This window comes from Xyrauchen texanus, chromosome 42 (assembly GCF_025860055.1).
Source record: "Xyrauchen texanus isolate HMW12.3.18 chromosome 42, RBS_HiC_50CHRs, whole genome shotgun sequence".
Classification (NCBI taxonomy): domain Eukaryota; kingdom Metazoa; phylum Chordata; class Actinopteri; order Cypriniformes; family Catostomidae; genus Xyrauchen; species Xyrauchen texanus.
In genome coordinates, this window is record NC_068317.1 from 20151271 (window position 1) to 20286652 (window position 135382).

Consider the following 135382-nt stretch of genomic DNA (forward strand, 5'->3'; position numbering starts at 1 on the left):
AGTATAAATGGTGACTCTTTATTACAAGAAGGTTTTTAGTGTATGAGGCGCAACTTGCAAGTGCAAATATGAATGTGGATGTGCTGAAAATATCTCATCACATAGAGCAGTTAGCATTTGGATATGAATCATGTGTCTAGTGATCTATGTACAGGGTTGGTAGGGTTAGTTTTGAAATGTATTCCACTACAGATTACAGAATACATGCTGTAAAATGTAATTTTTTAACGTATTCCGTTAGATTACTCAGGGTCAGTAACGTATTCTAAATAATTTGGATTACTTCATCAGCACTGGGAGATTCTTTCGCTCGTTTTGACTATAAAAACTCTGCCAGTACAGCAAGACAAAATACACATGTTAAAAATACATTCTCTGAAAAAACATAAATATCTTCAAATGTATCTTGTTTTAAGGATTTTTAGATATTTTTTCAGAAAAACAATACAAAATGTTTTATCAAGAGTAAGATTTTTGCCCTAATATTAAAGGTCTTACTAGAAAAAAAGAAATTATGATCTAATGTGAATTTTCTTGATAAAAAAATATGATCGTGCTGGTAACATGTGCATGTAAAATGGCTAGAAATAGCACTTCAGCTTAGCGTAAAGCTGAAATTTTACACAAGGTTTATTTCTATTTCTTCTGCTCGTATGAATGTAACACATCATAAGAAAGTGTTTTATCGCTGTTCAAATGCACTTTGGATCGTATCATTTATATGTATAAATGCTTTCCATCTGAAAGGACTAAATACTAAATGAAACAAGTGCAAAGTTATTTCTTCAGTCATCAAAATACATTTTGAATGTAACTGTATTCTTATTACCAATTAATACAGTTACTTATATTTTGTATTTTAAACACGTAAACCCATTACATGTATTCTGTTACTCCCCAACCCTGTCTATAACCTGTTTTCTTGTAGCAATATCACACACAAGGGAAATAAAAGTATTTTCACTGACTGAGATGTTCACATTTAATAAAGGCCTTGCTCATGTTTATTATTTTATTTTAAAGGCCTTTAAAATCCTCTGTTAATTAATGCCTCAGTCTGCCAAAAACAGCCATGCAACCTCTGATGAATGAAGCCTCTCTTAGAACTTCAGAACCTTATTGGAGGATCTGGAAATGCGGCCTCTATGGAATATTTGAACAGCATAACAAAAACAAAGCTCCTTTCTAGTGTTAGTAATGCAAAACTAATGGTTGTGACTTTTAACCTTGTAAATGTATGTTATTTTTTATATTAAAGGAATCATTCTATGAAAGGTTAATTTTCTATAATAGAAAAGTGTTTTTAAAGTACATTTCTGTATGATTTATGTTATGGCCTCCTTTCATTAAAGTGATAGTTCAACAAAAATTAAAATTATTCATTTACTCACAATCATGCCATCCCAGATGTGTATGATTTTCTTTCTTCTGCAGAACAAAAATGAAGATTTTTAGAAGAATAATTCAGCTCTGTAGGTCCATACAATCCAATTGAAAGGGTGCCAAAATTGTTATGCTCCAAAAAGCATTTAAAGGCAGCATAAAAGTAATCCATATGACTCCAGTGGATTAATTAGTGTCTTCTGAAGCAAAATGCTAGGCCTAGGTGTGTGTAAGAAATAGATCAATATTTAAAACTTTTTAACAAATATGTCGCTTCCGGCCAGCTTGTCCGCGTATATCATCGCAAGAGGAAAGACTAACTTTTCACAAATTCCCTATCAATGATCTTGAGCGACTGAAGCTGTGGCTGCTTGCTGACTCAATACACACGTTGAGTTACTTAAAGTATTGAGGGTGTGCATTGAACATTTTTCTCCTGCTGATTTCAGTCCAGCTGAGGCATCTGACTATATCGACATGCCAGACATGCCAGGCCGGAAGTGAACATTTGTGGGAAAAAAAAACTTTTAAAATATTGATCTATTTCTTACACACACCTAGTATTTTGCTTCAGAAGACATTAATTAATCCACTGGATTACTATTTTGCTGCCTTTATTTGCTTTTTGCACCCATTCGTTTGCAATTTTTTGACCTACAGAATTGAACGATCCTTCAAAACAAATTTGTTTGTGTTCTGATGAAGAAAGAAAGTCTTACACATCTGGGATGGCATGAGAGTGAGTAAATGATGAGAGAGTTTTTGGGTGAACTATATCTTTTTTCTGTTTAACAATTTTTTAATGATTCACATATTAAACACAGAAAAGAAAAACATATATACACAGAATCACCAATTAACCCCCACTATTATGGCATTAATACAATTAGGACCCAACACTATATGCCCACCTTTGTCAATCGGCATATGTACCTTACTGAAATGTAATCTAGGACGTTTACCAATCCAAATAAAGAACTTCGCTATGCTATCAAATTGCTTGAAATAAGAGAGGGGGACATCTATAGGGAGAGACTGTAGCAGGTAGTTGAATTTTGGAATACAATAAAATTGTAAAACGGCAAAGTTCAGTATTCATAAATGTAAGTATGGTGGATATAAACCATTAGTTTTCATTTTTAATTCAGAGGTTCAGGAATAACTAAGAACAATTTCCAATTTGAGTAACAAGAAAGCTGTAAAGTGTATTGAAATATGTAAACAATTTGATATTTTTATTTAAACTGTTTATTTATTTATTTATTTTCCTTTTTGTTGTTGTTTGTTTTAATATACCTCTTGGCTCTAGATGTAAAAGTTTTGTAAGCATGTGTAAATTGACGGGCCCTTAAACAAGCCCTCATAATAAATCTCCAACTGATTGACAAATTCACTTGTGAAATGTATTGCTGTGAACTGAATGCCAATGATTGACTTATGATCAATATATATATGGGACTGATCTTGTGTGAATGGGGAAACCAATACACATTTTATCACAGCAAAGTTTTGGTGTAACAATTTATAAAAAAATGTTTTATATAATTTCTATGAACATGTGAAAATACATATACTGTTTTAAATAGAACACGCAATATCACATTGTTCTATTTAGTGCTCTTTATTAAGGTTGTGGACACAAATTGCACTATATGCATGGATTATTATATGAATTATATTACTTCATGAAAGCACAGGCCCAGTATGACAATGCAACAAAATGACAATGTAAGTCCAGGCTGTGCAAAACTGAGTATGCAGTGAGAAAAGGTCAGGTTTTGCTGAAGCGCAGAGAAAGATGTAATGGTGTGCATGTGTCTCCAGCTTACTGCCACATGCCAGTTTCATTCCCATGCTGTCACACAGATGGAGATTAGCTATACCTGTTGACAGAGATTAACTATATTTCAACAGTATCAACCAAACACAGACACAAAAATGCACATATACGGTGTCCAACATTAGTCACTACACTTATCAAATAATTAATCTAAGAAATAAATTCACACAAACAAAGCTAAAGACATTCTCAAAAAATATATGTGGTACTTTCCATAAATATGGTACAGTTTGGTGCCTCACTACTTTAAAAACAAAGCACATACACACATTAGAGGTACAAATCTCGTGTGTGTGTGTGTGTGTGTGTGTGTGCGTGCGTGTGTGCGTGCGTGTGTGTGTGTGTCACAAAAAATGGTACATTCCTTAAAACCCAGATCAAACCTCTTAAATTTTTTAATGGCAAATAGAAGTTTATCAATAACTACAAATACAATTTTGGATCTTAAACTAGCCAGCTCCTACTGAGTGCAACCCTGTCACACATAATTTAAAGTATTTATTATCTTATATTTTTGTCTTTGTTATATGTTTATTCGTGTTTATTGCTTGAAAATAACAAAATCACTCAAAACAGGGTTTTAAATTGTAGATATATCCCAAGCTTTGGTAACAGGGTTACAAAAATGCAAATCTTACATAAAATGAATGTAAATATAATTTAATATAATATTAAATCATATAATATAATTAGATAAACATATATTTATGTATTATAGAATAAGGATAATATTTAGCATGACCTCTTGAACTTTATCATCATCATTTTCTGTTGACAAAAATGTTTTTACTCTCAGGCCAACCCAGATTAAAATGACTTTCTTTCTTCTGCTGAACAAAAAATAAATAAATAAAAAAAACATTTTAGTAGAATATCTCAGCTCTGTAGGACCATACAATGCAAGTGAATGGTGACCAGATATCTAAAGGTCCAAATATCACATATAGTCAGCATAAAAATCATTCATATGACTCCAGTGGTTTAATCAATGTCTTCTGAAGTGATCCAAATGGTTTTGGGTGAGACACCCAACTGACCAAAATGTGATTCCTTTTTCATTATAAAACTTGACAGCAGTCTCATTGGCAATCATGATTTCAAGATCAATTATGCTTCCTATAGAGCCATTTAGTGCTCTGTGCATGCCTCAAGCACAAGGAAGTATAATCAAGCTTGAAATCATGATTGTGATTAAAAATTGCAATGGCTAGATTAAATTTTTTTGTTTGTTCTCACCCAAAACTGATTGGATCACTTCAGAAAACATTCTGATATAACTACTGGAGTCGTATGGATTACTTTAATCATGACTTTGTGATATTTGGACCTTCAGTGTTCTGGCCACCATTCATATGCACTGTGAGGACCATCAGAAATGAGATATTCTTCTAAAAATCTTCATTTGTGTTCTGCTGAAGAAAAAACATCCTACACATTTAGGATGGCATGAGGGTGAGTAAATGATGAGAGAATTTTCATTTATGGCTGAATTATACCTTTATGCAATTTTATGAACCCTATTTGTGAAAAGTGCAAGTGTAATTTCCAGCCTCTTACCTGATTCACTGTGTCTGTGATGTGGATTCTCTCACCTGCTGTCATTCACCCCTACGAATGGCAGTACATCAGTGCAGATCACATGCGGGAGAGAATCATTGAAGCAGGAAAGTGGATGTTTAGTCTGTCATCCGTTTTCTCAGAATCCCAACAACAAAAACAGAGGCAAATGTCTGGCATTTAGAGCTCATCCCCATATGTGTATGAGTGAACAGATTCCAACCCTCAATTGGGACCAAAAAGATTGCATGGCTGTCAGATATGAGAATTTAAATTAACTGTATGTGGGATGGGAATATTGCAACTTGACCGCATATACAAGGCAGAAACAGCAGAAGTAAAATAATGCTTTAGTGAAGGATGTCAACATCATGGTCTGATTTTTGTATGAGAATTGTTTTCCTTGAATTGACAAGGACAAGACACATGTCCAGTTTACAAAGAACAACTTACAACTCAAGAAAATCAATTGTCACCCTATTGTTGAAAAAGATCAACAATTAACCATTCCTAGAGAGTAAGCTCCATTGCCACTCAGATATAATGTAAAATAGAAACAATCTGCAAACTGAAAGTTTATGATTAGATATATGAGGATCTAAATTACCTCAATAAGTTGACTGACAAGAAAACATTACATTTATTTATGGAGTTTACCACACCTCACAAATGTCATTGTTAACAATGCTAAATTAATCTATTGGAGCTGAATAAATGAGAAGCAGGCAGATGCAGTATGTTTCAGAAGCAGTAAGATTTTCATGTTTAAGGTCTGATCTGCCACTGATACTATCACAAGTTTGAGATCAATTTAAATGTTAAACTGTCATTATTATGAAAGGACTAAAGACTGATTATAGAATGATTCAGCACCGAACAGCACAGGGAAGAGAGGAGAGCTACATATGAACACTTGTTAGTCCTTATCATACAAATTATGACAAAAACGTATTACCTAGCACAATCCATCAGAACTATTTATATCAAAATAGTTAGCATCCATATTTTGACATATAAGAGGCCGCCAATGTCGATTTCGCATACATCCTTGGTAGTTGCGCCCATTTCTAGTAAATCAATGTGCATATAGTTGTCTCTGCATATTGAGCTAGGATAGGATAACATATTTAAACATCCATAAAATGACACACTAAGGGTTAGGATTGGATTTAGGGTTGGATTTGGGTTAGGATCAACATCCATATTCATTGATTTCCGATGTTATTTATGATCAACAAAGGTACATTTGGAGTACAAATGTGATTTTTCATTCAATGAAGGAAATCAGAGTTCATCTGGATAACAAATTAAGCCTCACTAATGTCTGGCAATTGGAATTTCCTTAATTTTTTCATTGCTGCCGAATCTGCTATTGAGTAAAACGCTTTGGTAAAATAGCCTTATTGTTTAGCTGATTTGATTTTAATGGGCTTAGTAGAAACAGACAGATGTGTGAAGCAACAGTCAATTGGGTTTAGATAACAAAATCAACAATGGTAGGAAAATACCTTATATTCTGGAAATCCCTTGATAACATTAACTTTCACTGCCAGAATGCTGCTGTTCATAAAACCAGCACCTCTACTAAACACAAATAAACAGATTCTGTTCTGACAGGACAGTTCTTAGACTGGTCACATTGATATACAAAAATAAGGAATGCACTCAAACCATTAACTAAACAAAGTTACATGACTTACTATTGATGTTTTAAGATGTAGAGATGAACATACAAACCCATTAGCATTAGCCTAACTTGTCTAACTGAAGGTAAATAATGTTACATGACTCCGTATTGAGGTCTTAAATAACATTTTGTGACCAGCTCAGACTACACAGCAAGACAATACAAACACTCATCTAATCACCCTTGTCTACATATTTGTAAGGAATTTAACCCGATAAAGACATACACATCAAGGTATAAAGGGGAAAAATGTTGCTCTCCTTTTGTAAAAATGTATGTTCTTCATCAAGCAGTGATTTGTCTATGACAGTCTGCTTCACATTTATAATTCACCCTCAGAGTATATGACTCTCTTAGTCGCCTTGTGCTCTCTCTGTACCCTTTTAGAGCTCATCTCTGCTTTCCTTCTACCATCTGCACTCAACTCTGATGCATTTAGCACCACAAATGTGAGAACACAGTAATCAACGTTCCCATGTGAGGGGAAAAAGGGCTGAAGTGTTTTAATGCGTTAAACTCACAGTACCTCCACAATCTTAGGAATTTTCTGAAGACTCACAAGCTCAGAGAATTTCTTTTGATTTAATGTAAACTGAAAGTTTCACACCTCAGTTACATTCAGTGTCCATGTACATTGCTGGGTAGATTACTTCTGAATTGTAATCTGGGACTGATTATAAATTACATGACTACATTTGTAGTAAGAAACTTAATCTCTTGGATTAGTTAGAAGTTTTTGGATTACTTCTGGTCTAATTCTTGTTCATTTGATGTCACAAGAATTTGAGTAGGATAAGCTTGTAACATTTTGATATAAAGTTGCTTAAATGCATTAAAGAAAAGCTGGTAACACTTTACAATAAGGTTCCATTTGTTAACATTAGTTAACAACATTAGTTAACATGAACTAACAATAAACAATACTTTTACAGCATTGACTAATCTTAGCTAATGTTAATTTCAATATATACTAATACATTTTAAAATCAAAAGTTGTATTTGTTAACATTGGTTAATGCAATATGAACTAACATGAACTATTGTATTATTTTGAACTAACATTAACAAAGATTTATAAGGAGTTTTATATATATATAGAGAGAGAGAGAGAGAGAGAGATCTATATATATATATATATTGTTAATTGTTTCTTCGTGATAGCTAACATATTTATTAATGTTAATGAATGGAACCTTATGTAAAGTGTTACTAACGAAAAGTTTACTTAATGGATCATTATATGTGAATTGTTGTAATATGAGTGTATGCTTACTAGCTATTTGTTTCTGAGTTAAAAAAAGATACTTAAAATGTTCTTACTCCAGCAATTGTGGCATTACAAACTACAAACGGCATCCTTGTTTGTTAACAGATCAGGGCTGCATTTCCCAAAAGCATTGGCAGCTTAAATTGATCGTAGAGACCGTTGACGTCAGTGGTTTCTTCAATCTAATTAGGCTTATGATGCTTTTGGGAAACGCAGCCTAGACCAGTCATATTTGTGAGTCAATGTTACAAATAAAAAGTGTGAAATGTCTGACAAAGCACATTCATGTCCATTTTTTTAAGAGGAGCAGAAAAACTATTTGCAAAACTAAAACTAACTTTACCATACTAATGCAATCGGTTCAGCATTTGTGGATTATGGCTAGTGGCTAGTATCAGGTCTGTTTTTTCGAAAACAAGTTTGAAAACACTTGAAGACTTACAGAATGCAAATCAACTGGAAGCTGATTGCAAATAATAAAAACATTATATTTAAAAAGAATTAGAGGGATCAATACATTTGGAACAATTCTTTTCATGATTAATATGTAGTCATACAATACATACAAATTAATTGTAATCTGATTACAAGTATTTTAAAATATAATTACAAGTACATTCTTTTTTGTTTTATCTGATTACATAATCCAGATTATCCTACTTGCAATCCATTTCTACCCAGCACTGAGCACTGTCTGTGTATATGGAGCAGAGACCAACCTCAGAGGATCTTTTTAAGAATTAGTCCTGTGCAGTAAGGTGCAAGAGCATCTATCTATCTAAATTTTTTTACATTTAAACATAATTCTGAAATCATTTTAGGAATGATACATTCTTGCTATTTTCTGCATTTAAGGCAAGATCCATACAAATGTCAACTTCCATAATATTATTTGGCATTTTCTGGAAGCTCTTACTATTAAACACAGTGAATCAATTAAGAACGGCTTGATTTTTCATATTTGGTCTCTAGGCAACATCAGTCGGCTCACTGGTGGGCTTTTGCAAGTATCTACTCAATCCTCTTCCACAATTGTCCTCTAAAAACGGAAGGACTGAATCCACAGGTGGGCTGCACGATAAAGAGAATGAATTATTGATGTCCTTAGCTACTGTTATTTCAAGGCACAACTACAAATCAGAGGCTGCATTTTGTAGGTCTTTCTACATTTCTGCTGGTGTGGGATTCACACTAAACTGTAACCTAATCTGACTGACATTATCCCAGTAGTGAGTTGTATGACATTTTTTTACAGCAAATTTCAACTTTGAATAATTGTTTTGTGATAAAAAATCATTTTTTTGTTTTTAAGATAAAAGAGACCTTTTCTGTGTAGATGGGCTTGAAAACCACATGAGAAATACACTCATTGACCACTTTAATAGGTACACCTGTAAAACCTACTTATTCATGCGATTATCTAATCAGCCAATCATGTGGCAGCAATGCACAAAATCATGCAGATACGGGTCACGAGCTTCAGTTAATGTTCACTTCAACCATTATAATGTGGAAAAATATGATTTGAGTGATTTCTACCGCGGCATGATTGTTTGTGCCAGATGGGCTGGTTTGAGTATTTCTGTAATTGCTGATCTCTTGGGATTTTCACACACAACAGTCTCTATAGAGTGTAAAGAGAATGGTGCGAAAAACAAAAACATCCAGTGAGCAGCATTTCTGTTGGTGAAAATGGCTTGTTAATGGTCCAAGCTTACAGGAAGGAGACAGTAACCCAAATAAACACACGTTACACATGTATGCAGAAAAGCATTTCTGAACAAAAAACGCTTTGAACATTCATGTGTATAGGCTACAGCAGCTAAAGACACTTCCGGGTACCACTACCGTCAGCCAAGAACAGAAAGCTGAAGCTGCAGTGGGTACAGGCTCACTAAAACTGGATGGTAGATAATTGGAAAAATATCGCCTGGACTATTGAATCTTGATTTCTGCTGCGACATGCAGATGGCAGGCCTGCTGCATCCTCAGCTTTCTGTTCTTGGCTTACAGAAGTTGGAACCTGATGTGGTCTTCTGCTTTTGTATGTTTAGAAATGCTTTTCTGCATAGAACTGTTGTAACGTGTTGTTATTTGGGTTACTGTCATCTTCCTGTCAGTTTGGAGCAGCCTGGCCATTCTCATCTGACCTCTGTCATTAACAAGCCATTTCTGTCCACAGAACTGCTGCTCGGTGGATGTTTTTTGCACCATTCTCTTTACACTCTAGAGACTGTTGTGGGTGGAAATCCCAGGAGATCAGCAGTTACAGAAATACCTAAAACAGCCCATCTGACGCCATCACTCTTGCCACAGTTGAAATCTCTTTTTTCCCCCCACTCTGATGGCTGATGTGAACATTAACTGAAGCTCCTGACCCAAATCTGCATGATTTTATCCATTGCACTGCTGCCACATGATTGGCTGATTAGATAATCCGATGAATAAACAGGTGTACAGATGTACCTAATAATGTGGTCAGATATCTTAATTTTAGCCATATGGCCAGTTAAAACACTTGATAATGTATTATCCTTATAAACAAAGTCTTTGTTATCAGTACCACTCTTCTGTAAAATAATTTTAGCAGTACATAATTATTCAATGACAAACATATTATCAATCTTGCCAAAGCACCAACTATACCGTAAAGTGCTAAAATAAAATTTATGTAAAACCAATTTCAAGGTATTCAGTCTCACAAATGTTTCATGTTGTTTCCATTATATGCCTGAGGTTAAAAACGTGTTGTATAATTAAATGATTAAGAGATCTATGTGAAAAGAACTTTGATAAAGTCACAAAATACTGTATATGCAGCAGTGGATAACAGACCAAACATATTTTAAAACTGTTAGACAGACAAAAATGTGGCAGGAGGTGTTAAGCACCTGACAATATAAATGTAAAAAATTTTGCAAATGTACAAAAAAAAGAGCTTAAATGTCAAATTATATCATTTGAAAAATAGAAAGGCTGTTAAATCTGCTTTTTTCCCAAAGGAACATGTGAATGGGATAGAAATGAATGGCAAGCTATCAACATGGCTTTCTTGTCTATTCATACAAACATCCCTTAAACAATTCAGCATGAGAGGTTGCAGTTCAAATAAATATGTCATACACAAAAGGAGCAAGATTTAAATGACATACATGTGATTACACTGATCTAAATGTGACAGACTGTAAAAATTTGGTCATTTCTATTAAACTGAAGGAGAGACTTTACTTTTGCATGTGTACAGCCATGACTAAGAGTATTGGCAGTGACATAAATTTTGTTTCGCAAAGATTTCTGCTTCAGTTGTTGTGATGTTGATTCACATTGTTTCTAGATTATTGTGCAGAGTGATCAGATGCATTTTAATAATTGCAAAAAGCTTCATTGGTCAAAAAAAATGAACTTTATCACAAAAACCCAAATGTCACTGTTTTTTTGCCCTGGCACAAAATGACCAGCTAACATAATTTCACTAATCATATCAGCAGCACCTGGGAAAGTGTGAACGAGTACTAGTTAGGTCAGTTCACTCTATCATTCTGATTGGATTATAAGAGCAGACTGTTTGCTATAAAATGAGGGAAGAAGTGCTTCAATCATTGTGTTCTTGTTAGCAATGGTTACCTCTATAGAAAGACGTGCAGTCATCATCGATTTGCATCAAAATGCGCTCACATGCAAGGCAATCGCTGCAAAGAATATTGCACCTGAAAGAACCGTTTACCGGATCATCAAGAACTTCAAGGAAAGAGGTTCAACTGCTGTGAAAAAGGCTTCAGGACGTCCCAGAGTGTTCAGCAGGTGCCAGGACCGTCTCCTCCTGAGGAGTCAGCTACAGAATCGTGTCACCACCAGTGCAGAGGTTGCTCAATATTGGCAGCATGTTGGTGTGAGTGCATCTGCACGCACAGTGAGGTGAAGACTTTTGGACAATGGCCTGGTGTCAAGAAGGGCAGCAAAGAAGCCACTTCTCTCCAAGAAAAACATCAAGGACAGACTGAAATTTTGCAGGAATACAAGGTTTGGACAGCAGAAGACTGGCGCAAAGTTATTTTCTCTGATGAAGCCCCCTTCCGACTGTTTGGGACATCTGGAAAATCGATAGTCCGGTGAAGAAAAGGTGAAAACTACCATGAGTCCTGTGTTGTGCCAACAGTGAAGCATCCTGAGACTATCCGTGTGTGGTGTTGCCTTTCATCCAAGGGAGTGGGCTCTCTCACAATTCTAGCCAAAAACACTGCCATGAATAAAGAATTGTATCAAAACATCCTGCAAGAGCAACTTCTCCCAATGATCAAGGAGCAATTTGGTAATGATCTGTGCATTTTCCAGCATGATGGAGCACCATGTCACAAGGCAAGAGTGATAATGAAGTGGCTTGGAGATCATTATATTGAAATTTTGGATCCATGGCCAGGCAACTCCCCGGATCTTAATCCCATAGAGAACCTGTGGTCAATCCTCAAAAGGCGAGTGGACAAGCTGAAGCCCACAAATTGTGGTCAACTCCGAGCATTAATAAGGCAAGAATGGATCGCCATCAGTCAGGATTTGGCCCAGAAGCTGATATCCAGCATGCCAGAGCGAATTGAAGAACAAGGGTCAACACTGTAAATATTGACTATTTGCATATATTGAGTGTTTTTGCCAATAAAAACCTTTAAAACCTATGAAATGCTTATCATTGTTTTCCAGTATACCATAGAAACATGTGAATAAATAATCTACAAATACTGAAGCAGCAAACTTTGCAAAACAAAAAATGTATGTCACTGCCAATACTTTTGTCCACGGCTCTACATTTAGAAAAAAAACACCACATTATTTTCTTTTTTGCCCACTTTGAGGGGCCTAGCAATTTGTTCAAAATGAAAAATAGTTGCATTCCAATGGGGAAAAAAACAGGAGACAGAAATATATGTGTACATTAACAAGACCAGTTTTGAAAAGCTTTTTAAATAACACTTTCAAATCAATCTTTTACGGATGTCATTACAAATGAAAATATAATCTTTCAATTTTTACAAATTGCTTGAATCTATTTACACAACTAGCTTTTATGAGCTTTGCCAGAAAACTACATTTGTATGCCCTTGTTTTTATTTTTTAAACTCACCAACAATTTAATTTAAAAAAATGTATACAGTTTAAATATTTTAAAGAAAGGCCAATTATGTTCATCAGCTTGGCTAAATGATTGACTGGGTTCTGTGGTAGATCAGCACAGCAGGCACTTGACAGAGGTTATGAATGCTATACACTTGTCCTGTAACAAAGACAGATACACATTACATTAAGGAATTTGAGAAGTCACACAAGTAAATAAAAAAAAAGTTCTCACTCACCAGAGGGTATCATAAACACCTGTCCAGAATTGAAGACTGACTTGATGCCATCAATATCAACGCGCACACAACTTGAAATAATGCTGAATACCTTAATAACACACACAGTAAGTTTGAATTGGTGTTATTTATAGTGCCCTTACAGTACACTCAAGTCACACTTAAAATGTCTGAAAGTCACTGCATTAGACATCAAACCAAGTGACCTCTACAAAGAAATTATGTTGGATGTTTCCTCAGAACTATTTTATTATTATTATTGCCATTTAATTTTGACCAACTGCTCCCAAGGTACATTTTAATGGATGTATGAATTCCCCCACAAATTCACAGACGTATCCTTGCATAGTAACCACAGGTGTAGTTCATCGCATTAACAACCGACATACTCCACAAACATTTATAACCAGAATGTGTCTAAATCCTTGATCTAAATTTTGAAAATAAATGTATCACGGTTTCATTTAAAGCTTAACAAACTTAATACATTTTCAAGTGTGGCTCAAGTGTCCAAATACTTTTTGGGGCCACTGTGTGTCTAAATATGTACAGTCTGGGCTAAAGGCATGAAAAACCTTTTTCCATACTTAAATCTTATCCAAAAAGTCAAACTTGGAATGATGAGAAGGCAAAGGATATTAATCCAATTGACCACCTGGTGAACTTCGTTTTACAATTGTAATCTTAAAACATCAACAGTTTACAACTGCAATTATGTAATAAGCTCAGAGATAACAAGAGAAACACTTGCTACTCACAGAAACAGTGTCATGGTCCACATGTGGGGGTTTCTTCATGAATGACCCCAGCAGAATCTTTCCATGAGAGAATGAGCTACTCTGAAGATCAACTGCATGGCCAATTGCTCTGCCTCCATATGTGTGCCAGTGGAAGTCATCAGGACTCACAACTAGCCCGTCTAAAAAGATGATAACACTCTGCACATAAGTTATAAGAATTAAATCACAAAATGTTGATGCTTAAAGATGTAGGCTACCAAAACAAAGGTTGCAGGTTTAGTGACAAGTAGGGGTATTCCAGGAACTGGAGAGTTAATGTACCCTTAAACAAGGTATTCAACACAAGGTTGTCTCAAGGGGGGTGTTCCTGTAATTATTGTACTGTAAATTCAAGTGGCAGAATTTTTTATTTTTTTTGCTTTTTAAGGAAACTTTCCAAGTGCTTCTACACCATTGTTAAGGTTTTCTGAATGCTTCAGGGCATTGCTAGTGTGTTGTTAGGCAGTTGCTAACTGGTCCAAATCAAAAGATACCACTCTTTGGTCCCTCCTAAAAGAAGTCTATGGACTTAGCATGTAGACTTGATATATCTGCAGTTCATGTATTTGTACATGTCTTACCTTTAGAAGCTGGGGGCCACAGGTGAGAAAACCATGCATGCAGGTTGTTCCAGTCGTCCTCCTCCAAGATGATGGGTTGCAGTGGAGGACCACAGAGATCACACTGGGCCAACACCCGAGGGCCGTGTCGCACATGAACAATCACTCTGGACGATGGCAATTCTAAAAATAATGGGAAATTAGTTAGTTAACCACAGATGATTTGAGAATTAAAAACAACAAAGTGTGTTGTTACATTACATCACACATCAAACACTCACCAATATCATCCTCCTCCTCATCATGCTGCTGAAGATCAATCATTGATGATGGCCCACTTCTGAAACCAGTGTCACTAAAGTCATAAAAATATTGATGTATAAACAATAATTGTATTTTTTATTTCATATTTATAGTAATTTATATAATGTTTCTATGCACATCATTTCATGCATTATTTCTGCAATAGTACTTTTTGAGTAAATACATTTGTTCTGCCTCAGTGTAGCATTAAAAAGTGTGCGCGGAAGATGCACTTTTAGTGTTATATACAGCTCTGAAAAAAATAAAGAGACCACTGCAAAATTATCAGTTTCTCTGGATTTACCATTTATAGGTACATAAGTGTTTGATTAAAATTAACATTTCTGTTTTATTCTATAAACTACTGACAATATTTTTATTTGACATTTTGAAGAAATGTTGTCAGTAGTTTAGAGCATTTATTTGCAAAATAAGACAACTGGTCAAAATAAAAAATAAATAAACGAATAAAATAAAATAAAAAATAAAAATATGCAGTGTTTTCAGACCTCAAACAATGCAAATATAAGTTCATATTCATTTATAAAGAACACAATACAAATGTTTTAACTTAGGAAGAGTTCAGAAATCAATATTTGGTGGAATAACCCTGATTTTTAATCACAGCTTTCATGTGTCTTGGCATGCTCTCTACTAGTCTTTCACATTCCTGTTGGGTGACTTTATGCCACTCCTGGTGCAACAATTCAAGCAGCTCGGCTTTGTTTGATGGCGGCGATGATCTGGGGGTGCATCCGTAAGGCGGAATCGGAAATGTACTCAAACATATACAATAAATAGTAAATCCATAGAAACTGATAATTTTGCAGTGGTCTCTTTTGTTTTTTCCAGATCTGTATATATGTAACTTTTAAGGAATAGTTCACCCAATAATGAAAATTCTCCCATTATTTACTTACTTTCTTCTGCTGAACACAAACGAAGATTTATGAAAAATATTTCAGCTCGGTAGGTCCATACAATGCAAGTGCATGGTAACCAAAACAAAAAGCACACAAAGGGAGCATTAAATATGCCTCTAGTGGTAAAATCCCTGTCCTCTGAAGCAATATGATAGGTGTGGGTGAGAAAGAGTTCAATATTTAAGTCTGTTATTACTGTAAGTTCTTCTCCCTACCCAATAAGTGGCAATATACACAAAGAATGTGAATCGCCAATAAACAAAGGAAGAAAAACTCTCGGGAGAGAAGATTGCTTAAGAGGGCTGTTGGGGATGCACTGATACCACTTTTTCTCTTTCGATCCGATATCAGTGTTGTTTTTTGTATAATCAGATTAGAATATCTTTACCTCATTGTGTGAACTAATTGGGGGTACTCTAATATATTTAAAGAAACACAAACATAGCTACACGTTATTTCAATATAAATGTACAGAATAGCCTATTAAGAAAAACGTTCTTGTTAACTAGTGTACTGGATAATGTAGCAGCAAAATTGACAGTAATTCCAGTTTAAGTCTTCAGTAAAAAAGAAGCCAGTTTTCTTTGCAATTCCCCATTTGTATCTGGATATAAAGGATTCAGATCTATTTTTTTTCAATTAAGTTAAGTTAGATATCAGTCACTTTTCATTCTCAGTTATTTTTTGGAACACGTTCCACATAAATATTATAATAATTAGTATTATTTGTAAATAAATAATAATGATAATGCAATTTTTTTTTTAATTTTTAAAATACAACAGTAATATATTTCAGTCGTGCACTTTCAACTTAAAAAACCCATGCGCTTTTATATTGAAGATCCTAACACTCCAGGACGCCTTGTGTCTGTTTGTGGGCTACTTCACAGTAGTTTAATTAGCTTCTTATTCAAATTCTGGTAAAATTCTCTTCCGGTGCCGTTCTAAATGCATATTATAAGTGAACCGAACTATTGAGGACCGAATATTGAGCCTGCCTGTTATGTTTCTTTATCAACAGACCAGCGCACAACCTTTTTGTATTCATAAAGCTATGTCCCCAAGTGGGTTTTAATAAAATGCAAGAGTCATATGGACTACTTTAAAGGAATATTCTGGGTTCAGTAAAAGTTAAGCTCAATCGACAGCATTTGTGGCATAATATTGATTACCACAAAAATGTATTTGGACTCGTTACTCCTTAAAAATAATTAAAAAAAGGTTACAGCGAGGCACTTACAATGGAAGTGAATGGGGGAATTTTTTTGGTGTTAAAATACTCATTGTTTCAAAAGTATAACCCCAAGACAAAGTATATGCGTGTACAAATAATTTTAGTGATAAAATCGCTTACAAACCTTTTCTTTGAACCCGGAACATTCCTTTAATAGTGCTTTTATGGTTATTTTATGGACTTGACAGTAACAAACATGACTAACACACAGTATCAAATTCGTTAGCTAGAGAAACATCAGTTTCAAAGACAATACCAATACAGGTATTGTATCAATGCATCCCTATTTGAAAGTGGAGATTTATAGTAAAAAAGGACTTAAATATCTATCTGTTTTTCACCAAAAACCAATAAAATTGTTTCTAAAGACATGGATTAAATCACTGGAGTCTTATGTAATACTTTTATTATTACTGCTGCCTTTATGTGCTTTTAGGAGCTTCAAAGTCTTGCATTGTGTGGACCCACAGAGCTAAGGTAGTCTTTTAAAAATCTCTGATTGTTTTCTGTAGAAGAAAGTCATACACATCTGGGATGGCATGAGAGTAAGGATTAGAGAATTAAAATTTTTGGGTGAACTATTCCTTTATGGATAAAGTACTATGTTTTTCTGTGTGCCGCTACGTTTCACAAAGTGTTTATTCAAATTTTGTCATCAGCACAGTCTGTGCGATCTGTCTGAGTGGATCCTGTCTTTTTTGTACCCTTGTGTACACGTCTGTAGGTGTCATTTGCGCATGTGCCGAATGCGTCCGTGTAGGGCTGCGGCCACTTAAAAGGCTACAATGTTTGACTGTATGCAAGACGTAACAGTACATGGAAAAACTAAGCATACCCTTAGGTGTAGTTTCTTTGCTGCCTACACAGTGCATAGACAGCATTAGTAATGCAGTTTAACAGTAATTGATACTCAAATGGGAAATGTATTAAACAACTTACACATCAGATAACGTGTTGGGTCCACTGGAAACTCTGATAATCTTTTTGTTTTTAGTCCCTGAGGGCTCCACAGTAAAACCACTTGTGAACCCAAAGGAGGCGTGGCTGTTTCCCTGCTGTTGATCATCACCGTAGGCCACATTCTCACTCGAGTGTTCTGACTGATCATCAAGAGAGTGAAGGAGGTTTCTGCGTCCATGTTTTCTGCGTTTTTCGCTAGTTTTTACAATGTTTCCAGCTTTCTCGGAGGCAAAAATGTCATTCATAGAAGCTAAAGATCTTTTGATTGACTTTGGTGTGTTGATTATGTTTCTTTTTATGTTCTTGACATGACTCTTTCTTTTCTGTGATTTTACCGAATTCGCCCCCTTATTAAATACAACACTAATAGCAGAATTTGGTGGTTTGGACTGTTGTGGATGGGCATTGTGAGGTGATGCAGGCCCATCAGTTGCTTCCTGAGATGGTGGTGCTTCCCACCTGTTGGAAGGGGGTTTCCTTTGTATTTTCTGTGGAATGTCATCTGGAACACAAATCTCTGGTCTTCTAACAGATGAAGGATTTTTCTGTGATGATCCAGAGTATCGTGTGTAGACCTTACCAAACAAACGCTTTTCACCTGTTTTTTTGTAACAATAAGTAACTATTAGTATAAAAACTTGTATCAGAAGCATTTAACAAAGTTTGAAAAAGAGTTTACCTGGTGTGATGTTATGCTGTCTGGAAGGACTACACAGTGCTGGACTAATTTGCTCAGCACTCTCATTCAGACAAGCTTCTTGTCTGTCTTCATTGACTTCCTCTCCAGACACAGGAGTTGGTGACAGCACTTGCTGCTGAGTGGTTGCAGATTTCCGTTTCTTTCGAGGAGCTGTTTGCTTTTTTGCTCCAGTATCATCTCCATCGCCATGAGCCAGCAACGTTTTAAAATTTTCCACTGCACTGTGAGTGGATGAAGTTTTTGTCTTCTTCTGATTCCCTTGGGCAGGTCTAAGAGTGTGTATTTCATTAGAGTCAACTGCAACTGCTTGCTTCGTTATAGTTTTCTTACTGGTGTTTGGCCCTTGTGCTGTACCTAAAACTCCCTCTGCTGGACACTCTGTGGTGCTGTCATCTTGGCTAGCAAGCCACCATGCTCCTGGAGGCTTCCTCTTCCTCTTGGCCGTCACAGGACTGTCTGAAGAAGTGTCAAGTGCAGTTGTTAGTGGATCCTTTGGTTTTGATTCAACCGTTTTTGTTTCTTTTCCCTTCTGTTTTTTTGCAGGATTCTTCAAAGCATCTTGCTTGGCTGATTGTTTATTTACAGCTACATTGTAAAAATTAAACAAGAAAAGTTTGAAAATTATTGGAGACACCATACAACATTAATTGAAAATGTCTAGACTAGTGTAATAAACACCTTCAATAAGAATGTAAAAGCCTACACATTCTTGAGATGGAACAATTTCCCATAAATAAAACATTTAAAGAGCATGTGCAATTCCAAAATAATGTGTATTTGACCAATGTGTATACAAGTTGTCACTTAAAGTGTAACCTCAGTGTGTTATATCTGACAGCACAACAAAACACCACAATAAAAGTCTACTTCTCAATTAACTTCTCAAATATTAAAGGAATAGTTCACCAAAAAAAATGCAAATTCTCTCATCATTTACTCACCCTCATGCATTCCCAGATGTGTATGACTTTCTTTCTTCAGCAGAACACAAACAAAGACTTTTAGAAGAATATCTTAGTGCTGTTGGTCCTCGCAATGCAATGGTGGTCAAAACTAGTCTGAAGCTCCAAAAAGTACATAAAGGAGGGGGCCTGGTAGCTCAGCGAGTAAAGACGCTAATTACCACACCTGGAGTCACGATTTCACTCAGCACGATTCACGAGGGCGTGCTGAGTGACTCCAGCCAGGTCTCCTAAGCAATCAAGTTGGCCCTGTTACTAGGGAGGGTACAGTCACATGGGGTAACCTCTTCATGGTCCCTATAATGTGTCGTTCTCGCTCTCGGTGGAACGTGTGGTGAGTTATGTGTGGATGCCACGGAGACGCACTACGTCTGATAAAACCACTGAGATTCGTCCTCCGTCACCCGAATTGAGGTGAGTCACTACGCCACCACGAGGACTTATGAGTGCATTGGGAATTGGGCATTCCAAATTGGGGAGAAATAAATAATGATTAAAAAAGTACATAAAGGCAGCATAAAGGTAATCCATAAGATTCCTGTGGTTTAATCAATGGGTCTGTCAAAAAACATAGTGAGCGGCCTCGCAGTCTCTTGACTATATAGGCAGCCGTCTTTATAGGCTGCAGCTCTGCTCATGCGCAATGCATTGAATCTGATTTCAATACAGAAGATGCAAGAGAAATAACGTGATCCTCTACGGAGCATAAATATGCACAGCACACACACATTTTGGGTAAATAAAGTCAGTTTTGTGTCATATTAAACTTTTATTTATCAATACTTTTCAGAATGGATTATAAGTATATTTACAATAAAAAAAAAATAAACATTTTTCCCGCGATCTTTGAATTATTTTTCCACCGAGCTCATCACAGTGCACTTTAAATCTTGACATCAACAGTGTCCTTGGCAATCACAATTGCAACCTCGATTACACCTCCTAGAACCACCTAGCACTCTGTGCATGCATCAGGCATAAGAACAGGGAAGCAAGCTTGAGATCATGACTGTGCCTTGAGACTGTAGTGGCAAGATGTACAATTGGCCTATTCTCAACCCAAACTGATTGCTATAGAAGACATGGATTAAATCACAGGAGTTGTATAGATTACTTTTATGCTGCCTTTTTGGAGCTAGTTAGTCACTATTCATGTGCATTTTAAGGACCTACGGAGCTAAGATATTCTTCTAGATATCTTCGTTTGTGTTATGAAAAAGAAAGTCATACAGATCAGGGATGGTATTAGGGTGAATAAAGGATGAGAGAATTTTAATTTTGGGGTGAACTATCCCTCTAAGCAAATATCAGAGGAACTTTAATTTGTTCTTTGTAACTCTTCTTGCTCACTGAGGGCAGGTGGAGTTTCAACAAGATCTTGTTGCTCACAAGCAGGTTCTTTCTGTTCCAGTTCTTCTTGTTGTTTAGATGTTCGCTTCTTTGTCTTAGTGATTGTTTTCCCAGTGTTGCTGTTCTTTCCATTTTTGTTGACTTTCACTGAGCTTGTGGTCTGAGCACCTGTTACAGAATTGACTTTTTTGGATTCCTTTTCTGCTTTCGACCTTGGTCTGTCAGGCTGAGATCTAGAGGATTGTTTTTTATTTCTGGACATTGAAACTGGAATTTCATGGCTGCCACCATCATTAGTTCCATCTTTGTCAGAAAGCTCATCGGGATCAGATATCTTCTTTGTACTTAATTTTCCTGTAACATCACAAAAATTATGTAATAGAATATTACAAATACTGTATATTGCCTTACCAGTCAAAAGTTTGGACACTCGACTTAATGTTTACTATGCGTGATCTAAAGACTTATGTTTAAATGCTTGAACTTATAAGATTGTTTTAAGAAACTATAAGAAGGTAAATTAGTTTCAAACCAGATAGTTTTTTTTTTATTATTATTCAACAAACTTTTCAATCAATCAATCAATCAATTTCTTTTTCAGTCACTACATAATTCCCATACTTCCATTTGTGTTATTTTAATACTTTTGACGACTTTACTATTAGTCTAAAATGCGGAAAATAATAATAAATAATAAGTAGGTGTATTAATTAACTGGTCGTATTAATGTAAATGTATTTCCATAACTTTCCATTCAGGAAGAAAAATATTATTAACTTAATCAGTACATTTTAATACACATTAAATCAAAGATTTCGCAGATTGGTTTGTACCTGATGAATCCACAACTTTGTTCCCCTGTACAGTTTGAGAAGGACTCTGATCACAAAACCTGTCCTCTATTCCTTGGATTACAGGGTCTGGTCTGTCCTCTAAACCATCATGTGTCACCTGTGCTTTGCTGCTCTTTTTTGAAGCTTTTCTACGTTTTCCTTTTGGTTTTTGATTATCAGAATCGCTTTGTGCTTTGCTTCTTTTAGAATCTGCTCCTTTCTGATTATTAGTATCTGTTTCACTCTGTGAGAGCTGATCTATAGAGTGTGGTTCTTCAGAAACACTCTCCTTGGCAGAGTCTGCTGGGACAGTTCTTTTTTTCCTGCAGACCTCTAGCTTGCGAGGGATGATAAAAAGAACAGGAGCCTCATCGTCCAGGATCATGAAGTCCTCCTCAAAATCTACAGGTGGAGGAGCTGGAGCTTCTGCTGGTTTCCTGGAACTTAACATTAGGAAAGTATTATACTTCAGCATACACTGTGAGACTACAGACACTCAAGACAGACATTCCATACATACATAAACACACATGTGAAGAGATGTGTAAGGAAATATAAGAAAATGAAAAACAATTGAGCATTAGCTGTTATGTCAAACAATCAGAAAGGTGCCCTGATGTTTACACTTTTCGGGTAATTCAACCTAAAAATAGCATATTTGTATTTGTTTTAGCACTTCAAACTGTGATAGGAGAAGGTATTTTACCACTGACACAATAGCACACATCACCTCAAACATCAGTCTCATTTAAACTCACCATGAAGATTTAGGCATCAAGGCCTTTTTAATCTTGTGCTGGAAAGACAATCCTTTCTGATGATCCTCCGGCATTTGGTCCTTGCATTGCTCAGTCTCCCCAATTTTTTGTTCATTCTTCTGAACCAAAACAGGAGACAGACGACTTGGATCGTTAGCCCTTAAAAAAAAGTTTTAAAAAGCATGTTAAAACTCTTGCTAACTTATTTATTTAAATGTATATATAGGGTACATATAAATGCAGCTGCGATTCACTAAGTCACAGTATTGCAGAATAGGTGAACCTACTCTTTATAATGCAATCCATAATGGAAAGAACAATTAAATGAATATTCTCAGTTGATAGCACTGGACACAGCAACATTGGAAAAAATGTAGTTTCCTCACATTAGTAAGTCTTCCTTTATGTGTGGAGGTAAACACTGGGTGGCTTGAAATGCTGTCTTGCTTGATTTTGAGGTCTTCACGCTGAAAGAGCAAAGATGAAGTGATGATAGTTATAAATATATATTATTATAAATATATAAATGGATCCATATTAAACACTTTTTACTGTTGTTATACCATAATAACTGACCATGATGAGGAACCAGCATTTGGTTTAGTGCCTTTTCTAAACTCGACCGTTTCTGGAGGTGACACCACAGACCCACTGTCCCTATAGAGCAGAGAAAATTATGATACAATTATTCAATGAAAACAAAAGAGTTCTCAGATTTTCTGTACTATTCTTACCCACTGAAGGATTTCTTCACTGCTTCTGACTGCTGAGGGCAGGGCGGCTTGCTGAGGACTCCTCCAATAGACTTATCTTCAACTCCAAAGAGCAGAGGGTCAGCCACAAGCCTAACTCCTTCACCTCCCTCTGTTTCCATGGCAATAGGGCTGAATGTCTTAATGGGAGCAATCTCTTTAAATGGACTCTCTTTTTAAGAAATTATGGAAATATGCCAATAATTCCAAGCACCCGGCAGGGGATGAGACAGTGAAAGACATTTTTACTATTAAACAATCCAACCCATTTCTAATATCACAGACAATTTTATTGATACGATTAAAAGATTTCTAAAAAAAAAAAAAAAAAAAAAACGTAAAGACTGTGGGCTTGTTACCTTTATCAGTAATTTCACCCTCTTGAGTACCATTTTCTTGGATCAAAGCACCCTTGTGTCCCTGAGAATAACAGCCATGTGATTAACTTATTGTAATTAATAAGATCACATTGTAATGCTGACTTGCTGTGAACAGAATTGTTCCCTATGCACCTGTTTAGACGGAGTTTTAATCTTATCTGGGTAAGATGGACCCCAACTTTTCTTGTGCTCAATTGCATCAGCGCTCTTGGGCAATGGAGAAAGCAGAGGCAAACCCAGGTCAGAGTCAGCATCTGCCAACGAAAACAGAAAATATGGATTTACACAACAAATAACATATGCAATTATAAATGTAATGTCGGGGAAAGAGGTAGCAGGGAGAAGAATATAAGAATAGAACTACCAATGTCATCAAATAGAGTGTCAATGCCACGCAGGGTAAAGACATCTTTTCCCTTAAATTCAGACTTCCATCTGAAAAGCAGCAGCAACAACATATTCCCATCTGTATAGTGCCTCTTGCTTGAGCTAGTTAAAATATTAACTTAAGCCAAAATACTCAAGTCAGATTACACAATTGTAAGCATGATCTACTACAGGTCAACTGACATGCACAGGTTACAGTTGTTTTGAAAATGCTAAATCACTTACTTTTCCTCTTCTAGGAGATAGTGCAGTTTCTTTTTGGCCTTACCCTGAAATAATTAATATATTGTAAATTTAACCATAAAAGGGAATTTCATATTTGACTTCCATTCCAGGGGAAAAGCCAATAACATATATGCATGCATATCCAAATATTACACATTATTGTACAATTACACATATCAATAAATATATTTACAACTTATATACCAAAACAAATTGTGCAAATTTCCCTTGTTGATTTAATACCAAATGAATTAACACATTTTGTGTTGCTTTATCGCTGTGTTAACTGTCACAACAGGCTGCTTTCACTTTAAAATAGACCTACCTAGACTGCATTTTTGACCATTATCTTTCGATTATGCCCAAAAATGCTGCCTAGGTAGGCAGCTCACTAGGTTTTGAAGAACAGTCACTGACAGTCTGTCTGCGGCTCAAAAATGTGTCTACTACACACAGCAGACGTTCAATGTAACCCAGTAGCTGCTGTACTGACCAGCGACATCGTACTGCAGTCCACGCCGGGATTCGAGAGACAGTGTGTCCGCCAGTGAAGCTCACAAACCCGCAGACAGCTGCCGGATGCTCCACTGCAGTCTCAACATGTCCGTTATTGTTAGTAGACCGCCATTTGTCGGTTACATTACTTACATATTTTTGATGTTTTGACTCTGTTGTGCTCCTTTTGCATTTATAAATGTCGTAGGTTTAATGCAATACCGAAAATAAGTCTTAAAATGTTAATATCAGAAAGGGAATATTAATATCTAATGTCAGTGGGCCAAAGCAACAACAAAAACACAAATTCTCCCGCCCAGTTTTTTCCGCTGCATGAGCACACAGAGTGAAATATTACCATCTAGTGTCACGGAGTGTAACCGCATTCTGACAGAGAGAGACATTCTTTTGTGGCTTTCAAGTGATTAATGAAACTAATATGTTTTTGTTACATGAGAATAAATAAAGTAGATTTATCCATCCTTTTGCTTACAAGGGTGTTTTTTGTTGTTGTTCCCCCCACCCCTTTTCTCCCCAATTTGGAATGCCCAATTCCCAATGTGCATTGGTAGCCTCCGGATCGCACGCTACGATTTTGGCCACGATTCAGCCGTCTGAGAACAATTTCGGGAATCCCAAAGGATTTCTGTCATCGCAGGGCAAAATCGGCAATCTTACATCGTTCAGTCATGTTCACAGACGGCCGATTAATAGTATTTGCGAAGATCTTCAGCCTCCGACAATGTTTGGGAAGTGTCTAAAATTTAGCATCACAGTCGTATAGTGTGACTGCTATTACGACTGCCAGATGAGATATTCCGCTCCTCTCTCACACCTGCTCTGCGTTTGCACCACAATAGCAACACTTGTGCCTAGTTATCACTCTACTCAAGCATTTTCAATGTTTTTTCTTCTTTTCAAAACTTTTCAAGTTATCGATAAATCGATATAAATTAAATTATAAATAAATAAGCAGAAAATACTTGGAGAAAACTTCAGCAATATGAAAGCATTATTCCCTGAATAAATACAGAGTTTAGGCTACAAAACGAAAATAAATAAATTTTCTTTACACGTTTTTTTTTCTTTACATTTATCATATATTTTCTTTACAACATTATTTTAATTACTATTTTACTTTTAATACAATTTCTTTAAACGTCTGTAAACTTCTTTAGTTAAGACTCACATCATTCCAATTTTATTTCAAAATATATAAATAAATAAAATAAAATAGAAAGATTGAGCCATTTATTGTACTTACCAATAAGTATTTATGGGACGTTTAATCCAAATCAGCAAATACAGTTGATACAATTATAGAAATCTACGTCATGTTTGTGCATCATCCATAGGGAATTTGCAAGTGTGATGTTTTCAGCCTTTATGAATTTTGCGTGGCCGATAGGTTACTAATCTAAAAGAGGAGAAAGACGTACTATAACCTACCTTTTTTTCTTTTCTTTTTTTTTTCCTCCAATGTGAACAGAGAAGTTCGTAATTTTTATTTCCACATGAATATTTGCTTATGTTAGCTCATTATTACTGTAGGCTACCTCCTGCACTCACGTTCAAGTCTCAACATCTGTAAATTTCTATATTTCTGATCAAGCTGTGTTATTAGGCCTATATGCTTATTTGACAAAATCCATCTTTCTTGTAATTGTGAGCCTATGCTCGTGATGGAGTGGTATTGGAGCAAATGCTGATGTCCTGACTTTCAGAGAGAGAGAAAAAATGCTCCTCTGTGGTGGGACTATTGGGACCACAGTCGGCTACGATGTGTATTGTGCAGTCTGAAATATTGTCGCAGAGTGTGCAATGGCGATATCAATGTGTTCATATCATACAGTCTGACAAGCACCAATCTTAAAGGAATGTAAAAATCCTACAGTGTATAGTGGGCTTAAGTCCTCATGGTGGCGTAGTGAATCTTATCACGTTGCTTGTTGAGTGCGTTACCTCGGAGACCTAGCACGTGTGGAGGCTTCATGCTGTTCTCCACAGCAACCGCACACAACTCATCACGTGCCCCGCCCAGAGCTAACCACATTATAGCGATCACATGGAGGTAAACCCAACATGACTCTACCCACCCTAGCAACTGGGCAAATTGGTTGCTTAGGAAGCCTAACTGGAGTCACTCAGTACGCCCTGGAACTTACAAGGGTTCTAATGAAAAAAATAAAGTTGATGAATTTGATCTGTTAATACAACAAAACAAAAACAAGATTTCTATGAAAATTATTTTTATTGCAGAAACTGAACTGATAAAAATGGATTCCTTCCATCGGTTCATATACAAATACATGAGTTATTATTACACAGTAGCAATACACAAATAGTGATAAACAGTTAATTAAATACATATAAAGAAGGATTGTGATCATGTTAACTCTATGAATTTTGAATCACCGACTGAGCACTCTGCGTATGTGTTTTCATACTATTAGTCCTTACAAACTCATCCTTCTGACTTCCCCTCTCAAACTATGATCTTCCCTTTATATAAACATATCTACTGATTGCTATGCCTTGTGACCCATGTGAGCTTTATGATTTTATTGCTGAAGGTAAAAAAATATACGTGCTCAGATCATGCCCACTGACTGTATAGATACTATGATACCCCTGCCCTGATAAGAGCAATTCAATTTGTTTGACTCATGTTTAGAGTGTTTTGCTGTTTATTTTTAATAAGTGATGTTTTCAAAAGCACCATATTTACATTTAAACAATTAAATAGATAGCATTAATAAAAAACACTTAATTAGCATGATTAGATATAAAGTTACATGAACATCCAATTTAATTTAAGATTTTCTTTTGCTTTTCAGCAATTTCTGTCGGTGACACAACCTCCTCTGCATTCATACCTCTGTAGAGAGGGTGTTTAATATGCCTCCAGATAATTAGCACCACTCTGATCGCAAACAGCGCACAAGCCAACCCCAGTAAGACAGCTGTGGGATGCAACACAAAATACAATTACTCTCAAGAAATACTGGCACTCACAGAATTACATATTAAGCAACATAACCATTATGATTTTCAGCGATTGTTCTGGCTCACCTATGAAAATGCCATTACGGCTTGGATTTGCAGCTTTAAAATTCTTTGTCATGTTTCCGATCAGAGCCACAATGACCACAGGGTAGACTGTCAGGATGTATCGCAGGTGCTTTTCAAACACAATGTTCTCAACAATGAACCTATACAAAATAATATATTGCTTTACCCACAAAATTGACTAATCATTTAAAATATTTCAGTAACATTTTACAATAAGGTTCCATTTGTTAACATTAGTTAACAACATTAGATAACATGAACTAACAAGAAACAATACTTTTACAGCATTTGTTCATCTAAGTTGTTCATTTCAACATATACTAAAACATATTTCAATCAAAACTTATTTGTTAATGTTAGTTAATGCACTATGAACTATCAATGAACAATTGTATTTGTATTAACAAAGATTAATACAGTAAATTATGTCAAAATATATTGTTCATGTTTGTTTATGATACGCAATGCGTTAACTAATGTTACAAGTGTTACTAATGTAAAGTGTTACCAGTAATTCTTTTTTTTTTTAATAGCACTTTTCCCAAAACATGTCCATCCAAAGCAGTTTTACAAACACAAATGCCTCACAAATCCTCACAATAGAGTCCCAGGGACTTACCAAGCAACAACTTCACCCAAAAGGATTGAGAGAGACACTGTTCCTGCATCTGATCTGGTCATTCCTGCATCATAATTTAGCACAATCGTGAAGTTGATCAGTGTGGCAATAGTTGTCCATGTGGTGTATGTGGCAATCGCGTTCTGAACCTAAAAAATGGGGGAAAAGCTTTAAATTAATGTAAAAAAAAACACTTCAGACATTCAAAAAAGAAAAAAAAGAAAGAAAAAAACCTGATTAACATTTCTAAAATTCAAGGATGAGGTATTGTATGGTAATATTTAAATGGTATCTCACCAGCATTCGCAAGCACCAGAGGTCTACTTTGTGATATTTATTTAACCAGGCTCCATATTCTTTGAGGCCATGGCAAGAGAAGAATATCATCAAGTAGTTTGTGAAGGCAATTAAGGCAAGGAAAATCAATGAAGCAATCATCACCCTTTAAATAAGTAATAAAGGTGTTATAAGTATTTTCCAATAAATCCAATTTTGGGTGCATAGTACTGGCATTTTATAATTAAAATCAATATAATAACAGACACTTTTTGCAAAATCTAGAAACTGCATTTTGCGATTTCAATAGTTATTATATGAATAAAGATCAATCAGCATTCTCTTCAAAATTACTATAGGCCTATACATACTTTCTGTCCCATAGAAGGAGCCAGCCTATATTCAGTAACATATTTAAAATCCAGCTGATGAAGAATCCATATGGCAACACAGCAGGACTGCAGTACATTGGACCATAAGCAGTCCTGTGTAAACAACAAACACAAATGTTCATTTACAGCAGTATGTTTTGATCACAGATAAATCACATTTCATCCCACGTGACTTAAATAAGGTTAATAATTTGAATATAAGTGAAATGCATACCTCCTGCAGGTGGTGGAGAGGATATATGCATGCATGAGAGTTAGCCATGTGTAGATCACCCCCCAGATTGAGAAAGTCCATCCCGAGGGTGTGATATCTGTATCATACTTATTTGATATGGCACTGGTGGTGTTCAGAAAAGGACCTGAGTGGAGGAACAAACAAGACCGTAGCTATATATATATATATCAGCCCATAATATAATAATATTATAGAATATTATAGCTATACAGGTTACAAAAGAAGCAAAAGAAAACAAAACATTGAAAAAGTCCAATGGATCAAAAGTAAATCGGACAAATAAGAGAGATATATTTTAGTTATTTAGACATATTTTCATCATTAAAATATTATTTTAATGATTAAAATGGTTATGCTTTTATATTTGACTGTCATTCATACATTTTTGAAGCCTGAAAATGAAATCATATACCCTTCTTATATTAAATGACCCAAGCTAAATTTGTATAATTTAATTGGATTTCATGACATATAAATTGATAGAATGTGAAATTTGTTCATTTTTAAAAAGCTTAAATGTGATTAAAATCATAACGCAAAATAAAATAAAAAATTACAATATACTATATTGCGTGGATATATATGAAGAGGCCCCCTCTCTTAGTTTGCTTAATATATTTTTTAGTTACATTATGCTTACATGTCGTCAAAAGTCTGGCGAGTAAAAACAAAAATGTACTAGCCAATGACGATTCTTTATCCAACATGATCATAGAGGGTTGTGTGTGTGTGTATATATATATATATATATATATATATATATATATATAATGAAGACTCAGTGTTTCCTGGAAACATTCAAAAGATTATATGCTGTACTTACCAACACCTGGTCCAGCAAGTATATTGAATATGATGCAGATGATGAACATGACAAGAGACAGGACTATGAATGTTAAACGGGCAATATTGTGGTCTCCCATTGTGAAAAGCTGAAATAAAAAGAATCAGAAAATATTTATTAGCTCGGTTTTGAAGCACACTCACACATGCATTATTACTAACAAGTAACAGAAAGAAGTAATTAAACAGATAGCTTGTTGACAGGGCAAACACAAAAGCTTATGAACCTATATCTCTTAATGCTTACCTATAGTATGTATGAAAACAATTGTTGTTGAAAAAAGTTGGAGAGAGAAAGAAGTAAATTCTCTAGAGCTTCTTGCCGATCTCTGAAGACAAAGGAACACAAATACAACACTTATAAGCTCTGTTTTACAAGTGTGCAAGTTGTGTAACAGTTCTATAGCTTTTATGACTACACGTGCCGAGTATGTCATTCAGATAGAGAGGCGTATACAATGACTGTCAAGGATACCATTGCATACATTTCTGATGGTTATGAAAAAATCTTATGCAACTTATTCACCTTTGCTTTGCACACTTTAAAGGAAAAAAAATATTTGGAGGAGATAGGTAAGTTTACTCTCTTCTTCTTTTTTTATTATTATTACATTTGTATTAGATTTACATTGAACCTTCTTTTCTAAAGTTCTGTACATGTTGCTATGTTGAGAACCTCATGTATGAGTTAGTCATCAGCCACAACATTAAAACCATGTTGTGGCTGATCTGTGTATATTTATAAAACAGATTTAAAAAATCATAAATTCTAGTTTCTGTAATTATCTTAAATTCAAGAAAGTGTTTTACTACCATTTATAAGACCATGCAACATTGCATCTTCACAAATCTGCTATGACAGAGGTGATTAGCTTAACCTGTCAGGAGACACCTAATGCAGAGTTTAGTTTCAGCTGTGATGCACACACATTATCAAATGAACTAGACAACCCTGATCAACTGGTTTATGTGTGTTGGATTCAAGTAAACTCAACAGTAAGGTCCTCGTGACAACCCCTGTGCTTATGCAATGTGCATTATGACACAATCAAATATATCTCATGTACCATTCACATCCAATTACATATAAACTTTCCAAGTTTTGGTGGCCGGTAAGAATACAAGCAGGTTAATAATAATAGATTAGGTAAGATTAATAGAAGCATAATTACAGAACCTTTACATTTTCACTGATCCAATGAGCAGTAGCTTAACAATTGTAGTGAAACATGCAATGAAAATCAATGTTGATTATGGGTTTAGGGGAGTTTTAAAAAAGTTGTAACTACAAAATCAAATACATAAAAACAATACTAACAGAAAATGAACAGAAAAATTCATGATGATAAAATATGTGATGGTAAAAAAGCAATAACCGAAATAATTATTTATTGTTACATTAGAAAATATTGTAATATAAGTGAAAATAAACGTGCAGAATACGTCACATAATGATAACAGTTAGATAAATGTATGAATTGTATGTTCATTCAGAAGTACTTGTGTCTTCTCAAATGCACCTGGACTCACCTGGATTTGCAGTGTAAATACCTGCGTCGATTTATCGAATTTAGAACTATGACAAAATATTTAAATCTGTATATAAACAATAAGACCTGCTACGTATTTTCACTTTCAAAACAGTTAAAATTCGAAATAATGCTTAATTATCGTTTCATAACAGTTACCTATTGTAAACAATACACACCCTGATCAGTTACATGTGCAGGCAATTCTAGGATCAAACCACTTTATAGGTGTGAAGAAGGGATCACAATATGAACAAAGATAAATTACCGTGACCAATATAAAAAATGCCGAGTAAAAAGTGCACATTATTTATATGTAACCCTAAATACAATAAATGTAACGTCGAATTAAAAAAGCCGACCTTGTAATTCGCTACTGATATACTTCAACTACTGATCTATATGAAAAATGCATGATGATAAAATATCTGATAGTAAAAAGTAATAACCGAAATAATTATTTATTGTTACATTAGAAAATATAGTCACATACTGATAACGGTTTTAAAAAGTTAGATAAAGGTATGAATTGTAGTATATCAGTAGCGAATTACACGATGGCCTTTTTTAATTCGACGTTAAATGTATTGTTTTATTTTCACTCTAAAATTGTGCAAAACAAAAATAATACAGTTATCTTGCTTAAAATGTTGAACAGAATGTTTCGTTATATATAAATATAGATCAGTGACTTCAACCCCCTTTAGTCTACCCCATACATGGTATGTCCCAATGACGTGCGATAATAACCAGGAAACAAACTTTTTTTTGTCAATGTAAAGAAGTTCCCTTGTACAAGCAACATTTTTGTTGATTTAGCTAGTTTTCTGTATTTAAAATGCCTTTAATTTGTGGCGGAACTTCCGAGGCAAAAGATGCAAATGAAGAGGTGCAACAAATATGCAACGAGGTTTGTCATTTTTAATGTGTGGATAGATTGTGAAATGGGGCGTGGGGCCGCACGACCTACATCTGATAATCCCACACTCTGTGTGATGATCATGTTGTCTGTATTAACTACTTGATATATTTTTATGTTCGTCGTATTTTAATCACATTTAGCGAGGCACGTCGACCGACTCTGGTGCCCCCTGAAATAACATACGCATCAAAGATCATTTGATGACTCGGTTCCCTTTTTCCCCTTTGAAAACAGTTGCAGTCTCATGCTGAGAATAAAGCTGGGCGGAGTTTTGACGTCTTCGTCGCCAAATCGTATAAAACACAACTTGTTGCCGGAATGAATTACTTTATCAAGGTAGGAGGAAGTAATTAATTAACATGATATGATTTAATGTATCAGCAACGCTGTTGTACTTAAGATAATAGGTGTCTATGAAATAAAGACACCGATAACAACAACTAGAATTAATTTGTAATACTTTTCTCTTTTGCACGTTTTAGGTTCATGTGGGTGGCGATGACTTCATTCATCTGCGTGCCTTTAAAAGCCTGCCCCATGCTGGAGAAAAACTAGAGCTGCACAGCCTGCAGACATCCAAAGCTCACCATGATGAGATTGAATATTTCTGAGTCAAATCTCCAGGAAAAGCCAAAATCGTTGCGAATATTATACCATCAACCATAATGCCCATGAAACCAACTGTAATCATTACTAAGAGATGATGTTTATACGGTTATCAATCCTGAGAAATATATTGACTTATGTATCATCTATCTATGACATGTGATGGCCTTAACAATAATGAACACATGCATTAGTTTACTAGTGGGATCAGTATTAAAACATTACTGCAATGAAACTGGTTGTGAATTAAGCATTTCTTGGAGTATGTGTGTCAATTGTGTATTTGGCACCGCCATGTGATAACAGTTCCTTTTTTCATACAATATCAACTCACACCACGTTAATCTAATAGATAACCATGGTGACAGATTATACAAATGTATACATAAATAACTGCCTGTACACATAATTTACCTAAAATGCGTGGATAAAACTGTTCAAGTGAACATTTTCTATTTTGGTATCATGCTTGTGTTTAGTCTTGCTATCAAATTCATAAAAGTGCAGTACTGTCATTTGGGGTTTCTGAACAGATGTGCATTACACTTTGGCACAGGTGGGTGTTGGTGAATTATAACAATAACAATCTCATTATTACCCATCTCATTAGACTTATCAATGCACACATTCCACTCCTCTTCCAAGTAAAAAGTCACTAAATAAACTTGCAAAACAAACAATAGACAATTTTTCAGCTAATGGAAAACATTTAGATGTTTATAAAATCTGTTTTGTACAATATTTTTATGAAAAGGTATACAGGACTTGGATAACAGTAGTGGTCCTTCACTGTAGCAACACAAAGCCACAGAGGAGACTGGAGGAGGGGATGTTTAGTGGGGCGAGCGACAGTGACGCTTGGAGAGGTCAATGTCCCAGCTCAGCTGCAGTTGTTGTCCTCAGAACAACTGTGAACTTTTGACTCTTGACAGAACAGAACTACCATTCACTTGATTTTGGGAGGAGTGTAGTGAATTCGGCACCTTTCATTGAATACCTGCAGTGAAAAAAATCTATAAAAATCACAATGAACATTGGGTAAAGATAATAAAAAAAAATATACATTTTCTTTTTTTTACACAATTCAATGACATCAATGGGAGAACACTGTTACAAGCTCACCTTCAGACTACGGTCATTGACCACTTCTTCAACATTTAGCTCTGACTGCATGAGTTTTAACTGGAAGCAAAGTGAGAGAAAAATCAGGAAATCAAGCAAGACTTCATTCACTTTTAAAAAGATGTTGCAAAATAGAACAACATGGACCTAAAGCACAATATAATATTGAATAAATTCTAAAACATATTGTTAGATTTTTTTCTTATTGTCTGTTATGTCATTGTTTTAATATAAGAGACAATATTCAGCCAATGTGGCTGAAATAATGCCATCATAATGACATTTCATTTGTCAAGCTACACAATACTAGAGGAAGTGCGCCACCTACAAGCAGACAGTGGCATTACCTTAGTTTGCTCTTTCCTGAGTTGCTTGATAATTGACAAGTTGTCACTATCCTTAGCCCTCTCTTCACGTAACTGTCCGACGACAGTTGAGGTCTCTGTAATACATGTCTTTATTGCTTTATCTCTAGACAGATGAGCCTCCATGAGCTGAAAGATATATTAAAAGCACAGATCCAGGGACAGTAATGAGCACATTAAACCATTCAAGCAAAAATCAGTCATAGATAAAGTAGTACAGAAATAGGGATCATTAATAAGAATTTTACATTCAAGAGCACTTTGAATACATACAGACTCGTAAAGCTCTTTGCACGTCTGTGTGGCATCCACTTTTCCAGAGAAGGATACAGTGGGCACAGTGGTATTAAGGGCATGGACAATTCTGTCGTCAATGGTGCGCATCACTTTTAATACTTCCTGGAGGACATGAAGAAAATACATTATCTTGCAGCAATCTATGTGGAATAAAATAAAATGTTTCATAATCCTCACCCCCATTCATATATTCAGTGTTGTGAAAAAGTATATATATATCCTGATTTCTTCTGTTTTTGTGTATATCTCAACAAAATCTAACATAAAACAAAGAAAATAAAGTTATCCAATACCAACTGGGCCTGTGTGGAAAAAGTATTTGCCCCTTATCCCCAAATCTATGAAACTTCTTTCATAATGAGGTGCATCTTGTCTAGACACAACCAGGCCTGATTGGTAGCACACTGTGCCAAGGTCAAAAGAAATTCCAGAAATTATGATGAAAAAGGTGATTCAAATACATCAGTCTAGGGAGGGTTACAAAGCTATTTCAAAGGCTCTGGGAATCCAAAAGAACAACAGTGAAAGCCATTATCTCTTAATCGAGAAAACATGGCACAGTAGTGAACTTTCCCAGAAGTGGCCAACCTTCCAAAATTCTTCCAAGAGCACAGCAATGACTCATCCAGGAAAGCCAAGGACAACATCCAACTGCAGGCCTTCCTCGCATCAAAGGTTCATGTCTCTATCAGAAAGACACTGGCCAAAAATGCCATCCATGGAAGAGTGGCAAGCCGAAAACCACGGCAAACCAAGAAGAACATTAAGTCTCATCTGAATTTTGCCACAACACACCTTGATGATCCTCAAACATTTTAGGAAAATGTTCTGTGGACTGAGTTGAAAGTGGACCTGTTTAGAACACAGGGGTCCCGTTACATCTGGCGTAAATCAAACACAGAATTCCACATAAAGAACATCATACTTACTGTCAAGCATGGTGGTGGTATTGTGATTGTGTGGGGGATGCTTTGCTTCTTCAGGGTCAGGGCAATTTGTAATAAATGAGGGAAATATGAATTCTGCCAGAAAATCCTAAAGGAGAACATCCGGTCATCAGTCCGGTGAGTTGAAGCTGAAGCACAACTGGATTATGCAGCAAAACAATGATCCAAAGCATAGGAGTAAGTCCACCTCTGAATGATGCAAAAGAAGCAAAATTATAGTTTTGGAGTGGCCTAGTCAATGTACTGACTTGATCCTGATTGAGATCCTGTGGCAGGACCTTAAATGGGCAGTTGATGCTCGAAAAGTGTGTCTGAACTAAAGCAGTTCTGCAAAGAAGAGTGGGCCAAAATCCCACCACAGCGTTGTGAAAGACTGATTTCCAGTTATCGGAAGCGTTTGGTTGCAGTTGTTGCTGCTAAAGGTGGCACAACCAGCTATTAAGTGTAAGGGGGCAGTTAGTTTTCAACATGGGTGATATAGGTGTTTGATAACTTTTTTGCTTCAATAAAATTATTTTTTTTGAAAACTGTATTTTGCGTTTACTCAGGTTGCCTTTGTTTTAAGTTATATCTTGTTTGAAGATCTAAACATGAAAAACACATCTAGCATGAAAAACACACAAAAACAGAAGAAACCAAGAAGTGGGACAAATACTATTTCACAACACTGTATTTTATGATCCATTACATACTGCTTGCTTCCTGTTTTTGTGATAATTAAAATAAATATTCTCCAAAACAGATACATTGCACAGAAAATTTACATAACAGCCACTGACAATTAACAGGGTCAAGTTGATGTACTCCAAACGTGCAGTTGTTAAATGTAATCATCATTCAGTTAAATTTAGTAACTTTTAAGGATATGGAGACTTGCCATCTTAAAGACAACAATAAATGATCTGGTAACACTTCACAATAGACCTTTTTCAACTCCGGTTTTTGGAACGCGGAAGTAAACTTCGACAGTGATGAATGAGAGACCACAGCAAATATTACTTTAACTTACCTATTTGCTCCAAGAGCAAAAGAAAAAAATCCACCGATTAATTTTGATAACTTTCCAGAAGAGGAAATGGAAATGAGTCAGTGGATTAAGACAGTAAAATGGGAGAAGATGCCAAATGTACTTTCAGCAGCTGTGGTAACTTGCTTTTTAAAACTAATTCCTGGGTAATATAACACAAAGCATAATGTTATAAACTTACACTCAATATTTAAAACATTCATAATATAAAAAATTGTGAGATTTACACTGATAATAAAGTGGAAACATGTCATCACAGTCTGTGGAAAAAGGTCTACAAGGTTTCATTTGTTAACATTAACTATCAATGAACTATTTCAGCATTTTCTAATCTTCGTAAATGTCAATTTCAACATATAAAAATGCATTTTTAAAATCAAAAGTTTTATATGTGAATATTAGTTAATGCACTAAAAACTAACATTAACTAACAATGATAATTTTTTTTATTATTAACTAACATTTACAAAGATTACAAAATGATTTAAAAATATATATTATCCAGTGTTAGATCATGATACTTAATTCATTAACTAATGGTAACGAATTGAACCTTATTGTAAAGTGTTACCAGTGATCCTCGTTCACAAAACTGTAGGTATAGCACCACCTTGCAGTACATGTGCAACAGTTAGCATAACCATGACATAGCACTATTTAGATGAACTATTATTTTTTAAAAAAAAAAAAAGAAGAAAAAGAAACAGGTAAAACCAGCTGGGGTACCTAAATATACATTTCCATTACAAATACAGTCAATTCAAATACAATTCAATATAAATTACGTATGTTGAAAAAGTTAGTGTCCATTCATGACGTGTATTTATAACCACTCGGTTACTGGGTTAATGAAATACAATTTACAGAAATGTTTTCAGACACAGCGCATAGCCACCTATCACCCATGTTTGCTCTGCACATTGATCTTTACGACTTTATGCACAGACCAACGCGGGTCACTCAATCACAGCATGGACACCATAATAACGTGCCCTAAAATATCAGTTTGCGCTTTAGAAAGCTGCATATATTTCCTGCTGACAGTTTTACCTGGAACATTGCAAAGTCCTCACAGTTTAATGCTCTATCGGGCGCCGCCATTGTGAACTTAAAGGGTCCTGCGCTGCCCTCGTACTGCCTGAATTATATTTACTGCAGAGAACTCGCCGTCTTTTTGACACGTACAAAGTAATAATTTCTGAGTGTTCCCGCATGCTGATGCTAGCTTGACCCAACATAATAGGGGAAATGCTCTTTAATCTTTCATCAAGTGAGAAAATAATTTTGGAAATTCAATTATTATTTTATTTAAGATTGTAAAAGTCACTGATGAAATATAATTTTATATATTATACAGTAAAAAAATATTATAGTATAAATCTTATCAAACTAAAGAACAGTTTTCAACTGACCACACTTATGTCAGGTTATGTTTTATGTTATGAATTTAATTTAACAGGCGTTTACGTGACCTGTTTTGACCGCTCATGGTCCTTCAGAGTTTTACCAGCTTGGATCGGTCAGTGCTACCCCTCCGTCTTTCAGACACCGCTGAGAGGAACAAAACCTGTCATTGTGGCACGTTTTCATGGCTTAAAGAACCGTTGTTTTCTCTTTCACCATACTATTTCTGAAGAAGTTATGATCTTCAATATGATCGGCGGTCCTCGCGCTGCCTTTGGCACGTTAATAGGTCAGTATTTTCAGCAATATCCATGTTTTGGATCAGCCAACCAGTGTACGATCAAGTTTTGGAATTAGTTCAATTCACTAAGTTGGGCTCTTTGTCACAGGACAAAGTATTGACTGCTTGATTATATATATATTTATAAAAAAAAAATGGTGTCGTAGTTTCGCTTTGGCGCACATTCCGGCTATGATTCATGCTGTTGCGCAGGTTGGATTTTGATTGTCGTGTTATTTTAAACATGCAGAGACACGCCTCCTGTGAATTGACTTTTAGTAACAATTTAATAACTCAATCTGATTTCTCTTACACAAACATATAAAAAGTTCCGGTAAAATACTATAATTCTTGTTCTTGTTTGTATCTGTAGTAACTTGTTATTAGCAACCAAAAGAAAGAGATCCGTGATTATTTGTATTTTACTATAATAACAGCTGTAGTAGCTTTGGTATTTTGGCAGGAAATATAGTTGCTATGGCAATTTTGTTTTTGAATGCTGTCTTTAGTGCAGAACTTGTTACTTTGTCATACAAAAGTATGCCAAATGCATTACAGTCTTCATAATTTGTATGTGTGTTTGATTGTTTGTTTTGCATCGTAGCGCATTGGCGGAGAGGTGTGATGAACACTGGCAGCAGAAGACTGTGCAGCAAGCCTCCAGAGGGGGTATCTGTACCCCAACAGACCCCAGCACAGGGTTGGTACTCCTAACCTTGATTGAAAGGCGTGGCATACGACGTGACACTTGATGCAAATGTTTCTGCTGCTTGAATGAAATACTTTACTCCAGCACATCTTGTTTATTAGGAGTTTTTGAAAACATATGCGTGGCACAGCAAGAATTTTATTATATTGTAAGAAACAGGAAATGATCCTGTTCTACCAGTTCTTCAAGGATCCATCTGTACCAATCTTTCCCCCAAAGAACCAAATTCATAAAGGATGTGGGGGCTGGCTATAGTATTTAGTAACCTATATATACAGTGGCCCCCAAAAGTATTTGGACAGAGAAGCCATGCTTAAAAATGAAGAATGTCTTAATATTATATTATATCCAACCAATTGCAATTTATTTAAAAGAAATAAACACAATTTTCAAACAGAACATTATTTAAAAAATGTATTGGGTTTCAAATGGTAAAACTATATATGTAACAGGAGCCAGCTGGTACATGATACCTGTGCGGTATGTGTAAACCTCACTCCCCTAGCCTCAAGAGGCGCACTAGTGACTGACGTTTAGCCTCCTCGTTTTCGCAAAAATATTACTGCCAAATCTAAAGAATAATCTATTTGGTAAACACTTCAAAAGGTTTGCCCTTAATAATAATCATGGTTTTACTGCAGTAACCATAGTTTAACCATGGCATTTGTAGTAAAATCATAGTAACCACAATATACTACATGGCAATAAAGCTGATTCTGATTCTGATAAACATGGTTACTGTCATGGTTACTATAAAAAAAAAAAAAAACTACAGTATTACTGTCATAAAAAATGGTTACTACAATATTACAAGAGTAAAACCATGGTTAATTTTCTATCAGCAGCTCGTTTTCTCCACTTGCCATTTTCAACTACTCACACCGCTTGCAGAACAGTAATGTCATTAAGTTGACCAACGTGAAACACAGGTGGAGCGTCCATCCACAGAGCCATACAGGTGCATTAGCAGAGGTTGTAACTGAGCCTGTTTGATGCTTCGTTTTATTCACCAAACCTTGAGCTCCAGATGTGTCATTTAACTTAAGGTGAACCGAACATGAATGCTTACCGAACTGCGGGTGGGGAACCGTATGGTTCGTTTTCTTACCGAGAAACATTACACTCCTAATCGCTTCTATAGGCATGGATTTTTCAAGTAAAACATTATTTACATTTTTTTTTTTTATTTAAATTAATTCACTGGAGTCTTATGGATTACTTTTATGTCCATTTTGTAGCATCAAATTTCTGGTCTCCATTTACTTGCATTGTATGGACCTACAGAGCTGAGATATTCTTAAAAAAATCTTTGTTTTCATCAGAAGAAAATCATCTACATCTGCTAGGGCCTGAGGCTGAGTAAATGATGAGAATTTTAATCCTTGGGTGAACTATCCCTTTAATACATTAACAAAAATTACTGTTGATATTTCATCTAATGCAGTGAATGAAAGTAAGTGTGATTTTAGCATCCAAAAGTGTCCAAATCCTTTTGAGGGCTACTGGATACTTTCAATATTCAAATGATCTCAGGACAGAATGTGTAAAACAACAATATAGTATCCCCAGCATACAGGTCATAATTTTCTCAGACAGGACCATGAGATACCTTCTCACTAACACATTGTGTGCTTTATTTATTGTCCTTAGCACAACATCTTGGGTTTAAATTACCAGGCTACCGCCCATCAGACTGGGATAGGAGGATACTGATGTGGTCTGGAAGATTCAAAACCAAGGAACAGATTCCAGAGTTTGTGTCGTAAGTGGGCTATTCCTGTTCACTTTGGGATACATTCTCCACTCCAGGCATGCTACTGATCAGTGGTTGGTTTATGAGGTCATGTGACTGAAGTTGTGCCAACTTATTGGTTGGACACAAGGGTCTTCTGCTGTGAGTTTCAAACCAGATTTACCCGAGTGTACTGACAGGTAATTGGTGTAATTCTTGGTATCTGGAAGAAGATCAGAGTGGGCTCTGTTTTTGATGGTTAGACACAAACCAGGGCAGCCATGTCCTTGATGACCCACCATTACATGCAATTTCCATATACCACATTCAGTTAGACTTTACTTGTATAAACATTGATCTGTGGATATATCTGACCCCGTATGACAATGCTGACTTGTCACTTTCAGATTTGAGATGATTGATGGTGCCCGGAACAAAGTGCGTGTGAAGGCCTGCTATGTCATGATGGGACTGACTATCTTGGCGTGCCTTGTTATGGTAGTTTTGGGCAAACAGGTAATTCGGCAACTGGAAAAGTGTGCTATTGGTTATATAACTAGCCTTTTAAGCTTGTTTATTTTATGGCTGTCATACATAATCATGCTTTACATCACAGGCAGTAGGTCGACATGATAATCTGACTGCTCGTAACATGGAGAAGAAGGCTCGATTGAGAGAGGAAGCACAGAAAGAGAGGGAAGAAGCTACACTTGCGGTTAAAGCCCAGTGAGATGCATCCAACTGAGCTTAAGAAACCCATAGAAACTAGACTTTCTCAGCAAACAGCGATTTTAATACCATGTGTCATTCGATTTTTGGTGGAGATGTTACAGATGTTCCTTCACCCAGAAAATAGATTTTTATAGGAGTGAAAGAGATACCGATACAGATGTTTTCTTTTGTGTGCTTTTTGTATACTGGAAAAATAAATAACTATCCTTAGTCTCATTCTGAACTTCTTTTCTATTTATAGTGGTGCTTGCTAAGGCAAGCATCACTATTACTTTTGCTAATATACTAATAGGGATAGTTTATCCTCAGTCATCATTCACTTTCATTGTATAGGAAAAAGATTCAATGAACCTGAATGGTGACAGAGGCTACATTATGCCTAACATATTTTGTGTTCCATGAAAGAAAGTTTTACAGGTTTTGAATGACATGAATGTGAGTAAAAGATGACAGAATTTTCATTTTTGGGTTAAATATCCCTTTAAAATTCAGCAACCATCGATACTCGTGTCTCTGCTGAACAAATATTGCCGTTTTCCAACCGGGATGTGGGTATTTCAACTGCTTAACATGATCTGCTACTACATTGAGATACCCTACTTTCATTGGATAATTCAGAAACTGCCATCCTGGTTTGGAAACAGCCACAGATTGGGAAGCACCCACTATTGTTCCTCAGAGACCTATATTTCCAACCATCCAACACCTTTTGTGATCAAGAATGATACCTGAACTGTTTTTTATTTTTTTTTGAGACAAAGCAATTGGATTCACTTAGCAGACAGTAAAACATGCAAAACAATAAATAAATAAATAAAAATGGGGACTACAGCCATATCTATGGACCAATTTACAATAGTGACTTAGGTATGGGGTCTTTTGATTTGGGCCAGAAAGCAACCACCAAGAACATAATGGTGTCTCTTTTTGCACAGGCAACCACCACTCACATTTTCATCAGAATCTAGTTATTTTGGCTTATTGACATGTTAGCAACACCTAGCTACAAGCAAGCAATGCTTAGCAATGTGCTAGGAGCACCTAGCTACATGTTAAAAAAACATGCTAGCAATGTCTAGCTACATGCTAAATCAAGCTAGCAATGTCTGGCAACATGCTAAAACATGCTAGCAATCAGGGCTGGGTGATAGGATGATGTAATCAGATATTGACAATATCTGACAAATATCCCTATGCTGATATCAACACTCACTGACAGATGACGTTCAACAGTACAGGGAAATTACAAAACCATGGAGCAGTGAAGTCACCAAATATATTAAATAGCGCCAAATGGGGGTTACCCGTTTCATGTGTAGTGAACTGCAACAAAGACGCATGCTTGAAAAGACGCACTTTATTATCATTTTAAGAACATTCGACAGAAAAGCCTTCGATGCGCATGTCTGATTCGCTGTTTGTTCAGATGCGTGCAGCGCGAGCGTGTCTCGTGGAACACGTGCATGTAAAGAGTTCTCACTCTATTTCAGTAGTCTGAAAACAGTTTGGATGAGAATGTTTCAAATGACCTAAGACCATCTCAGGAGGTGCTCTGAGTTAAGTTAATTTTATTTCCACAGAGCTGTTCGAGCTTAACATGCATTGTGAATGCCACTCAGCAGGTTTACAAATAATAAAATACAAAAAAATCTTGAACCTAAAATGTATTTATATTTCATTTATCATTATTATTTATTTTTATTCTCCCCAATTTGGAATTCCCAATGCGCTCTATGTCCTCACGTGACTCGCCTCGTGGCGGAGGGCGGAGGGTTGCCTCTGTGTCTGAGACATGACTCCAGGCATCTTATCAGGTGGCTTGTTGAGTGTGTTGCCATGGTGACATGACATAGCGTGTGGAGGCTTCACGTTATTCTCACATATGGAGATTACCTCATGTGACTCTACCCTCCCTAGAAACCAGGCCAATTTGGTTGCTTAGGAGACTTGGCTGGACTCAAACTCACGACTCCAGGGGTGGTAGTCATAATTTTCTTTAGATATTGATTTGTATAATTAATTTTCCACCTGTTGTAGAAAAATACTTGCATGACAGAAAATGAGAGGTTAAATACGTTTTTCTTTTTTTTTTACCACCATTATTTTAAAGATTTTTTACATTTTCTCTGAAGTGCAATTTTAATTTAGAAATGTCTTTGCTTTTAAGTGTTCATGTTTCAATAAATGAATGACATTTTTAAAACAAAAGCAATCATGTTCTCTAACCCCAAGCTTTTAAACTTTTTTTTTTTTTTTTAACTTTCAGACAAGGCTTTATAAAGCCAACATAAATTTTGTCCTGAGGAACTTTAATTTATAATTACTATTTAATAATGCAAAAGTACATGAATTACACAAAGGAACACCTAAACCTGAAGTTCACTGTGTGCCTTCCTTAAAACGACAAACCGAAAAGAAAACAGTAGCTAGGTAATCTTTCTGTTAAAAAAAAAATATTCCTCAATTGTGTGAAAAGGTTTGTGTAACACTTTACAATAAGGTTGTAGTAATTAACATTAGCTAACATGAACTAATGTACAATAATTTTAAAGCACTTGGTTAATGTTAATTACTACATACTAATATTTTTTAAACATGTATACAGGCTAACATTAGTTAATGCACTGAGGTAACATGAATTCGTATTTTCATAAATTAACAAACCATGATCAATAAATGGTTAAAAAAAAAAAAAAAATCACTGTTACTTCTTAATACTAATGCATTTGCTAATGTTAACAAATAGCACTTTATTGTAAAGTGTTACCAGAGTTTGTGTCAAAAAAATGAATGTAAAAATACACGTGTAAGAACTGGTCCTTTTTTTTTTTTTCAAGTATCAATGATGAATGAAATACTTGTGTAATGCCAACAGACACTAAATTAAATAACTTGACCACTGGGATTCATGAAACAGCATTTATGCAAATGGCGTAACAGAGAACAGTAACACAATCTCAATACGACAGCAGTATTGAACACAAAGAGCTGGTCATCTCTTGGGAAGAATCTGACATTGAAATTAGAACAACTTTGTAAACAATCATATTTTATGAGCTAATACCCAGTCATTTTTAAGTGTTAAATTGCTGATATATTTTCAGTCTTTTTTTTAATTTGTCCATTTGATTTGTTGTTTGTCATTTTCCACCTCAATTTAAAAATGAGGATTATGGCGCCTTCGGTATTAAGAGATTCTAATCCCCAGAAAGCAGTTTTGAATTGAACAGCTTTTTGCGCTGTATTTTTCTCGTATAGATCTATCTATTCAGAAAATATTGTCTGAACGGGTTTGTGTGCATTCAGCATAATTAGACATTAATATTAAAGTTTGTCTCACACACACACAACCACACGTGTCGGGAAGCTAAGCCTTCAGCAAAATTTTCATCGGTTTGTTAAAATGTCACTTATTGATGGAGGAAGCTTTGAAGTGGTTGATTTTTTGCTCTGCCAGAATGAGGCAATGAGATCACACTCTTAAATACTTAGTGTTTTCTGTAAATACATCCTGTAATTATTAAGGTAAGTACCATCATACCTTTATACCTCAATATCCTGAGAAGCCATTTTGGGCATAAACTCACTACAGAAGTTTTAAAACAAAGGGTGTCTGTTCTGAATGTAAAGTGCCAATGAAGGTGATGCTCATGTGAAATTGTCCTATTGATGTATCAAATGGTCTAATGCACAGGATTAAGGAACAGAAAGTATATTTGTCTTTCCTGTCTTTTTGTCTGTCCAGCAGTCTCAGTGAGTGGGAACACTCCAAATTCGGGAATTCCAAAGGTGCAAATGTGTAACCCTAAAAGAAGAGGCGGAGCCCGTACAGTTCAGTCATCGTCGGAATGCATGTTTAATGCATGTCAAAAGCAAGAGGCTGTTTGACTGGCACTAACAGTCAGAAAGCATGGACCCCTCAGTCAGTCTGGCTGGCTGTCTTTGAGTTGCATGGGTCAAATGAGAAGGTGCCTTGCATTCAGTAGACGTTTTTCAGTTCTTCAGCGCAGATTGGCCATGACTCGTGGGGGAAATTTGGGGACATGCAAACACAGTCACACGGTCAGTCCACTGTTTCACAACAGAAAAGCAGATCCCTTGTCAAATTCAGCATTGCAGTCATGTCAGAAGCTTTCCTTTCCCAGCTTCTTTTAACTCATTGGTGGATGCAGTTTTCCTCATTTCTTGGTACAGGGCTCCCGTTGCTTGTTTTTCTTAGACGGGTTAAGGGAATGATGCTTAAAGAGTTGAAAGAAAGATTAACGCATGATATGAAAGAGTGAAGTATCAGTGTAAGATATTTAGATCATCTCTAAGGGTCTACTGTTCATGTTTTCATCAGATTTTCTGCATCTGGGCATGGTGTCGCCATTTTCCTGGAGCCATCCTTGGGGCAGACGACACCAGGGAAGGAGGACAAGAGGGGAAAATGGGTTGACCGGCAACACAAGCTCTTGTATATCACTAATTTAAAATGTTCATTTATTGAATCCTTCGCTCTGTTGTGTCAGGGGGGCATCCTTCACCCCCCAGGGTGGACTGCTTGGAGAGAAATGGGGTGGGAGACGTTAAAGTTGGAAACCCTCCATGGGAGCTTCACACTGCTGGAACAGGAATTGTTGCTGCTGGAGATCAACAGCAGGGGCCAGAGCCGGATCTTCATCATCTGTGCTGAAGTAGCGCTCGATCAGGTCAAAGGCCTTCTGATAGATCTCCTGATTCTCATGGCCCTGAAGAAACTCAAGCTTATCCAGTCCTGAGACAATGCAAAATAAAAAGATATAATATATACTGTACATAACTATATATAACAAGATTCTGCACCTTTAAAAGCATTTATTTACCCATCTATATAAAGCAATATCACATGGAATTTGTTAACTTTCCATTGACTTTCTTATTACACTTTCCTGGTCTTACTGTTCATGGTTTATCAGTCCCTGTTATTCCAAAGTAAAAAAAAGCACTTTTATAATCTTTCATCAAAATATAAAATTTTGCTCTGCCTCTGGAACAATTGTCTTTTCCAGATGATGTCACCAAGCTCTCTTTATTTTTCAACTTCTCTCCTTCAACCACCAGTCATGTAGAAACCAGGCCATCTAGCTGCTAAAATGCTTACACCCCCCCAAAAGTTTTCCAGTAACGTAACCAGTTTAGCTCAGTAATACATTGCATTATGACATTTCATGTTGATTTCCAGAAGTGAGGTAGATGCCTCTTTATCATCAAGTGTGACTGCCAACATACCATAGGCCTCCTCAATGAGGCCGCAGTAGAAGTTGATGCCACCTCCTCGTTTTGCTTCTAGCTCACCCAGTCTTAGGATGTTCTCCAGGCCATTCAAGGCCACCTGTACGATCTTTGAATCCATCAGTGTCAGGAGGTCACATAGGGGTTTGATGCTACCAAGATCAACAAGATGCCTGAGGAAAGAGTAAAGGCATTGAAATATACTGCTGCCTTGGTAGTCCCCCTTTGAAAAGGTCTACGAGAACATTTAACTTACAATTACAATCCTTCTGAATGTACTGTAAATCTGTCAATAAAATGTAAAATGTTCCATACAAGTAAAGGTTGCAAAAAGTCCCAGCTAAATGTAATTCATTTAACCAGGTTCCTGTTTCTCTCACCAATGATATTTGTGTTTTTGCCGGGTAATCGTGATAACTAGATCTAGGAATTACAGATGATTAATTAATCATTTAATAGAAACTGTACTCACAAAAAAGTCATTTTTAGCCAATGAAATATTTTAGAGCCATGAATAACTCAAACTATTATATTACACAGGAATACACATGAGATTAAGATTTTATTATTTCCATGACTTGTCCACGCCTAGGTTTTCTGTGACCAGCTCTTTGCACTCATTGTACCAACATACCATTGTACCAACTGAGAGAAATCTCAGTTGTTACTGGTTTCCATTGTACCAGTTCTTTTTAGAGACCCTTTAATTTTATCATCATATTAACCTAAGCACGAACAATAACAAATGGAAGGGAATCTCATGCTAAGACATGACTCCTGCATCCCTCTCACCTGATTTGCTCAGCAGAGCCACCAGATGTAGCATTTGTAATTGCCCACGCTGCCTCCTTCCTTGTACGGAACTCAGCAACTTGTAGAATATGGATCAATGGGGGAAACAAGTCAGCATCGATCACCATCTACAGGTTATGCCGATCAAAAGAGAGAGAGAATACAGTCATCCAGACATTAAGAGGAACATTCAGTTAATCAAAACATTTAGCTGTTCAAATCTGGACATACCTGTATTTGCGCACGGTTTCCAGCTGTGATATTGGAGATAGTCCAACACGCCTCTTTCTTAATAGACTCTTTCGGGCTACTCAGCAGGTGAAGGAGACTTTGCAGGGCAGAGCAGTTAAGAATCACCTGTACATGAGATGCCATAAAGTAATAACCTTCAGATGTGTTAAGCTAAAAGCAAATTGAAGTTGATGCAATAGCAATACTATTACAGTAAATAGCATATGAGAAAGTGTCAATGACTGTTTCACCTGAGTCTGCAGATCATCTCCCGTGACAATATTCCCCACGGCTCTTAGAGCAGGGGACACCACTTTATATTCTGCATGTCTGCAAAAATGTTTTTTTTAAATACCTTGAAAAGCAGTTCATACTCATTTAAATTTTAAATAGCAAGAGAAGACCCATTAAAATAGACTAAACCCACAGCTATTCATTTTTGTTTCTATTGTCCCAGCACTTAATTGTTCCACCCATATTTTCTTACAGCAGTAGCTCCACTAGTCTGCGGCAGACTCCTGAGTCAATGACAGCCTGGATCTTCTCATTGGGTCCATCGGAGAGATAAGAAAGAGCCCAGCATGCATCAGCCAGAATGTCGGTATCATTCACAAAGAGCAGCCAGGAGAGAACACTCAGGCATGGTGATACCTGTATTAAAAAGGCAAATACAATGCACACACTGCCTTGAGCATACATTTATATTATGTTCTGGACTGAGCCAGCATAGCCACAATGAAACGCCCACACACACCACCCACAATGTAACATTATTTAAGTTTGTTGGTATTGAAGAGAAGTCAGAATTGACTTTTCATCTTTCAAGCTCTCCTTATTTACATACCATTCAGCAGGGACTTTTATCCAAAACAACTAATAAGTGCAACAAAAGTTATTAATCATATAAGGAGCCAACAGCGCTAGCTGTACAACAACTAACTGTTGTCTTTTACTCAAATAGCTAAAAGGCACAAAAGTTATCACATTAACTTGTTTGAGGGTTGCCTCTTCCTGTAACGCTTACATTTCCAAACCAGACCATCAACCACTGTGCAAACATCACTTAACTTATGAAGAGAAGGTGACTGTTACCTTGGTGAAATCTGGAGGTGGGTTTTTCCCTCTGCACAGGTTAGACAGGGCCCACACTGCATTCCTCATCATAGTCAGACGATTTTGTTTTGCTAATAACCTGCGAGGAGAATCTGCATTATTAGGATGACCAATAAACAGTACATTTTCAAAAGCGAATGGTTGCATGACTTACTGTACTAGAGAGGGCAGAATGTTGCAGTCCAGAACGTAGTCCCTGCACTCTGTGCTGTCTCCCGCAATGTTCCCTAAAGCCCACACCGCCTGCAGCAAACACAAAGACTGGCAACGTCAAACAATGAATGACCCTATTACCATTTTACAGCTTTCTATTCTTCAAACAAGCATGTACAACCAAAACATAGAGATAAATCAACAGCTGAAGTGGCTTCCTCTTAATGTTATACTATAAACTTGTCTGGAATTAGGCTAATTGGAAAACATAATTTAGCAGTTACATTAACCTACTATCATACACAAGTAATTTAACTTTCCTTAATAAATTTGTGCCCCTTCAAATGGGAAAAAAAGTAGTTTAATTCCATTAAAAACCCTAAAATAATTAGGACTGGGAAATATTACAGTGTTTAAATATCATTCTTCTTTCTGTTCATGCAGTGAAAAACTGTGTGAAATAAATACCTATTATTATGACAGATTTTTGGTGTATTTGACTACTTCCATAAAACATTTAGGAACCACTTGACAACAATGGTCAAAATTGTGGATTTTTAAAGCCATTTAAAGTGGATGTAATTATTTTGATGTTAAATCTCTCTCCTATTCCAACTTAAAAGGATAGTTCACCCAAAAATGAAAATTCTCATTATTTACTCACCCTCATGTCAACCCAGATGTGTATGACTTTCTTTCTTCTACAGAACACAAATTAAGATTTTCATAATAATATCTTGGCTCTGTCGGTCCATACAATGCATGTGAATAAGTGGCTAGAACTTTGAAGGCATACAAGTAATCCATAGGTCTCCAGTGGTTAAATCCATGTCTTCAGAAGCTATATGATAGGTGTGGGTGAGAAACAGATCAATATTTAAGTCCTTTTTTACTATCAATCTAAATTTTTGACTAGCCCCATCCAGTAGGTGGTTGAATGTGAAAGTGAAAAGTGAAAGTGTGGATTTAGTTTAAAAAGGACTTCAATATTGCTCAGTTTCTCACCCACACCCATCATATTGCTTGAGAAGACATGGAATTAACCACTGGTCTTATGGATTACTTTTATACTGCTTCTTGGTCTTTCAAAGTTCTGGTCACCATTCACTTGCATTATGAGGACCACCAGAGCTGAAATATTCTTTTAAAAAACAAATTTTATGTTTTGCATAAGAAAGTAAGTCATACACATCTGGGTTGATATGGGGGTGAGTAAATGATAAGAGAATTTTCATTTTGGGGTGAACTATTCCTTTAATAAGCAGAAACAATTATAAGTAATTTGTTGTTTGAATTCCCTGAAAAGTGTCAGCGGGACTATCTGTTGGTTCGGCCAATGAGAGGTGAAAAGTGTGTTCAGAAATCTGTACCGTCAAAGTATGTACTGCTTCTGATGAAAGACGCACTTTTTGGTCGATGAAACAGTACGCTCTTTAGGTATGCATGAATGTAGTATGAATAGATTCCGGACATACTTCATCCGGAAATGTGGGCATCGTCCTGTGATCCGAATATCTGATGTTATTACACCAACCACGAAAATACTTAACTCTTAACTTAAAATAATTAACTTTTAGTAACTAAGCACAAGAAACAACTTACTTGGTTTATATCGAACTGACAGTTGAAAAGAGCCGTCCGATTCACGGTTCTCCACCTTTTTTTTTTTTTTTTAAATCCAGCATTTTGAACGTAATGTCTCCTCAGCTCCCATGACATTATGGGACAGTAAAGTGTCCAGTCAATCCGCACAAAATCTCATGTAGATTTGTCCAGAATCTCGCCGGAAATTTTAGGTTATCAGGGTACTGAATAAATACTAAAGACATACTCAGACATACTCCTCCATTGGCAAACTGTTTTTGGCATACTATCCACCTTTTTCCTAAACGTGGATGTCTTCCATGATTCATAATGGATGCCGGTTTTCTATTTCCGGTCTCCAGTGTTTCACTCGCATCGGAGTATATTCTAAGTGGATAATGAGATGTTTAGAGTATTACATTTGTAAAACTTGTCAAAGAAACACGTGGCTCTATATTAGTGGGTATATGACATGAAGTGATGGTCCAAGGTTAGTTATGTTGATAACATTTAACTACTTTGAGTTGTTATGACAGCCAACAACTGCACAAGTTGAGCCGGAAATTCATTTTTAATCCATCTAACACTTAAATGGTTTGTGTTATCCATCTGGATCATTTGTTTTGGTAGTTTTTACATTGAGCAGAAACCTAAAACAGACAATTAGAACCCTAATGGCACTGCTCAGTGGATGCCCAGGAAAACTGTGAATATAGTAGGTAAGTATGGATATTCAGATACAGCGAATATTTATTTTTGCAATTCCCTTCAATGGTGAAGAAATGACACACTTCAAATACATAAATACTGATACTGAAAACGATGAAAAACACAGAGCTATAAATCTTTTAGCTTTATTTCTCAGTCCTTATATACATATAAAGAATATCATAATTTTTACTGAGTTTATTGGGAATCATACCTGCTCCTGTACATCTTCGAAATCAGAGCAGAGCATCTCAATGAAAATGGGCACTGCCCCAGCCTGGATGACCACACGCGTCTGGTGGGATGTGCCTGAAGCGATGTTGGTTAGAACCCACGCTGCTTCGAACTGCAATGAGACAGACACCTGTGACCATACTGCAGAGAGCCATCCACTAAATCAACATTCAAGATAACGAAGAGACTTGCAAAATCTACACATTCCAACAGAGTGAGCCTGTGCTGGGAGTGATCCATGCTTGATGACTCACTGTCTCACAGGATATTCTTCTGGAACTAGGGTGTATGATTAGTTTTATTATAACCCAGATCCAGCTTATTAAGCTTACCTGTAGCGTGCAGTTCTCCCTTCTTTTCAGGAACTCGACAAAACGTTCCACGACGCCAGAGGTGGCAATGACCTCATCAATTGGGGGATTAGGTTCTAATGGAGGGTTATAAAACATGAATTGCCAAGTCCTTTTCACCGTAAATATGATTATGTACGTGCTTGAATTTCATTCTTATGGGTTTTTCACCTTTAGATAAGAGTTTTCTGAAGCGCTGTGTGCCTGTAAGCTGCTGTTCAGGAGAGCTAGAGAAGATCATCTGTATCATATCCTCAGATATATTGCTTCCCTGTGATGGAGAGAAATACAAAAGATGAAGTCAATGGATTCTTTTTATAAATAACAAACAATGTACAATCAGACTAACTGTTGTTTAACATTCTCACCGTGATTTGGTCCATGTTGTTGGCCTGTGATTCCAGGTATCCACTGTCTGACATTCCATCCTCTTCCAGTGTTCCATCCTCCTCCACTGTGGCCACATTTCTGCGCTTAAACAGCTGAAAGAACAAAGCGATTCTCAGGCAACTGTGGTCAAAAATACCTCCTGATATGTTCCACTTCATTCCCAAACACATTTAACCCAATTACCAGTCAAAAGCAACACAGTTTCCAAATTTGATCGACACAACTTTCTCTTTTACGACTAAAACCTGCACTTAATTTAATGTCTTTAAATTGACTTTGACCAATTTAAATGGCACTTCAAGACCTTATTCCAAAGACAGCTTAGCAGAGACAGACTTAAAATGAATGGGAGAAGTTGGTAAGTCCAACGGATGTAGAAAAGGATGTCCCGCCTTACAGGAAAAAGAGCCAATCTTCTTTTCTATACAAATTGCCTGTCAGTCAACTTGAGAATGTGTATTCGCATTAGCAGAACCAGACTGAAAAATTGCCTTTTTTAATGTGATCCGAGTTATACATGCAGAATCTATGCTTGCATTGTTGCCTGACTTTAAATGTTCTTTGATCGTAATCTTGACCAGTCATAATGGAGATGTCTGTCTTTCCTCATTCAAGAAGATAGAAGTGTACTTTTATGCCACTTGTTTACATTGAAAATAGCTGCTAAGTAGTGTTCCAAAGACGGCCACGGAATGGAATGACTTGCCTTCTTGAAAGAGACATTGGTTCATTTTAAAATCTCAGATCGTATATACACAGTACATTCCTTAAAAAAACTAAACAAATAACTACCCAGGGTAAAATAAAAATGCATACGAGAATTTATGATCTGAAATCCCATGGTTACTTCTTCAAATCTCTTACTTGTTCATCTTTCTTTTGTTTGCGAAGTTGCAGGCCTTCCTCTTCCCTCCTCCTCCTCATCTCATCTGTGTTGAGCGATTTGTTTTTATAGCTTTTGAGACGTGCATTTTCCTTTCCCTGACTCATGGTTTTGCCTGCTAGAAAGAAGTGATCAAGGCTAAATGAACAAGAGAATTCAGCAAGCTTCATTAAAACAGTTGCATGGAGATTTCAGCTTGATCTCAGTTACATGACTGCTTTGACAGATCGTTTAAAAAAAATCACTGAATGTCACTTGATTCCATCAGCAGTGGACACATAAACCTTATACATCCATCGTTGTTTGAAACCTAACTCATCTGACAGCAACAAGGCAACGCTGAATGAACTCAAACGGCATTGTCAGTCACTTCAATGCGGTTTTAAACCATCAAACTGAAGCATCTGTCGAGGGTTTGTAACAACATCCCACCAGTTTATTTAGCCAGTCTGAATAATCTGATATTGTGTAATTTTGTCGCATGGAAACGCAGAGCCCAAATAGATAATCAACAAAGGTCAAGGCTTTAACTTTCCTTCCACCATCACTTCTTAAACGACTACGTTGAATATTGTGATATTAGTAAGAAACACCGCCAAAATAATTTGCCAATATGTCTTCTTATGGGCAGTGGCGCTTTATCCCGCAGTGAAGGGGAGCGAACAATCCAACAATCTACACCTCAAAAACACACATATTCAGCACCACATACCGTCTATAAAGTGGAGACCATCGATACAAGTCAATGAAATGTTATTTTAGGTGTTCACCAAATAGTGATCATCGATTGAAGGGCAGATTTGTTAGTAATATCGTCTTAATGCTAGACTCGCCTCCCCCTCCCAGATCTGCGCAGCAGCCTGTTAGCTCCCTTGCTAACCCACCCACAACAAGGTTGACCGACTGCTTGTTCTTATTTATGTTTACGAATGTATATCTGTTTAATTTTATATACATTACAGGAAATAAAACAGACTAAACAAAAATAATCCATCTGAACACACTGACCTGTGAAAACGATCTCGTTTATTCCTGCGTCGTTTCAACTGCTACCGTTCAACCTCCGCCGGTATGGTGATACTGCGCATGCGCACTGAGAGAGGACATCGTGTTCGAAGCGCATGTCTGGTTGCCAGTTTTGTGTAACGAGGCTAGTGAAAAATAGAGGGTGATTTTGTGTTTGTGTTCACTTTTGAAGAAATGTATAGAGATATGTAGATATTCACCGAAATCTACACAAACTCCATACTGTATCTGTGGTATAGTCACTCTCGTAAAAAATTCAACAAATATAAAAGTATCATTTAACGAATCATACCTTTTAAATCCCCTATAGGCTAATACCTTACAAATCACAAAAACACATTTAAAATTTTAAATAATATTTTTTTTAAACAATAATAAAGAATGTATTTTATTTAACTTTTATTTGATTTATTAAATGTAAAAGTTAAGAAAAACACCTGGATCAATTGTTAAATAATCCCCACCTTTGCTTAAAAAGTCACTTCTTTATTTAATTTTTTTCTGTTTAGATGAAAAATAAATATGCAGATAAGATTAAATTAATATATTTTTTTGTAACTAAACAGTTTCATTAAACACATGTTCTGTTTATACTGTTTGTATACAAAATCTAAATTAAATTATAAATATAAAAGTTCAAATTAAAGGTGCAAAATGTAATATTTACTGTGCATAAAATTATCATAATATGTTAGCAGAGATTTAGGAAACATGCTACGCTGAAATACTGGCTTCTACGAAAACAATGCTACAGCCAGTATATTCTACTTTGAAATGTCCATTCCAGGCCAGAATTTCTGTTTGTGTTTTGGCCTGTGTGATCTCCCCCACTGCCCATTTCCCAATAGTATTTTGACACCCCGGGATACCAGATTTGAAACAAGTTAGTGGGAAAACACAGCATGCTGCAAGCCATATTTTTTGGACTGAGGGGTTCCAATTTGGGAGTATATAGAGAGCGGTATATTTGGCGTTGACAAGGTTTTGAAGATCAAGGAAGACCTTCTTTTTATCCTTGCCAAACCACCAGATGTTCACCATCTCATTAATACTTACTTTTAATTGATACTGTGTGGACATATTTATATTTATATTTATATTGCTTATATTTTAATTCTTGTTTCATATATTTAGAGATTGTGTGACATGCACCTACAACACCAAAACAAATTCCTTGTATGCGTAAAAAACTTACTTGGCAATAAAGCTGTTTCTGATTCTGATTCTGATTAAGTGTTTCTTCACTAAGTACAGGAGAGGAGGCATAGAATGTGCAGCAAGTTCACGATTTAAGGTGTACGTATTGATATGCTTTCAACACACCCCTCCATGTCAACTCCATGTTCACCTGGCACTCAGCAGATTCACAGAAAATGTGTTGATATCCCCCCCAGACTTTATTTTGAATGTGCAGAGTTGTACTGGTAGCGTAAAAAGATTTGTGTACAGAATAAACTCCAATCTCTGGATCTATGCCTTCACTCCGAAGGTGGGAACTTGCTGTAATGTCCTTATGTTTTCCTGTGTTTGCCTTTTAAAATTAATTCTGTTCATGCAAAGCTGGCATACGAGACATTGTTTATGCAATACTGGCTTCACACGGACCCTTTGCGTTTGTGTACTTGGGGTGGCTGGCACAGTAATGGTTTTTGGAGCTGGGATGGTGGAAGTTGTTGGAGCTGGCATGGTGGAAGTTGTTGGAGCTGGGATGGTGGAAGTTGTTGGAGCTGGCATGGTGGAAGTTGTTGGAGCAGGCATGGTGGACGTTGTTGAAGTTGGGATGGTAGACGTTGTTGAAGCTAGGATGGTGGAAGTTGTTGAAGCTAGGATGGTGGAGGTTGTTGAAGCTGGGATGGTGGAAGTTGTTGGAGCTGGCATGGTGGACGTTGTTGAAGTTGGGATGGTGGAAGTTGTTGAAGCTGGGATGGTGGAAGTTGTTGGAGCTGGCATGGTGGACGTTGTTGAAGTTGGGATGGTGGAAGTTGTTGAAGCTGGGATGGTGGAAGTTGTTGGAGCTGGCATGGTGGAGGTTGTTGAAGCTGGGATGGTGGAAGTTGTTGGAGCTGGCATGGTGGGAGTTGTTGGAGCTGGCATGGTGGGAGTTGTTAAAGCTGGGATGGTGGAAGTTGTAAAAGCTGGGATGGTGGAAATTGTTGAAGCTGGGATAGTGGAAGTTGTTGGAGCTGGCATGGTGGAGGTTGTTGAAGCTGGGATGGTGGAAGTTGTTGGAGCTGGCATGGTGGAAGTTGTTGAAGTTGGGATGGTGGAAGTTGTTGAAGCTGGGATAGTGGTGGTTATGGCAGGGTGCTTACCCTTGCAAAAAGACAGATGCTTCATGAAGCCCGGATTATGTAGTAGCATTGACTGACAGTGGATGCAGTGGTAATGCCACTGTGGTCGGCAGTCTAATCCACATCTATGATTGTTACACCCTAAAACATAAGAACATTGAACTGTAGTATTATTATTATGATGATCATCAGTGTAAATTATGAATACACAAAATCTGAATAAAGAATCAGGTTACCAAAAACAAAACTAATTAAGACAGTTGTTTGGATTCATTGCTCAAATGGAATTGATCATAACATTCAGGCTGCTTATAAATTAGCATTTCCCGAGAGAATGTTTGCAAACTTTACATGCATGGTGAACTGCGTGGTAGAAATGGCTCTCTAAATGGGTTTTGACTTTGCTCAACTTTATTGGGTGAAACAAAGCTGAACTGCAGAACGGGCAGTGGAAGTTCTTGCAGCATGTGGTGCATTTTTTCAGTTCGGCAAGGATCTCACTTCTTGGATTGTTATGTGCTTTTGAAATAGAGAGAGCCCAATTGGTCAAATAAAACATTTTAAGTTCATTTCATAAACATAAATTAGGCCTAAGCCTAGAACTTGAACAACAGATTTTTTAATCTTCTGTCATACTATTGCCTACACGGAGCTAAATCTGGGTACATGAAATCACTTCATATAAACTGTACAGTACATGACAGAATCTAACTCGTGGTATTTGAATTGTCAATTATTATGCAAGCATTTATTATTTATTAAAAATGTCAAATGTCTCATTAAACATTACAAAATCAATGTCAAAATGTTTTTTTTTTTTTTTATTTATTTAACCTTTATTTAACCAGAAGAGCTCTCTGAGATTAAAAATCTCTTTCACAGGAGTGTCCTGGCCAAAATGTGCAGCAGTACAATCAGTTCCATCACAGATAAACATCACACAGACAGACTAAAAACACTTAAAAGCAATTGCATAATGTTAGATCAGCTTCTATTCGCCGGATAACTGATTTAAAACGGTCTAGAGTCAGCAGATTTTCTAATTTTAATTTAGATTGGAAAAGATTCCAATCAAACGGAGCTGCTTACATAAAAGACTTCTTACCTAACTCAGTTCGAGTAAAAGGAACAGAAAGATTATAGAAGTTTTGCGAACGAAGAGAATAATTCTTGATAATTTTCTGCTGCATAAAACAACAGAGATAGGAAGGCAACAACCCCAAGATAGCTTTGTAAATAATTAAGTACCAGTGCATTTTTCTTCTGGTAGACAGAGAAGGCCAACCTACTCTATGGTACAAGGTGCAATGATGGGTTGAAGATTTACAATTTGATATGAACCTTAAAGCACCATGATAAACGGCATCTAAAGAAGAAAGAATATAAGAAGGTGCAAACTGATATACAACATCACCATAATCAAGGACAGGGAGAAAAGTAGCAGAGACTAATTTCTTTTTACATTAAAAGAGAAGCAAAACTTGTTCCTGTAATAAAACCCAAGCTTGATTTTCAGTTTATTCTTCAGTTGAGTGATATGAGAACTAAAAGATAAGGCATCATCAACTATGATGCCTAGATATTTGTACTCTTTTACTAATTCAATCACTGTACCTTGAAAGGTCTGAAGAGATACTGAATTATTTTCAGGTTTTTTTGATTTGGAAAATAACATATACTTGGTTTTATCAGTGTTCAGAACAAGTTTTAAACTGTGAAGCCTTAACTGAATAATATTAAAGGCTGACTGAAGCTTAGACAAGGCTTGCTGTCCGGAGGAAGCGCTGCTGTACACGACAGAATCATCGGCATAAAATTGTAAGTTCGCATCCTGAATGTCATAATCAAGGCTGTTTATATAAATGGTGAATAAAAGGGGCCCCAGCACCGATCCTTGGGGAACACCTTTTGAAATCTCTAATGAATCAGATTGTTTACCTTCCGCTTGAACACACTGGGTTCTTCCACTCAGATAATTTTTAAACCAAGGAATAGCGTGACTTGATAAACCAACAACCTTCAATCTGTGCAGCAAGATACCGTGATCCACTGTATCGAAGGCCTTAGATAAATCGATGAAAAGCGAGGCACAAGATTCACCATTATCCATTGACCCTACAATGTCATTTAAAACTTTCAAAATAGCCGTTGTAGTACTGTGTCTTTTGCGAAACCCAGATTGATTGATAGACAACACCCCATTTGCATTCAAGTAGCATGTCAACTGTTCACCAATGAGGCTTTCTAGTATCTTAGATAAAATGTCAAAATGAAGAGATGTGCTGATGACATGTATTGTGGGGTAAACAGGCAGTCAGCACAGTTTAAATATTAAGATTATTTTAACTTAATTAAATTGTAAAACAATACTAAACAAGCATATAAATACAATATATTCAACAAGCTTTCAAAATGAAGACAGTAGCATTTAATGTAGCTGACAGACACATCAAATCAACATGCTTTTATCATATTTTTAAGTTTATTGTGCTTAAATTAAATGTATTATCATAGTCATTAAGTCCACACATAGTTGGGGGCTTGCCAGTCGCACTGCAGTTTCATTAATAGAATATGCTAACAGTTTGTTTTACAGCATTAGAAGCTAATATATGATGGTTTTCTATTTAGTGCATTTTAGACTATAGTTATCAACTCTACGTCACTTTGGCTACGTTAACTTTGCTGTCCAATTCAAAGCATCATAATTGTTTTTAATGTTAAACGAATAAAAGACGATTCACATTTGGTACTCTCATTCTGATTGTTGTCAATCTTCTATGTTGCCAGAAAAAAAATGCGGTCACTGGTCCTGCAATTCGGTAGATGGCGTTGTCACTAAAAACCTAGGGTCCTAGAAGTGCGGTCCTGAAAATGCAGCCTCCGGTATTGCAAGATCATGATACTCCATGTATGAAGCCATCAATACATCTAGCATATAACATTGACAGAGTTATAAAAAAATCCACATGAGTTGGATTATCATTAACAAACAATAATATATTGCAAACATATACATTAGCTGATCAACTTCAAGTGTAAGGCTCGTCGCTTGACATTGTCAGTTTGCTTGTTCCTGGTGCGTGTCTTCAACCTGGCAACCCGTGTGAGCTTCGAGTCTGGGGAGGAGGGGGCGGGGGAGAAACATACCCCTCTTGCCTGCATACCCCTCAATAGTAAATATACTTGCAAATTTGATCGAAAAGAATGTCAAAGACCTGTCTGAACTGAATTGATGTTAAAGCCCCAGGTATCCATTGTTTTTCTGTGTTTCTGACTGGCACTGACCACACTGCCTTTCAAATTATACTCTGTTGAATAGGAACGTATTCGGCGCATGCGCACTATGACTGATTTGTGAAACTTCTCTTTTAGTAGGCAACGGCAGGTGCATTCGGCGACTGTCCGCATGTCGAGAAAATCTGGGCTGCACGCAGACAGTCTGTGCAGACTGTGATAGTTACGAAATTTTCATCACACTTACGGTACATCGGTGCAAAAGCACAATTTACCCCATGCTTGGGGTAAAAGGCTTCCTCACTTGGGGTAAAAGGCCTCTAGGGGCTTGAAAGTGATATCGTAGATTCCGGTGCGATAGTTATAGGGCACCATTTCTCAACCAATGCAAAAAATTTTGAGACAGAAATTATTTTTTGAGTAGCAAATTAAGACGATGATTACTAAAAATAACTACTTCAGATCTATCCATCCATACATAGATACATACATGCATAGGCCTACTAATGTATGAAATACTGTATATGTGGCTTACTACCAACTAATTGATTAATTTGACTGGCTTAATTATCTAAGCTTTCTGACTGAATAAAAGCTAACAAAACTCTAGAAGGAGCATTGACAACCATGTTTCTTATGGCATGGGTACAGTTGTTATATTTATTCTCTGTGATACTGTATTTAAAAAAATATTATCAACGTGTGGACTATGTTCTTCAAATTTCCCATACAGAATGAAGATGCTAATGTGAATGAGCAAAGTGATAATGACATTTCAAACATGCATTTGGAGGGAAATATTCACAGTGTTACAACTGTGGCCTACTCCATTAAAACTATGGTATACCTGTACTTTGGAACTTAGGTTATAAATGGGTGTGCGTTGATAATGATTTCATTTAGGCCAATGACTATTGTAAATAAAATGGAAAGTTGCAAAAAAAAAAAAAAAAAAAACAAGCACAAAGATTATATTTGGTGGTTGTGGCTGTGTAAGGGCTATTTTATTTTTGTTTACCGTTTACAAGAGACACTTCAGGAGCACAACTGTAGGCCTATAAGTAAAGTAACATGAGAACAAAGCGCCACATTCGTAAATTCACATTTAACAACCAGAAAAAGAATCGCTGAATCAGTTCGTTGAAAAACTATTAATTGAACCGCTTCGTTAAAATGAGCCATACTTCCAAAAGCTAACAATCAAGCATTCCCATCCCAACTAAATAAAGAAAATAATCTGGCAACCTTAATGAAATAATGCGCAACAACCTCATCAACCCAGTCAAATCTCAGAACATTTAGCGTTGTAGATATTAGATATAAGTACGTCTATTTGTTTTAATTTTGAAGCACGTAACAGTAGAACCCTTAAAAATGTCTATTTCGAGGCGTCTTCTTCAACCACGTGTTTGGTCGCCAGAGGGCAGCGGATACTAGACTACACCGGTATTAGAGCGCCTTGGTCTACACAGACATACTGGAAACACAGTGGGGCACAATAAGCTTTTCTGCTGTCACCGAATACGGCTGTCTCTGTACTACTGTTAGAGATGATATCATATCAGGTTCTTCGGCGCTTGTGTCTGTTTGCAGTCACCAAACCGGTTTACCAGGGTAGAGTAATCTCAGCATGTGGACTGAAGACTTCCACCGTCAATCACAGTGACAAACAACCTGATCCAGGTAGAGCTGCACACGTCAACGTGTCTCTAATTATGTTCTCTCAAAATATGTGGATTTAATTTAATCAGATATTGGAAGATTGAATTGCATTTGGTCATTTTTGTAAGAAACAACTTCATTTGAGTCCGTAATTTAGTGTCTTCGTTGTCAGGTAAAGTAATTTTTTATTATAAGGACTAGACTTAGTTCGGAAAGCCAAAGTCCAACTTCCAATGTATTATCTCTACTTGATAGTCAACGATGGATGGCGTACTGCAAAGTAGGCTATGTATTTTTTCGTTTATTTTATTTATTGTTCTAAGAGTATTATTACTAATGTGCAGTTTTTATGCTAATTATAACACACTAATACCAATATTGTAAATTTGCAAGTTAAGGGTCCTTTACTGAACAGACTGTCTTATGATTAAAGTGAAGTAAATTGTAACGACTAAAACACTAGCAATTCTTTTGTTTTTGTTTTTCTGCTGTTTACAGCACATTGATTGTTAAGTCCAGTTTTCTATCCCATTAGCTAAACTAAGCTATAGTTTGGGAACTATTTGTGCAGTCTTTTGTGGTTTTTTGTGTTTTGTGTTTAATGCCTTTTATTACTAGGATCTTGAAGTAAAATGTTTTATTATTCTGATCTAATATTTACACTGGTAATATTACATGTAATTGGAATTAATAGAATATAAATTCTGATGTTGTGATGGTATAATAGTATTGGTCTTAGTATTTTTCGTAACTTTTTGACTTTCACAATTTCATTGTCAGTTGTGACATACGAACAGCTCAAAGCTATGTTGGCCAATCACAGCGTACAGCTATTTGATGTCCGGAATCCAGATGAATTCCAGGCTGGCCGAATTCCTGATTCCACCAACATTCCATGTGAGTTACTGAACATAATGACCATGTCATTCAAAACAGATTAGTGTTTTTTTTTTTCAGTGTGCAAACTCATATAAATTTTTTTCTGTATCTCTCAGTGGGACAGCTTGAGGAGTCCCTGAAGCTACCACCACAGCAGTTTGAAGTGCAGTTTAAGGTGAAGGCCCCGAAAAAGGAAGATGATAACATAGTTTTCCACTGCCGGAGTGGGAAAAGGAGTTTGTCTGCTCTTGAAATTGCTCATCGTCTTGGATTCATTAAGTAGGAAACTGAACACACAAATTATTAATGTTATACTGATCTTATTATGCACCCAGAATACATTATACTGTATGTGGATAATCCATCTAACAAAATATTCCTTGTTGTTAGAGGCAATAGTTGTATTCTTTATCTTTTTCAGGGCACGGCATTATGCAGGTGGATACATTGATTGGGAAGCGCATGAGAAGTAACAGTATCGAGCAGTTCAACTCTACTCTAATTTTAGATTTGATATCATATCAACTTCATATCACTCTATTATCAATATTAATCTGATATTATAATATGGACTAAATGAAAGATGTAAAGAATTGGAATGACTCTGTGTATTAAAATCATTATTAATGTAATTTTATAATGACTCATAAATTATTATAACCAATAAAGCATTGTTAAATAAACTGCAGTACACCTGACCAGCAGTGTTAATTATATTTTGTTAAACCTATTCAGAAAATGGAAGGAAAAAGCCTAGTTTATTTGGGCAGAAGAAAAACCAGCTCTTTCACATATGTACAGAATGTTAAGCACTGCGAATAATTTGGTTTGTCCTCCAGCACTGTATTGTTACCACAAGGTGGCAGCAATGCAATTAGGGAAATGCAATGGAAAGGATTATGGCTACAGGGGCTGAGATGCTCATTAAACTGGTTGCTGTTTGGAAGTGGTCGGCTACACCTTGGTAAATAGCCTGTCAGACTGATAGGCCTACTCAACATAGATCAAGGCTGGCACATTTTTCATTGGACTGCAATCAAATCAACAGGCATTCCCCGATTCATCTTAGAGAGAGTTATTTGAATGCCATCAATTTATGCAGTGGAGTTACTGTTATTCAGGAATGAGAGTTATTGGTAGTCCATAACATCAGATTGAATCTGGCACACAGTATCTGTTTAATCTGAGCTTGGGCCTTTTTCTTTCTTGAATGATTGATGAGAACAGACTATGGTAAGTATGTGACTATGTCACTTTAACCCCAGTCATAATGAGATCCACACCATTGAGCTAGTTTGTAAAAAAAAAGTTCCAAACTAATTTCACTGTTTGTCACAGGGGACCTGAACATGCCCGATGTGTGTGTGTGTGTGTGTGTGTACATATATCTAAATATAATTGTCTTTTAGTACAAATTATAAAATGCATTTTTTTTACCATACTATTTTCTGGTCACGACAAGGTGTGGGTCCTGTTAACTGGTCGGTTTGGTCTGTAATATATATTTTTAGACCAGTTTTTAAAGGAATTTCCCGGTTTCAATACAAGTTAAGCTCAATCGACAGCAGTTGTGGCATTATGTTGATTACCAAAAAAAAAAAAAGAAACTTTCGACTTGTTCCTCCTTTTCTTTTTTTTTAAGTTACAGTGAGACACTTACAATGGAAGTGAATGGGTGAACTTATAGTGAATGTGGACACATTTTGGAGGGTTTAAACAGAAATGTGAAGCTTATAATTTTATAAAAGCACTTGCATTAATTCTTCTGTTAAAACGTGTGTATTATTTGAGCCGTAAAGTTTTAAATTGTCGTTTTAGGGTTTGTAGATAGGCTATTACATCATCATGGGAACAAAGTTGTAAAATTAGCTATAACTTTACACAGAAAAGGTTTTAAGTGATTTTATCTCACTAAAACCATGTTTACACACATATCCTTTATGTCTTCTGGCTATACATTTTAAAACAGTGAGTATTTTAACATTCAAAAATTGGCACCCATTCACTTCAATTGTAAGTGCCTCACTGTAACCTACATTTTTTTACTTTTTTAAAGAAAAAGAGGAACGAATCTAAATAAATGTGTGTGGTAATCAACATTATGCCACAAATGGTGTCAGTTGAGCTTAACTTGTACTGAACCCAGAACAATCCTTTAATGATCATATTGTGAGTGTGCCAGTGAAACGCGAATGGGATCCCTTGAGAACTATAACATGATTTTTATTAATTAATTTAATTATTTTCCTTTCATCTAACTGGATACAGTACATTACATGTTATATTTTACCTTCAAACATGATCTGACAGCAACCATTGGAACTAAGGAGAGCATGCTTCGTGCGTAAAAGACCGCTTGGAGATGGAGTGAATCTGTCTCGCGTATTCTGAAGTCATCCGAGCGAGTCAAGCTCTTTGCGAAACCTGTTGGGGAATGACTGCAAAGACGTATTCAATTCACAAAAACCGAGAGTGGAAGTATTTCTGGGTTTGTGCTTTAATACGTTTCGCATATGCGATGCTCACCCGGTGCGCGTTAAGGATGGAGTCCCTTGCTGAGCGTAGAACGAATGGACAGACAAATATAATCTCGGAGAAAATTCATTCAGAAGATGTTCCTTTTCGGTTCTTCGTTGGAGAAGCTTAACAGGTAGACGCACTGTAAATTGTACTGCTGGAATGTCCCAGTACAGAAATGTTAAATATGAATTGATGTTATCCAGCAGTCTCATTAATGCATGCTTTCACATTGCCATTTTCAGGGTGCATTTTTGCAGATATCAACAGCATGGGGTTTTTTTTTTCGTCAGTGAGAGTGACTTTAGAATTAGCACTGTGGAAAGAACTTTTTCATAATCGATCGATGCATTTTGAAACATCAACCATCTATATCAAGGACTTCATATCATATAACATAACATATCATAACCATTATATTATCACACCAAGACTGTATTTATATTTCAGTTTGTATTTTTGGATTAATAAATATAAATGATGTTTGAGGCTATTGTAGCTATAGGCGTTATATAAGGTATTCCTGTGACATGACAATCTGGAGAGACGGGTTGGTTGGCAAACGGTTTTTTGACACTCTTGATCTACACTGATTGATGTTAAAATCTGTTAAGATGAAGAAAACTTTTCCTTTTATATTACAAAACAGAAAATGAAGCTCTCTGCTAAAAAATATTATTGAAATAATATACTGAGAAAGAATTTAAATATATATGAATTATGGTTAATTAATAGTGATGATATCAGTTATATTTTCATATAAGATTTGTAAGCCAGTGATAAGCTATGCTGGCTGACTGACATCGTTTAAAAAAAAAAGAGTATGAGTGGTTTTGGTTGGCACATTGACTTTGGGTTGGTTGGCACATTAGTTTTTGGGTAAGTTAGCAAATTGGGAAAAAATAAAGGATATATTACCTTCGTAAACACTATTTACAAATGCAATACCTGTTCACACACACACACACAGACACACACAAAATAATGTAATAATAATAATAGTCATTATTATTACATGTACACATGGTTCAATGATAAAATTAGTTGCTATCCTTAATGTAATTAAATATGTTTTATACATGTTGCATACAATTTATACAAGTAAAAATGGTTAATGCCAAACCAAATTGAATCATATATACTAATCACATATATTTAGTCATATTAATTGCATAATCATAACTGATATTAATGATATGACAATTATGTGTTACGCTCTTTTGTCCTGGTTTAAAGTAAAATATTGTTTGTTTTTCTGTGTTGCTTCTCTCTTAAAACATTTGTGTTTTAGCACTGTCAGCCTCACCAATATGAGGTTGGTTGGCACAGATGCACAACATAAACTGAAGTCATTTATTAACAAAAGTCAATAAATATTTTGTGATGTTGAATGTGTTTTTGTTTTGTTTTTTACTTAAAATATAAGCTTTCACTTGCACCTATCTAATTGGGGTATCTTAAGATTTGTTCCAAGAGATATTCAGCTACGTATGAAAAGTTTGCCAATAAACCCCAGTCTCCCCTTCTTACAGTATCTTATTCTTGCATACCGTCTGACATATCATTTTAAGATTTATGCTTGTTCAGAACAGGACCCTTTTTCACTTGAATCAATGTGCTGTATAATTGGCCTTCGTTTTTTTGTTCAACTGAGCCTTCACATTCTAAAACACCTGCTGTAATTCTGGACAAATAGAAATCCTGAAAAATGAGCTTTCTCCACATAAATAAAAATATATTTTAGGATACCTTATATTTTTCTTTCTATTGTTGCTATCAATCAGCACAAAGTTGAGTTACTTGAGCAGCTGATTGGGCTGATTTGAAAGCTGTACTTTGTCAGTGGCATATAAAATCACCTTGTAATATCTCATGCAGTGAAGTCTTTCTGCAGAGTATAAAATTCAGGGACACCAGCACAAGTACAAGGCTTCAAATAGCTTCAAAGATATAGACACATTAGAAAACTTATAATTGATGTAATCATGACTTCTGGTGTCTCTGATTTTAATGTTTTTGCTCCCCCAATCAATAACTGTTCTCTTTCCCCAGATCTTCAACACTCATGGCATTGTTAAGCAGCACTGAATGGATCTGGAATGACTCAGACCATTCTTTCACCCCTGGGGGAAACTCCAGTCTGGCACAAGGCTTAGAAGAAGGGAAGAGGAATTACTACGCCATGCTGTATTCCCTACTTATTCTGGCTATTGTCTTTGGGAACGTTCTAGTGTGCATAGCTGTGCTTCGAGAGAGGGCTCTCCAGACCACCACCAACTACTTGGTGGTCAGCCTGGCTGTAGCTGATCTCTTGGTTGCCTCCCTGGTCATGCCCTGGGCGGTCTATTTAGAAGTGAGTACACAGATTAGAACCTACTAAATAGAGTTTTTTTTACAGTACATCATCCATATTACACAAATTATATGACATTACAAGAATTACAATAGCAATCTGTTACAACCCTTGTTTTTATCTAGGGTGTGGGGGATGTTAAATTTTAATTGTGGATTGATATTGTTGTGTGTGTCGGGGTTGGCAAATGACAAAAGCAACCAGGTAAGTATATGGTGCAAAAGTAATTTATTAAGTACGACACCATAATGAAAAATGTCAATAATAAATGGATAACGAGTATTTACATATACTACAAAAGTAAAAAAACAAACAAACAAAAAACCAACCATGCATACACATACATATATAGGGACGTAACACCCCCACACTTAAGATCAAACATATATGTTTTGTTCAAATTAATCCAAAAATCAAACATTACATCCTTATAAAATTATAACTCTGTACAATCAGAGACCGTCACATCAAGTGCTGATTCTGATTACACATACAGAAAAAAACAAGGGATTATGAATGGTATGAACAATAACAGGGGCATTACAGGAACCAACATAAACCTCAAAATGCAGCAAATCGAGCAACAGAGCCAAAGCTTCCTTCTTAATGGTAGAATAATTCAGTTAGTGTTTGTTAAATTTGCAGGAGAAATAACTAACAGGATGTTCTATTCCATTCCCTTCCTCCTGGAGTAGAAGAGCACTGGCTCCCACTGTACTGGCATCAAATTCCAATTTGAAAGGTAAAGTGCAATCTGGTACAGTGAGAACAGGAGTATCCAACAAAAGGGCTTTTGCACTGTCAAAAGCATGTTGACACTCTTTGGACCAAATCTAAGGTTTAGTTGGACTCAATAATGCTGTGAGGGGATGAACGACAGTAGAGAAGTTCCTACAAAAACTATGATAATACCCAGCCATCTCTAGGACTCTACACAGTTCTCGGCAAGTAGTAGGAGCTGGAAAATCAACAATAGCTGTTACTTTATCTTCCAAATGGCAAACTTGACCCTGACCAACTTCCTTACCAAAATATGTTATAGTAGCTTGCCCAAACTCACATTTTGCTAAGTTGAGGGTTAGGGAAACTGCTGCAAATTTTTCAAACACCATTCTCAAAAGACACACATGTCATCTAAATATGCACAGCAGTTGGGTACATCTGCTAGTACGATATTTATGTTGTGGGCGCATTTCGCAGCCCAAAAGCCATGGCAGTATATTGGAGGAAATTATCAGGTGTTACAAATGCTGAAATTTCCGAAGCATGGGCAGTGAGTGGAACCTGCCAGTACCCCTTTAATAAATCCAATTTACTCACAAAACACACTGAACCTACATTGTCTATACAATCTTCCATGTGGGGTAAAGGATAACTATCAGGCACTGTTACAGCATTCACCTTATGGTAATCAGTGCAGAATCTGAATGTTCTGTCAGGTTTGGGAACTCCAAGGACTACAGCTGCTTTTGGCTAGTCCATTTTCCAGTAGATAACTTACTTCTTATTTCATAAGAGACCACTTTACTACATTAACACGGTGAACATGTTGCTTAATAGGACTGGCAAAGTTAACATTAATGCCGTGTGCCGTGTTGCAAAACAGAGCTTTGGGTAAGAACATCACCGAAAAGATTAAGAGAATTATTGATTAGTTGAATAATGTCAGAACTCTTTTCTGCAGATAAATGAGTAAAATGAGATGGAATATTTTCAGTATCACTGAATTTGATTATCTCCTCATCCTCATAAATACTTGAAATACCAGGAGAGAACACACAGAGGAAATAACGGGCTTTGCAGTCCAATCTATAATTCCTGCTGGAGCTTTAGTTCTGGTATAATACACCTTTAACATGTTGATGTGGCACATTCGAGTCTGGCATTTTCTATCCGGAGTACGAATCACATAATCTGTATCACTTATTTTCTTTGTAACAACATAAGGACCAAAGAAACGAATGGATAGAGCAGACCCTGGAACAGGCAACAGGACAAGCACTTTATTACCAGGCAGAAAAGATCGGGCAACCACTTTCCATTCAAACTGGGCTTTCATTCCCATCTGCACTGCAGCTAGAGTCTCTTTAGTCGGTCTCGAAAGTTACTAACATACTCCAATACATTAGTTTCTGGTTTCTAATCCACCTTTGACATCTGTTCTTTTTGGAGTTGTATAGGTCCTCTAACATTATGACCAAACACAAGTTCTGCTGGACTAAACCCCAAAGATTCTTGTACTGTTTCACACACAGCAAACAAAACCAAGGGAACTCCCACATCCCAATCCCTACCTTTCTCCATGCATTGTTTACGCAACATTGATTTCAGAGTCTGATGAAAGCGTACCAGTGCGCCCTGACTTTCGGGATGGTACGCACTGGCAACTCTATGATTTATGGTGAGAGAATTCATTACTTGTACAAACAATTTTTACCAAAAATTTGAACCAGTCCAAATGTGGAGAAGAACTTATCCACCGCTTTAATAATAAAAGATGCAGTGATTTTTTGTAAAGGAATTGCCTTAGGAAATCTAGTAGCCACACATATCATGGTAAGCAAAAACTGATTTGCTGATCTGGTCTTAGGCAACGTACCAACACAATCCACTATTATCTGTTCAAAAGGTTCTCCAATCACCGGAATACGCGACAGTAGTACAGCAACTTTCACAAATCCAGTTACTAGTTCACTTGGCAGATGTATACAAAGCAATGGCAACTTTAGGAACCCTGTTTCAATTCCTTGCACTATTACACTAGAACCACAGGAAGTTTCATAAGACAAGGGTAACATCAATAGCAATGAATGACTGTGCCGTCCCCATGTGTCTAAGCATCTGGACCTCTTTTTGATCTTCCTGTTTTCCATTTAACAAGTATAACCCTTTCAGAAGTAAAGGATGATAACTAGCATCAGGAATTGTCTTCACTGGCTACCTTACTAACCTTTTAAAGAGTTTTACTAACCCAACACTTTTGCTTTGCTGTTGGTGTTCGTATTTTAAAGTAGAACAATCAGCGATGACATGTCCCTGTTTATGACAATAGAAACATTCCCGAACTTCTTTAGGATAGGGAACACTGGAATTGGAATGAGTGAACAGTGACTGAGAAGAAACAGCTGGAGACTCCTCTGTACATGTCGAAGTGAAAACATTTTTATGTGTTAACACAAACTTGTCTGATAATACTGTTGCTTGTGACAACAAGGTTACCTTCTGCTCATTAACATAAACCACCACACGCTCAAGCAAACACCCTTTAAATTCTTCAAGCAATACTAACATCCTTAATGACTCAAAATCGTCAATTTTACTTGAGGTACAACATTTATCAAATAAAATCCCTTTCTCCCTTGCAAACTCCATATTAGTCTGGTTAGTATATATTTTTTTTATGACTTCTAAACCTCTGTTGGTACGCCTCGGGAACCAGCTCATAAGCACGGAGAATAGCGTATTTCACTGACTCATATTTCAGACTCTCCTGTAAATAGAGTGTAGTACATATCTCTTGAGCTTTTCCTATTCATTTGCACTGTAGCAAAAGAGACCAAACATCCTTCGGCCAACGAAGAGCTGAAGCGATGCACTCAAACGCACTAAAATATGAATCTACCTCTAAATTGCGGCACCAATGCAATATGTTTGCTAACATCAGAGGTGACAGCAGACAAATCACCTGACGGAGGCACATTAGAGACCTTACTCTGGCTAGGCTGCACAACCGAGCCAGCAACAACCTTCTCTGCCTCTAACTCAAGCTCTCGTAGCTTGAAACACCATGCTGCTAAACACAATTTACGCTAATGTGTACTTCAGCACTATTTGTCCTAAGACATCCTATAGCTTTGTATATACAGGTGAAACTCGAAAAATTTGAATATCGTGCAAAAGTTCATTAATTTCAGTAATTCAACTTAAAAGGTGAAACTAATATATTATATAGACTCATTACAAGCAAAGTAAGATATTTCAAGCCTTTATTTGATATAATTTTGATGATTATGGCTTACAGCTTATGAAAACCCCAAATTCAGAATCTCAGAAAATTAGAATATTACATGAAATCAATAAAAAAAAGGATTTTAAATACAGAAATGTCGGTCCTCTGAAAAGTATAATCATGCATATGTACTCAGTACTTGGTTTGGGCCCCTTTTGCATTAATTACTGCCTCAATGCGGCGTGGCATGGATGCTATCAGCCTGTGGCAATGCTGAGGTGTTATGGAAGACCAAGATGCTTCAATAGCGGCCTTCAGCTCTTCTGCATTGTTTGGTCTCATGTCTCTCATCTTTCTCTTGGCAATGCCCCATAGATTCTCTATGGGGTTCAGGTCAGGCGAGTTTGCTGGCCAATCAAGCACAGTAATACCATGGTCATTGAACCAGGTTTTGGTACTTTTGGCAGTGTGGGCAGGTGCCAAGTCCTGCTGGAAAATGAAGTCAGCATCTCCATAAAGCTTGTCTGCTGAAGGAAGCATGAAGTGCTCTAAAATGTCCCGGTAGACGGCTGCGTTGACTCTGGACTTAATAAAGCACAGTGGACCAACACCAGCCGATGACATGGCTCCCCAAACCAACACAGACTGTGGAAACTTCACACTGGACTTCAAGCATCTTGGATTGTGTGCCTCTCCATTCTTCCTCCAGACTCTGGGACCTTGGTTTCCAAATGAGATGCAAAATTTGCTCTCATCAGAAAAGAGGACTTTGGACCACTGAGCAACAGACCAGTTCTTTTTTTCTTTAGCCCAGGTAAGACGTTTGACATTTGAAGCCCATGTCCAGGACCCGCCTGTGTGTGGTGGCTCTTGATGCAGTAACTCCAGCCTCAGTCCACTCCTTGTGAAGCTCCCCACACATTTGAATGGCCTTTTCCTGACGATCCTCTCCAGGCTACGGTCATCCCTGCTGCTTGTGCACCTTTTTCTTCCACACTTTTCCCTTCCACTTAACTTTCTATTAATGTGCTTTGATACAGCACTTTGAGAACATCCAACTTCTTTTGCAATTCCCTTTTGAGGCTTTCCCTCCTTGTGGAGGGTGTCAATGATGGTTTTCTGCACAACTGTCAGGTCAGCAGTCTTCCCCATGATTGTGAATTCAACTGAACCAGACTGAGAGACCATTTAAAGGCTCAGGAACCCTTTGCAGGTGTTTAGCTGATTAGAGTGTGACACTTTGAGCCTACAATACTGAACCTTTTCACAATATTCTAATTTTCTGAGATTCTGAATTTGGGGTTTTCATAAGCTGTAAGCCATAATCATCAAAATTATATCAAATAAGGGCTTGAAATATCTTACTTTGCTTGTAATGAGTCTATATAATATATTAGTTTCACCTTTTAAGTTGAATTACTGAAATTAATGAACTTTTGCACGATATTCTAATTTTTCGAGTTTCACCTGTAGCTTAGTGCATTCACTCCTAAAATATGACTGATTGCATGATGCTGATTATTACTTTGAATAAGAATTATTTATGCCAATTTGTGATTGGTAAAATGCTTCAACACTGACTATCACTTGTTTGTTTGACAGTGCAAAGAGAGAACATTGAGAGTTTTTTGCCAAAGTGCATTTCACTGTACACATGTTCTGGAAACATAATTAACAATTTGATTAAAAAGAAAATTTGACTTTCTATAGCTCTGTATTATTTAAAATTTCATAAATTAGTCCTGCTGTCCGCATATGAAGACAAACTCATATGAGTTTTTGGAAAATTTTGCTCTAGATTTTTTGTTTGTTTGTTTGTTTGTTTTTTGCATTAGTTAAAATCAAAAAGGGAAATGTAAAATGCACACAGTAGTTATGCTCTCAATTATTTCATTCCATCAATAGATGATTGCCTGACAATGACAGGAGAAACAAGACTCATTGAAAACCAATATGTTTGGAAAGCTTAAAGACTGGAGAGCAAGAGACAGGGGATAACTAAAGGATTTGATACCCAAGTCTCTTTGTGTTAAGTTATGTTTCACACAGCGCAACAGTGTCCGCCCACCTTTTCAGTTGTGTGGGTCCAGAAGTATTTTTCCCATTAATTTCTTCCATAAGCATTTCATAAAACCCTTCATAAAAGAGTTCTAATCCATTTACCAAACCAACCAGCTCTGTGCTGAATCACAACATCACATACTTTGATTTGAAGCAAAGAAAATCAGACAAAAAGACAAAGATACAAGTGTGTACTGTCTTTAATCAGGGCATGAACTACAATCTCATGAAGCATTGCAGATGACGTAATCAAATGGAAATGGTAAATCTATTGATTTAAAGTTTTTGCTAATACGTCCTCAATATATGCAGTATAATAGATAATATTTAATATAATGTACCAATAAGCCATTCATAGGTTTATTTCCCTAGTGTAAACACTGTGAATCTGTGGCAATATCAAATATTTATTTGTTATTTTGAGCATCCTGACACAACAAATTTGGCTCAATCCAATGGAATAAGTTTGGGGGGACTGTCTGTTTTACGACCAATGAAAGATGGGGGTGGGGTATTCTGGAAACCTGTTTGAAAAGCAATCATAATACTGTATTTGCAATTCTGTTTCGTTCTAGTGCTGCAGAAATTACATTCTTCAATTTAAGGGTAAAATTCCTTCTTCCATCAATGAAAAACAATCATTTTCATTATTCTGGATCTGGAGGTTGAATTCATAAAGCGATGGCATCAGAATTGGAGGCTGATATATTCCAACTCTCTGCCCTGCTTTTAAGTTGGTTTGTGGTGAAAAACATTCACTCAGACAGCATTCAGACTCCAAAGCCAAAGATAAATTTGGCCCTACATCTCATGAATGTCTGCAGTAGGAGAAATGATGTTGCTCCTGATTTTTGCCAGGAAGGAGAAAAGAAGAGATGGCTGTCATGAAGCTCAACACCTAGCATTCTGAATGATCCAGTATAGCATAAAACACATTAATCTTTGCCAGAGCCTTATTAACTCCTTCTGCACTCGTATGGGCGTTATCTCTGTAGTCCTCCTGTGAGAGGAATTCAGGGTCTATTTGCCTTTGGAACACTCATTATTTGCAAAGTGAGTGTGAGAGATAAAAGCTGTGACTCTCAAAAAGAGTTCTTTCTTTTTGCAGTGGCATGGAAAAACTCAACGAGGCAGTGTGGAATTTCATTTATTTCCTTTCAATTAACTTTTTTTAGTCCCAGTTGTGGTTGAACAGGGAAATATGCCAATGTATTGACTGTGACACTGACAGTACCCTTAGCATGTCCATGTTTTACTTGTGCAGGTAGTTGGTGGAGCTTGGCTCTTCAGTCGCTTGTACTGCAATATGTTTGTGACCCTGGATGTGATGATGTGCACCGCAAGCATACTTAACCTGTGTGCCATCAGCATTGACAGGTAGGGAGTTTGTGCATGTACATGCATGTATGTCTAAGTCTCCAAGGACTCTATATGGAACCTTAGGTTGCTTTATGCTAAAATGTTGTACAATATGTTCCATCTTTAACTTAAAATGGCCCTTTGTTTATGTGCACTCATGGAGACCTTGCATAAATAATTTGCTTAGTGACAGTAGTTGTATTGCTTAATACAAGGATCTTAATTCTTTAGGCCAAGGGCCACTTGGTGGATTGAGCGGGTTACATACTATGTATAAAACTGATGGTTGCATTTGAAGCCTGGGCTATAATAACATGCATATAGTAATAAATTAATTTATTTACATACTTATTATGCTTACATCAGAAAGGCATGAAAATAATCATTATTGCTGTGCCGAGTCATGTACTTGAGCATTACATAAATTTTATGTGGTACATTTTAATGTGGGTGGGGCAAAATGGAACTTTAGCTCCTGTTTGCAGTTTTGGTTGGTGCTAACTTACTATTATATTTTTGTTTAAAGCGTATATCATTTTTTTTACAAAATGGGATTGGATCAAACACTAATTGGCAGACCCCTAGGTTGTAGATCACTGCTTTACTATTTAAAAGACACGTGTTTTTGAAGAATGGAACTGGAAACAAAAGACACTCACTGTATTAACCAGTGAGTCACTGGTTAATACAGTGAGTGTCTCACTGAGTGTCCATGTGCATGTTGTAGTACTGTATGTTTCCACTATATGATCATTATTTTTATCATGGGAAACCTTTTTCATTTGTATGGAATCAGCAAATCCCACAGTGACAGATGTATCATTAACACCTTTATACATAGAGCAGAGTGTGGCCCTTGGTCACATAGCATGAGTGTGAAAACCTATAAGTAGAATTTGAATTAGTGTAACAGGGGCCAGTGTAAGTATTGAGATCATACAGAAGGAAATGGAGGAGCTCAGCTAAAAGTATTCAGGAGAAAACTAGACAGAGGGCAGGACATAGATGTAACATATTTAGGTTGATTAACCCTCTCAGACTGGCCTGGTTCTCCCCCACTTTCCTGCCAGAGCTGATATTCTGTGCTTGTATTATAGATATAACTGATCACACAAAGCAGAGACTAGCTAATACAATTGCATTTGTGTCACCCTGATGGGATTGAGCATAATTAATTCTTCAATATACAGGCAAACTCTTTCTTGAACATGCTCATTCAAAGTTCTGGCATATATGAGGCTAATTCATTTTATCCTTTTAGCAATACACTTCATGGCAGAATCTGAAAAAGCCTTCTTAGTGAAAGTTTATGTAAAATAAAGTTTAAAATGAATATTTTTACATATCATATTAGGTTATTACTGTGGTGTATTCAAAAGTTACTTAGTGGGGTCTTTCAAAAGTTTTTCCATAAGTTGTTATCTAATCACAAACTCTTAAATTCTGTGCTTCAGTGAGTGTGACCTTTTTCTTATGTATATTCCCATCTGATTAACTCTTCCAACTATATAGGTACACAGCTGTGGTGATGCCAGTACTATACAACACCACACACAGTTCCCGCAAAAGAGTTTCTTTAATGATTGCTACAGTGTGGGTCCTCGCCTTCGCAGTCTCCTGCCCCCTTCTCTTTGGATTCAATACTACAGGTGAACAAAATTAAGAAGCTTGTCAATTTAGGGATAGTTTACCTCAAAATAAAAATGATGTCATCATTGATTCACCCTCATGTTGTTCTAAACACTAATTCTTTTTTTCCATGGGATACAATAAGTGATGTTATGCACAATGTGTAGGACTGGCAGTCTCAGTCAAAATTCACTTCCGTTTAAATGTTTTTCATACAGAAAGTGAATGGTGATTGAGACTCTCATTCCACCTAAAATCTCATTTTGTTGGTTTGGAACAACATGGGGGTGAGTAAATGATGAAATTTTAATTTTTGGATGAAAGTTTCCTTTAAAATGGAGGAAAATTTGTTATTTTGTGTTAATGTTAAAAGCTGTGCATTGAATCACACACTCATTATTTTGGCACAAATTCATCCTGTCATCTGAAAAAGGAATAGGCTGATTTTTTCCTCTCCATTTTTATATTCTCTCTTCAATATTTCAATCAATAGTCCATTTTCAAAACTTATAAGAAAAAGGGTAAGAAAATAGAAGAGAAAAATTTAAACAAATAAGAACAAGGTGGCTATATTACATTTATAATTTATCTTAATCTAAACAAATAAATTATATGAATCAAACTGAACAAAATGTACAGTGTGTTTAACATCTTAATTTCTATACATGACACCTATACATTTATTTAAACACATGTATAGATACAATGTACAATGTTCCTTTTAACAAATTGTTTCATATTTAAACATTCTCTTAAATTTGTTAATCATTTTACACAATGTAAATTCCTTTTTAAGCTTGTTCCATATTTCTACTCCTTTTAGTGTAATAATGTATTTTTCAAATCAGTCCGTCCACTACTTCTCTTAAATATACACAATCCATTCAAATTATAATTATAATGACTCTCTCTCATAACAAACATATTTTGTACATTTTTCTGTAATAAATGCATTATTTGAACAACATTGAAATCCATTTCAAAATCTGTAGTTATACGAATAGATAACAGATGGCTCTCTATTATTACTTCTAGGAATAATTCTTATTGCTTTATTTTGAAGCATAACAATTTTACTTGTAAGTGTAACCCCATACTGCAGCACGATTGTAATATAAGGCACAATTATAAAGCATTTTCATTTAACAAATCCTTGACTTTAAACAAATGTGCAATCGATTTTGCTACTTTTGATTTCACTTGATTTATGTGTCCGTTCCAGCTTAATTTATCATTAATAATAACTCCTAGAAATGTTGTTTCTTTTACTCTTTCAATTATTGCAGTGTCTATTTGAATCTGTTTTAATCTCTCTACTACTAAATATCATGTACTTTGTTTTACCAATTTTTAAGGACAATTTATTTATATCAAACCATTTTTTTTACCTTCTTCAATTATTTTCCCATTACATTTAATACGTTATCTATTTTTTTCATAGTAAAATAAATTTGCATCATCTGCAAACAAAATGCATTTTAACAATTCCAATACCATCATCCCCAATGCCCTCATTGTCAAAACATTTAATATTATTAAGTTCCAATGTTTGACCTAGGATATTTTGTTTACTTTTGTATGTTAAACTGTATTGGTACGGTGCTTGTTTGCCACTTGGGTAGGTTTCTTCCTACCCAAGCACTGCACAGAAACTGTGTAAGTGCCTAACTAATAGAATTGTAATGACACATTTTATCATGAGATGTGATTGAAACATTTAGTTTTAAAATACATTTTAGGACCACAGATTTTTTAGAGATGGGTAATTTTATATAGCTTTCAATGTGTCTTCCTCAGATGGTAGATAAATAAGTTTGTGGATGGAATTAACCATCCATTAAATTAGACTAATCAGTTAATTAGTTTCACGGTGAGATATAATGAATGACGTCTCTCTCATACACTCAAGCCTCCTAGATATGCATGAAATTCGTTCTGCCTCGGCTCTGTGTACTGCAGATGGGAGAGAAGGACTTTAAGGATGTAATTATTTTTCAGCAGAAACAGTTTTATATGACACAGATTACTGCTGTTAAGTATACTGATGATAGTTTTGACACAGCTGACTCTATTACATACATTTACACTGATTTATTACTTAATGTCTGGAATATTCAATCTTAATTACTTTGTTTCGCAGTGAAATATTTAGCTGGCATTATTGTGGCAAACAAAAGAATCGTACAACATTGGAAAAAAAATGTCGGTAACACTTTACAAGAAGTTTCTCTACATAAAAAGGATAGTTCACCCAAGGACGAAAATTATGTCAACATTTACACAGCACAAAACACAAACACAGAACACAGAAGGAGATGTCACCATTCAATTTTATTGCATCTTTTTTCTATACCTGCTTAACATCTCCTTTTGTGTTCCACTGAGAAAAGTAAGTCATATGGGTATAGAACAACATGAAGTTGAGTATATATTGATAGATTTGTAATTTTTTAGGGTACTATCCCTTTAACATTACTTACTGAATTAGGTATAATGAACTATTTGGTAATGTAAATTTGTATACTAATGTTTACTGTTAGTTCATATTAATTCATAATGAATTATCTGATGGTAAAGTAAACAATGTTAAAATGTATTGCTATATGTAGAAATTAACATTTGATAAATAGGGTTTTAATCACATGTAAAAGTATTGTTCATTGTAAGTTCATTAACTATTTTGTTAACTTTTGTCACTGTATACAACCTTATTGTGAAGTGTTTCCAATGTTAATAGAATATTGTAAGATTTTTTTTTTTGTGGTATCTCTGTAACTGTATACAAGGTACTGATGATAAGTTGCATGTATACGCATTGCAGATGACCCTGCGGTGTGTTCGATTTCAAATCCCGATTTTGTCATCTACTCCTCCGTGGTGTCGTTTTACTTGCCTTTCGTGGTGACCCTTTTAGTCTACATACGCATCTACATCTTCCTTAGAAGGCGAAGAAAGAGAATTGCATTCCGTCAAGGCAGTGGCAAAGTTCAACCAGCATCTGCACCACCATCAGTGGTAAGAGTAGACATTCTCATATTTCAAAAATCCATCTGAGCAACACATTTACATACATGCTATTCAGAATATTTTGGATTTTGGGATTACTGTCAACTGTCTCAGTAAAACTGCTATAAACAACATAATCCACCCATAATAGTGCTTAATGGCTAGATGCATTTAAAGAAGTATCCATTACAGGTGGTAAGAATGGATTAGAAAAATATCTAAGCTTCAGTTCAGGTCATTAAGGAGCTATCTTCAATCGAAACTACAGTTTACAGAGTGCAGTTTTACATTTCAGATAAATTCAAAGAGGCTTTGAATCCCGGCAGCATTTGTTACATTTACATTTATGCATTTGGCAGATGCTTTTATCCAAAGCGACTTACAGTGCACTTATTACAGGGACAATCCCCCCCCAGAGCAACCTGGAGTTAAGTGCCTTGCTCAAGGTCCCTACAGTGGCATTTTGGTGGTGCTGGGGTTTGAACCCCCAACCTTCTGGTCAGTAACCCTGAGCCTCAACCACTGAGCCACCACTGCCCCAGGTTTGTTAGGAAATATAGGGTTGTTTTATTCAGTGAAACAACATTCCCGATCTGTGGATAGAGCCTTTGGATCATTGACTTCATGTGAAAGTGAGACGCACACAGTCGGTCTTTGGAAAACTTCCAACAAAGCCATTCTGCTGTGCTCCTTAGGAATGTTATTGCAAGGTTTAGTTACAGCTAATCAGAGCAAATTGTGATTTGGAGAAGCTTTTTAGGGTGCCCTGAATATTTTTCTTTCTGTCAAAAAGTTTTTTTCTCATCCTAATTTTAATGAAGTCACAGAGACTTAAGTTTGGAAATAACATGTACAGACCTACAAAGTATTTGAGCAGTAAAAGTTTCATTGTTAACTCTGGACTGTTCAGATTTTAAATGAAACAGTCACAGAGAGTTTCAGCTTTTCTTGACAATCAGTTGTATAAAACATTACTGGATACTTGTAATGGAGCAAATGCAATGTGACTTAAAGAATACCATTGCAAAGACGATCCTCATGGTGAGAGGTTTTCAAAAGCATAATGGAAATGAACCACATGAAAAGTTAATACTTAGATTTCAACAATGATGAACAACCTGATACCTAAGAAACTTTCATTTGCAAAGAAAATAGAGATTGGAATATCACTGTTATATATCAAAAGTGTCAAGAACTTTACACCAACACAGCCTAAGAGAGCAGTGTTTGGGACAAATAAATAGTGCCCAAAGCACCTTATAACAAACTTTAATAAGTGACTGTGATGAAGACTAATCTGTCTATGAGTAATGAAAGAGCTCTGTAAAAAATGTAGAGTTGCGTGAGAATTGCCACAGGCCCTTATAAGTTCACCTTTACATCTATAAATCTTCCATTGTGGGGCAAATCAGAGGAATAGTACTTAATGTCAATGTCAAAATTTTCAGGGATCAAAATAGTCTTGAATATCCATATAGAGAGCAGTAGTAAACGTAATAAAAGCCTTAGAGGCATAATAAGAGTATGAAAACTCAGACTTGGCCTGATTATTGAACATTGTGTTTAAGTGGGGAAAGAGATCCATTCCAGTCATATATGTTTCAATGAAAACATCATAGCCCATCCTGCTGAAAAGACCAGCATATAGCAATCTTGTCACAAAGAATTTCATTACTAACATTTTTGCAAATGACTAACACTAGAGGCACTAAAACAACAATGCATTTTATTCCCTTTCACACAAACCATGAGTAAAAGGGCAGATGATCAATTTATAGACACTTTTCGCCTTGTTCCTCACACAATGCTGTCTTATGACATCAAAACACATTTACTATAGTGCAAAAACTTGAAAGGAAATACAAGCATATATAAATACCATCCATATTTATAAGCTTGTTCATGCACCATCAAATTGTGCTATAGCTCAAATTATATTATGTTGCAATGACCGTGGTACTAGTCCAGAAGAGCATGCAAGCCAAGAACTTGATAGAGCATTAACTTCAAAAACCTTATCTGTTTGGAAAAACATTTAACTCGCTTTTAGCACCACACAGTGGACATTATATCTTGGAACTGTCGTAATGCTGGTGTGCTGGTGTTCCCAGCAGGCTTCTAAACTGTGTTTAGAACAGTCAACCAGCACCAAAGACCATGATGGGTTGACTAGCTTCACCAGCTAATTTTTGGACCAGCTAAACCAGCACTAGACCGGCGCTTACCTGCAAAAAACGAGTGAAAGAAATTGAAACTGGTCTAAGCTGGTCTTTTCAACAGGGCACCTATTAGAGAATTACATTTTTTTACAATTACAGTTCATTGCTCCATGCCCCACTTCATTCACTGTAGGCTTGCCTCGTTTCCCTGTCGTTTTCTTTTACATTTAAAAGCTGTGCCCCCTTTTTTCTGTTCCCCTAATTAGTTTTGACCTTTTTTTATTCTTCTTTGATTTTTACCTGCTGACTCTTTAAAATCTCTCCACAGGAAACGTATTTACAAGACGGCACTCACAAAGACAAACAAGACCTCTCCCCCATTAGGATCAACGTGATAAATGTGGGTATACCATTGTGTGACTGCCTGTGTGTACAGAAATGTGTGCGACACTAATATTGCATGAAATGAGCCTGCTCGAGCGACAGACTGTTAATGAATCTTAGAAGGTATTTTGAGATTCCTGGCAGCCTTCTCCCTCCTTTTTTAGCATAGCAAGTGCGTTTGTGTTTCTCGTGCCTACACAGATTTCTCCCTGGGGCTGTAAGCTGTGAGTTGTAAATTTGTGGCTTTGGCTGAGATTTTTCTCCCCTCAATGGCACACTCCATTTGTCAAAACTGACCCTGTCACATATTCCTTCAAAGGTGGAGCAGGAAACTAAGGGAGCTATACAGCTGTTGGAATCAGAGTTGGGATACAAAAAGTGGAATTAAATTGATTATTTGAGAAACAAGAGGAGGTGTAGAGATAAGGAATTGATTAAGCCTTGGTCAGTCTTTATCAGAAGCCCTTGAATAAACCTTTACTGTGTAGATTGATAAGATACTGTTAATGTAACTTGTACTGGCCATAAAAATACACTCTAGAGCCTTTCAAATTTCAAAATGCTGTTAATTTGAGATTTCCATAGGACAATCTAGCCGAAAGTACTATACTAATACTGTAGTTTTTCAGTTCTCCTCTGGGATTGAAAGTCTCATTTTCAATAATGTAGTGTATTTCTCAACACTAAATTGGGACTAAAAATGGTTCAAGGAAAGAAAACGAATACTGAATATGAACAAAATTTATGTTAGAACACAGGTACATTTTCAAATTCTGATAATTTTTTTAATGAAACCAAAGACCATCACAGTAAATTTTCGGAATTACATCACTTCCTGTTGCGCCAAAGAATGAGGCTTCTCTATGGGACTTGAACTCAATTTTAGGACTTGAATTTAAACATGTTTACTCGAAATTGAATTACACGAAACTTGAATGCAAATGTATGTGGCACGAATTTAGATTGTTAATTCAGACTACGTTTTTTAATACACTGATTCAGGTTTCAGATTTAGATTTGGGACAATTTGACGAAGACATCTGGGGTGCTCAGAAAGAGCAATCAAGCATTTATGTAATCAAACTCCTTGAATAATCACAACGTAGCTTACAGTTCATATTGATACTTAGACGTTGGTAACGTTAAAATAGAAGATGCACAATTAACCTATAAAAGACTCAAAGAAGGGGGAATCAATAATGATGGGGATGAAATACATTTAATTAAACAATAAAATATGCAGTAATATGCAATATAAAAACAATTAAGCCTACAATAGTAAGAAGATTTCATTATTATTTCTTCTTAATAAGTACTTTAAGTGTGGTGGTAAAGACAGTGCTAATGGAGAGGGGTATACATTCATACCAAGTACTGTGTTCCTGAACATTTTACAGTAATTTTACCTTGTTAATTAAACACATCACCAAACCAAATGGTAAGCACAGTATCCCCTGGGAAGTTTGATTCATCAATGCATGAATACATCTCGGTTACATAGACGAAGGGAACGAGACATTGCGTTTATTAATGTATATGGTGAGTGCCTTCCACACGACCTAGTTGAAACCTTTCTACAATAATGGTAATGTTCTAATATTGGCTATGGTGTTTGAGCCCCGCCCTTTTTGGCACAAAGCTGTCTGCTATAAAAGCAGGAGAACAGACACCATTTCCTCAGAATTTCTGACAGAGAACAAGGAGCGCATCACTCGTGCCTCCAGAACTCTGAGTGTTGTAGTGCGGCTAGCATTCGCAATGTCTTGTTCCATTCGTCTCAGGGAACCAAGGTTATGTACGTAACCGAGACGTTCCCTTATGACTCAGTACACTTGACATTGTGTTTATTTACGCATATGGGGTACAGAATCCCATCATGCCGCACTACACAACACAACCTCCAAGAAAGGAAGCATGATGCAGCAGTCTCGTGGGAAGGCGACCGACAGTGAGTGACCCTCACGTTGGGCCAGGAGGGGAGCACTAAGGACAAATATATGAACTATAGTCATATTGTATGAATTAACTCCTTCACGATCCCAGTCGGGAAGGGAGTTTATTTATAATGTAAGTGCTTGTGATTTATGGTAAATTACAATGGCCTGAATGCAGGCAGTTGTGTAAAAGATGGGGAGCTCATCCTAAAAGGGTGAAGCATAAGTATTTATATTTAGCCAATGGATAGCAAGTGCTCTAAACAGAGAGGACTTGTGAAGAGAGAGACGATACTTCTAAGTTGTAAAACCTTGCAAATGTGTTTTGAGAGGACAATCCGATTTGGACACGCAATTTGTCCATGCCCCTGAGGAGGCCATGCCTCTAGTTGAGTGCGCTTTAACACCAATTGGGCAAGTCTTACCCTATAACTCATAATTAAATCATGCTTGCCTATAGAGGAGCCAGCTTTATGTGTGTGATATGCAGATATAGTTGCCACATACACTTTGAGTGTTGATGGAGTGAGTCCTGCATCTAATCTTTCTTTGGTACAAGTAAATAATGGCTGTAAAACCCTTTTTGGGCTTGACAATTTTGCACAATCTCTATCACGCTTTTCAGGAGGAGATTGTGTATTTCGGCTCATAAAGTCTTCGAATGAAACCACGGAAGACTGAACACCGTTGAAACGGGGTGGCCGGCATACAAATTGGATCGTATAACCATGTTTGTTTGTTTTTTTCACCCATTCTGAAATACATGTTAGGGCTCGCCACGTGTCCGTGTAACGGGACAGAGGGCAATACGGTTTGCTTATGTCTGATATAATGTGTCGTGCGGGTGCACATAATTGTTTTTGAGTGCAAGACACAGAAACAATATTTTAAACAATACTGTGAACAACAATATTCCTTTCCCGACAAATAATAGTGGGGAGAAGTGGAACAGTGCATTGTGTCTCCAATCAAGCCTTTTTTGGCATAGACCCAGAGGGAACTGCGGGCTCTCCTCTCCACTTCAAAGGGTTGTGCCCGTCAGGAGCACTTTGACTGTGCGTGCTGATACGCAGGTGCCCGTGTGGCCGCAGGTATGGGGCTTTTATTTGGGCACTGGCTCGAAACATAGCAAGGGTGAACCGGCTGTGATGTACTCCGTTTGGGCATAAAGTGTCTCATAGCCTGTGACTGCTCCTGAGTCGTGACATACGTTCAGCAAACTTATTCACAGAGCCACCAAAGAGGCCGGCCGGAGACACGGAAGCATTCAACTGAGTGGCTTTTTCCTTATCACTCTCTAACATGGTTCAAATGGGCAAAGAGGAGGTGGGAACCAGACAAAGCATCAAAGTAATATTTTAATGAAAAATTAAACAAAAAACATAAACACACACACACACACACACACACACACAGCAGCTCCGTGCAGCTCTCTCTTTCCCGAAGCACCGCATCCGGCTCGGCATTATCCCTCTCCTCAGCTGATTAGTGCGATTGGGGACCGGCCGTGCACAATCATGGCGCGGCCCCACCCTCCTCCTCGTCACACACTCAATCATAGTGTCAGCCATATATATAGATCCAGAATTGCCAGGTTGCCCATGGACTTGCCAATGGCCTGAGCAGTGACTTTCATGGCATGCATTGCTAAGTCTGTAGCATTGCGGAGCTCTTTGAATTAGGGATGGGCATTTTGGTCATTTTGTCTACTCGAGTACTCGTGGAGTATTTAAGGGGAAATTACATGTTCATAAATGTATATATAATAACATGTCTGACAAACAATGGTTGCCTCATTGCATCTTGTTGTTCCAGTGTATTGTCTATTTATTATTATAGGCTATAATAAAATAGTATGATACAAAATATACAAAATATTGCATAATCAATATATAATGCATCATATTTTGTCATTATGTGAAGATTTCAACTGAGGAATGTGCAATAGAATGACACTTTATATCACTTTATAACTTGGAAACTCGAGCGGTAATCTTCATTCATTTCGTTGAGATGCAGGTGTGTGTTATGTCACGCAGGGCAGGGAAGTTTAGTCAGTGACAATCATTCACTTTTATTAAATAATATCCATTAACGAGTCAAAGGTCTTACAATAAATGATAATAAAGCTGTTTTTAGCTAACGTTTTACAGAGACAGGTTTTCAAAACACGGTTAATTACACTCTCTTTGTTTTGATTATTGTAATGATAGTATTGCAGCGTCGTATCAGTTTGTCTGCCATGAGAAGTCTCTAATAATCAATGTACCCCTCAAAGTCACAATATTATCACTCTCAAAATTAAAAATAAGCTCCCTCTTTGACACGTTTGTGTTTAGTTGTCAGGAAATTGTCACTGGATTTGGAAACAAGTGAAAAGTCACAACATGTGTGATCACTATCGATCATCGTTTTCAAGATCGATCATTGCTGCCACGTCCAAGTACCCGAGTCTTTGAGTACTCGTGCCCATCGCTACTTTGAATGTCTCTGAATCGAAGCTGTGCTCATCCATTTGCTTGAGGAGCTTGGCTTGAAATACCTGGAGCACCGCCATTGCGTAGAGTGCTGATCCAGCTTGTCCTGCCACTGAGTAATCTTTTACTGTCAGTGCAGACGTACGTCGTCATGGTTTGGAAGGATGTATGGGGCATGATTTCCACAGCCGGTTACTCTCTTGGCAGAGATGTGCAGCTACCGCCTCCTCCACAGGAGGCGGTAGCTGGTAGCTGGTTGGGCATAACCGATTTCTTCCCTGTGATCCACATTAGAGAGAATGGCATCACTGCGCGAGTGCACCGAGAAGGGCGCGTGCCAGGACTTAGACAGTTCGTTATGAACTTCAGGGAAGATTGAGGCAGATTTGCGAGATGCTGCCGTTTGATAGCGTCTGGACTGCATGAACCATTCACTGAGGTGAGACTGTTCAGGTTCATCTGGGGAGACCGCTCAAGGTGAAGCTCTTCCACCACCCTTGTAAGGATGCAGAGCACCTCCCTGTCAGTGGCATGTGCACGTTCCTCACCCTCACTGGGGGAGGGGCAGCAGCATCATCTACTGACCACTCGCCTGATGCAGTGAGAGACATGACATCGTCATTATTATACCCAGCGTCAGAACTGCTGAACTGCTATCATCTTGCACACTGCGAATCAGAAAATATGCACTTCGAAGAGATTGAGGGGCTCATGGGGCATGTGCAGCCATGTGGGCCACTTCAAAGTCATCAAGCTTGACCTCGTGACCATACCCCCTCGTGTGAATCGTCGGGTATCACAGAAGAGATGGGTGGGAGGGCATGTGAGGCTGAATCATCCCTCAGAACAAGGGTGATTCATGAGCAAAGCATCTTGAGACTCATGCCCTCACTGTGAGGACAGTCTACCTCCATGAGAGCTGTCTCTGCTTGGCCGTGGCCCAGACAGTAAACGCAGCTTTCATGCTGATCTGACGGCGGGATGTGGTAAGTATAAACATGTAAGTATATAAATATAAATATATTTATTCGTTCAGCGAAGCGTCAAGGCGGTGTGATGTTCGCCGGAGCACTGCAGGGGAGCGGAAATTCTTTCCGTCATGATTCCACCTGCTGACACCAACAGCGAATGTAGAGGGCTTCTAGTCAAGAGATGAAATGGTGTTTGTGCATCTGTTTTTATAGCAGACAGCTTCACACCAAAATGGGCAGGGCTCAGACACCATAGCAGTCTTAGACTATTGGCATTATTGTAGAGAGGTTTCAACTAGGTCATGTGGAAGGCACTCTCAATATTCGTTAATAGTCATATGCGCAAAGTCAAGTGTACTGAGTTCTAAGGGAACCAATATAAGCAGCACTCCACTCCGATCATGACAAGTTTTCTCAGGTATCTCGTCTTGTTCTCTGGTGTTAACCTATTATGTTATTATGTTATAATGCTATTGTGATGAAATGATGATCGGTTAAGTCTTGAATCTGCTCGGATGTTTCTCAAACACTCTAAACAGCGTATCCAGCTTATGGTTGACTACAGCCAATAGCGTTCTTCTTTTGGCTTCTATTTGTAGGTTCGAAGGTGATAAAAAAATATGTTCTGGGCTTTATAGATTTGTCTGTGTGAAAAACTATCCAACAGCTTTTCATCGTATTTTTCGTGGTTAAAATAGCCAGATATTTTTCTCCGAGTAACAATGGTAATGAAACTGAATATAAAACCAGAATCAGTGTATTAAATTTTTTTGACCTGAATTTAATGATCTGAATTCGTGGAACATACATTTAAATTTCAAATTTCATGTCATTCAATTTCAAGTAAATGTGTTAAAATTCAAGTCCTAAAATTCAAGTTCAAGTCCCAACATCACATATTTAATTCCATTCTTGCATGTGCTTTAAATCTGAAGGACACCCCTTAAAACCCATGTTAAAAACAAAAATTATTTGGCCCGCAATAGGTGACGTTTTGTCCAAACGACCCCACGCAGTGTGTATCTGCTATTAATAGATTTTAGATGAGCTGAATTATTATTGGGGATATTATTATTAATATTAAGAATCCATTTATTGATAAGATGTTTCTTTATATAGCCTACTGTATACTATGCTTGTTATGATTTCTATCCTGAAAATTCCCCCACAAAGGAAAAAATTTACATCTGGAATTTTGAGATCTCGAAACACTTTAACTGGTATATCACTCACCCTTAGCACAGAGTACTCTCAATTTGTATATATATATAATATAATATATTAGCTGTTCTTTTATTTTGTTCTAAACAGTTACCATTTGGAAAGGAGGCTTCGGAAGACCAGAACTGAACAAATAATGTTCCTGCGCAAAACAAACCGATATGAAAAATATTTTATTTTTAGTCCCTGATGCTAAACTACATCCAATGGCAGGGTTGTGTTATGAAGGATTATTCAATTATTCAGTTTAATTAACATAAAGTGATAGTTCATGCACAAAAAAAAGAATTATTTAAACAAAAATACTCCAATAGTAATCCTTGAGAACAGTTCGTTATATTAGAAGAAATGAGGACAGTATATCTCCTGGTGCTAAATAATTAAAGAACAGACACACTTGCAGGAATAATGATGTACTGTGCACCTTGAAGTTTGCACTGTTACTCTAACATTTCATCTCTCTATCTGTTTAGGAAACCACAGAGCAGGTGATCCGTCCCCGGCTCCTTGGCAGCTGCCTGTGGCATAAACGGGCTCAAACCGTGCCTGCCGAGAACTCAGTGCTGCCTCCTGTGGTCACATTAAACTACTGCACTATTAGCCAAGCATCCTTTGCTCGCACTGAGCATGAGTCAAACCGTGAGGAAGAAGAAGCTGGTGAAGAGGACCAGGTGACGATTAGGAGCTGTGAGGTGAAGAAGTTGTCAAACGGGAATACACACACCACCCTGCACCCACCACGGCCTGCTCATCTCGTGGTGTGCCCCAGTCAGGTTCGCTGTAGGAGTATGCACTCCAAGGAGAAGAAAGCCACACAGATGTTGGCCATCGTTCTGGGTGAGATGCTCTGCTTGTATATATATATATAGTCCACAGCCAACAACTGGAGCCTGAAATAATTTTTACTACAGCTAACACTACAACGGTGACACGTTATGTGTTGATTCTCATACGCAGCTGAAAGAAAAGATTCACTCTGAATGTCATAACAACAGCAATGGTGGCTGTGATGTGGAATTTCATTTACACAGAACTTGACTAGTGTCTTACAATACATCTATATTGTTTTGGCCAAAGATGATTTATATTTGTAATTTGCTGTGTAAAGATTAAACTGCCTGGTCTGACAACATGTGGACTAAAATTAAGGAGGTTTTTAAGATCAAAACTATTTTAAGGAATTGTTACATTTCAAAGGAAACTTTGAATTTGAATGACTATTCTAAGTGTTTATCTTTGTCACAGTACTGTTTTTCAATCAATGATTAATTTCTTCAGCTGTTTCTCATCTGACGTTTGGAAAGTGGGTTGCAGAGTCGCTCTCGGAAGCTCAGTGTGTGCCTGGCATTTGCCACAACTTGTCAGGTTGCCGACAAGTGGCCACCTGGGGATGCTGAGGCAATGGCATCATCCTACATATACAGAATAGAGTCAGATGCCAGGATCTTAGTTTTATGGAACCCAAAGTACCAAGCCACCAATTTGGCTCAATTAGTGATAACTGTCTCCCCATGAGTCAGTGTTACGTAGAGTGATGAATTACATTAATGGTAATGTGAGATGTCTGCTAAACTGATGAACAAATTAAATCACATTCATGGAGGCAGATGTCTTGGGATGAGTGAATGGCATAACTGCCTTAGTTCAATGTCAATTGGTCAAGGTTGTCACATGACCATTATGTTTGTGGTCGAGATCAAGGTATTTGAATGCTAAAACACCATTTTATTTTCATCTCAATCCAAGACATTTGTCATTTACAAAAACTCATCCACCTTTAGTCTTTAGTGTATCCATATGACATAATCCTATTTCTAAAAAGCAGAAGTTAAAAGTGAAGCATGTTATTACTGTGCCACATGCGTCACCAAACAAAATTGCAAAAATAATTGTTGTTTTCAATAAGGGTTGCTTGAACACTCCTCCAGTCTTCCATTAGGCAGAAACATAGATAGTCCCACCCCAAACCAGGCCCGGTTCCAGATAAAAATCTCTAGCTCTTTTCCACCTACATGGTTTAGGTGCGGGTTCCTGGGCCGGTGCAAATTCTCGAACTGTTCTGCGCATTTCCACTGCAGAAAAGGCAGTTCCAGGTCAAAAATCTGGTTTGGCATCAGCCCTAAAAGCTTGCTGGTCTCTACGTAGGAACCGATTATGTCAGGGGATGGAGGGTGGGATAATGTTTCGACCTCATGGTAAAGTATTCCCAAACAACAACAGTAGCTACCTTCTGCAGCAATGAGTACTTCTTCGCTCTATGACAACAATAAAAAACCCACAAAATGTTCAGAAATCAAAAGCATTCAGGTAACATGACGAAACGAGTGCTCTACTTGCGATATGGTATTTACAAAGATCTGAGATAAACTAGAGAGATCGTAAAGGGAAAAAAAATACTCTGCTCTACTCTACAATTGGACAATTGACCAAATCCTAAAAAAATGGAAAAACACTTTAGGGAGTACCATAAGAAGGACATAAGCAAAAGTGACAGTAGAAGGAGCAATGATGTTTTGGACTCGGACACCGACTAGCCTGCTAACTAACTGGGGCATTGAATTCAGCCAGTAATACTCGTGATAAATAGAATCGTCTGTGTCCTCTACAGCTGATCTCAGTAAGTTGTTATATTTGCCAACTTTGTAAGCTTTTCTTACACTGTTGTTTTTTTTATTGTTTTGTTCTGTAAGGGGATTTTTACCAGCTACTCACTAAGTTTGGAAGATCACGGCTATCTGTTAAGTAAAACGGTGGGATTCTTAATCAATAATATTATATGCTATGGCAAAAATCCAAATACAACCATCTGCTAAACCAATGTTATATTTAAATATGTCCTCAAAAATGAGTAAAAGCTGTATACAAACACACTGTGATGTGCCATGTTTTTTATATTTGAGGTAGTTACTTGAAACTACCACGTAGACAGTAACCCATTATGTCACCTTTCTGCTCTCAGATCAGTGGAAAGCGCAGCCAGTTTACGATAGGCTCCGGATTGCCCTGGCCGTGAACCAGCGGAGCACAGGCTCGGCACAAGAACCATCAAAATTTCAGTGGAAAATGGCTATGAGAGTGCTTCTGAATTAAGTGGGGCAGCTCTAGTAGTTAAAGTGAAAATGCAATAAAGCACAAATATTGCTCAATTGAGGGTGCTTAATGAATGTTTGTGGCTGCTTAGCACCATCAAGCATCCCTGTAGAACCAGGCCTGTCCCAAACTCATGCCATTGCTTGAGCCAATGTTGCTATGTCAGGCTGGTCAAGATGCTCGAACAAACAAAGCAGTATTTTGATGTGCCACAGAGCCACAGTGTTTTCACTTTTACAGAAAGTATTTTGACTTTGAAAATAGTACACACTTAATATTTGATGATGCCTGTTATTGAGTGATTTTATAATGTCGAGTTTATGCATGGCAACTCTCACATTTTGCATGTGTTTTTTATGTCTTGCAGGGGTCTTTCTAATTTGCTGGCTGCCATTTTTTGTCACTCATATCCTAAATACTCACTGCAGGACATGCCACATTCCACCTGAGCTCTATAGCGCCTTCACCTGGCTTGGCTACGTCAACAGCGCTCTCAATCCAGTCATCTACACCACTTTCAACATTGAGTTCCGCCGGGCCTTTATTAAAATCCTGAGCTGCTAAACCATTGGCCATACTCGCATACATTTCCAGGGGACTGGATAGCAACCATACTATTTGGGAATTCATTTTGGGATGCAATGTGCCATAAACACAGAGGACATTAAATAATTTTAACAGTCAGAATGTGTTCAAGGTGACCACAAAATCACTACAAAGTGCATGACACTTGAAACTAGCAATTGGTTGGGTTTTTCGCCATTTAATTGCACAGTCAACTACACAGGGCAGTAGAGTTCATTCAAATCATCATCAGAGTCTGCGGTTCAGTTTGAAAACATAAACCAATGTGGATTCCAACCAGTGTTTAGATCAAAAGTTAAGCCACATTGAGCTCCGGGATCCAGTCAGTACTTCACATTCTTCAACACAGCCTAAAATGTCACAGCAGCTTGTCGCATGCAGGTGAATTTTGATGTCATCATGTGTCAGCATGTGTCTCACCATCAAATGGATCTGAATTGAGATTTATCGGAAGCTCCAACTGTAAAACCACAAGAAAAACTATTTATGTAACTATAAAGACTAGTCATTTGTCAAAGGGACCATAAAGCAGGTTGACCAAACAAGCATTAAGCAAGAAAAACATCCAAGTGTTGTGCCTTTAATGGCTTTTCTCCCTAAAGGCCTGGGTTTTCGTGATCTGACTGTATAATGGGAGAAAACAAGAGGCGGGCAGGATTGTTATGAATGAAACATGTCTTCTGTTGTAAATTAAAGCTGAGTTGACTCACCATGAGCTCAGCTCTCATTTAAAACATATATATCTACAAATGCAGAGTTGGAAAGGAAATAAAATAAAAGAGGAAGTTGAAGAAGAAAAACAAAACATAAGCCAAGACTACAAGGCTGTTTGAAAGTAGATAAGTCAGTATGTTGATTTGAAGTGAGTAAAAAGGTACAACTGGGTGAATTAAAAATAAGTGCGTTGATTGTGAGAGAGAGAGAGAGAGAGAGAGAGAGAGAGAGGCTGTGAATGTATTTAAGAGCTTTGAGCAGGAATGGAAAAAAGAGAATTTGAATTTGACAGAATTTGAGTGTTCAGCTGGAATCCAGCTGCTTATGTGGAGAAAGATTTTGAGAAAAAGAAGTTGAGAGAATAAGAGTGAGTGAGAAAAAAGCATCATACTCAAGTGTTGCTTGACCCAAATTGCTGCTTTTCTTGACACACATACAGGAATTCTGCGTGCTGCGTGTGGGGCATGCATGCGTTGAATGTGTGCCGTAATGAGTGTATGTGAGTGCTGATACAATAGAATGTCAGTGTGAGTGATGGCCTCCCATCGCTAATTACTAAATGTCAGAGTTCTACTTTAATGTGTGGTACACACACACACACACACACACACACACACACACACACACATACACACTGAAAGAATTAGAACTCTAACTTGCTGTCAGAGCAAGTGAAATGTAATGAATTCAAAAGTGCCGGTCCACACTAAAACTCTTGTGCTCTTTGAGTCTTTCCATTCTCTACACTGTTGTGTCAGTCGAACACACTCGCTTACACTGCGGTTCTTTATCTGGGTGTATTGTGGATTGGATTGTACACACAATGGGGTCCTGTCAGTTTTCTAATAATTTCTTTAGAAAAGAGGGAGCGTGGATGTGTTTTTGTGGCCGAACCCCTGCCGGCATTTGTACCACGATAGTCGCTAAGCTACATCCAATAAATGATACAAATATAGGTGGGATGGATTGTTTGTGAAATTTTATGTAAGCTTCTACCTTTCACATCATGTTTTCTGTCAAGCCACCAGACCCTCATTCTATTGACAGACCAGGCCAACTCAATCACACCTGTAATACAAGGTCCATGTGGGACCTTTCCATATCACACACACACACACACACACACACACACACACACACACACACACACACACACATATATATATATATATATATATATATATATATATATATATATATATATATATATATATATATATATAAACACACACACCATCACTACACATCATATAAAGAAACATCTCAGACATAAAGACATAAAGAAGAACAAAACATGAAGGGACAACAATGAGTGTTTCCTCTGGAGAGCATCACAATCTACTGAACATCTACTAAACATCTTAAAAAGATTTTCAGATTTACTAACATTCTAAATCATAAATGCCTCAAAGATATCAGCTGATTTATTATTATTGTTGTTGTTGTTTAACTCTAAATTTAGCCTCCTCGTTAGTGCGCCCGCCTCCAATGCCGGAGACGCCGGTTCAAATTGTGCTCTGAGTGAGTCGAGCAGGACCAGTTACAGTGGTGCCGTGACCCAAACACTCCCATGCCGGAGACCCCAGTTTGAATCGCTCTCGGAGCAGGTTGAGTAGGACCAAGTTCATCACTTGCCCATACAAAAGTGGTCCCTAAGATGTTAGGGTGTCTAGTGGTTGCATTGCTGTATGGTTGCTAGGGTGTTCTGGGAGGTTGCAAAGTAAAAAAAAAAGCCCAAGTCTCTATGATACTTTGGTCCCTAGATATAATCTATATAGTATTTTTCCCATTTAATCATCCAATAGGTAAAATCGCTTAGAAATCGCTTTGAAAAGAAAAATCACACATCTCCTCAACAAGCTACATAATTTGAGGTATCAATCAGGTAGTTGTGTGCCAAAGTTTAATACAGTACTTAGTGTTCTGAGTTTGTCCAATACATGCAACACAATTTGTGATTGCTTTTAAGGACTAATTTAAAAGAAGATTTGAATGCCCAGTTTGCCTCTAATGAAAAAAACTATAGTGAAGCCTACATGTCTTCATTACCTCATGGTTTGATTTAACATAAAACAGATAAGCACAGTAGTGCTTATTTGTCTCCCTAGCGACAGGTTAATGACTATTGGATTTAATGTATGCATGTAGTGTAGACAACCAAAGGCAGCTAAGATAAGTAACCCAATTACAGGAGGACAATGGCACTGCTGGAATCCTGGTTTCTCATCCAGCCACACACATATTCAAACATGTATCCATAAAGTTACCTTTTTTTATTGAAGAGCAATATATACACTGGTGTCCAAAAGTTTGGAATAATGGACAGATTTTGCGCTTATGGAAAGAAATTGGTACTTCAATTAGTTGTGCTCTATCGGTTCTTCACTAAAGTGGTATTCAACTGATCACAATGTATAGTCAGGACAATAATCAGAAAAAAGTCAGAAAAATTACTATTACAATTTGAAAAAGAATTTCAGAACTTCTAAAAAAATCGGAAAGTGTAGATCCTTGGCATTCTAGCTGTCAGTTTGTCCAGATACTCAGGTGACCCACACTTCCTGTAGCACTTGCCATAGATGTGACTGTCTTGTCAGGAACTTCTCACGCACCTTACAGTCTAGCTGATCCCACAAAAGATCAATGGGGTTAAGATTCATAACACTCTTTTCCAATTATCTGTTGTCTAATGTCTGTGTTTCTTTGCCCACTCTAACCTTTTCGGGGTTTTTTCTGTTTCAAAAGCGGCTTTTTCTTTGCAATTCTTCCCCTGAGTCTTCTCTTTACATGAAACTGGCCTTGAGTGGGTAGAATTCAATGAAGCTGTCAGCTGAGGACATGTGGCATCTATTTCTCAAACTAGAGACTGATGTACTTATTCTCTTGTTTAGTTGTACATCTGGCCTCCAACATCTCATTCTGTCCTTGTTAGAGCCAGTTGTCCTTTGTCTTTGAAGACTGTAGTGTACACCTTTCTATGAAAAATCTTCAGTTTATTTGGCAATTTCAAGCATTATTTAGCCTTCATTCCTCAAAACAATAATCGACTGACGAGTTTCTAGAGAAAGCTGTTTCATTTTGCCATTTTAGTTAACGTTAAGATTAATTTAACAAACCAAAAAGCTTATAAATGTGTTTGATATAATGGCAAGTGTTTTCTTGTACCAAATTAGCAATGTAGCATGATTACTCAAGGATAAGGTGTTGCAGTGATAGCTGCTAGAAATGGGGCCTGTCTTGGGTAGCCTTCCACAAGCTTCTCACAATAAGTTTCCTGAATTTTGACCCATTCCTCCAGACAGAACTGGTATAACTGAGTCAGGATTTTAGGCCTCCTTGCTCGCACATGCTTTTTCAGGTCTGCCCACAAATTGTCTATCGGATTGAGGTCAGGGCTTTGTGATGGCCTCTCCAATACCTTGACTTAGTTATCCTTAAGCCATTTTGCCACAACTTTGGAGGTATGCTTGGGGTCATTGTTCATTTGGAAGACTCATTTGCAACCAAGCTTTAACTTCCTGTCTGATGTCTTGAGATATTGCTTCAATATATCCACATAATTTAGCTTCCTCATAATGCCATCTATTTCATGAAGTGCACCAGTCCCTCCTGCAGCAAAGCACCCCCACAACATGATGCTGCCATCCCCATGCTTCATGGTTGGGATGGTGTTCTTTGGCTTGAAAGCCTCACCCTTATTCCTCCAAACATAACGATGTTATTATGGCCAAACAGTAACATTTTTGTTTCATCAGACCAGAGGACATTTCTTCAAAAAGTAAGATCTTTGTCCCCATGTCCACTTGCAAACTGTAGTCTGGCTTTTTTATGGCACTTTTGGAGCAGTGGCTTCTTCCTTGCTGAGCAACCTTTCAGTTTATTTTGATATAGGACTTGTTTTTACTGTGGATATAGATACTTGTCTACTTGTTTCCTCCAGCATATTCAAAAGGTCCTTTGCTGTTGTTCTGGGATTGATTTACACTTTTTGCACCAAACACGGTATGATGGCTGCGTGGTCCCATGGTGTTTATACTTGTGTAGTATTGTTTGTACAGATGAACATGATACCTTCAGGCATTTGGAAATTGCTCCCAATGATGAACCAGACTTTTGGAGGTCCACAATTTATTTTTTTCTGAGGTCTTGGCTGATTTCTTTTGATTTTTCCATGATGTCAAGCAAAGAGGCACTGAGTTTGAAGGTAGGCCATAAAATACATCCACAGGTGCACCTCCAATTGACTTTAATTAGCCGATCAGAAGCTAATTGGCTAATTGCCTTTTTCAAGGTGCTTAAAGCCACAGTTTGTAGCCTATGCAATTGTGTTCAATTATTTAAATGATTCATAATATAATGGCAGAAAAATTGTCTAAAGGACAAGTGTGTTGATCTCCACACTACATCAACAGAAAACGGAGAGAAAACCGGTGTGCAGCTATGAGGCCTATTCCACATGTGTGTTCCCCCCGGACAGCCAACTCTGTAAATCTGTACAGTTTTTATATAAATTAATTTGACATGTTTCCTATTTTCCCTATGTTCGTTCTGAACAGGACAGAATGTATGTTGAAGTTTTCCGCAGGTGGATCGACAGGAGGGTGGAGCAAAATCGCACTGCTCTTCTTTCAGTTTCAGCACGAGCATTGGATATGGTGAACCCTGATTGGATTAGAAGCTTGATGGACATGACACTCATTTTTTTTCTTTTTTTCATTGGATCATCAACACTCAGAATTGTTTTGTTTTTTTTTAAATTCTCTTCACATAAACTTAAACACTTCTTGTAAGATTAACCTACAGTATCTATGATTAAAAGATTTATTGTAAAAATACTTAAAAAATAATAATAAAAAAAGCATATATTCAAGTGTATATTAATTAATTAATAATGCATTACATGACCCTCACTTTAAAATAATTAGTAATTCCTTCATGATTATGTGGTAACACTTGACTCATTATTTATGGGTTACCAAAATTATTTTTAAAAGATATTTAAATTCCCTCTAAGATATTTAAAATTTGCCATAGTTAGTTATTAGTTATCAATGAGGCAATTCAGTAATCATCAATTAAAAAGCTATTACTTGTTGATTGGTTAATCAAGTTTCCATATTAATTAATAGCAGTAACTAAAGTGTTAATGTAGAACTACTCATTTGTCCTGCATTAATTCATGCATAGTCAACCATTAATGATGGTCCATTATTATAAAGTGTTACCAAAAGGAGATGTTTAGTTGCAATGTTAGCCTCAGTCACCATTCACATTCATTGCATATTTTCCCCATACAATAAAAGTAAATGATGGTGACTTTCAGCTAAACATCTCCTTTCGTTTCCCAGAGAAGAAAGAAATCCATACATGTTTTGAATAATATGAGGGTGGGTACAATGACAGAATTTTCCCTTTTAGGTGATCTATTTCTATATAACCATATAGAAAGTACCAGTTACAAACTGGTAATTAAAACGGTATTATGCTATAAATGTGGTTTATGAGGACATTTCTAGTGTCCCCATAATTCAAATAGCTTTAAAAACATACTAAAGGATTTTAGTCTGCAAAATAAAATTTCAAAATGCAGAGAGTTTTTGTGAGGGTTAGGTTTAGGGGATAGAATAGTTTATACAATGTATGTGTGTGTGTGTGTGTGTGTGCGCGCTTGTGTGTGTGTGTGTGTGTGTGTGTGTTTGTCACAGCTGTTCAGTGTTGAGAGCTGCATATATATTGCACTGCTTTATTGGAGGCGGTTATTATAACCTTCCTTCATAAAGTGTCCCGTGGTGAGCTTATACAGTAAATCTTCGCTGTCGGGAGTCAGGAAGACTCTAGTCGTTTGCTACTGTTATCTGCTACAGCAGTGTCATGCACTTTCTGATAATTATGCAAATCTCTCTCTATCCCTTTGAAAACTGTGAATGCCTATAAATAACTCAGTTTGATGCCCTTGTTAACACGTGAGACACCTTCACCAATACACCTTTTGTTTCATCAACTCTCCCACTTTCCAATAAATGGAAACAGCCGGATCTACATTCTCTCTGTGAATAACATTCAAACTTTCTAAAACAATACATTTAAAGTGATTCATTGGTTGCTGAGCAGTGAGAAAAATGTAAAGACCCATTTATCTCTGTGGTCTCAAGGTTTCCTCTGACAAACTGTATTGACTGCAAGTTCTGGTTAGCATACGCCCTTGGTTTTACAACTGACCCAATGATCACTCAGTCAGAAGTGTTTGCTGCAGCGCATTTTGAATAAATGGGAAAATTCTCATTTTATGTTGGCCCAACAATAACAAAGCTGGTTTTCATTTTGCCAACACAAGATTAGACCTGACCATTAGCAGATGACAGTGTGTGTTTAGCTGACAAGCGAAATGAAATGAGATCCTGTCAAAGTTGTGAGAGACTGTCAAACACAATTTAGCTCCCAGTGGACAGCCCTGTTGTTCTTTTCCTCTGAATGCCGTTTTCAATTAACCACATTTGCAGGTCTGTTTAGGAGTGCCACTATATCAGCATACAGATTTGCATTATAATTGGCTCAGGTAATTATCCTCCAGGACTAATGCACTGGTGTTCCTGAGATGGAATAATCAGCAAGCCAGCTCTCAGATGAGCAAGAGAAGCAAATGTGAAAGACTTCATCATCATCTCAATACAAAAAAAGAAGTGTGGAAGAAACATGGTATAGACATGGTAAAAGGTGGAAGCCTAATATCATGGTACTTTTGAATTCACCACGATACCAAAACATGATCATATTCATTGCCATGGTATTAAATTGTTTTTGGACAAGTAGGTAACCATGGTATTTATGTGCTAGTCCAAAGTGCATCAAAGAATGGAATTACCATGGATGTCCAAAAACATGGGAATGGTACTTTTTTGTTATCTTTCCCTTACAATCTTTGAAAGGCCTTTTTGAGAGCCCTACTCTTATGTTCTTTGGTCATATCTTTCATAAATATGATCTGGATGGTAAAGATTTATTTTGCTTCCTACAATTAAGGAACTTTATTCAGAAGTACACTTCACTTCTATCTGATGTGAGTTCATCAAACCTGGAAGAACAGCTTTTTGAGACTCAGTCTGATGCATCTATAAGTAATTTTTTTAATATTCTGTCTATGACAAAGAGTGACATTCTCAGTTGACTTTTAGATTGTGTACTCTTATTTTGACATTTCCTGTTTAGTTCCTGTTTCCTAGTTCATGTGTCCAGTTTTCATTGGTTTATTGTTTGATTACTTTGATTCAGTTCTAGTTTGTCATTGGTTTTAGTTAATTGTCTTGTTATCTTGTTTTAGAGTTCTGTTTGTTTATTGGCCTTTGTCACCCTTGTCTTTTGTATTTAAACCCTCATGTTTGCCTTTGTAACCTTGTTGTTCTGCTCTAGTCTAGTCTAGTCTAGCCTTTGTGTAACCCTGTTGTTCTTCTTCCATAGTCTAGCCTTTGTGTTTGCGTAACCCTGTTGTTCTTCCATAGTTTAGTCTAGCCTGTATTTGTGTAACCTTGTTCACCCATAGTTTAGCCTCGCCTGTGTACATGTAGCCTTGTTGTCTAGCCTAAGTTTAGTCCAGTCTGTACATGTACCTTGTAGTTTTGTTCCAGTCCTGTCCAGCCTTAGTTATTTCATGTTGTGTCTAGTTTTGTCATTATTAGTTTGGTCCTTGGTTTCTTGTTTTGTTTCCTTGCACATTTTTAGTTCGGGATCCTGGTTTCACGTTCTCAGAATAAACTGCACTTGGGTTCATCTCCACTTCATTATCGTCTCTGCCTGTTTTGTGTCTACATCGTTACACAAAGAATATATCGACACATTGTCTTCAAACAATCTGTGAGAAAGAACTTGATATTACAATTTCTGATGATGAATGGGACATAGCCTGGAGGAATGCAAAGTCTCTTAGTGTTTGTAATAGTGTGAGAGCAATCCAGCTTAAAATTCTTCATAGAGCGCACACATCTCCTGCCCAACGCAGTAGATTTAGGGCTGATCTTTCTCCTCTGTGGACTAAATAAGACAGATATAGGGAATCTTACCCGGTTTTGTCATAAGATTCAAAGGTTCTGTTGTAAAGTTACTGAAGAGATGAACAAGATATTGGAGGTCTCTTTGGTTCCGGACCATGCATATTATTTACTAGGAATGTCTTATTCTGTGGGTCCAACTGTACACAAGACAAAGCTCTTTAATATTCTCACTTTTTGTGCCAGAAAATGTATTTTTGCACTGGTTTTCGGACAAAGCTCCTACTGTTAAAATGTGCAATAGGTTTATTCTTGAATATGTGTCTCTAGATTATTTGACAAGTAGGGTTCATTATAAGGATGCAATATTTAGCTAAATTTGGGACCCCTTTTTTGTCATATATAGGACGCTTCCATCTTAATAAGAGGATTTGTTTGATTGTAGTTTAAAGCCTCACTGGCATCCCTTATATTACTTGGTAAAGCACTGTAATCTTTTTCTCTTTTTTTCTCCTTTGTCTTCCCATCCCTTACATAAGTCTGTTTAGTTGTTCTTTTTTATTTTTCACCCTCTATTTGGTGTATTGATTATTCTTTGATATTTCTGATCATTTGTATTTTATTTGTTCCTTGTTAAAATGTAAAGAAAACAAAACATGCACAAGAGGCATGTGCATCACCTCTGGACCTCATTTCCAATGCTAACGTTCATTCTGTCAATATACCTCACCCTCTGAATGTAGGGCACCTTTGTCACAGTGGCATAGTGTGTGATCTTGTGTAAGGACCAAAGGAGAAAGAAAAATGTTTGTGTTTGCATATAAATGTAGGAGGAAGTGCATCTTTAAGCAGCCTTGATGAGGTCCTGGCACACTAATTTCCTCGCCTATCTTGAGTCAAAAAATCTCGGCACATACTCTTGCAGTAAATAGTGAGAATCCATAACTTATGTAATCAGCATGCAGTCACATTCAAGGTTTTCATAATACTGTGTTAATTACATGACATACTCTTCCAAATTCATCACCCACGTTGATGAGCCTGTCTTTGCTATTCAGCATTTTTTATGAGTATATCATAATGATTGGCATTTTCTCAAGCTCTAATCTTCTTGGCTGGGTTAACACAATTTTTGGGAGATGGGGTGCACAGGTTTTACCAGACTGTTCAAAAACAGAGTCATGTTTAAAAGGTCCCTATTGCTACAATGAGTGTTTGAGGTAGAACTAATCACAGGATTTGCCAAAGTTTGTCAGGTTAAGCCATGATCTCCGACTACCTGAATTGCTGTAGAGCTCACATTTATCTCAGAGAGCTCAGATTTCTTGTTATCCATCATCTTATTGTCATAGCAACGCACATATGGCATCGCTGACAAGGTTACCAATGAGACGATCTTTGGCTAAGAGGCATCTCTGGCAAACAAACAGCAGAAAACCAGTTTCTCACATAAATTCACACGAGAAATGATCAGCTTGCTGTCCAAGACCAAGGCACAAATAACTCATAGCATAATAAAATATGTCAGAATTAAAACATTGCACATTGACAAGCATGCTCAGACTATTTATTTATGGGGGGTATTTCTTGATAGTTTACAGTGTTAGGAAACCTACTTTGAAACTGTAGTTTGACAAGCTACAAGCTACTCATAATACTCTTGAAAAAGTAGTTAGCTACACTACAAGTTACTATCAAAAAGTAGCTAGCTACTTTGAAGCTACTTAATGAGTCAATATTTTTTTTTATGTTTCTAGCAAACCAATAATATGAATAACAAAATGTACACTAATTACATTTATTAATTAAATACATTTAATATGTATAATTAAATATATTATGTATTTAATACATTTAATGAATAGTAACATTAATACAGTTAATAATGGCCACAGAATAAAATACAACAGCATAAAACAAAAAAGATCATACGTCATTAAAATATTTTTATACTATACTTATATATTTATACTACTTCACACTTTTCAGTCCCGCTGTGACCAGGTGTAGCCTACTTCCCTAAAGATCAAATTTTTATGACAAACTCTCCTTGGGCTGGCATTTTCTGTTCTTGTCACATAATATTTAGTGTGGATAATATGTGAATAAAGACTCAGGGCTTGGTTCTCACCTGGGTTCATGCTCATTGTATTTTCTGACTTTTTTGCCATTGACATGCAAGTGCCAGCTTTACAGGTCACATACCGAGGCTGCTCTACAAATATTGGCTCGCTTTGTTCAGGTACAAAAAAAGTGGACGGATAGTTATCCTAGATTGTTGCATAATAATACATGTCATAAATGATTTCTTTTACCAATCATTTTATTAATTTTACATGAAAATAATAGTTAATTAAATGCTAAGAAATTTAGAAATCAAACAGTTCTGCATTATAGTAATTATTATAATAATAATTCACTCACTGCTCCCAGTAATGCACAGATGATGAGAAGTGAAATAAACATATTTAGAACAGAAACAAAATCCCTCAAAAGGCAATAATAACTTTTTGAATTATTTTATTTAAAATAGTAAATGTAAATATGCTATTGTGTGAAACATTCTTTGTTACATAGAAGAATAAAATGGTGTTCTTTTATCATTTTCAGATTTGCCTGCCCCTGTATGTCTTGTAAAGGTAAATAAACTGTGGTTGGTCGCTTTACATAACCATCAGACAAGCTCTTCTTATCCAAGTGAGCTGTAATTAGCTCTCAGTAGATGGTGGTAATTCACTATTTTTGTTTGTGATTTGCCATTACAAAAGAAGAAGACGATGCTTCCTGATTCTGATCAGCAGACAGAAATATGCTGCCAGATTGTCGGACGTTTTGCCGGTAAAAGTTTATCTTCTACACAATAAGGAAGGCTATTAGTTATAATCTGACCAACATGATTTAGTGTTTGGTCACGCTACACCGCTACTTGCTGGAAAAAGTAGTTCGCTACTGGAAAAGCTACTGTTTTAAAAGCAGCCGAGCTACTGTCAAGCTACTGAAAAATTTTGTTAAGTTAGCAGCGTCGGTACATGTAGTTAGCTACTCCCCAACACTGTTCGTTTATTACAATAATTAAAAAAAAATATGATCAAAATGTGGCTTGATAAGATGTCAAGCTGGAGCAGTTTGGCGTTATCGGTGCTTTGCTACTCTACAAGATCATGTGGTGATTATATCAAACAGGCTTAACATCTTGCAGTGTCTGAGACAGCACAAGGCTGACTCAGATCAAGTTTCTGAATGGCTCCTGCTGCTCAGCATTGCTGACTGTATTGTTTGAGGCAGTGAGAAGCAAGTTAACAAGATATGCACAAGCAGAATCATACATTCCTCTTGTGTATATGCTTTGTTTTTTTCGTTATATAGGAGGAAAAATCAGTAATTAATACCTTTGGACTGACAAAAATTCTAATTAGAAAGTCTACCCCCTTCAATACTCTCTATTCTGTCTGCACACCTTGTGCTTCAAAGCCTGAGGAACTGCAAAAGGCTAAGCATACGTTTTTCCTGTCTAGACAGACTTCACTATGAATTTGGACCCATCTGTTACAGTTTATTAGGTTGTCTATGCCTATCTGCCCTGTGGTTCTCAGGGCACTGCTTGTTTATAGGGAACTTGAAAGGACATAGTAAACACAAAGTGAATTTTATATAGAGGTGATTGATGGAATCTCCTTCTATCTTTCCATTGATTTCCTTCCACCTTTTTGTTTGACCCCTGAGCAATCCTTGTTGTCACAGTATTCTCCCCCATCTACATTCTCGTAAGGTTGCGTATGTAAATGCGTTCAGCGGGGGATGATTGTTGTCAGATTTTACTGCTGATTTGAAATATGTTCGTTGATTGTAATCTTGACCAAATGTTTTGCAGATTTTATTTTTTACAGGAGCTGTAATTTTATGCCGCTTATTTACATTGAAAATAGCTGCCCGGCCTGCCTGGGAGTATTCCAAAGATGGCCGCTGCATGAACTTACTTGAAAGGGACTTTTTTTTGTGGATTTTCTCCACTTTTCTCCACAATTTGGAATGCCAATATCCAATGTGCTCTAAATCATCGTGGTGGCGTAGTGACTCTGTCTGAGACAGTCAATCTGTGCATCTTATCACGTGGTTTGTTGAGCGCATTACCGCGGAGACCTAACGCGCGTGGAGGCCCACGCCATTCTCTGCGACATCCACGCACAATACACCACGCACCCCACCGAGAGCGAGAACAACCTTATAGCGACCACGAGGAGGTTAACCCAATGTGACTCTACCCACCCTAGCAATCAGGCCAATTGGTTGCTTAGGAAGCCTGACAGGAGTCACCCAGCATGCCCTGGATTCAAATTGTGACTCCAGGTGTGGTAGTCAACACCTTTACTGGCTGAGCTTCCCAAGCCACCGCTCATTTCTGTGCATCGCTGCCACCCTGTAGTTGATAAGTCTCTCTTCTCTCCTCTCCTCTCCCCTGACCCAACCTCACTCTCACTCTAAATGTCCCTCTCATGCATTAGAGAGGGTTAATAATGTTGGAGCAGAAAAGCGCTCGTCTCCCCATAATGGATTTTCATAATATTCTAAACCACTAAGGGAATTTGCATGAATCCCTCTGCAATACAGTACTACTATCTCAGCACCCAGAGGTTATAGAGGTTAGAATACTTGTATGAAACATTCCAAGAATAAGATTATGGGAACATGAGACTATAGAAAAAAAGAGACTGTATTGTGAGGAATGCTTTCATAAAAGTGGGGTTTGTGGGGACAGCCTCTTAAATGGCGCAAGAGGCAGAGTTACCTGGCCACAACGCTGGCCTAAATCAACTGTAAATAATGGAGAATGTGAAACTTCAGTAAAGACAGCACCCATAACAAATGCAATTTGAATGTTTTATCATCATCCTCTGTGTTAATGTGTGCATTGTTTGAGATACAAGTGTTGAACTGAGGTAGGCTAATGCACTAAAGCTCGCGGCTACACATTGATGATACTACATTTCATGGCTAAGTGCACTGTGTATATTGTAAGTGAGTAGGTTATAGGGTGCTAATTGGAACAGCTGGAGATATGGAGGGTTATGGATTTTGACAAAAACTAAATTCAATGGCAGATCTAGCTTCATGTTGCATAGCTCCGTTGATGAAAAAAAAATTTCTTTTACTGATTCTATTACTTTTGCAAACCAAGATCTTGTTGTCACTAAGACCTACAACTACCTGGGTGTATTACTTGATTTACATCTTACATACCGGGAACACATCTCAAAATTAACAAAAAAGCTGAATCAGAAACTCTATGTATTTAACAAGATTAGACCACATCTTTCTTTCTCAGTTTCTGAAACGTATTTACATGCTATTGTGTTCTCAACATTGTCCTACTGTCTTCCAATCTGGTCTCTTACCACTAAGGACATTACGGAACCTATAGCACGACTGTATTACAGAGCACTTAAGATCCACAGTAATCTCCCAAAATGGTCTCATCATTGCAGTGCGCTCACACGCTACAAATGCTTTGACTTATCAGAACTTTGTAAACAGCCATGCTCTTGCTTTTTATTTTCAGTATTCAAAATAGCTCTTCACCTGCACTTACAGGTCTTCTCCGACACAAACTTCGAGACCACTACGCCTTACTCGGTCAGTCTCGCGAGGCACTCATTCCAGTTCCTCAGTACAAAAATAAATATGGTCAGAAATCGTTTTTCTATACTTACATTAAAATTTGGAATGACATTCCTTATCATATTCGAACATTAACGTCCTTCACATATTTCAAAAAGTCATATAAACAGTTTCTTCTTACTAGTCAAACTTGTACACATTGATTGCTCATGTACTGTTTTTAGTCTTGTTTTTCCGTATTTTATGTTTTGTTTATATCTATCTAGTCAATAACAATGTCTTGTATAAATGTGCTGAAATTCTGTTTATTGTTTTATGTTGCTGCAGAACAGGAACCTGCTGTAAACCAGTTTTTAAACTGAGACCGGCCCGTTTTACTGTAACTACACTGTTGCTGTTGAATTTTCCTGTATAATAAATGAAATGAAATGAAATGAATCTCAATCCGTTTGAGAGAGATGGTTGAAACACAAAAAAGGGGTAGATGTATGGCACATTAATGCAGCAGTAAGTTACACAGTGTACAAATGGAAACACATACAGGAGTACAAATACCACAGCCCCTTCTTTTCACTCTTTTTTTTAACTCCATTCAAACATATATATATATATAAGGTAAACATTTCTGATTCAGTTTGTGCCTTTCCTCATAGGATAAAGCTAATGAGGCGAGCAGCTGATTGTTGGCAGTTGAAGATTAGTCTCTGTCTATCTGACTGACTCTAATAGAACATGAACATGTCCTGCTCCAGCTTGAAAAGTTCAGTCTTCCAAACACCAGGGAGACATTAATTAAATTGTTATGGCCAAAGGGTCAAGGTTTGGCTAGTATACACTGTAACTACACCACTATGAGGCTAAAAATCAATTAATGACATTCCAAATTAGCTGTGCATTCAGACAAAGTAAAATTTTCAGACAGTACAAATAGCAAAATTTCATTATAATGTAGCAGATTTTTCTCCATTGAGCAATTTATTTTTCTGAGGGCTTCTACAAGCTTGAAATAAGGAGTAAAGAGTTGTATGGGTTTTAATATAGAGTGTTTAGTTACATGGTATTTATAGCACATGGTAGCATCCAAGTCGTGTAAACCCCAGCAAATTCCATTAAGATGCATGGGAATGCTTATGGTCCTGACATAAAAGACCCCTTTGGTTATGACAGATGTCAAATGTTTTGCAACACTTTATTTGTAATGGATAAAATGTTAGCCATTAATGTATATTTGCATACATTTATTGTAGCATGGACTGTGGTATCATGTGAAGTTTTTACTTGTTGTTTCAAACATCAGCTTCGTAATAACAAACAATTCTTTAAAATTACACTACAAGCATGCCACAAATTTAAAATGTTCCATAAAACCTACTTGATATAGCTCTAAGCTTAAGGTCATGCACAACTGTAAATTCTGATGTTCCTTTGAGAACGGTTATGCCAGCTGCACAGACAGACAGAAATACTTTATTGATCCCTAAGGGGAAAGCCATGTTTGCATGCTACACTGGAAATTCTTAAAGCGGTTTGCCATGTTTAGTTCACAAGAATGCTAAAGAAAAATCCATAATGGGGTCTCCAATCCAGGTCTCAGTTTGATTAAAATCATCTAGAGAATTTCTTTCATGCTTCACAGTCTGACCAAATTTGCTGTTTTTGATCTCTTCAAATCCCTTATTGTCCCTCTTCAGGCTTAGTGAATATCTTTCTGCCTTAGCCCTTATGAATAACATTAATTCACCTGTTCTGCTGGATAAAAGTAGTGAGGGGATTATTTCAAACTCATTTTCTATTCATTTAGATAAACTCAAGCCAACATGAGCACATTCCAACATTTGAGACTTTTTCCTCACTCTGCATTGAACAGAAATCCTAAATTCCTTGTATACAATCCTAAACCTTCAGTCCTTTGGCTATTAAGACCTTATGAAGGGTGAAAAAGTGAAGAAAACAAGAAAAACTGAGAGAGAAGAAAGTAGAGGACAGACAATGATGGAGGACTCACTGTCCTATTTTGTGCAAATTTACACAGATGGGACATTTCCTCCAAAGCCTCAACCTAATAACCTTACCCATTCCACCCCATTGCTGTCTCACAGGAAATATGCCCAACTTCACCTCAGTTTTAACTTGAATCATACAGTAAATGGAAAGCTGTATTGAAAGTCAAAGCTTTTCTTAAAGTGTGTCGTTGTTTTTTTTCATTCCAACGCAACATTTTTCAGTTACCAATGCTATTGTACAAATTCACTATTTACAGTTAGCCATGATTAATTTAATCCATTAGTGAAAGTGTTCAATAATAGGGTTGTTACTTAGATAAAGCAAATGTATTCAGCTGGTCATGTGATGCTAACATGGCAGCCCCCATGAGGGGACCCACTCAGTGCCGAATAAAATAGGTTTACTTAGCTTTCTGATATGACTGGAGTCTTCATCTCCTGTGAGTGCTCATGATTTTATACATTTATACAGTATGTTTCAAAATTCCAAAAATGTATTTCTGAAGAAGTTAAATTTTTTTAATGAGGAAAATATTACTGAGTGCACCTTTAAATCTACACTTACATTTGTTTTTAAATGTCACGGTTTTTCTTTTCTTTTCTTTTTTTCATGTGAATTCCATGACATTTTATTATCTGTGGTTGATGGGACCAGTTTTGCCCTCTTCAAGGTGATATGGTGATTTTGAATCTCAGACACGTTGTCTAAATGATCATCTATATTTTCTTCCTGGCTGAACCCCTGATAGTGTCTAACCAAAACATTAAAATGAGACAGAGTGGTTGCAAAGTATCAGACTGTTGACGATACCATGTTTATGCAAATACTTGGTATGCCTTTGGTATGTCCTTCCAAAAAATTTAATTGACCCTGTTAAGCCAGGTGAATTTCCTAGTGAAACATCTCTGAAATATAAATCTGGCCCAGGATCTTGTTTTTGACTTCTCTGACACACGTGCACTCACAAGACCGTCTGTAGTGTGAGGGAACTCACAAAATCACTCGTGAGAGGACCTCAACAGATCTCTCTGCAAAGCACACTATATGCAGAATTACAATTTCCACTTATTTCATGCTTACATAAATTCTCAAGGTAAAACGACAGGAGACCAAATAATTTACAAAGTGAGCACATCATTTTATTCAACTGATAGCCCAGTTAGGTGGGCACCACATACCTCAATAACATAGTACTTTCCAAAGAACGTGAGACACATTTGTCACTTCCAGGATTTCAGCGTTCACCACCTTGTTTCATTTAATCAAAACTAATGTTCTGAAATCTTTCTGGGTGGAAAAGGGAAATCGATTTGCACTAAAGAAAGATAACAGATGAATGATGGCTTGAGGGAAGGTCAGACCTTCCAGTTTATCCTTAATTCTGTTCAATTTATCACTTTTTATCATTTATCTTCACCTCAACTATCTCTAACCTTAGAGTCTACCAACAAAACAACATGGAAAAGTAGGACAAGCATAAGTGGAACAGTAGCACCTTAAAGACACTATATATGGTGCTACAAAATCCCATTTGAACCAGTGTTGTCATGGATTTCTGAGTACAGCCCAAATGTGACAACCCACATTTTCAGCAGTCTTGCTCCCAGAAGTATTGTTCTCATTGATTTTCACTACAGGCATTTAAAAACAAATATTCATTAAAGAGCCTTAAATCAAACCAACCAGCTTTAAGATGATTTAAAACATTACAAAGTTTGATTCGATGGAAAAAAGGAAATGGAAATCAGAAAAAAAGACAATAGTAAGAGACCTTGTTGAATTATTTTGGCTACAGTAATCTACTCCCATGAGGCATTGCGAAAGACGTCATCAAATAAAAATTGAGGGTTGTCCCCCCTAAAATATCATTAAAATATGTGTATTGTAAATAATATAATGATATATTCTTAAAATAATTGTTTAAGAAATAAAATAATACAAATGCAAATGGGGCAACAACAAAAAAAACCTTGGTGTCCCCTTCAGAAATTGCTCTTGAGAATTGATATGTTTATTGTCCCCCCCCAACATTTTGATGAAATTTTCGCCCCTGCGCTTAACCATCCCGGAGCTCATAGTAGGTCTGTCTTGAAAGGTTTATACATTTAAATTCGATTTCTCTAAGGGTAAAATGAATCAGATGTTTACTTCCAGAAACAGAGAGTTCATTGAACTCCAACTAATGTGAGAAGCCATGGGATCACTTCATCCTGAAATCCCATTGCTTTAGTGTTCTAAACTCTTAAATATTTCAATCAAACCCTTAAATATAAATAAATAATTGAATTCTCTCTGACACTGCTCCTAATAAAATATGTAGCAAATATGACTGCCCTTGACAACGTATGCAGTGAAGGGAGAATTTAAGCAGAAAAAAATCACTCTTTGATTTAGAGTGTTTGAATTCACTCTGAGCCATCAATCTGACAAATATATACACTGCCACAAGCCCTCATCCCTCAAGTCATGTAGAGACCAATAGAGAGGATGGGATTTGCACTTAATCTAGCCATTAAGGGAACAAAAAGGTCAAGCTTCCCCAGTTTTAATATTAGCAAACTATAGTTTTGGCAGTCTACTTGTGCATGACACAAGTGATTTCAATTGTTTACAGACAGATTGTTTCACTTTTAATTGACTATATCACAATTCCAGTGGGTCAGAAGTTTGCTTACACTAAGTTAACTGTGCCAGAAAATTATGTCAAGCCTTTAGATATTAGCCAACTAGCTTATGATAGGAGGTGTAAGGAATTGGAGATGAAAAAGCATGTGTGAGAAGGAGGCTTTCAACCTGACTCTGTTACACCAGTTCTGTCAGGAAGAAGCTTGTGGAAGGCTAACCAAAATGTTTGACCCAAGTTAAACAATTTAATGGCAATGCTACCAAATACTAACAAAGTAAATGTAAACTTCTGACCCACTGGGAATGTGAAGAAAGAAATAAAAATAATTCTCTCAACTATTATTCTGACATTTCACATTCTTAAAATAAAGTAGTGATCCTAACTGACCTAAGACAGGGAATGTTTTCTATGGTTAAATGTCAGGAATTGTGAATAATTGAGTTTAAATGCGTATGACTAAGGTGTATATAAACTTCTAACTTTTAACTGTAGCTTATATCTTCTCCTTATGTAAATCTGGCAAGGAACTCCACTGGCATTAATGTCAAATACATATTCATACAGTATTATACAGCACAGAACAAGATTACATATTGAAACACATTGTATTCTAATACTGTGTCAAATCACTGACACTTTAAAATCCAGTAGATCCACAGGGAAATTCAAACATTCCACAGAAAACAAAGTCATATGAGTTTGGAAAAACATGAGGGTGAGTGAATTAATTTTCATTTAATGGGTGAATTTTGGGTGACCTATCCCTTTAACGAGTTGGTTCTGATAGTCTACAAGAAACAATCTAATTACACAAAGCTCAAAAGCTTTTGCTCCATTTCTGGCCTGCAGGTCTGTGTCGAGTTAATAATTAAAACATCTTTTAATACGAGTGTTGGAAGTTGGGTTGGGAAAATCATCTGAATTGAAGTCTCAAGCAAGCCGAGGGAAAGTTGTCCAGTGACTTTTTTAATGATCTCTCCTGGCTCCTCAGCAAAGGTAACTGGTTAAAATGTGGGGAGAAACCCACCTGATGGGATCCTGTCGCTCTACACTTTTTAAATGGGACTGCAACCTACTGTCACTCATACAAGCCCTGAGTCCAAGCACAGACACACATCCCAAGAAATTGCTCAAAGGTGTACACAGATTGCATATACAGTGTCATGAACACTATCAGGCCATTTTAAATGTACGTCCTACTTGATACAGACTTTATATAATTTCTGGAGCTTTCTCACTTGCACCCAGATATACAAAAGCCAAGCTCTGCCACCATTATTTTTTAAAACACTCCCTCTCTAACAACACACTCTCCCTTACTTATATAAAATACACTGTACAATTGCTGTTAACCTACATCTCTGAACTAGCTTGCACCTTTCTGGCCAACTTTGGAACTGTGTATTGCAGCACTTCTTGCACACAATGATACGGTCTCCTATGATAAATCGCTTTGCAAGTTGCTTCGGATGAAAGTGTCTGCCAAATTAATAGGTGATAACGCAGCAGTAACCACACTTACAAACACATTCACCTGTACTTAGTCATTACTGACATAAACCATTTAAAAACAGTTTCAATTCTGGATGCTGATTGTGATTGGTCATTTCAGCATTTCAAACATGGTAAAAAACACTATTGTAACAGCTATGACACCTAGCTAGTGTATATCACTGTGCAGCACCATAGAATAATGTTTTGTTATTGTTTAAATGTCAAGGACTAAATGGTAACACTATACAATTAGGTTGTATTTGTTGACATTGTTAATTAAGGTTAGTTGATGTTAACTAATGTAATAAATATTATTTTAAGATATAACTAAAAATAAATGATTGTGCTTGTATAAATTAACATTACTGAAGCTTACAAATTACAGTCCACTCTTAGTTTCAAGTCAAGTCAAGTCAAGTGGTTTTTATTGTCGTTTCAACCATATACAGTTAGTACAGTACACAGCAAAACGAGACAACGTTCCTCCAGGACCATGGTGCCCATCCACAGGACCACATGAGACAACACAACGAAATAAAATACCTATATAAAAAAAAACCTACATATACCTATATAAAGTGCACGTGCAAACATGTGCAAAAAGTGCAGGACAGTACAACAAATTTCTGACAATGAACAGGACAATAGACAGTGCAGCGCCGACCAGTACTCAGTAGTGCAAAAAGATGACAGTTTCTAAAAATGTAAACATAACATACTATGAGATAATATTCTATGCACATAGCAGTTATTGAGGTAGCAGACAGTTATAAAGTGACAGTAATTAAAGTGCAACTCAGGACACGTGTGTGTCAAACCAGTCTCTGAGTATTGAGGAGTCTGATGGCTTGGGGGAAGAAGCTGTTACACAGTCTGGCCGTGAGGGCCCTCTGTACCTCTTGCCAGACGGGAGGAGGGTAAAGAGTTTGTGTGAGGGGTGTGTGGGGTCGTCCACAATGCTGGTTGCTTTGCGGATACAGTGTTTTTTGTAAATGTCTTTGATGGAGGGAAGAGAGACCCCAATGATCTTCTCAGCTGTCCTCACTATCCTCTGCAGGGCTTTGCGGTCCGAAACGGTGCAAGTCCCAAACCAGGCAGTGATGCAGCTGCTCAGGATGCTCTCAATAGTCCCTCTATAGAATGTAGTGAGGATGGGGGTTGGGAGATGTGCTTTCCTCAGCCTTCGAAGAAAGTAGAGACGCTGCTGGGCTTTCTTGGTGATAGAGCTGGTGTTGAGGGACCAGGTGAGGTTCTCCGCCAAGTGAACACCAAGGAATTTGGTGCTTTTGACGATCTCCACAGAGGAGCCGTCGATGTTCAGCGGAGTGTGTTCACCTTGTGCTCTCCTAAAGTCAACAACCATCTCTTTTGTTTTGTCGACATTCAGGGACAGGTTGTTGGCTCTACACCAGTTCGTCAGCCGCTGCACCTCCTCTCTGTATGCTGACTCGTCGTTCTTGCTGATGAGACCCACCACGGTCGTGTCATCGGCGAACTTGATGATGTGATTCGAGCTGTGCATTGCTGCACAGTCGTGAGTCAGCAGAGTGAACAGCAGTGGACTGAGCACACAGCCCTGGTGGGCCCCAGTGCTCAGTGTGGTGGTGGTGGAGATGCTGTTCCCGATCCGGACTGACTGAGGTCTCCCAGTCAGGAAGTCCAGGATCCAGTTGCAGAGGGAGGTGTCCAGGCCCAGCAGGTTCAGCTTTCCAATCAGGTGCTGGGGAATGATTGTGTTGAATGCTGAGCTGAAATCTATGAACAGCATTCGAACGTATGAGTCCTTATTGTCTAGGTGGGTGAGGGCCAGATGGAGGGTTGTGGTGATGGCATCGTCCATTGAACGGTTTGAACGATACGCAAACTGCAGTGGGTCTAGTGAGGGGGGCAGCTGGGTCTTAATCTGCCTCATGACGAGCCTCTCGAAGCACTTCATGATGATGGGTGTAAGTGCGACGGGACGGTAGTCGTTGAGGCAGGACACTGAAGACTTCTTTGGCATGGGGATGATCGTGGTGGCCTTGAAGCACGTTGGAACGACGGCGCTGCTCAGAGAGATGTTGAAGATGTCGGTAAGAACATCTGCTAGCTGGTCTGCACATCCTCTGAGCACACTGCCAGGAATGTTGTTTGGTCCAGCAGCCTTCCGTGGGTTGACTCTACGTAGAGTATTCCTCACATCTGCCGTGGTAAGACAGAGCACCTGGTCATTGGGAGGAGGGGTGGACTTCCTCGCCATCACGTCGTTCTGCACTTCAAACCGAGCGTAGAAGTCGTTCAGCGCATCTGGAAGGGAGGCATCTTTGTCACAGGCAACTGATGTTGTCCTGTAGTTGGTGATGGCCTGGATGCCCTGCCACATGCGCCGCGTGTCACCGCTGTCCTGGAAGTGACTGTGGATTCTCTGGGCGTGTGCGCGCTTTGCCTCTCTGATTGCCCGTGACAGTTTGGCCCTAGCTGTTCTTAGGGCTGCCTTATCGCCTCCTCTGAAGGCGGAGTCTCGGGACCTCAGCAGCGTGCGCACCTCCGCAGTCATCCACGGCTTCTGGTTGGAGCGTGTGATACCTAATGAATTTACTTTTTAAAATATACAACCTTTTTGTAGTGTTACTGACTAAATTATTATAGACTAATGACAGCGCATTATGAATTTAGTTGAATGAAAAATAGTACCATTAATATTTTAATTATGAAGGTACTGTTTCATTTAAGACACAAGTCAACCAAGACTGTGATATATTGTACACACAGTCACATCTATAATGGCTGAAGGCACTCCACAGCAAGTTTATGATAATTATGTAGTTAAAAACACTTTATGAAGAAGAATGTGAAGATCGGAAAACATATTGGATGAACATAAGACAAGGCATTTAATCAGTGAGAAACTGTATTCCAAAATGTATACATTTGGCAAAAGACAGAAAAATAAAATGCATTAGTTTCCAATATTAAATACTGAATTTAAGAGAGCAAAGTCAAACAGCTGGCAATAATTCAGGAGGGCTTTAGAGAGTGAATCTGAAAAGGCCTGCTCCCATAAAAAGGTAATTTCTCCATTATTAATGGTCCTTATTGTTTATTTGGTGGAAGACACTGTAAACTGAATCCATATGCTCACCCTGAGATGAGCCATGGGAATCTTAAAAGGTTTGCAATCTCACCTTCACTAGCACATTTTACATGTCTGTCATTTGAATGACAACGGCATGTGCAAGAACATCCATCATTATATGCATGTAAATACACATACTCTGAAATCAACTATTTTATGGCTCAGAGTTCAGAGATTGAAGTACAAGCTCTATTGGTCATTCTTTTTGTTTGCTTTTTTGCCACAAATGTCCTTCAGTCATTCAACATACATCTCATTTTCTGCAAGGGAGTACTCTATTTTTAAAGTTCTGCAGACGATCATTGGCGACTGCCTCCCGGAGTGCTTTGAAGAAGCCGAGGTAATGTGCCATGTTGTGCAGCATTAGTAAAACGCCACCAAGCAGCTCACTGGTCACCAACAAATGATGGACATATGCCCTCATGTGCTTTTTACAGCAGTAACAGCCACAGCCCTCCACAAGTGGGCGGAAATCATCTTGATACCTGAAAAGTAAACACATTATGAAGTAAATTTTCATACAACAGTGGGAGTACATACTGTACAGTAGTGCTTGTATTTTTATTCAGTTTTACTGGTCAGCTAGTTAGAGTTTAATATACATTGACATTTCTAGACATGGATGTTGGAACTTGTCCTGCATGGCTCCTTAGACCACTAATCTGATCTGACTCCAGTGATAGAGGCAATATTGTGGAAATGCACATGAATTACTGAATTAATGACATATTGCGTTAATTTATCCTTGCCTCCCAGTAGAGGTGATTGAGATAGTGAGACAGATGCACGGAAGCATTAGCCCTCATCTGATAAGAGTAGAGAAGAATGCACAGCTGTATGGGGCTGAAAGGGTATGTCCTTGTCTGCTCCATTTACGCACACACACACACCTTTTATCCTTGAGGTTCATTTCGAATGGCGTCATATTTTCATCTCCATTTCCATTTAGCTTCTCGACAGCAGGCGTCTCTCCATTTGATTCCAACACTGTGTCATGCACGCACACACATGCACACACACGCAGGAACATTCATCACAAGACAAACCACATTAAATTACATATACATATCATGAGCAGATCGTTATCAGGATCAAGTGCATTTTTCATGTCTAGGGGCACAGGAACATGTGTGTCAATCTAGTTTATCTCATAGGAAAATCCTCATATTCTAAAGGCAATTCATTATGGCTTCCTTCTGACTTATTCCAAAAACATTATTTCAAAGACTGAAAGCCTCTCTATAGACGTGTGCATTAATTTAGCAAGTCTGATCTCTATATATTGGCATCAACCATGTGGGTAAACCACATTTTCCCTCATTTATTTAAAAAAACAAAGCAAAAATAGTAGTTACAGTAAGCTGCTTACAACACTGTAAACCCTTAAGTTGTCATTACTGTAAAAATCAAATTGTCTTAAGTATTACTTGAAATGTCAAGGACTCATAACTCAAATATTTAAGTTCATTTAAATAATTTTTCTTAAAAATCTATAGATTTGAAGTGTTAATAACTTAAATAAAATTGAGGCTTCGGGGAATACCCACAATCCCTTGCTGCTTGAATTGTGTTTCCTTGGTCAGAGGGAACAGATTGGGGAATTTAAATAATTGTTATAAAGAGTTCATAGATGTTTTAGCTCTTTTGTTGTATTATTTATGCTTTGTTGCAAAGAGTTGTTTGGTGTAATGTCACCATTAGGGTGATCTGTGTCTCTTTGGTCAAGTTGGACCCTGGTCACACTATCTCAGTTCTCTTTGTGCATGTGCAGATGAAGTGCATATATGCATTTCTGTAAAGAATTATTCAATAACTGGCCTAGAATCAGTTCTCTTTATTTGAGCTGTGCTGTTGTTTGATCTAAAATGTTATAAATTCAATTAAAATGTACAACAGTAGAAACAACAATATGTACATTCAAATCTGAGTTAAGGCTACTTGCATGTAGTTAACTCAATTTAAATAGTTAAGTTAACTCTACTTGAAAACCAAGTCAATTGAACTTAAATACTCAAGTTTTTGGAGATCCCATTACTCAATGGAATTGAGGGAACGAGATTACTCAAATGAGTTCAATTAACTTATTAGGGTTTTCAGTGAATGGGATGCATTGTGTTTACCTTTCAAGATAATTGGGCCTGTCCATAAATCTTAAAATACACACTGATTCAAAAGTATAGCCACAAGATATCAGTGGTGGACAGTAACAAAGTAAATGTAATTCGTTCCTGTACTTAAGTAGCTTTTTTGCGTATCTGTACTTTACTGAAGTATTTAAATTTGGGGAGACTTTTACTTTAACTCCACTACATTTCAAAGTCAAATATCTTACTTTTTACTCTACTACATTTTCAAAATCAGTCGTTCCTTTTATTTATGAGTGGATAAAAACATAACTGTTCAAATGAGCCACCAATCACAGTACAGCGCGGGCGCTTTGTTTTGAACTTGCCTTGGCGGCATCTACTAAGCGCTGAACCAGGGTGCGTTTCCCAAAAGCATCGTTAGCCAACTATGGTGCGCAAGTTCCGTCGTTATCATCATAGTTCAACGAGTCGGTGTTTCCCGAAACCATCGTTCCAACGAACATTCGCAAACAGCATCGCAGAATTGTGTGGTTGGAACGACAGCTCTCGACCTGTGGTTAGAAGCACAGAGTAGAAGCACAGAGTATATATATATATATATATATTTGAATTGAATACATTTTTTGTGTGTTTAATTTTGGAGGGAAGGGGACTGTTCCCATAAGGTATAATACATTTACAGTATTTACTGTATATATTTTTCTCAAGTGTCTATGGTCATAATTATTAACATCCTAATGTTATGATACATTCACATAAACCTGCACAACGCCATTAAATATATATATATATACACAGCTGACTAATTAATGTCATTTTATTAATAGATTGGTGTGCCAAGAGTGACATTAGTCTTCATGTAGACTGAGTTAAGCAAGAGTCTTGTGACAAATTATAATAGGACATTATGGCCATAAAAAATCATAGTACTTGGATACTTAAGTACATTTGAAGGCAAATACTTTTGTACTTTTACTCAAGTGAATGTTTAAAGGCAGCACTTCTAGTTTTACTTGAGTAATATTTTACCTTGAGTATCTTTACTTTAACTCAAGTACATGGTATGTGTACTTCGTCCACCACTGCAAGATATTAACATTGTATATGTTATCATCATTTTAGTGTGATAAAAAAAAAAAAAAAAAGTTGTAACACTGACAATAACTTTACACCAATAAGGTTGGTCGATTTTTTTCACACTAAAATCATGTTAAAACGTACAATGTTTAAATCTTGTGGTTATACTTTTACCCTCATCCACTCCTCGGGTCATTTTCATATCGCTTCTTTCATAAAAATGGTATAGTTGTCTGAGTGGTTCAAGATTTGGTGACTTTTCATCCACTTGCTGTCTGAACGCACAAAAAAAATAAAACATCAGGTCTTGATTTGAGAAGTCTACGTGGTTAGAAAATAAAAAAGTAACACTTGTACTCTTCAGGTCAACATTGGCCCACCATAGCAAATGAATAGAAATACTAAAATACAGAGATGTATTGATTTGTAATTGACAAATAAAAATAAAATCAGACACAATGCAGAACACAACCACACATAAATCAAGGGTTGAGACTATAAATCATCCACAATGCAGAACAAACATAATTGTTTTTTAGCATGTCTAAAAATATATCCAATGCATAACTTGATATCAAGAGATTACATTTGTTAAAACATTTGCTTACAGAAATGTAAATTTTTTTTTTTGTCATTTCATGTAATTGTTATTTTTATTCTAGCAGATGTCACCAGGGATGTCTAATGCATGACATATTTTGATGTTTTGACACTCTTTCAATTTACTCAAATGAAGTTTTTTTTTAAAGTGAAGATAATATAAAATATGCTTATTTTAAATGAAATTAAATAGAGTAATTTAATAATTTAGGTTTAAATACCATAAAATGCCCCATAATCCCTCCCAGAAATGTACAACTTAACTGTAGTAAGTGTTATTACATTTCTTTCTTAAAAATAAAAAAATTACTACTTTGTTGTTTTGGAGCTTGAGTGTGATTCTTAAATGCACACGGTTAATTAAGTACACAGTGTGTATTTTAACGTTTATGGACTGTCCCCATTCACCCATTACTGTAAGTGCCTTACTGTAACCATGATATTTGCTTCTTTGTTTTTTGTCCCTTTTTTTTCTTTTTTAAATAAGAGGGACGAATCAAAAATTATTTTTGTGGTAATCAACATTATACCACCTTATACACCTAATGCATTCCTGTCGATTGAGCTAATCTATTTGCTTCTAGTTATCTACAAAAAGTGTTAATGTTTCAAAATTAAATTAGATTTAGAGTCCCAGATGTGGTTGCTGTCCACTGTAAAAGTAAAACAAACCACAAAACAACAGTAGTTATATTAACTGGCAAATGTACTTACAACTGATGCAGTTTATTTTGAGTACATATTATAATATCCCAAAAATGTAATTTAAATAAATTTCCATGAAAACATGTACTGTAAGAGCTTGGCAAATATTCAGAAACATGGTGAGAGAAGAAGAAACAAAATAGGGAGTAGAGACGGACTCATTGGAATGGCAGAATAAAAAAGTAAAAATAAGACCACAAAGGAGCAAAGGACAAGAGCAGTGTGGAATAAAACTTGCAACCTGCCGTGACAAAAGGTGTCAGATAGCAGTAAGGCTGCGACCGGTGCCCCAGCAGAGCTCTCTTAATTGGCTGAGGGATATCTACTTTCCTCCCTGATTCTGCGAGCACCAGTCCTGAACTCCATTACCATCCTAACACATCGATTAACTCCCTGTCGAAACGCACCACTGCGCACCAAACAGCCCACAATTTATTATTTATGTCCAGTATTGAATTTTTTATCTCTTCATGAGACCCAGATGGACATACATTGAAATCAACTCTCATAGATTATGCTTACGAAAGTAAAATGTAACACCAAAATGTGGAAACCATTATGAGGTTTGATTTCGTACATATTCTTGCCTAGACTGGAGACGGCAAGACCGATGCTCAAGAGCTTTAATTTAGTTTATAAAGAGCCAATAATTAAATTTGACTGTAGCCTGAACAACCACACATGCACTCTAAATCTTTATTCATTAAACTCAAACTTTTATCAATCACATGATCTGCAACAACTCCCCCATTTCCATCAACTCATGCTGAGACCACCAGTCCCTATTGGTTGCTGACCACTAAAAATATTATTAATTTATAAAACAAAACCAGCCACTTTATATAACATGTTGACAGAATTTGAAAAGTCATCCCTTGTTACAACGTTAAAATATTTTCTCCAATTTCAATACACAAAATATTGCATCGTTTGAGTGGCCTGACATGTCAGCAGCCTCAACCAATGAGGTGGGGCTTTTTTTTTTTTGTCTAATGAAAAATGGGAGAAGTGTTTAGGAAACCTGTTTGGAAACAATCATTATTTTGCCATTTTGTTAGTTGCCGCTACTGGTGCAGAAAATATACATTTCACTTTTAAATCTAAAGCAGGGCTCAATGCAAAGGATTTTTTGTAATTGCCCTGCCAAAATTTTCATTAGTCCACCCATCTGCCAAGAATCTATTTTATTGTGTTGTTCTTAATAATTGCATTAATAATTATCACCAACATGTTCAAATGAAAAAATTTGAGATTTTCCCACAGTGTGAATGTGGAATGTGCAGGGATCATTAATATGTTGCGCAGGACGTGCAATCCTGCTCCGAAATTAATGGTGGTCTTTTTCCCCCCGTTATTTTCGACACATTAGTAATAGATGCTGCAAAGACACTTGGAACAGAGCAAGTACAGTTTTTGGTACACGCTCATGTGCTCATGCGACAGTGCCTTGCCAAGTCCAGTCCTGTATATAATGCACGCACTGATGCGCTGCTTCTGCTTTTGATGTAAATATGCCAATTCGTTAACATGAGCGCAGAAAAAAACATGCACTGCTTCTGTCCTGCTTTGGCACGCAGTGTAAAACAGGTTTAAGTATTTTAATCTTGCCAGGATGACTATGGCCATCAGCACACCTGTAGGGGGTGATGTACCTGCCGTCTCAGGGTCAGGATCAATCTTGTAGTTGAAGGAGAGCGCACAGCCTCGCTCTGTCACCTGGAAGGGGAAAAAGCTCTCAAACAGGTCGACTCCTGCTTCAGCACAGCCGATCACCTCATCGGGACGGCCAACCCCCAGCACCAGCCTGACACAAAAACAGCAAACAGTGTCAACACACTGTGTACTTCACAAATGCTGGGCATACAATATTTTGTTGAATTCATATTTAAAGGGAGTCGCTCACACATTTAATTGTCGATTTCTCACTCTATGACCCCTTTAAATGATACAACAGCAGACAATGAACTATATATTGTTATATTTGGTAACCAGGGCAGTACACACAAATGTTCTGTATGAATTGCTTCACTGTGTTAATATGAAGAATGTATTGTGCTACTATGCATTCAACAGGTAATTCTAAAGCTTTGGATCTATTAAATGCATTGTTCCTATTGGCTTGGAAATACTTTTTCAGTGAACCTCAGAAAAAGACAGATTACAGTGAACCTTAGTGATAAATCAAAACTCAGTTCTGCCCAGAGTAAATATTTAAGCATTAATACAAAACCGGTGAATGTGCAGTTTTTTGTGCAGTCCTTTACAACAAGGCTCATTGGAGATCCAATACCTCAAACTTGACAACAAAATCATACATGGAAGCATGGAAAGTGTTTTTGAGATAAGACTTATAAGTTTTGGAAAGGTGAACAAACAAGTAGAATGAGGACCACTAGTACTTTGTGGCATCTACAGAGACTTACTAAATATTATTTCTTATATAAAACATAATTATATGAAACTTAAATCAGAGTAGCTCAAGCAAGCAGGGTCTAAAGTATTAGGATTTGGAAAAATCTGAAACATTGACATAAAATGAATAAGAAATATTTAATATTCTGCACTATATCCAAGACATTAATCAAATGAGCAAATTTGTGACATTGACCATGTAAACTCCTTTATAGAAAAGATCAGAATTCCTTGCTTCAGTTGAAACACACAAGATGCTTTTTCTGAAATCATTCTGGGATAACATGGATCGTCCGTTTTTGCACAAACTTAAGGAAACCATAACAGCTCCAGTGCATGCTATGATTAAAGCAAAAGTTGGCAAACTGAGAAATTCTGAAATTCATGTAAATTTTTCAAATTAACCTTTCATTCACACTGAATTTGGAATGAAGAAAACTGTTCAATTAGAAATATGCAAAATAGAAGCATTATCATGAGTGGGCTTTTGAATCCCACTGTAGAACAGTGTGAAATCACATAATTAACTAATAATGGAAAACATTCTGTAGCACAAACACAAATACCGAAATTACACTGAACCTCATGTCATATTCTAAACCTAAATAATGTATCCTGTCAGTCAGCCAGTTTGCAAGTCAATCTTGTACAGCTCCAGTTTTTTGTGACATGATGTTCATTCATACATCCAAAAGGAAATGTCTGATTGATAACAACACTATAAATTCCAGTGAGAGGCAACCTTCTTAAAGAGGGCGCATCTACATCCATAGTGCCTTTCTTTCTGTCTTTATCTTGTTCTCTCTGTGCGATTCTGTAACCTCCCAGTCAATCGTTGGTGGACCAGAGAAATAGATCATAACCCCAGCAATCCCAGTTTCCCCAGAAGGGGGAGGTGGTTGCTATGACTCCCAAAGGGATGGAGTGTTACTATGGTTGCTGAAAATCTCAAGTGCAATCTGAGAGCACAGCTGCAGTGCTCACTACTCCCTACACACTCAGCAGGGGATATCAGTACAAGTTGACTTCACTTGACAAATTTGTTCATTTTGAATTCGTTCATTTAGAATGCACATGTTAGGAGTTTTGGATAATATGACGTAACATATTTGTATGTTATATTACATGTATTTAAAAAAGACAAGCATGCTTATAGAAATATAAATTACATATAAAATGTATATAATTTGTCATATTCTAAACAATTTAGTTTAGTGATAAATGACTGTTTCTTAATAAATTAAATATGATTAGGTACATTTATAATACAGTTAAGATCTTACATTTGCACCCCTCTTTTGTCTCATAAGTTTACACACCACATTCAACAGTTATATGAGCAAATATGAGATAAAATATCATATTTTGTTATTTAGTACTGACCTTTAGAAGATACATAAGAGATATTTACATACTGTATATCCCTCAAGACAAAATAATAACAATCTACAAAAGTAATCATGTTTACATCCCCTTGGTTCTAAATATAGTGTTGCCTTTTTGAGCATCAATACATTTTGGCACCTTTTGAAATAGTTGTGTTTGAGTCCCTTATTTTTCCTAAATGTCAAAAGCTAAACATCTATAGCCAGATATCCATGGTTTCGAAAAACTCAAATGTGCAGAAGGTGTTGGGAAACCCAAAAAAATGTCCAGCACTTGGAGGATTTTGTTTTAAGAACAGTGGGCAGCTTCACACAAGGACCTACAGAGCTGAAATTATCTCCTAAAAATATTTGTGTTCAGCAGAAGATAGTCTGTATGAGGTGGAAATTTGCAGACAACTACTTTACCTTGGCTTTTCTTGGGGAAGCTCTGCAGTTGTTGCTCTGATCAACTGGCTCCTTACATCCTGGTCCATGGCAGGAGAATGAAATCCATCCAGGACAAATCCACCCACAGGACGTTTGGCAGTCTCTCGTGCTGATCTGAGCCTCTCCTCAATGATGTCTCCACCCTCCACAACTCCAAATATCACAGCCTGTTTTAATTCCTGTGGACAAATTGTGAGCAAACATAATTGCACTTATGAACCCACCTGTCACAAGCAACTAGAACTGTTCATTTAATAAGTATTCTAAGTATTTTAGACACATCAGCAGTTTTCTTGATTTTAATAATTTTTCAGCGGTCATATTCAGTACCCCAGCACACTTATATTTGATATTGCGTAATTTAAAAGTATGCCAAGTTTGTATGAACATGCCATCTTTGCAAAGGACAAAAAAGAAATTAAGATCTCAACACAAATACCAAGATCCATTTAATGCCATTAGTGATATAACTCAAATGTAATTAAACAATAAGCTGGCCAATTAAAAAAATGTGTAAACTGCAAAGTGAACAAACTGTAAATTGCACCTTTTCACTAATAGTACAGAACACCTGACTCTGGCATAGGATGAGTGTGGCTTACGTCCCTTTTAAGCAAACTTTGTCCTGCAGTCACTGACAGGTATTCAGTACTCAAAAAATCAGTGTTTGTGTGTATAGACCTGGCTTTTCTGGTGCAATAACAGACACTCATCCAGATGGGCCAGAGTCCTGTCTACTGCTTTGCGGACTCTCTTGCGAGAGGTATTAGTCTGCCAGGTTTCTCCGTCTGCCATGCTCTGATAGCAGTCGGGCTGGATAGCTGCCTGAATTGCCATGAAGCGAGCCGCTGTCAGCTCTATCCTTCCACCACTGCCCCATACTGACACTGTCTGTTAAATAATACACAAACCATTAAGCACCTCACAATTAGCAGTAAAACACTGGCAGAGCTTTTCGATGACACAGAAGCTTCATCCCTAATCCAAAATGCAGTAGTTGAAATGCAATGAGATTTTACTAAATGTCATTTTAGACTATTTGCACTGAATAAATGGAATTTGAGTTGGTCTCAGTGACAAAAGAAGCCAAAAACATTCATTTGATACGGTTCTTTAACCTTGTTGGTGATGTGACCAGCAGGGCTGGGGTTCGCAGAATCGTGCAGAGAGCAGAAAAGCACAGTATCATGAAGACCTGTGGAGAGAAACCATCAACTTCATATTACATTTACGCATTTGGCAGACACTTTTATCCAAAGTGACTTACAGTGCGCTTATTACAGGGACAATCCCCCCGGAGCAACCTGGAGTTAAGTGCCTTGCTCAAGGACACAATGGTAGTGACTGTGGGGCTCGAACCAGCATCCATCTGATTACCAGATTACCAGTTATGTGCTTAGACCACTATACCACCACCGCTTCCTATTAAAGGAATAGTTCACTCAAAAAATCTCATGATTTACTCACCCTCATGCCATCCCAGATGTGTATGACTTTCTTTCATCTGCTGAACTCAAAAGAAGGTTTTTGAAGAATTTCTCAACTCTTTAGGTCCATACAATGCAAGTGAATGGGTGCCAACATTTTGAAGCTCCAAAAATCACATAAGTCAGAATAAGACTCCAGTGGTTAAATCAAGGTCTTCAAAAGCGATATGATTGGTGCGGTGAGAAACAGATCACTTTCACATTCTTCTTCTTGTGTTTTTGTTGATTCACATTATTCATGCATATCGCCCTCTACTGGGCAGCAAGACAACTTTCAAGCAAAAAAAGACTTACATTTTGAACTGTTTCTCACCCACACCAATCATATCATTTTTGAAGATATTGATTTAACCACTGGTGTCTTATGGATTACTTTAATTATACCTTTATGTACTTTTTGGAGCAAATTTTGGCACCCATTTACTTGCATTGAATGGACCTACAGAGCTGAAATATTATTCTAAAAATCACCATTTGTGTTCTGCAAAAGAAAGAAAGTCACAAACAATTGGAATATCATGAGGGTGAGTAAATTATGACACAATTTACATTTTTGGGTGAACTAACCCTTTAATATTAAAGCAAGTTAGTTCATTCTGTGGCCATCTTGGTAACACTACCAGAAGGCTGTTTGTCAAGATTATGTCTCAATAACATATTTCAAATCCGCAATAAAATCTGAAAATATTGCATTGTAAATTGTGCTTCTTTAGTTTAAAACATTTTACAAAAAAACAACAAAAAAATACTATTTATTTTTTTAAGGCTTTTTCAGTTAACGTGCATGCACAATCTAGAGTAACCGCTCTTGTCAAAAAGGTGTTTGGCTATTTTAACTGAAAGGTTTGGACTTCTATTTCCACAGTCACCATATTTAATGTTACAATTTCTCCCTTTTGTTTTTCTATGAGTGGTTTTACTACTCATAATGTCTTTGACATGAATCACTTCAGTGTAATAGCTGATTAGGCCTCTTTTGTAACTAGCACAACTCGAGAAGCTACTTGAATCAAAACAACACGTCTTGTCTCTGGATGGAAATGAATCTAAAATGATTGCGTTTAATCGTCAGGTTAGGGAACAGCAGTATAAATCTGCCATTTCAAAGATATCAAAGTAGAGTTCGAAGCAACAGACAAAAATTCTACAACGAACTGTAAAATACACATCCATGTTCATCTTTTAGTAAATACTCAGCAGTGATGGAATACTTGAGTAGTCAAACGCAATCAGGCAGAACACTGGCTCATTATGACAACACTATTTAGAGGCAAAATAAACAAAGTGCTCGACTCATTCTGAAGGTATAAAAATGCATTTAAATGGAGATTAGAACACATTGGAGTATACATTTGCATAGCAAGTCCAACCTAATTTAACTTTAGTGCTTGAGATTTCACAGTATATTAGGTGAAACGGCACATGTATGAAAGGAACATAAAGAAATCTAGAGCCTATGGAAGCACTGGATGTACAGTGCATCCAGAAAGTATTCACAGCGCTTCAATTATTACACATTTTGTTATGTTACAGCCTTACTCCAAAATGGATTGAATTCATTATTTTCCTCAAAATTCTACAAACAATACCCCATAATGACAACGTGAAAGAAGTTTGTTTGAAATATTTGCAAATTTATTACAAATATAAAACAAAACAAAAATCACATGTACATAAGTATTCACAGCCTTTGCCATGACACTCAAAATTGAGCTCAGGTGCATCTTGTTTCCACTGATCATCATTGAGATGTTTCTAAAACTTGATTGGAGTCCACCTGGGGTAAATTCAGTTGATTGGACATTATTTGGAAAGGCACACACCTGTCCACAGTTAACAGTGCATTTCAGAGCACAAACCAAGCCATGAAGTCTAAAGAATTGTCTGTAGACCTCAGAGACAGGATTATATCGAGGCACAGATCTGGGGAAGGGTACAGGAACATTTCTGCAGCATTGAAGGTCCCAATGAGCACAGTTGCCTCCATCATCAGTAAATGGTCTGCACTTACATAGCTCTAACCTCTTTTTCCTTAGAGGTTACCAAAGCGCTTTACACTGTGTCCCAATCACCCATTCACGCACACACTCGTACACCAATGGCGGCAGAGCTGCCATGCAAGGCGCTAGCCTGCCATTGGGAGCAACTTGGGGTTCAGTGTCTTGCCCAAGGACACTTCGGCATGTGGAGTCGTGTGGGCCGGGAATCGAACTGCCAACCCTGCGATTGGCAGCTGACCCGCTCTACCAACTGAGCCACAGTCGCCGTAAATGTAAGAAGTTTGGAACCACCAGGACTCTTCCTAGAGCTGGCCGCCCGGCCAAACTGAGTAATCGGGGAGAAGGGCCTTAGAGAGGGAACCCGATGGTCACTGAAAGAGCTCCAGCATTTCTCTGTGGAGAGAGGAGAACCTTCCAATAGAACAACCATCTCTGCAGCACTCCACCAATCAGGCCTGTATGGTAGAGCGGCCAGATGGAAGACACACAGTAAAAGGCACATGACAGCCCACCTGGAGTTTGCCAAAAGGCACCTGAAGGAATCTCAGACCATGAGAAACAAAAGATTGAACTCTTTGGCCTGAATGGCAAGCGTCATGTCTGGAGGAAACCAGACACTGCTCATCACCTGGCCAATACCATCCCTACAGTGAAGCATGGTGGTGGCAGCATCATGCTGTGGGGATGTTTTTCAGCGGCAGGAACTGGGAGACTAGTCAGGATTGAGGGAAAGATGAATGCCACAGTGTACAGAGACATCCTTGATGAAAACCTGCTTCAGAGCGCTCTGGACCTCAGACTAGGCAAAGGTTCATCTTCCAACAGGACAATGAGTGGCTACAGGACAACTCTGTGAATGTCCTTGAGTGGCCCAGCCAGAGCCCAGACTTGAACCTGATTGAACATCTCTGGAGATATCTGAAAATGGCTGTGCACTGATGCTCCCCATCCAACCTGATGGAGCTTGAGAGGTCCTGCAAAGAAGAATGGGAGAAACTGTCCAAAAATAGGTGTGCCAAGCTTGTAGCATCATACACATTTACATTTATGCATTTGGCAGACGCTTTTATCCAAAGCGACTTACAGTGCAATTATTACAGGGACAATCCCCCTGGAGCAACCTGGAATTAAGTGCCTTGCTCAAGGGCACAATGGGTTCAAACCAGCGACCTTCTGATTAACAGCCCTGTGCTTTAGCCACTACGCCACCACCACTCCTCATACACAAAAGACTTGAGGCTGTAATTGGTGCCAAAGGTGCTTCAACGAAGTATTGAGTAAAGGCTGTGAATACTTATGTAGATGTGATTTTTTTCATTTTTATTTTTAATTAATTTGCAAAGATTTCAAACAAACTTCTTTCACATTGTCATTACGGGGTATTGTTTGTAGAATTTTGAGGAAAATAATGAATTTAATCAATTTGGGAATAAGGCTGTAACATAACAAAATGTGGAAAAAGTGAAGCGCTGTGAATACTTTCCGGATGCACTGTATGAAAATAACAGAAGTGAACTTTAAACTGACCGACACAAAATGTACATCATGTTTTCTTTTGGTAATTAAAGAAATGGGTCATTTGCAACCGCCACAGGTCACACTTTGAAATGTCACACTCTCAACAGTTCTACAACTTAATGTTGTGAATGCAATTACATTTCTGATTTCATGTGGATTGCTGAAGGCAAAGTCTGAAAAAGTTTTTTGTATCTTTGATATGCACCCAAGTACGAATATAGAATTTGTTTTATATGATCACTTAGTAGTCAATGAGGGGGATAAAAAGTTCAAGCAAAGGTGAGCAAGAATTTTGAAGATGTTATTTTAGATTACATTTTATTATCCTCTAGGGGCCCAGCAACTTATTTTTGGCCTCTGTAGAGGACATTTCTTTTTAATAAATTTCTCTGAAAGCAGACCTGCCACAGTCCTGATGTAACTTTAAGAGGATCTCATGGGCTTCTCACAAATGGCAGATGTTTGGAGGTTTGGCCATTATAACAGATATCAAAATATTTTTTTATTTAAAAAATTGGAAGAGTATGTTATTTTTTGTATTTTGTCATTATCATTCCATTCGATTTATTGTTTTTCCAAATAAACATATTTAGAAATACAGTTGAAGTCAGAAGTTAACATACACTTAGGTTGAAGTCATTAAAACCACTCCACAGATTTAATATTAGCAAAGTATAGTTTTGGAAAATCGTTTAGGACATCTAAATTGTGCATGACACGAGTAATTTTTCCAACAATTGTTTACAGACAGATTGTTTCACTTTTAATTGACTATATCACAATTCCAGTGGCTCAGAAGTTTACATACACTAAGTTAACTGTGCCATTAAGCAGCTTGGAAAATTCCAGAAAATGATGTCAAGCCTTTAGACAACTAGCTTCTGATAGGAGATGTACTTAATTGTAGGTGTACTTGTGGATGTATTTTAAGAACTACCTTCAAACTTAGTACCTCTTTGCTTGACATCATGAGAGAATCAACTGAAATCAGCCAAGAACTCCACAAGTTCAGTTCATCCTTGGGAGCAATTTTCAAATGCCTGAAGGTACCATGTCCATCTGTTCAAACAAGAGCACGCAAGAATAAACACCATTGGACCATTCAGCCATCATGACGCTTAGGAAGGAGACGCATTCTGTCTCCCAGATATTAACATAGTTTGGTGCAAAAAGTGCAAATCAATCCCAGAACAACAGCAAAGGACCTTGTGAAGATGCTGGAGGAAACAGGCAGACAATTATCTATATCCAAAGTAAAACAAGTCCTATATCGACATAACCTGAAAGGCTGATCAGCCAGGAAGAAGCCACTGCTCCAAAATCACCATAAAAAAAAAGCCAGACTACAGTTTGTAAGTGCACATGGGGACAAAGATCTTACTTTTTGGAGAAATGTCCTCTGGTCTAATGAAACAATGGAACTGAACTGTTTGGCCATAATGACCAGCGTTATATTTGGAGGAAAAAGGGTGAGGGTTTGCAAGCCGAAGAACACCATCCCAACCGTGAAGCATGGGGGTGGCAGCATCATGTTGTGGGGGTGCTTTGCTGCAGGGGGGACAGGTGCACTTTACAAAATAGATGGCATCATGAGGAAGGAAAATTTTGTTGATATATTGAAGCAAAATCTCAAGACATCAGCCAGGAAGTTAAAGCTTGGTTGCAAATAGGTCTTCCAAAATGGACAATGATCCCAAGCATACCTCCAAAGTTGTAGCAAAATGGCTTAAGGTCAACAAAGTTAAGGTATTGGTTGTGGCCATCACAAAGCCCTGACCTCAATTTGTGGGCAGAACTGAAAAAGCGTGTGCGAGCAAGGAGGCCTGCAAGCCTGACTCAGTTTCACCAGTTCTGTCTGGAGGAATGGGCCAAAATTCCAGCAAATACTAACAAAGTGTAAGTAAACTTCTGACGCACTAGGAATGTGATGAAAGAAATAAAAGCTGAAATAAATAACTCTGTCTACTATTATTCTGACATTTCACATTCTTAAAATAGTCACCCTAACTGACCTAAGACAGGGAATGTTTTCTACGATTAAATGTCAAGAATTGTGACTACTAAACTGAGTTTAAATGTATTTGGCAATTAAACGTTTGTAAATATGTATGTAAACTTCTGACTTCAACTGTAATTTTATAAAAGCTTAAAATTGATTTATGAATGAAACATATTTTTTTCCATAAAATATCTTGCCTTGATACCCAATGCCTCGATAACGGAGTTCCGGTGTCCTCGATCATTTAGTTTGTAATACACTCATTAATATAATATTACACTATATGGCCAAAAGAATGTGTACACCCCTTCTAATTAACAAGTTTGTTTACTTAATTCCAGCGAAAACAAATCAGTGACATGCAAACGGAGTGAACGGCTAACCTGCAAACTTTCTGACACCTTCTTTGATTTCCTCCAGGACCTCATGATGCTCTGCACTGAAAAGAAACAACCAATAAGAAAGTGTTGAGTGAGGTGACGTCCTAAAGGTTAAAGCTGAAGTGTGTAATGTCTGCACCACCAAACAGCTTTTTGTAGTTTGCTGTGTTGGGCTAGACAGGCCGCTCAAAACAGAGCAATTTGTATAGCATCAAAGAGCCACACTTAACAGTTTTAGAGGAAATCAACCTATGAATGGCTCACTTAAAATGATTTTTGAACAACCAGCTGGGATAGGTGAAAGTACTTTAACATCCCAAAAAGAGCCACTTAGATTTCCAAACATGAAGGGTTCAGTCCACTGCTACCAAGAAAGAAAACCAAGAAGTGTCATTACAATTCTAATCATATCCGTACCCTTAAAAACAACAGTTTGCTTTGTGAACTTTCAAATGTTGTGAACTGATCAAAGATTTTTCAGACTTTTGGTTAAATTTAAATATTGAACTACTGGCCAAAGAATCAATCCATGTATCTCTGAAAGAGTATAGACGACTAGATTCTTACAGACAATCCACGGTCACTTGTGTGACTGTGGGCAGGTCACTCAAGGTGTGTAAAGTGTCCTGGGTCAGATGGGGCACAGTTGCACATCGTGTGTACAGAAGACACCCAGGCACCTCTAGGGAGTGTTGCCCTGTTTTCCCCAATCCAGACAAAACCCCTAGACGACATCCCTGGACCACTCGAGACAATTCCAGCTGCATCGCACCAGTGGAACAGTGTCTTGTCCTTATGCGAGTGTTACTGGGATCTAAACAGAGGAAATAACAGTTTGTCAACTGCAGAGACAATATTTTATAATTTTTTCAGGAAACATTTTCCAGAGAGCCACATTAGTGATTATGAAAAGCAAATATGTACATATTTGAATTATAAATCTAAGTTTCCCCTTTCACAATATTCAGACTAAGGTATTCGTCCAAATAAAAGCACCACACACGTTTACTTGTTACGTTAGTAATGAATGGATTTGTGTCTGCGAAGGTTCTAGCACAAATGTGTAATGCAAACAGATGTATCAACAACAGAGCCAGTTTAAGGCAAGAGGGACATTAATCCAGCAATTAGATATAAATAGAAGGGAGATAAAACTGTACAGCTTTCCAGCATGGATGTATAAGTTTATTACACAGCAAGGAACAGTATGCTATTATCTGTATTGTTAAAAAAACAAAAACATCACGACCCTTGCACAAACAAATTAAACGGAGTAGCTGCCTCTCACGCTTACCAATTAAATGTTTACTGCTTCAGAAACCAGAACATGTGAGAATTCAGGTCGCAGAATTATTTCGCAGCGCTTCGACTCGCGTTTTTCCCCCACCCGTATTCCGGAATCTCCTGCTATTGATATGTTTAGACGTCAAATGATTGGACGAAAGTTGTCTATACGTCACCAGCTTGACAACGCCTTCTGATTGGTTGGTTACCGATTCTTTATCTTCTGACACGCAGTCGTTCCAACAGTAGAAAACTTTTTGTGTTTTTCTTTTTATTAATAGTAAATTGCTGGATAAATGTACTCGAAAGAAAATTGTTTGTTATATGTGACATATCACTTTGTCCTGAACAATAATGTGCAATATGAAACCGATTTTGCTTGGCTCCCACATTATGGTTTCACTGAATGCCAAATATAAGAACATAAAAAATTTAAATGGAACATCACTTCCAAATTAGAGAATGTGTATTTTATTTATTTATTTATTTATTTTTTTTTGGTAATTAACTATTTCAGACTTTTCTGAGAATGCTGCGGAAAATAAATACACAATTGCGTAGAGATGGAATCTGAAGAAATGCAGTTTTAGATAGAAAGAAGAACGTATGGAAATTTTAATTTTATACAGATTTTTTAAATAAATAAATAAAAATCAGGTCAAGTGCATATAGTTACAGAATCACCCATTTATCATGAAAAAAATACGTATTTGTAAAAGTGAAATTAAACAGTTGTTCATTTGCATATGGCAGCAGTAATGTAGTTTTACAGTGAACTGAAGTACAGTAAGCACATAGCCACCCTTGGAACTGAAAATATTTTATTCAATTTAAAGCAGAACTTGAATTGGTTTAATAATATATGGAATCAGATGCATTATTATAATTATAAGGCAGCAAGTTTGGAAAACAACATTTTTAATTAAGAGTTGACAGTGTATTTCTCACTTTTCTGTAAGCTAAGAAATATTTAAAAAAACTTCAATTATGTCTTAACATATTCCTAGAAACAGACTAATATTTTCATTTTTCTGCTTTAAATCTATATATTCACTTTCACTTTCGTATAACATTTTTTTTTTTAAAAGGATTTAAATATTGATCTGTTTCTCACCCACACCTATCATATCACTTCTTAAGATATGGATTTAACATCTGGAGTTTTGTGGATTACTTTTATATTGTCTTAATGTGCTTTTGGTGCTTCTGAGTTTTAGTCACCATTCACTTGTATTGTGAAGATCTTCAGAGCTGAGACATTCTTCTAAAAATCATTGTTTGTTTTCTGCAGTCATACACATCTGGGATGGAATGAGGGTGAGTAAATTATGAGAGAATTTTCATTTTTGGGTGAACTATTCTTTTGTTCTAATTGATTATTATTATATTACTATTATTATTTTTAATAAACATGTAATTTACATGACTTTTAATGTCTTGATATTAAGTTTGCTACTCAAACACACATCTTGATAATTTGCTACACATCTTGATTATTTCATTTAAGTTTAAACACTACCTGTAGTTAAGGGTCCTAAATGATTAAAAACTAATTGCAGAATTAATTCATGATGAGAAGTTAAATAAAAGAAGTGGTAAATTATGTTGCATATCGTATATTGAGCTGTATGGAATATACTGTATAGTAAATATGTCTATCGTTTGTATATGACAGAAAAGAGTAAAAACACACACATTCAATCACTGGAATATTACATCATCCTGATTATAATATTAATCGACAAGCTTTAAACATCTTATTTAAATGCATTTGGTAGTCTAATGTTAATCATTTCAAATTAGCACTGAACTTAGTGGCTGTTTGCTTTTCTGCAACTTATACGATGTGATGTCCATCTTTTTATGTTTACTAAGGCGATATGAACGACTTCTCAACTGGCCAATCGCAGACCACTTGTTAGCAGCTCAAAAGCCAATCCGAACGCAGGAGGCGGGACCTGTCAGAATAGGGGTGGGGTAAAAAAATAACTCGCGTCTCACATTTACGACGTCATGTCGTCATATTAAATTCTAGCAGAGGGGCTCAAACACAGAGCAAATGCAGTTTATATATACATATAAATTCATTTATAATTGTATTTATTTAAGCGAATAAATATTTATTTGAGTACTTATTTGTTACATCTGAAATTTAATAGCCATGTAATGTTTAATGAGAAGTCGCTTACTCAGTTGCA

At 37.0% G+C, this 135382-nt stretch overlaps 9 protein-coding genes across 14 annotated transcripts; 4 read left to right on the top strand and 5 right to left on the bottom strand.

Annotated features, from left to right (window-relative positions):
• Positions 1–10185: 10185 nt before the first annotated feature.
• Positions 10186–24977, bottom strand: si:ch211-161h7.4 (uncharacterized). Its single transcript, XM_052115092.1, has 18 exons — positions 24679–24977; positions 24186–24229; positions 23938–24008; positions 23706–23827; positions 23553–23613; positions 23176–23365; positions 23018–23098; positions 22828–22908; positions 22442–22600; positions 21684–22126; positions 20851–21204; positions 18518–19123; positions 17818–18436; positions 14700–14773; positions 14440–14601; positions 13838–13998; positions 13080–13170; positions 10186–13000 (listed from the first exon to the last, which is right to left on the bottom strand). Exons 1-18 carry the CDS (start codon positions 24685–24687, stop codon positions 12924–12926), a joined length of 3405 nt encoding a protein of 1134 aa, XP_051971052.1. The 5' UTR covers positions 24688–24977; the 3' UTR covers positions 10186–12923.
• Positions 24978–26942: 1965 nt separating this feature from the next.
• On the bottom strand, positions 26943–31831 carry si:ch211-161h7.5 (uncharacterized). The gene is made up of 9 exons (XM_052115105.1): positions 31648–31831; positions 30365–30446; positions 30098–30206; positions 29254–29398; positions 29019–29132; positions 28669–28813; positions 28372–28520; positions 27753–27892; positions 26943–27643 (listed from the first exon to the last, which is right to left on the bottom strand). Exons 3-9 carry the CDS (start codon positions 30195–30197, stop codon positions 27489–27491), a joined length of 948 nt encoding a protein of 315 aa, XP_051971065.1. The 5' UTR covers positions 30198–30206; positions 30365–30446; positions 31648–31831; the 3' UTR covers positions 26943–27488.
• Positions 31832–32372: 541 nt separating this feature from the next.
• Positions 32373–33397, top strand: LOC127635226 (cystatin-B-like). The gene is made up of 3 exons (XM_052115114.1): positions 32373–32556; positions 32803–32904; positions 33051–33397. The coding sequence occupies exons 1-3, from the start codon at positions 32485–32487 to the stop codon at positions 33177–33179; spliced, it is 303 nt and encodes a 100-aa protein (XP_051971074.1). The 5' UTR covers positions 32373–32484; the 3' UTR covers positions 33180–33397.
• Positions 33398–33596: 199 nt separating this feature from the next.
• On the bottom strand, positions 33597–38150 carry mix23 (mitochondrial matrix import factor 23). Of its 2 annotated transcripts, none has more exons than XM_052115112.1 (5): positions 37983–38150; positions 34935–35060; positions 34644–34790; positions 34297–34356; positions 33597–34171 (listed from the first exon to the last, which is right to left on the bottom strand). In XM_052115112.1, the coding sequence occupies exons 1-5, from the start codon at positions 38031–38033 to the stop codon at positions 34121–34123; spliced, it is 435 nt and encodes a 144-aa protein (XP_051971072.1). In that variant the 5' UTR covers positions 38034–38150; the 3' UTR covers positions 33597–34120. The 2 variants fall into 2 exon arrangements, with proteins under 2 accessions (XP_051971072.1, XP_051971073.1); XM_052115113.1 differs by having other exon boundaries at positions 33597–34187.
• A 15-nt stretch (positions 38151–38165) lies between these two features.
• fam162a (family with sequence similarity 162 member A) lies at positions 38166–42006 on the top strand. The gene is made up of 6 exons (XM_052115106.1): positions 38166–38202; positions 38392–38625; positions 39221–39316; positions 40976–41087; positions 41465–41573; positions 41674–42006. Exons 1-6 carry the CDS (start codon positions 38181–38183, stop codon positions 41785–41787), a joined length of 687 nt encoding a protein of 228 aa, XP_051971066.1. The 5' UTR covers positions 38166–38180; the 3' UTR covers positions 41788–42006.
• Positions 42007–42137: 131 nt separating this feature from the next.
• kpna1 (karyopherin alpha 1 (importin alpha 5)) lies at positions 42138–55793 on the bottom strand. Of its 3 annotated transcripts, none has more exons than XM_052115095.1 (15): positions 55702–55793; positions 54489–54631; positions 53462–53595; positions 52576–52689; positions 52379–52478; positions 52190–52284; positions 51838–51969; positions 49333–49421; positions 49158–49257; positions 48553–48716; positions 48317–48395; positions 48066–48191; positions 47835–47962; positions 47040–47215; positions 42138–46545 (listed from the first exon to the last, which is right to left on the bottom strand). In XM_052115095.1, the coding sequence occupies exons 3-15, from the start codon at positions 53585–53587 to the stop codon at positions 46358–46360; spliced, it is 1617 nt and encodes a 538-aa protein (XP_051971055.1). In that variant the 5' UTR covers positions 53588–53595; positions 54489–54631; positions 55702–55793; the 3' UTR covers positions 42138–46357. The 3 variants fall into 3 exon arrangements, with proteins under 3 accessions (XP_051971055.1, XP_051971054.1, XP_051971056.1); XM_052115094.1 differs by having other exon boundaries at positions 53462–53598; XM_052115096.1 differs by lacking the exons at positions 54489–54631; positions 55702–55793 and adding an exon at positions 54193–54216.
• A 5702-nt stretch (positions 55794–61495) lies between these two features.
• On the top strand, positions 61496–63266 carry si:ch211-161h7.8 (thiosulfate:glutathione sulfurtransferase). 2 transcript variants are annotated; one of them, XM_052115110.1, is made up of 4 exons: positions 61496–61717; positions 62477–62593; positions 62692–62854; positions 62997–63266. In XM_052115110.1, exons 1-4 carry the CDS (start codon positions 61585–61587, stop codon positions 63046–63048), a joined length of 465 nt encoding a protein of 154 aa, XP_051971070.1. In that variant the 5' UTR covers positions 61496–61584; the 3' UTR covers positions 63049–63266. The 2 variants fall into 2 exon arrangements, with proteins under 2 accessions (XP_051971070.1, XP_051971071.1); XM_052115111.1 differs by having other exon boundaries at positions 61675–61976.
• Positions 63267–65119: 1853 nt separating this feature from the next.
• Positions 65120–93076, top strand: drd3 (dopamine receptor D3). Its single transcript, XM_052115097.1, has 8 exons — positions 65120–65225; positions 67145–67445; positions 74720–74832; positions 76327–76463; positions 79265–79458; positions 81937–82008; positions 89069–89432; positions 92053–93076. Exons 1-8 carry the CDS (start codon positions 65188–65190, stop codon positions 92247–92249), a joined length of 1416 nt encoding a protein of 471 aa, XP_051971057.1. The 5' UTR covers positions 65120–65187; the 3' UTR covers positions 92250–93076.
• Positions 93077–115392: 22316 nt separating this feature from the next.
• qtrt2 (queuine tRNA-ribosyltransferase accessory subunit 2) lies at positions 115393–133298 on the bottom strand. Of its 2 annotated transcripts, none has more exons than XM_052115102.1 (9): positions 133195–133298; positions 132468–132714; positions 131904–131959; positions 125635–125711; positions 125198–125407; positions 124496–124695; positions 121943–122094; positions 116712–116808; positions 115393–116306 (listed from the first exon to the last, which is right to left on the bottom strand). In XM_052115102.1, exons 2-9 carry the CDS (start codon positions 132665–132667, stop codon positions 116075–116077), a joined length of 1224 nt encoding a protein of 407 aa, XP_051971062.1. In that variant the 5' UTR covers positions 132668–132714; positions 133195–133298; the 3' UTR covers positions 115393–116074. The 2 variants fall into 2 exon arrangements, with proteins under 2 accessions (XP_051971062.1, XP_051971061.1); XM_052115101.1 differs by having other exon boundaries at positions 121925–122094.
• Between the last annotated feature and the right edge of the window lie 2084 nt (positions 133299–135382).

Excerpts from the sequence above, each read along its gene's own strand:
- si:ch211-161h7.4 (XM_052115092.1), bottom strand. Across the intron at positions 23,099-23,175 it reads GTGAAGAAATCCTTCAGTGG|GGACAGTGGGTCTGTGGTGT; the intron begins GTAAGAATAGTA and ends TCTGCTCTATAG. Across the intron at positions 21,205-21,683 it reads CAAAGTTGTGGATTCATCAG|GAAAATTAAGTACAAAGAAG; the intron begins GTACAAACCAAT and ends GTGATGTTACAG.
- si:ch211-161h7.5 (XM_052115105.1), bottom strand. The coding sequence starts at position 30,197 with ATGGGAGACCACAATATTGCCCGTTTAACATTCATAGTCCTGTCTCTT. Across the intron at positions 28,814-29,018 it reads CTCCTTCTATGGGACAGAAA|GGTGATGATTGCTTCATTGA; the intron begins GTATGTATAGGC and ends ACTTATTTAAAG. Across the intron at positions 27,644-27,752 it reads CCGTAATGGCATTTTCATAG|CTGTCTTACTGGGGTTGGCT; the intron begins GTGAGCCAGAAC and ends TGCATCCCACAG.
- LOC127635226 (XM_052115114.1), top strand. The coding sequence starts at position 32,485 with ATGCCTTTAATTTGTGGCGGAACTTCCGAGGCAAAAGATGCAAATGAA. Across the intron at positions 32,557-32,802 it reads TGCAACAAATATGCAACGAG|TTGCAGTCTCATGCTGAGAA; the intron begins GTTTGTCATTTT and ends CTTTGAAAACAG. Across the intron at positions 32,905-33,050 it reads GAATGAATTACTTTATCAAG|GTTCATGTGGGTGGCGATGA; the intron begins GTAGGAGGAAGT and ends TGCACGTTTTAG.
- mix23 (XM_052115112.1), bottom strand. The coding sequence starts at position 38,033 with ATGGCGGCGCCCGATAGAGCATTAAACTGTGAGGACTTTGCAATGTTC. Across the intron at positions 34,357-34,643 it reads TCAGGAAAGAGCAAACTAAG|TTAAAACTCATGCAGTCAGA; the intron begins GTAATGCCACTG and ends CTTTGCTTCCAG. Across the intron at positions 34,172-34,296 it reads TCAATGACCGTAGTCTGAAG|GTATTCAATGAAAGGTGCCG; the intron begins GTGAGCTTGTAA and ends TTTTCACTGCAG.
- fam162a (XM_052115106.1), top strand. The coding sequence starts at position 38,181 with ATGCTCTTTAATCTTTCATCAA. Across the intron at positions 38,203-38,391 it reads GCTCTTTAATCTTTCATCAA|GCGTTTACGTGACCTGTTTT; the intron begins GTGAGAAAATAA and ends TTAATTTAACAG. Across the intron at positions 38,626-39,220 it reads TGCCTTTGGCACGTTAATAG|CGCATTGGCGGAGAGGTGTG; the intron begins GTCAGTATTTTC and ends TTTGCATCGTAG.
- kpna1 (XM_052115095.1), bottom strand. The coding sequence starts at position 53,587 with ATGAGTCAGGGAAAGGAAAATGCACGTCTCAAAAGCTATAAAAACAAA. Across the intron at positions 49,422-51,837 it reads TCGAAGATGTACAGGAGCAG|GCGGTGTGGGCTTTAGGGAA; the intron begins GTATGATTCCCA and ends TGTTTGCTGCAG. Across the intron at positions 48,717-49,157 it reads CACCTCCAGATTTCACCAAG|GTATCACCATGCCTGAGTGT; the intron begins GTAACAGTCACC and ends TTTTTAATACAG.
- si:ch211-161h7.8 (XM_052115110.1), top strand. The coding sequence starts at position 61,585 with ATGATATCATATCAGGTTCTTCGGCGCTTGTGTCTGTTTGCAGTCACC. Across the intron at positions 61,718-62,476 it reads TGACAAACAACCTGATCCAG|TTGTGACATACGAACAGCTC; the intron begins GTAGAGCTGCAC and ends TTTCATTGTCAG. Across the intron at positions 62,594-62,691 it reads TGATTCCACCAACATTCCAT|TGGGACAGCTTGAGGAGTCC; the intron begins GTGAGTTACTGA and ends TGTATCTCTCAG.
- drd3 (XM_052115097.1), top strand. The coding sequence starts at position 65,188 with ATGTTCCTTTTCGGTTCTTCGTTGGAGAAGCTTAACAG. Across the intron at positions 76,464-79,264 it reads CTTTGGATTCAATACTACAG|ATGACCCTGCGGTGTGTTCG; the intron begins GTGAACAAAATT and ends TACGCATTGCAG. Across the intron at positions 89,433-92,052 it reads GATGTTGGCCATCGTTCTGG|GGGTCTTTCTAATTTGCTGG; the intron begins GTGAGATGCTCT and ends TATGTCTTGCAG.
- qtrt2 (XM_052115101.1), bottom strand. The coding sequence starts at position 132,667 with ATGCAGCTGGAATTGTCTCGAGTGGTCCAGGGATGTCGTCTAGGGGTT. Across the intron at positions 125,712-131,903 it reads AGGTGTCAGAAAGTTTGCAG|GTCTTCATGATACTGTGCTT; the intron begins GTTAGCCGTTCA and ends TTCTCTCCACAG. Across the intron at positions 116,307-116,711 it reads ATGAACCTCAAGGATAAAAG|GTATCAAGATGATTTCCGCC; the intron begins GTGTGTGTGTGT and ends TTTACTTTTCAG.